Below are 144,179 nucleotides of genomic sequence, written 5' to 3'. Positions count from 1 at the left end.
TCCCGTTCCAAACCTGAGCCCCTTCCTTTAGCATGAGATGTGATATCCAGCTCCTTCCCATTCCAATCCTGAGACACTTCCTATAGCATGAGATGTGATATCTCAATGCTTCTACCAAACCTGAGACCCTTCCTTTAGCATGAGATGTGATATCCAGCTCCTTCCCATTCCAATCCTGAGACCCTTCCTATAGCATGAGATGTGATATCTCAATACTTCTAATACCAAACCTGAGATCCTTCCGATAACATGAGATGTGATATCCAAATCCTTCCCCTTCCAAACCTGAGACCCTCCCTTTAGCATGAGATGTGATACCCATCTCCTTCCCATTCCAATCCTGAGACCCTTCTGATAGCATGAGATGTGATATCTCAATGCTTCTAATACCAAACCTGAGATCCTTCCGATAGCATGAGATGTGATATCTCAATGCTTCTAATACCAAACCTGAGACCCTTCCTATAACGAGATGGGATATCCAACTCCTTCCCATTCCAATCCTGAGACCCTTCCGATAGCAGAGATGTGATATCTCAATGCTTATACAAAACCTGAGACCCTTCCTATAGCATGAGATGTGCTATCCAACTCCTTCCCATTCCAATCCTGAGACCCTCCCTTTAGCATGAGATGTGATATCCAACTCCTTCCCATTCCATTCCTGATACCCTTCTGATAGCATGAGATGTGATATCTCAATGCCTCTAATACCAAACCTGAGATCCTACCTCTAACATGAAAAGTGATATCCAACTCCTTCCCTTTCCAAACCTGAGAGCCTTCCTACAGCATGAGATGTGATATCCAGCTCCTTCCCATTCCAATCCTGAGACCCTTCCTATAACATGAGATGTGACATCCAACTCTTTCCCATTCCAACCTGACACCCTTCCTATAGCATGAGATGGGATATCCAACTCCTTCCAAATCCAATCCTGATACCCTTCCGATAGCATGAGATGTGATATCCCAATGCTTCTACAAAACCTGAGACCCATACCATGGCATGATGTGATATCAAACTCCCGTCCTATACCATGAGACTTGATATCTCAATGCTTCTAATACCAAACCTGAGACCGGTCCAATAACATGAGATGTGATATCCAAATCCTTCCCCTTCCAAACCTGAGACCCTTCCTTTAGCATGAGATGTGATATCCAAATCCTTCCCATTCCAATCCTGATACCCTTCTGATAGCATGAGATGTGATATCTCAATGCCTCTAATACCAAACCTGAGATCCTACCTCTAACATGAAAAGTGATATCCAACTCCTTCCCTTTCCAAACCTGAGAGCCTTCCTACAGCATGAGATGTGATATCCAAGTCCTTCCCATTCCAATCCTGAGACCCTTCCTATAACATGAGATGTGACATCCAACTCTTTCCCATTCCAACCTGAGACCCTTCCTATAGCATAAGATGGGATATCCAACTTCTTCCAAATCCAATCCTGATACCCTTCCGATAGCATGAGATGTGATATCCCAATGCTTCTACAAAACCTGAGACCCATACCGTGGCATGATGTGATATCAAACTCCCGTCCTATACCATGAGACTTGATATCTCAATGCTTATACCAAACCTGATGACCCTTCCTATGGCATGAGATGTGATATCCAACTCCTTCCCATTCCAATCCTGAGTTCCTTCCTATAGCATGAGATGTGATATCTCAATGCTTCTATCAAACCTGAGACCCTTCCTTTAGCAGGAGATGTGATATCCAACTCCTTCCCATTCCAATCCTGAGACCCTTCCTATAACATGAGACGTAATATCCAACTCCTTCCCATTCCAATCCTGAGACTCTTCCTATAGCATGAGATGTGATATCTCAATGCTTCTAATACCAAACCTGGGACCCGTCCTATAACATGAGATATGATATCCAAATCCTTCCCCTTCCAAACCTGAGACCCTTCCTTTAGCATGAGATGTGATATCCTATTCCTTCCCATTCCAATCCTGAAACCCTTCCTATAGCATGAGATGTGATATCTCAATGTTTCTAATAAAAAACCTGAGACCCTTCCTATAGCAAGATATGTGATATCCAAATCCTTCCCATTCCAATCCTGACACCCTTCCTATAACGAGATGTGATATCCAACTCCTTCCCATTCCAATCCTGAGTTCCTTTCTATAGCATGAGATGTGATATCTCAATGCTTCTATCAAACCTGAGACCCTTCCTTTAGCAGGAGATGTGATATCCAACTCCTTCCCATTCCAATCCTGAGACCCTTCCTATAACATGAGACGTGATATCCAACTCCTTCCCATTCCAATCCTGAGACTCTTCCTATAGCATGAGATGTGATATCTCAATGCTTCTAATACCAAACCTGGGACCCGTCCTATAACATGAGATATGATATCCAAATCCTTCCCCTTCCAAACCTGAGACCCTTCCTTTAGCATGAGATGTGATATCCTATTCCTTCCCATTCCAATCCTGAAACCCTTCCTATAGCATGAGATGTGATATCTCAATGTTTCTAATAAAAAACCTGAGACCCTTCCTATAGCAAGAGATGTTATATCCAAATCCTTCCCATTCCAATCCTGAGACCCTTCCTATAACGAGATGTGATATCCAACTCCTTCCCATTCCAATCCTGAGACCCTTCCTATAACATGAGACGTGATATCCAACTCCTTCCCATTCCAAACCTTAGACCCTCCCTTTAGCATGAGATGTGATATCCAACTCCTACCCATTCCAATCCTGAGACCCTTCTGATAGCATGAGATGTGATATCTCAATGCCTCTAATACCAAACCTGAGATACAACCTCTAACATGAAATGTGATATCCAACTCCTTCCCCTTCCAACCCTGAGAGCCTTCCTATATAATGAGATGTGATATCGAAGTCCTTCCCATTCCAGTCTGAGACCCTTCCTATAACATGAGATGTGATATCCAACTCCTTCCCATTCCAACCTTAGACCCTTCCTATAGCATGAGATGGGATATCCAACTCCTTCCAAATCCAATCCTGATACCCTTCCGATAGCATGAGATGTGATATCCCAATGCCTCTACAAAACCCGAGACCCATACCATGGCATGAGATGTGATATCAAACTCCTTCCCATTCCAATCCTGAGACCCTTCCTATAGCTTGAGATGTGATATCCAACTCCTTCCCATTCCAATTCTGAGACCCGTCCTATACCATGAGACTTGATATCTCAATGCTTCTAATACCAAACCTGAGACTATAACATGAGATGTGATATCCAAATCCTTCCCCTTCCAAACCTTAGACCCTTCCTATAGCATGAGATGTGATATCTACAATGCTTCTAATACCAAACCTGAGACCCTTCCTTTAATGAGATGGGATATCCAACTCCTTCCCATTCCAATCCTGAGACCCTTCTGATAGCAGAGATGTGATATCTCAATGCTTATACCAAACCTGTGACCCTTCCTATGGCATGAGATGTTATATACAACTCCTTCCGATTCCAATCCTGAGACCCTTCCTATAGAATGAGATGTGATATCTCACTGCTTCTAATACCAAACCTGAGATGTGATATCCAACTCCTTCCCATTCCAAACCTTTGCTTCTATCAAACCTGAAACCCTTCCTTTAGCATGAGATGTGATATCCAACTCCTTCCCATTCCAATCCTGAAACCCTTCCTATAACATGACGTGATATCCAACTCCTTCCCATTCCAATCCTGAGACTCTTCCTATAGCATGAGATGTGATATCTCAATGCTTCTAAAACCAAACAGGAGAACCATCCTATAACATGAGATGTGAAATCCAAATCATTCCCTTTCCAAACCTGAGACCCTCCCTTTAGCATGAGATGTGATATCCAACTCCTACCCATTCCAATCCTGAGACCCTTCTGATAGCATGAGATGTGATATCTCAATGCCTCTAATACCAAACCTGAGATACAACCTCTAACATGAAATGTGATATCCAAGTCCTTCCCATTCCAATCTGAGACCCTTCCTATAACATGAGAGTTGATATCCAACTCCTTCCCATTCCAACCTTAGACCCTTCCTATAGCATGAGATGGGATATCCAACTCCTTCCAAATCCAATCCTGATACCCTTCCGTTAGCATGAGATGTGATATCCCAATGCCTCTACAAAACCCGAGACCCATACCATGGCATGAGATGGGATATCAAACTCCTTCCCATTCCAATCCTGAGACCCTTCCTATAGCTTGAGATGTGATATCAAACTCCTTCCCATTCAATGTGATATCCAACTCCTTCCCATTCCAATCCTGAGACCCTTCCTATACCATGAGATGTGATATCTCAATGCTTCTAATACCAAACCTGAGACCCGTCCTAAAACATGAGATGTGAGATCCAAATCCTTCCCCTTCCAAACCTGAGACCTTTCCTTTAGCGTGAGATGTGATATCCAACTCCTTCCCATTCCAAACCTGAGACCCTTCCTATAGCATGAGATGTTATATCTTAATGCTGCTAAAACCAAACATGAGAACGATCCTATAACATGAGATGTGAAATCCAAATCCTTCCCTTTGCAAACCTGAGACCCTTCCTCGAGCTTGAGATGTGATATCAAACTCCTTCCCATTCCAATCCTGAGATAGCTTGAGATGTGATATCCAACTCCTTCCCATTCCAATCCTGAGACCCTTCCTATACCATGAGATGTGATATCTCAATGCTTCTAATACCAAACCTGAGACCCGTCCTAAAACATGAGATGTGAGATCCAAATCCTTCCCCTTCCAAACCTGAGACCCTTCCTATAGCTTGAAATGTGATATCAAACTCCTTCCCATTCCAATCCTGAGATAGCTTGAGATGTGATATCCAACTCCATCCCATTCCAATCCTGAGACCCTTCTGATAGCATGAGATTTGATATCTCAATGCTTCTAATATCAAAACTGAGACCCACCCTATTGTATGAGATGTGATATCTAAGTCCTTCCCATTCCTATCCTGAGACCCTTCCGATATCAGAGATGTGATATCTCAATGCTTATACCAAACCTGATGACCCTTCCTATGGCATGAGATGTGATATCCAACTCCTTCCCATTCCAATCCTGAGTTCCTTCCTATAGCATGAGATGATATCTCAATGCTTCTATCAAACCTGAGACCCTTCCTTTAGCAGGAGATGTGATATCCAACTCCTTCCCATTCCAATCCTGAGTTCCTTCCTATAGCATGAGATGTGATATCTCAATGCTTCTATCAAACCTGAGACCCTTCCTTTAGCAGGAGACGTGATATCCAACTCCTTCCCATTCCAATCCTGAGACTCTTCCTATAGCATGAGATGTGATATCTCAATGCTTCTAATACCAAACCTGGGACCCGTCCTATAACATGAGATATGATATCCAATTCCTTCCCATTCCAATCCTGAAACCCTTCCTATAGCATGAGATATGATATCTCAATGTTTCTAATAAAAAACCTGAGACCCTTCCTATAGCAAGAGATGTGATATCCAAATCCTTCCCATTCCAATCCTGAGACCCTTCCTATAACGAGATGTGATATCCAACTCCTTCCCAACCTGAGACCCTTCCTATAGCATGAGAAGGGATATCTCAATGCTTCTAATACCAAACCTGGGACCCGTCCTATAACATGAGATATGATATCCAAATCCTTCCCCTTCCAAACCTGAGACCCTTCCTTTAGCATGAGATGTGATAACCAAATCCTACCCATTCCAATCCTGAAACCCTTCCTATAGCCTGAGATGTGATATCTCAATGTTTCTAATAAAAAACCAGAGACCCTTCCTATAGCAAGAGATGTGATATCCAAATCCTTCCCATTCAGAACTTGAGACCCTTCCTATAACATGAGATGTGATATCCAAATCTTGCCCATTCCAATCTTGAGACCCTTCCTATAACATGAGATGTGATATCCAACTCCTTCCCAATCCAACCTGAAATCCTTCCTATAGCATGAGAAGTGATATCCAACTCCTTCCCAATCCAATCCTGAGACCCTTCCGATAGCAGAGATGTGATATCTCAATGCTTATACCAAACCTGAGAACCTTCCTATGGCATGAGATGTGATATCCAACTCCTTCCCATTCCAATCCTGAGACCCTTCCTATATCATGAGATGTGATATCTCAATGCTTCTTCCAAACCTGAGACCCTCCCTTTAGCATGAGATGTGATATCCAAATCCTTCACATTCATATTTTGAGACCCTTCCTATAGCATGAGATGTGATATCTCAATGCTTCTAATACCAAACCTGAGATCCTTCCTATAACATATGTGATATCCAACTCCTTCCCTTTCCAAACCTGAGACCCTTCCGATAGCATGAGATGTGATATCTCAATGCTTCTGAAACCAAACATGAGAACCATCCTATAAAATGAGATGTGAAATCCAAATCCTTCCCTTCCCAAACCTGAGACCCTTCCTATAGCTTGAGATGTGATATCAAACTCCTTCCCATTCCAATCCTGAGACCCTTATTATACCATGAGATGTGATATCTCAATGCTTCTATTACCAAACCTGAGACCCGTCCTAAAACATGAGATGTGAGATCCAAATCCTTCCCCTTCCAAACCTGAGACCTTTCCTTTAGCATGAGATGTGATATCCAACTCCTTCCCATTCCAATCCTGAGACCCTTCCGATAGCATGAGATGTGATATCTCAATGCTTCTAATATCAAACCTGAGAACCTCCTTATAGCATGAGATGTGATATCCAACTCCTTCCAATTCCAATACTGAGACCCTTCCAATAGCATATGTGATATCTCAATGCTTCTAATATCAAAACTGAGACCCTCCCTATAGCACGAGATGTGATATCCAACTCCTTCCCATTCCAATCCTGAGACCCTTCCTATAACATGAGATGTGATATCTCTATGCTTCTAATACCAAACCTGAGGCCCTTCCCGTAGTATATGTGATATCCAACTCCTTCCCATTCCAAACTTGTGACCCTTCCTGTAGCATGAAATGTGATTTCTCACCCCTGCCAATACCAAACCCGAGACCATTCCCACAGCCTGAGATTTGAAATCTAATTTCTTCCAATACCAAACCCGAGACCCTTCCGATAGGATGAGATTTACTATCTCACTCCTTAAAATACCAAACTCGAGTCCCTTCCTAAAGGATGTGAGTTGATATCTCAGTGCTTCTAATACCAAACCTGAGACCCTCCCTATAGCATGACATGTGATATGGAACTTCCCATTCCAATCCTGAGACTCAGACCTCCCCGTCTAACCTTCTCAACACTCCTAGCTCCCGGATTGATCATGCACTCCTGCTGTCTCTTCTCTCCCTTCTTCTGCTTTCTTTCCCCTCTCCTTCCTCATCTGCCCTAGGTCAGGCTCCTTCTACACCTCCGCAGGGATTACTGATTTGTACCTTCCCCACTCTCAACTCTCACTCAGTTTCAAACACTCATCTGGCATCTGACATTTCCTGGAAGAACCCGACCTTGATGTCCTTGGTCTAACCGAGGCATGGTTGACGGCCAGCGCTGTCTAGAGCTTTGACACTTTCCTCCCTGATGACAAGTTCCTCTCCATGCCCAGATCCAAGCGTTCTTGAGGGGGAGTATCCTTGATTCCTGTAGTAAATTGCTTTCCTTTGCAGGCCGACTCCTCTCACGAATGGCTTGTCTGCATGCATTCTCTTTCCTGGCCATTCTCTCACCGTGGCTATTTGCCTACCCCTGTCCTCTCTCAGTGGATGGACTTCTCCATCCTAGCCTCCTACCACTCAACTCCGCCTACTTGGAGAATTCAACATGAACCTTTATGCTTCCTGACCTGGACTTTTACGAGATCTGCAACTCTTCATGTCGCTGGCCCTACACACTGCAGGGAATACTCGGGATTTTCTGATCTCAGTCCTGCCCCTCTGTAACCCTCTCAACAATCCTCTCCCGTGGTGATCAAGTTCTCATCTCCAAAGAAGGCTAACTCCCAGCTGTTCCTCCTCAGAGGAGTTCACCCTTTCTGTCCCTGCTCGCTGCACCGTTTCGCGTTGCAAACACTCGCTTCCCTGCTCTCTGGTTTAGACGCTGTTCCTCCTCAGAGGCGTTCTTCTTTTCTGTCCCTGCACCCTGCAAAGTTTCGGGTTGCAAGTACTCGCTTCCCAGCTCTCTGGTTTAGAAGCGTGTTCCCTGCCTTCTCTCCTCTTCCCGCTGCCTTCAAAACACAGTGCTCAGAATGCTTTATAACACCCATTATTCAACATATAGCCGTAACCCGCTAGACGTATTGAAACGTGCTGTAAACTAGCAAAACCAGCTAGAAAATGTACTTTCCTCGCGTTTTTGTAAATGCGAATTCTGATGGGTTCCCATGTATGTACTGTGTCCGTGCGTTTGTTGTCGAAACCTGAAGTTTTTAACCACTGTTCTCCCATACAAGTGGGGGTCAACATCTACTGCTGTTCACAGGCTGAATGTACACGGCTGAAATCTTCAAGGCATTATCAGCTTTCCTGACTGTTTTGGATCGTGTATTTGCCATCTGTTAATGCAGTCGCCCTGTGATCATCCTCCCTTTTAGTTTACGGGATGCACTCCCCTGGTGATCACATTCTCCTCTCCAGAGCAGGCTAACTACCAGCTGCTCCTCATAGGCGTTCATCCTTTCTATCCCTGCTCCCTGCACCGTTTCGCTTCTAAACCAGAGAGCTGGGAAGCGAGTGTTTGCAACGCGAAACGGTGCAGGTGGCAGGGACAGAAAGGAAGAAGCATCTGAGGAGGAACAGCTGTTTTAGCCTTCTTTGGAGAAGAGAACGTGATCACCACGGGAGTGCAGCCCTGAAACAAGAAGGGACGATGAAAACATGCTGACTGGAATAACAGGTGGCATATACACTTTCCAGAACAGTCGGATTACCCGATAATGCATTGAAGATTTCAGCAGTATACATTCAGCCTGTGAACAGTAGATTTTGACCCCCCCCCTTGTATGGGTGACGAGTGGTTAAAAACATCAGGATTCGACTGAACAAATGCACGAACAGAGTACAAGATGGGAATCCACCAGAATTCGCATTTACCAAAACGCGAGGAAAGGACATTTTCTAGCTATTTTTGCTAGTTTTTACCACTTTTCAATACGTCTAACGGGTTACAGCTATATCTGGAATAATGGGTGTTATAAAGCATTCTGAGCACCGTGTATCTTTTAAAGCTCATTTGTTGATTTGAAGGCAGCGGGAAGAGGAGAGAAGGCAGGGAACACGCGTCTAAACCAGAGAGCTGGGAAGCGAGTGTTTGCAACGCGAAACGGTGCAGGGAGCAGGGACAGAAAGGGAGAACTCCTCTGAGGAGGAACAGCTGGTAGCCTTCTTTGGAGATGAGAACTTGATCACCACGGGAGAGGATTGTTGAGAGGGTTACAGAGGGGGATGTCTGAGATCAGAAAATACTGAGTATTCCATGCAGTGTGTAGGGCCAGCGACATGAAGAGTTGCAGATCTCGTAAAAGTCCAGGTCAGGAAGCATAAAGGTTCATGTTGAATTCTCCAAGTAGGCGGAGTTGAGTGGTAGGAGGCTAGGATGGAGAAGTCCATCCACTGAGTGAAGAAGGGGGTAGGCAAATAGCCACGGTGAGAGAATGGCCAGGAAAGAGAGAATGCATGCAGACAAGGCATTCGTGAGAGGAGTCGGCCTGCAAAGGAAAGCAATTTACTACAGGAATCAAGGATACTCCCCCCCCCCAAGAACGCTTGGATCTGGGCATGGAGAGGAACTTGTCATCAGGGAGGAAAGTGCCAAAGCTCGAGCCAGCGCTGGCCGTCAACCATGTCTCGGTTAGACCAAGGACATCAAGGTCGGGTTCTTCCAGGAAATGGCAGATGTCAGATGAGTGTTTGAAACTGAGTGAGAGTTGAGAGTGGGGAGGGGTACAAATCAGTAATCCCTGCGGAGGTGTAGAAGGAGCCTAACCTAGGGCAGATGAGGAAGGAGAGAGGAAAGGAAGCAGAAGAAGGGAGAGAAGAGACAGCAGGAGTGCATGATCAATCCGGGAGCTAGGATTGGTGAGAAGGTTAGACGGGGAGGTCTGAGTCTCAGGATTGGAATGGGAAGTTCGATATCGTATAGGAAGGGTCTGAGGATTGGTATTAAAAGCATTGGGATATCACATCTCATGCTATCGGAAGAGTCTCAGGATTGGAATGGGAAGGAGTTGGATATGACATCTCTTGTTATAGGGAGGGTCTCAGGTTTGGTATTAGAAGCACTGAGATATCAAATCACATCCTTTAAGAAGGGACTCGAGTTTGGTATTTTAAGGAGTGAGAGTAAATCTCATCCTATCGGAAGGGGCTCGGGTTTGGTATTGGAAGAAATGAGATTTCAAATCTCAGGCTGTGGGAATGGTCTCGGGTTTGGAATGGGAAGGAGTTGGATATCACATATACTACGGGAAGGGCCTCAGGTTTGGTATTAGAAGCATAGAGATATCACATCTCCTGTTATAGGAAGGGTCTCAGGATTGGAATGGGAAGGAGTTGGATATCACATCTCATGCTATAGGGAGGTTCTCAAGTTTGATATTAGAAGCATTGAGATATCACATATGCTATTGGAAGGGTCTCAGTATTGGAATTGGAAGGAGTTGGATATCACATCTCATGCTATAGGGAGGTTCTCAGGTTTGATATTAGAAGGTTTGAGATATCACATCTCATGCTATCGGAAGGGTCTCAGGATTGGAATGGGAAGGAGTTGGATATCACATCTCATGCTAAAGGAAAGGTCTCAGGTTTGGAAGGGGAAGGATTTGGTACTCACATCTCATGTTTTAGGACGGGTCTCAGGTTTGGTATTAGAAGCATTGAGATATCACATCTCATGGTATAATAAGGGTCTCAGGATTGGAATGGGACGGAGTTGGATATCACATCTCAAGCTATCTCAGGATTGGAATGGGAAGGAGTTTGATATCACATCTCAAGCTATAGGAAGGGTCTCAGGTTTGGGAAGGGAAGGATTTGGATTTCACATCTCATGTTATAGGATGGTTCTCATGTTTGGTTTTAGAAGCATTGAGATATCACATCTCATGCTATCGGAAGGGTCTCAGGCTTGGAATGGGAAGGAGTTGGATATCACATCTCATGTTATAGGAAGGATCTCAGGTTTGGTATTAGAAGCATTGAGATATCACATCTCATGCTATAGGAAGGGTCTCAGGATTGGAATGTGAAGGATTTGGATATCACATCTCATGCTAAAGGAAGGGTCTCAGGTTTGGTAGAAGCATAGATATATCACATCTTATGCTATAGGAAGGGTCTCAGGATTGGAATGGGAAGGAGTTGGATATCACATCTCATGCCATAGGAAGGGTCTCAGGTTTGGTATAAGCATTGAGATATCACATCTCTGCTATCAGAAGGGTCTCAGGATTGGATTGGGAAGGAGTTGGATATCCCTTCTTATGCTATAGGAAGGATCTCAGGCTCAGGTTGGAATGGGAAGGAGTTGGATATCACATCTCATGTTATAGTAAGGGTCTCAAGATTGGAATGGGAAGGATTTGGATATCACATCTCTTGCTATAGGAAGGGTCTCGGGTTTTTTATTAGAAACATTGAGATATCACATCTCATGCTATAGGAAGGGTTTCAAGATTGGAATGGGAAGGATTTGGATATCACATCTCATGCTAAAGGAAGGGTCTCAGGTTTGGAAGGGGAAGGATTTGGATATCATATCTCATGTTATAGGACGGGTCCCAGGTTTGGTATTAGAAGCATTGAGATATCACATCTCATGGTATAGGAAGGGTCTCAGGATAGGAATGGGAAGGAGTTGGATATCACATCTCATCCAATAGGAAGGGTCTCAGGTTTGGAATGGGAAGGAATTGGATATCACATCTCATGCTAAAGGAAGGGTCCCAGGTTTGCAAGGGGAAGGATTTGGGTATCATATCTCATGTTATAGGACGGGTCCCAGGTTTGGTATTAGAAGCATTGAGATATCACATATGGTATAGGAAGGGTCTCAGGATTGGAATGGGAAGGAGTTGGATATCACATCTCATCCAATAGGAAGGGTCTCAGGTTTTTTATTAGAAGCATTGAGATATCACATCTCATGGTATAGGAAGGGTCTCAGGATTGGAATGGGAAGGAGTTGGATATCCCTTCTCATGCTATAGGAAGGGTCTCAGGTTGGAATGGGAAGGAGTTGGATATCACATCTCGTTATAGGAAGGGTCTCAGGATTGGAATGGGAAGGATATGGATATCACATCTCTTGCTATAGGAAGGGTCTCGGGTTTTTTATTAGAAACATGAGATATCACATCTCATGCTATAGGAAGGGTCTCAGGTTGGAATGGGAAGGAGTTGGATATCCCTTCTCATGCTATAGGAAGGGTCTCAGGTTGGAATGGGAAGGAGTTGAATATCACATCTCGTTATAGGAAGGATCTCAGGTTGGAATGGGAAGGAGTTGGATATCACATCTCATGTTATAGGAAGGGTCTCAAGATTGGAATGGGAAGGATTTGGATATCACATCTCTTGCTATAGGAAGGGTCTCGGGTTTTTTATTAGAAACATTGAGATATCACATCTCATGCTATAGGAAGGGTTTCAGGATAGGAATGGGAAGGAGTTGGATATCACATCTCATCCAATAGGAAGGGTCTCAGGTTTGGAATGGGAAGGAATTGGATATCATATCTCATGTTATAGGACGGGTCCCAGGTTTGGTATTAGAAGCATTGAGATATCACATCTCATGGTATAGGAAGGGTCTCAGGATAGGAATGGGACGGAGTTGGATATCACATCTCATCCAATAGGAAGGGTCTCAGGTTTGGAATGGGAAGGAATTGGATATCACATCTCATGTTATAGGAAGGATCTCAGGATTGGAATGGGAAGGATTTGGATATCACATCTCATGCTAAAGGAAGGGTCTCAGGTTTGGAAGGGGAAGGATTTGGGTATCATATCTAATGTTATAGGACGGGTCCCAGGTTTGGTATTAGAAGCATTGAGATATCACATATGGTATAGGAAGGGTCTCAGGATTGGAATGGGAAGGAGTTGGATATCACATCTCATCCAATAGGAAGGGGCTCAGGTTTTTTATTAGAAGCATTGAGATATCACATCTCATGGTATAGGAAGGGTCTCAGGATTGGAATGGGAAGGAGTTGGATATCCCTTCTCATGCTATAGGAAGGGTCTCAGGTTGGAATGGGAAGGAGTTGGATATCACATCTCGTTATAGGAAGGGTCTCAGGATTGGAATGGGAAGGATATGGATATCACATCTCTTGCTATAGGAAGGGTCTCGGGTTTTTTATTAGAAACATGAGATATCACATCTCATGCTATAGGAAGGGTCTCAGGTTGGAATGGGAAGGAGTTGGATATCACATCTCGTTATAGGAAGGGTCTCAGGATTGGAATGGGAAGGATTTGGATATCACATCTCATGCTAAAGGAAGGGTCTCAGGTTTGGAAGGGGAAGGATTTGGATATCATATCTCATGTTATAGGACGGGTCCCAGGTTTGGTATTAGAAGCATTGAGATATCACCTCTCATGGTATAGGAAGGGTCTCAGGATTGGAATGGGAAGGAGTTGGATATCACATCTCATCCAATAGGAAGGGTCTCAGGTTTGGAATGGGAAGGAATTGGATATCACATCTCATGTTATAGGAAGGATCTCAGGATTGGAATGGGAAGGATTTGGATATCACATCTCTTGCTATAGGAAAGGTCTCAGGTTTTTTATTAGAAGCGTTGAGATATCACATCTCATGGTATAGGAAGGGTCTCAGGATTGGAATGGGAAGGAGTTGGATATCCCTTCTCATGCTATAGGAAGGGTCTCAGGTTGGAATGGGAAGGAGTTGGATATCACATCTCTTTATAGGAAGAGTCTCAGGATTGGAATGGGAAGGATTTGGATATCACATCTCTTGCTATAGGAAGGGTCTCAGGTTTTTTATTAGAAACATTGAGATATCACATCTCATGCTATAGGAAGGGTTTCAGGATTGGAATGGGAAGGATTTGGATATCACATCTCATGGTAAAGGAAGGGTCTCAGGTTTGGAAGGGGAAGGATTTGGATATCATATCTCATGTTATAGTACGGGTCCCAGGTTTGGTATTAGAAGCATTGAGATATCACATCTCATGCTATAGGAAGGGTTTCAGGATTGGAATGGGAAGGAGTTGGATATCACGTCTCATGTTATAGGAAGGGTCTCAGGATTGGAATGGGAAGGAGTTGGATATCACATCTCATGCTAAAGGAAGGGTCTCAGGTTTGATAGAAGCATTGAGATATCACATCTCATGCTATAGGAAGGAACTCAGGATTGGAATGGGAAGGAGTTGGATATCACATCTCATGCCATAGGAAGGGTTATCAGGTTTGGTATAAGCATTGAGATATCACATCTCTGCTATCGGAAGGGTCTCAGGATAGGAATGGGAAGGACTTAGATATCACATCTCATACTATAGGGAGGGTCTCAGTTTTGATATTAGAAGTATTGAGATATCACATCTCATGCTATCGGAAGGGTCTCAGGATTGGAATGGGATGGAGTTGGATATCACCTCTCAAGCTATCTCAGGATTGGAATGGAAGGAGTTTGATATCACATCTCAAGCTATAGGAAGGGTCTCAGGTTTGGAAGGGGAAGGATTTGGATCTCACATCTCATGTTTTAGGACGGATCTCAGGTTTGGTATTAGAAGCATTGAGATATCACATCTCATGGTATAGGAAGGGTCTCAGGATTGGAATGGGAAGGAGTTGGATATCACATCTCAAGCTATCTCAGGATTGGAATGGGAAGGAGTTGGATATCACATCTCATCCAATAGGAAGGGTCTCAGGTTTGGAATGGGAAGGAATTGGATATCACATCTCATGATATAGGAAGGATCTCAGGATTGGAATGGGAAGGATTTGGATATCACATCTCTTGCTATAGGAAGGGCCTCAGGTTTGGAAAGGGAATGATTTGGATTTCACATCTCATGTTATAGGATGGTTCTCAGGCTTGGTTTTAGAAGCATTGAGATATCACATCTCATGCTATAGGAAGAGTCTCAGGATTGGAATGGGAAGGAGTTGGATATCACGTCATGCTATAGGAAGGGTCTCAGGATTGGAATGGTAAGGAGTTGGATATCACATCTCATGCTAAAGGAAGGGTCTCAGGTTTGATAGAAGCAAAGGTTTGTAATGGGAAGGAGTTTGATATCACATCTCATGTTATAGGAAGGATCTGAGGTTTGGTATTAGAAGCATTGAGATATCACATCTCATACTATAGGAAGGGTCTCAGGATTGGAATGGGAAGGAGTTGGATATCACATATCACGCTAAAGGAAGGGTCTCAGGTTTGGTATAAGCATTGAGATATCCCATCTCATGGTATAGGAAGGGTCTCAGGATTGGAATGGGAAGGAGTTGGATATCCCTTCTCATGCTATAGGAAGGGTCTCAGGTTGGAATGGGAAGGTGTTGGATATCACATCTCGTTATAGGAAGGGTCTCAGGATTGGAATGGGAAGGATTTGGATATCACATCTCTTGCTATAGGAAGGGTCTCAGGCTTTTTATTAGAAACATTGAGATATCACATCTCATGCTATAGGAAGGGTTTCAGGATTGGAATGGGAAGGATTTGGATATCACATCTCATGCTAAAGGAAGGGTCTCAGGTTTGGAAGGGGAAATATTTGTATATCACATCTCTTGCTATAGGAAGGGTCTCAGGTTTTTTATTAGAAACATTGAGATATCACATCTCTTGCTATAGGAAGGGTTTCAGGATTGGAATGGGAAGGATTTGGATATCACATCTCATGCTAAAAGAAGGGTCTCAGGTTTGGAAGGGGAAGGATTTGGATATCATATCTCATATTATAGGACGGGTCCCACGTTTGGTATTAGAAGCATTGAGATATCACATCCCATGCTATAGGAAGAGTCTCAGGATTGGAATGGGAAGGAGTTGGATATCACGTCTCATGATATAGGAAGGTTCTCAGGATTGGAATGGGAAGGAGTTGGATATCACATCTCATGCTAAAGGAAGGGTCTCAGGTTTGATAGAAGCATTGATATATCACATCTCATGCTATAGGAAGGAACTCAGGATTGGAATGGGAAGGAGTTGGATATCACATCTCATGCCATAGGAAGGGTGATCAGGTTTGTTATAAGCATTGAGATATCACATCTCTGCTATCGGAAGGGTCTCAGGATAGGAATGGGATGGAGTTGGATATCACATCTCAAGCTATCTCAGGATTGGAATGGGAAGGAGTTTGATATCACATCTCAAGCCATAGGAAGGGTCTCAGGTTTGGAAGGGGAAGGATTTGGATCTCACATCTCATGTTTTAGGACGGGTCTCAGGTTTGGTATTAGAAGCATTGAGATATCACATCTCATGGTATAGGAAGGGTCTCAGGATTGGATTGGATATCACATCTCAAGCTATCTCAGGATTGGAAAGGGAAGGATTTGGATTTCACATCTCATGTTATAGGATGGTTCTCATGTTTGGTTTTAGAAGCATTGAGATAGCACATCTCATGCTATCGGAAGGGTCTCAGGTTTGGAAAGGGAAGGATTTGGATTTCACATGCTATAGGATGGTTCTCAGGTTTGGTTTTAGAAGCATTAAGATATAACATCTCATGCTATAGGAAGGGTCTCAGGTTTGGAATGGGAAGGAGTTGGATATCACATCTCATGCTAAAGGAAAGGTCTCAGGTTTGGAAGGGGAAGGATTTGGATCTCACATCTCATGTTTTAGGAAGGGTCTCAGGTTTGGTATTGGAAGCATTGAGATATCACATCTCATGGTATAGGAAGGGTCTCTGGATTGGAATGGGAAGGAGTTTTATATCACATTGAATGGGAAGGAGTTTGATATCACATCTCAAGCTATAGGAAGGGCCTCAGGTTTGGAAAGGGAATGATTTGGATTTCACATCTCATGTTATAGGATGGTTCTCATGCTTGGTTTTAGAAGCATTGAGATATCACATCTCATGCTATAGGAAGAGTCTCAGGATTGGAATGGGAAGGAGTTGGATATCACGTCATGCTATAGGAAGGGTCTCAGGATTGGAATGGTAAGGAGTTGGATATCACATCTCATGCTAAAGGAAGGGTCTCAGGTTTGATAGAAGCAAAGGTTTGTAATGGGAAGGAGTTTGATATCACATCTCATGTTATAGGAAGGATCTGAGGTTTGGTATTAGAAGCATTGAGATATCACATCTCATGCTATAGGAAGGGTCTCAGGATTGGAATGGGAAGGAGTTGGATATCACATATCACGCTAAAGGGAGGGTCTCAGGTTTGGTATAAGCATTGAGATATCCCATCTCATGCTATAGGAAGGGTCTCAGGATTGGAATCGGAAGGAGTTGTATATGACATCTCATGCCATAGGAAGGGTCACAGGTTTGGTATAAGCATTGAGATATCACATCTCTGCTATCGGAAGGGTCTCAGGATTGGAATGGGAAGGAGATGGATATCCCATCTCGTTATAGGAAGGGTCTCAGGTTTGGTATTAGAAGCAATGAGATATCACATCTCATGCTATAGGAAGGGTCTAAGGTTTGGAAGGGGAAGGATTTGGATATCACATCTCATGTTATAGGACCGGTCTCAGGTTTGGTATTAGAAGCATTGAGATATCACATCTCATGCTATCGGAAGGCTCTCAGGGTTGGAAAGGGAAGGAGTTGGATATCACATTTCATGTTAGGGGTAGGATCTCAGGTTTGGTATTAGAGGCATTGAGATATCACATCTCATGCTATCAGAAGGGTCTCAGGATTGGAATGGGAAGGAGTTGGATATCACATCTCATACTAAAGGGAGCGTCTAAGGTTTGGAAGGGGAAGGATTTGGATATCACATCTCATGTTATAGGAAGGATCTCATGTTTGGTATTAGAAGCAATGAGATATCACATCTCATGCTATCGGAAGGGTCTCAGGTTTGGTATAAGCATTGAGATATCACATCTCTGCTATCGGAAGGGTCTCAGGATTGGAATGGGAAGGACTTGGATATCACAATTCATGTTATAGGAAGGGTCTCAGGTTTGGTATTAGAAGCATTGAGATATCACATCTCATGCTATAGGAAGGGTCTCAGGAATGGAATGGGAAGGACTTGGATATCACATCTCATGATAAAGGAAGGGTCTAAGGTTTGGAAGGGGAAGGATTTAGATATCACATCTCATGTTATTGGACCGGTCTCAGGTTTGGTATTAGAAGCATTGAGATATCAAGTCTCATGGTATAGGACGGGAGTTTGATATCACATCTCATGCCATGGTATGGGTCTCAGGTTTTGTAGAAGCATTGGGATATCACATCTCATGCTATCGGAAGGGTATCAGGATTGGATTTGGAAGGAGTTTGATATCCCATCTCATGCTATAGGAAGGGTCTCAGGTTGGAATGGGAAGGAGTTGGATATCACATCTCATGTTATAGGAAGGGTCTCAGGATTGTAATGGGAAGGACTTGGATATCACATCTCATGCTGTAGGAAGGCTCTCAGGTTTGGAAAGGGAAGGAGTTGGATATCACATTTCATGTTAGAGGTAGGGTCTTAGGATTGGAATGGGAAGAAGTTTGATATCACATCTCATGCCATGGTATGGGTCTCAGGTTTTGTAGAGGCATTGGGATATCACATCTCATGCTATCGGAAGGGTATCAGGATTGGATTTGAATAGGAGTTGGATATCCCATCTAATGCTATAGGAAGGGTCTAAGGTTGGAATGGGAAGGAGTTGGATATCACATCTCATGTTATAGGAAGGGTCTCAGGATTGGAATGGGAAGGACCTGGATATCACATCTCATTCTATAGGAAGGCTCTCAGGGTTGGAAGGGGAAGGAGTTCGATATCACATTTCATGTTAGAGGTAGGATCTCAGGTTTGGTATTAGAGGCATTGAGATATCACATCTCATGCTATTGGAAGGGTCTCAGGTTTGGTATAAGCATTGAGATATCACATCTCTGCTATCGGAAGGGTCTCAGGATTGGAATGGGAAGGACTTGGATATCACAATTCATGTTATAGGAAGGGTCTCAGGTTTGGTATTAGAAGCATTGAGATATCACATCTCATGCTATAGGAAGGGTCTCAGGAATGGAATGGGAAGGACTTGGATATCACATCTCATGATAAAGGAAGGGTCTAAAGTTTGGAAGGGGAAGGATTTGGATATCACATCTCATGTTATTGGACCGGTCTCAGGTTTGGTATTAGAAGCATTGAGATATCAAGTCTCATGGTATAGGACGGGAGTTTGATATCACATCTCATGCCATGGTATGGGTCTCAGGTTTTGTAGAAGCATTGGGATATCACATCTCATGCTATCGGAAGGGTATCAGGATTGGATTTGGAAGGAGTTGGATATCCCATCTCATGCTATAGGAAGGGTCTCAGGTTGGAATGGGAAGGAGTTGGATATCACATCTCATGTTGTAGGAAGGGTCTCAGGATTGGAATGGGAAGGACTTGGATATCACATCTCATGCTGTAGGAAGGCTCTGAGGTTTGGAAAGGGAAAGAGTTGGATATCACATTTCATGTTAGAGGTAGGATCTCAGGTTTGGTGTTAGAGGCATTGAGATATCACATCTCATGCTATCAGAAGGGTATCAGGATTGGAATGGGAAGGATTTGGATATCACATCTCATGCTAAAGAGAGGGTCTCACGTTTAAAGGGGAAGGATTTGGATATCACATCTCATGTTATAGGAAGGATCTCAGGTTTGGTATTAGAAGCATTGAGATATCACATCTCATGCTATAGGAAGGGTCTCAGGATTGGAATGGGAAGGAGTTGGATATCACATCTCATGTTATAGGAAGGATCTCAGGTTTGGTATTAGAAGCATTGAGATATCACATCTCATGCTATAGGAAGGGTCTCAGGATTGGAATGGGAAGGAGTTGGATATCACATCTCGTGCTAAAGGAAGGGTCTCAGTTTTGGTAGAAGCATTGAGATATCACATCTCTTGCTATAGGAAGGGCCTCGGCTTTTTTATTAGAAACATTGAGATATCACATCTCATGGTATAGGAAGGGTCTCAGGATTGGAATGGGAAGGAGTTGGATATCCCTTCTCATGCTATAGGAAGGGTCTCAGGTTGGAATGGGAAGGAGTTGGATATCACATCTCATGTTATAGGAAGGATCTCAGGTTTGGTATTAGAAGCATTGAGATATCACATCTCATGCTATAGGTAGGGTCTCAGGATTGGAATGGGAAGGAGTTGGATATCACATCTCGTGCTAAAGGAAGGGTCTCAGTTTTGGTAGAAGCATTGAGATATCACATCTCATGCTATAGGAAGGGTCTCAGGATTGGAATGGGAAGGAGTTGGCTATCACATCTCATGCTATAGGAAGGGTCTCAGGTTTGGTATAAGCATTGAGATATCACATCTCTGCTATCGGAAGGGTCTCAGGATTGGAATGGGAAGGACTTAGATATCACATCTGATGCTATAGGGAGGGTCTCAGTTTTGATATTAGAAGCATTGAGATATCACATCTCATGGTATAGGAAGGGTCTCAGGATTGGAATGGGAAGGAGTTGGATATCCCTTCTCATGCTATAGGAAGGGTCTCAGGTTGGAATGGGAAGGAGTTGGATATCACATCTCGTTATAGGAAGGGTCTCAGGATTGGAATGGGAAGGATATGGATATCACATCTCTTGCTATAGGAAGGACCTCGGCTTTTTTATTAGAAACATTGAGATATCACATCTCATGGTATCGGAAGGGTCTCAGGATTGGAATGGGAAGGAGTTGGATATCCCTTCTCATGCTACAGGAAGGGTCTCAGGTTGAAATGGGAAGGAGTTGGATATCACATCTCGTGCTAAAGGAAGGGTCTCAGGTTTGGAAGGGGAAGGATTTGGATATCATATCTCATGTTATAGGACGGGTCCCAGGTTTGGTATTAGAAGCATTGAGATGTCACATCTCATGGTATAGGAAGGGTCTCAGGATTGGAATGGGAAGGAGTTGGATATCACATCTCATCCAATAGGAAGGGTCTCAGGTTTGGAATGGGAAGGAATTGGATATCACATCTCATGTTATAGGAAGGATCTCAGGATTGGAATGGGAAGGATTTGGATATCACATCTCTTGCTATAGGAAGGGTCTCAGGTTTTTTATTAGAAGCATTGAGATACCACATTTCATGGTATAGGAAGGGTCTCAGGATTGGAATGGGAAGGAGTTGGATATCCCTTCTCATGCTATAGGAAGGATCTCGGGTTGGAATGGGAAGGAGTTGGATATCACATCTCGTTATAAGAAGGGTCTCAGGATTGGAATGGGAAGGATTTGGATATCACATCTCTTGCTATAGGAAGGGTCTCAGGTTTTTTATTAGAAGATATCACATCTCATGCTATAGGAAGGGTTTCAAGATTGGAATGGGAAGGATTTGGATATCACATCTCTTGCTATAGGAAGGGTCTCGGGTTTTTTATTAGAAACATTGAGATATCACATCTCATGCTATAGGAAGGGTTTCAAGATTGGAATGGGAAGGATTTGGATATCACATCTCATGCTAAAGGAAGGGTCTCAGGTTTGGAAGGGGAAGGATTTGGATATCATATCTCATGTTATAGGACGGGTCCCAGGTTTGGTATTAGAAGCATTGAGATATCACATCTCATGGTATAGGAAGGGTCTCAGGATAGGAATGGGAAGGAGTTGGATATCACATCTCATCCAATAGGAAGGGTCTCAGGTTTGGAATGGGAAGGAATTGGATATCACATCTCATGCTAAAGGAAGGGTCCCAGGTTTGCAAGGGGAAGGATTTGGGTATCATATCTCATGTTATAGGACGGGTCCCAGGTTTGGTATTAGAAGCATTGAGATATCACATATGGTATAGGAAGGGTCTCAGGATTGGAATGGGAAGGAGTTGGATATCCCTTCTCATGCTATAGGAAGGGTCTCAGGTTGGAATGGGAAGGAGTTGGATATCACATCTCGTTATAGGAAGGGTCTCAGGATTGGAATGGGAAGGATATGGATATCACATCTCTTGCTATAGGAAGGGTCTCGGGTTTTTTATTAGAAACATGAGATATCACATCTCATGCTATAGGAAGGGTCTCAGGTTGGAATGGGAAGGAGTTGGATATCCCTTCTCATGCTATAGGAAGGGTCTCAGGTTGGAATGGGAAGGAGTTGAATATCACATCTCGTTATAGGAAGGATCTCAGGTTGGAATGGGAAGGAGTTGGATATCACATCTCATGTTATAGGAAGGGTCTCAAGATTGGAATGGGAAGGATTTGGATATCACATCTCTTGCTATAGGAAGGGTCTCGGGTTTTTTATTAGAAACATTGAGATATCACATCTCATGCTATAGGAAGGGTTTCAGGATAGGAATGGGAAGGAGTTGGATATCACATCTCATCCAATAGGAAGGGTCTCAGGTTTGGAATGGGAAGGAATTGGATATCATATCTCATGTTATAGGACGGGTCCCAGGTTTGGTATTAGAAGCATTGAGATATCACATCTCATGGTATAGGAAGGGTCTCAGGATAGGAATGGGACGGAGTTGGATATCACATCTCATCCAATAGGAAGGGTCTCAGGTTTGGAATGGGAAGGAATTGGATATCACATCTCATGTTATAGGAAGGATCTCAGGATTGGAATGGGAAGGATTTGGATATCACATCTCATGCTAAAGGAAGGGTCTCAGGTTTGGAAGGGGAAGGATTTGGGTATCATATCTAATGTTATAGGACGGGTCCCAGGTTTGGTATTAGAAGCATTGAGATATCACATATGGTATAGGAAGGGTCTCAGGATTGGAATGGGAAGGAGTTGGATATCACATCTCATCCAATAGGAAGGGGCTCAGGTTTTTTATTAGAAGCATTGAGATATCACATCTCATGGTATAGGAAGGGTCTCAGGATTGGAATGGGAAGGAGTTGGATATCCCTTCTCATGCTATAGGAAGGGTCTCAGGTTGGAATGGGAAGGAGTTGGATATCACATCTCGTTATAGGAAGGGTCTCAGGATTGGAATGGGAAGGATATGGATATCACATCTCTTGCTATAGGAAGGGTCTCGGGTTTTTTATTAGAAACATGAGATATCACATCTCATGCTATAGGAAGGGTCTCAGGTTGGAATGGGAAGGAGTTGGATATCACATCTCGTTATAGGAAGGGTCTCAGGATTGGAATGGGAAGGATTTGGATATCACATCTCATGCTAAAGGAAGGGTCTCAGGTTTGGAAGGGGAAGGATTTGGATATCATATCTCATGTTATAGGACGGGTCCCAGGTTTGGTATTAGAAGCATTGAGATATCACCTCTCATGGTATAGGAAGGGTCTCAGGATTGGAATGGGAAGGAGTTGGATATCACATCTCATCCAATAGGAAGGGTCTCAGGTTTGGAATGGGAAGGAATTGGATATCACATCTCATGTTATAGGAAGGATCTCAGGATTGGAATGGGAAGGATTTGGATATCACATCTCTTGCTATAGGAAAGGTCTCAGGTTTTTTATTAGAAGCGTTGAGATATCACATCTCATGGTATAGGAAGGGTCTCAGGATTGGAATGGGAAGGAGTTGGATATCCCTTCTCATGCTATAGGAAGGGTCTCAGGTTGGAATGGGAAGGAGTTGGATATCACATCTCTTTATAGGAAGAGTCTCAGGATTGGAATGGGAAGGATTTGGATATCACATCTCTTGCTATAGGAAGGGTCTCAGGTTTTTTATTAGAAACATTGAGATATCACATCTCATGCTATAGGAAGGGTTTCAGGATTGGAATGGGAAGGATTTGGATATCACATCTCATGGTAAAGGAAGGGTCTCAGGTTTGGAAGGGGAAGGATTTGGATATCATATCTCATGTTATAGTACGGGTCCCAGGTTTGGTATTAGAAGCATTGAGATATCACATCTCATGCTATAGGAAGGGTTTCAGGATTGGAATGGGAAGGAGTTGGATATCACGTCTCATGTTATAGGAAGGGTCTCAGGATTGGAATGGGAAGGAGTTGGATATCACATCTCATGCTAAAGGAAGGGTCTCAGGTTTGATAGAAGCATTGAGATATCACATCTCATGCTATAGGAAGGAACTCAGGATTGGAATGGGAAGGAGTTGGATATCACATCTCATGCCATAGGAAGGGTTATCAGGTTTGGTATAAGCATTGAGATATCACATCTCTGCTATCGGAAGGGTCTCAGGATAGGAATGGGAAGGACTTAGATATCACATCTCATACTATAGGGAGGGTCTCAGTTTTGATATTAGAAGTATTGAGATATCACATCTCATGCTATCGGAAGGGTCTCAGGATTGGAATGGGATGGAGTTGGATATCACCTCTCAAGCTATCTCAGGATTGGAATGGAAGGAGTTTGATATCACATCTCAAGCTATAGGAAGGGTCTCAGGTTTGGAAGGGGAAGGATTTGGATCTCACATCTCATGTTTTAGGACGGATCTCAGGTTTGGTATTAGAAGCATTGAGATATCACATCTCATGGTATAGGAAGGGTCTCAGGATTGGAATGGGAAGGAGTTGGATATCACATCTCAAGCTATCTCAGGATTGGAATGGGAAGGAGTTGGATATCACATCTCATCCAATAGGAAGGGTCTCAGGTTTGGAATGGGAAGGAATTGGATATCACATCTCATGATATAGGAAGGATCTCAGGATTGGAATGGGAAGGATTTGGATATCACATCTCTTGCTATAGGAAGGGCCTCAGGTTTGGAAAGGGAATGATTTGGATTTCACATCTCATGTTATAGGATGGTTCTCAGGCTTGGTTTTAGAAGCATTGAGATATCACATCTCATGCTATAGGAAGAGTCTCAGGATTGGAATGGGAAGGAGTTGGATATCACGTCATGCTATAGGAAGGGTCTCAGGATTGGAATGGGAAGGAGTTGGATATCACATATCACGCTAAAGGAAGGGTCTCAGGTTTGGTATAAGCATTGAGATATCCCATCTCATGGTATAGGAAGGGTCTCAGGATTGGAATGGGAAGGAGTTGGATATCCCTTCTCATGCTATAGGAAGGGTCTCAGGTTGGAATGGGAAGGTGTTGGATATCACATCTCGTTATAGGAAGGGTCTCAGGATTGGAATGGGAAGGATTTGGATATCACATCTCTTGCTATAGGAAGGGTCTCAGGCTTTTTATTAGAAACATTGAGATATCACATCTCATGCTATAGGAAGGGTTTCAGGATTGGAATGGGAAGGATTTGGATATCACATCTCATGCTAAAGGAAGGGTCTCAGGTTTGGAAGGGGAAATATTTGTATATCACATCTCTTGCTATAGGAAGGGTCTCAGGTTTTTTATTAGAAACATTGAGATATCACATCTCTTGCTATAGGAAGGGTTTCAGGATTGGAATGGGAAGGATTTGGATATCACATCTCATGCTAAAAGAAGGATCTCAGGTTTGGAAGGGGAAGGATTTGGATATCATATCTCATATTATAGGACGGGTCCCACGTTTGGTATTAGAAGCATTGAGATATCACATCCCATGCTATAGGAAGAGTCTCAGGATTGGAATGGGAAGGAGTTGGATATCACGTCTCATGATATAGGAAGGTTCTCAGGATTGGAATGGGAAGGAGTTGGATATCACATCTCATGCTAAAGGAAGGGTCTCAGGTTTGATAGAAGCATTGATATATCACATCTCATGCTATAGGAAGGAACTCAGGATTGGAATGGGAAGGAGTTGGATATCACATCTCATGCCATAGGAAGGGTGATCAGGTTTGTTATAAGCATTGAGATATCACATCTCTGCTATCGGAAGGGTCTCAGGATAGGAATGGGATGGAGTTGGATATCACATCTCAAGCTATCTCAGGATTGGAATGGGAAGGAGTTTGATATCACATCTCAAGCCATAGGAAGGGTCTCAGGTTTGGAAGGGGAAGGATTTGGATCTCACATCTCATGTTTTAGGACGGGTCTCAGGTTTGGTATTAGAAGCATTGAGATATCACATCTCATGGTATAGGAAGGGTCTCAGGATTGGATTGGATATCACATCTCAAGCTATCTCAGGATTGGAAAGGGAAGGATTTGGATTTCACATCTCATGTTATAGGATGGTTCTCATGTTTGGTTTTAGAAGCATTGAGATAGCACATCTCATGCTATCGGAAGGGTCTCAGGTTTGGAAAGGGAAGGATTTGGATTTCACATGCTATAGGATGGTTCTCAGGTTTGGTTTTAGAAGCATTAAGATATAACATCTCATGCTATAGGAAGGGTCTCAGGTTTGGAATGGGAAGGAGTTGGATATCACATCTCATGCTAAAGGAAAGGTCTCAGGTTTGGAAGGGGAAGGATTTGGATCTCACATCTCATGTTTTAGGAAGGGTCTCAGGTTTGGTATTGGAAGCATTGAGATATCACATCTCATGGTATAGGAAGGGTCTCTGGATTGGAATGGGAAGGAGTTTTATATCACATTGAATGGGAAGGAGTTTGATATCACATCTCAAGCTATAGGAAGGGCCTCAGGTTTGGAAAGGGAATGATTTGGATTTCACATCTCATGTTATAGGATGGTTCTCATGCTTGGTTTTAGAAGCATTGAGATATCACATCTCATGCTATAGGAAGAGTCTCAGGATTGGAATGGGAAGGAGTTGGATATCACGTCATGCTATAGGAAGGGTCTCAGGATTGGAATGGTAAGGAGTTGGATATCACATCTCATGCTAAAGGAAGGGTCTCAGGTTTGATAGAAGCAAAGGTTTGTAATGGGAAGGAGTTTGATATCACATCTCATGTTATAGGAAGGATCTGAGGTTTGGTATTAGAAGCATTGAGATATCACATCTCATGCTATAGGAAGGGTCTCAGGATTGGAATGGGAAGGAGTTGGATATCACATATCACGCTAAAGGGAGGGTCTCAGGTTTGGTATAAGCATTGAGATAGCCCATCTCATGCTATAGGAAGGGTCTCAGGATTGGAATCGGAAGGAGTTGTATATGACATCTCATGCCATAGGAAGGGTCACAGGTTTGGTATAAGCATTGAGATATCACATCTCTGCTATCGGAAGGGTCTCAGGATTGGAATGGGAAGGAGATGGATATCCCATCTCGTTATAGGAAGGGTCTCAGGTTTGGTATTAGAAGCAATGAGATATCACATCTCATGCTATAGGAAGGGTCTAAGGTTTGGAAGGGGAAGGATTTGGATATCACATCTCATGTTATAGGACCGGTCTCAGGTTTGGTATTAGAAGCATTGAGATATCACATCTCATGCTATCGGAAGGCTCTCAGGGTTGGAAAGGGAAGGAGTTGGATATCACATTTCATGTTAGGGGTAGGATCTCAGGTTTGGTATTAGAGGCATTGAGATATCACATCTCATGCTATCAGAAGGGTCTCAGGATTGGAATGGGAAGGAGTTGGATATCACATCTCATACTAAAGGGAGCGTCTAAGGTTTGGAAGGGGAAGGATTTGGATATCACATCTCATGTTATAGGAAGGATCTCATGTTTGGTATTAGAAGCAATGAGATATCACATCTCATGCTATCGGAAGGGTCTCAGGTTTGGTATAAGCATTGAGATATCACATCTCTGCTATCGGAAGGGTCTCAGGATTGGAATGGGAAGGACTTGGATATCACAATTCATGTTATAGGAAGGGTCTCAGGTTTGGTATTAGAAGCATTGAGATATCACATCTCATGCTATAGGAAGGGTCTCAGGAATGGAATGGGAAGGACTTGGATATCACATCTCATGATAAAGGAAGGGTCTAAGGTTTGGAAGGGGAAGGATTTAGATATCACATCTCATGTTATTGGACCGGTCTCAGGTTTGGTATTAGAAGCATTGAGATATCAAGTCTCATGGTATAGGACGGGAGTTTGATATCACATCTCATGCCATGGTATGGGTCTCAGGTTTTGTAGAAGCATTGGGATATCACATCTCATGCTATCGGAAGGGTATCAGGATTGGATTTGGAAGGAGTTTGATATCCCATCTCATGCTATAGGAAGGGTCTCAGGTTGGAATGGGAAGGAGTTGGATATCACATCTCATGTTATAGGAAGGGTCTCAGGATTGTAATGGGAAGGACTTGGATATCACATCTCATGCTGTAGGAAGGCTCTCAGGTTTGGAAAGGGAAGGAGTTGGATATCACATTTCATGTTAGAGGTAGGGTCTTAGGATTGGAATGGGAAGAAGTTTGATATCACATCTCATGCCATGGTATGGGTCTCAGGTTTTGTAGAGGCATTGGGATATCACATCTCATGCTATCGGAAGGGTATCAGGATTGGATTTGAATAGGAGTTGGATATCCCATCTAATGCTATAGGAAGGGTCTAAGGTTGGAATGGGAAGGAGTTGGATATCACATCTCATGTTATAGGAAGGGTCTCAGGATTGGAATGGGAAGGACCTGGATATCACATCTCATTCTATAGGAAGGCTCTCAGGGTTGGAAGGGGAAGGAGTTCGATATCACATTTCATGTTAGAGGTAGGATCTCAGGTTTGGTATTAGAGGCATTGAGATATCACATCTCATGCTATTGGAAGGGTCTCAGGTTTGGTATAAGCATTGAGATATCACATCTCTGCTATCGGAAGGGTCTCAGGATTGGAATGGGAAGGACTTGGATATCACAATTCATGTTATAGGAAGGGTCTCAGGTTTGGTATTAGAAGCATTGAGATATCACATCTCATGCTATAGGAAGGGTCTCAGGAATGGAATGGGAAGGACTTGGATATCACATCTCATGATAAAGGAAGGGTCTAAAGTTTGGAAGGGGAAGGATTTGGATATCACATCTCATGTTATTGGACCGGTCTCAGGTTTGGTATTAGAAGCATTGAGATATCAAGTCTCATGGTATAGGACGGGAGTTTGATATCACATCTCATGCCATGGTATGGGTCTCAGGTTTTGTAGAAGCATTGGGATATCACATCTCATGCTATCGGAAGGGTATCAGGATTGGATTTGGAAGGAGTTGGATATCCCATCTCATGCTATAGGAAGGGTCTCAGGTTGGAATGGGAAGGAGTTGGATATCACATCTCATGTTGTAGGAAGGGTCTCAGGATTGGAATGGGAAGGACTTGGATATCACATCTCATGCTGTAGGAAGGCTCTGAGGTTTGGAAAGGGAAAGAGTTGGATATCACATTTCATGTTAGAGGTAGGATCTCAGGTTTGGTGTTAGAGGCATTGAGATATCACATCTCATGCTATCAGAAGGGTATCAGGATTGGAATGGGAAGGATTTGGATATCACATCTCATGCTAAAGAGAGGGTCTCACGTTTAAAGGGGAAGGATTTGGATATCACATCTCATGTTATAGGAAGGATCTCAGGTTTGGTATTAGAAGCATTGAGATATCACATCTCATGCTATAGGAAGGGTCTCAGGATTGGAATGGGAAGGAGTTGGATATCACATCTCATGTTATAGGAAGGATCTCAGGTTTGGTATTAGAAGCATTGAGATATCACATCTCATGCTATAGGAAGGGTCTCAGGATTGGAATGGGAAGGAGTTGGATATCACATCTCGTGCTAAAGGAAGGGTCTCAGTTTTGGTAGAAGCATTGAGATATCACATCTCATGCTATAGGAAGGGTCCCAGGATTGGAATGGGAAGGAGTTGGATATCACATCTCATGCTATAGGAAGGGTCTCAGGTTTGGTATAAGCATTGAGATATCACATCTCTGCTATCGGAAGGGTCTCAGGATTGGAATGGGAAGGACTTAGATATCACATCTGATGCTATAGGGAGGGTCTCAGTTTTGATATTAGAAGCATTGAGATATCACATCTCATGGTATAGGAAGGGTCTCAGGATTGGAATGGGAAGGAGTTGGATATCCCTTCTCATGCTATAGGAAGGGTCTCAGGTTGGAATGGGAAGGAGTTGGATATCACATCTCGTTATAGGAAGGGTCTCAGGATTGGAATGGGAAGGATATGGATATCACATCTCTTGCTATAGGAAGGGCCTCGGCTTTTTTATTAGAAACATTGAGATATCACATCTCATGGTATAGGAAGGGTCTCAGGATTGGAATGGGAAGGAGTTGGATATCCCTTCTCATGCTATAGGAAGGGTCTCAGGTTGGAATGGGAAGGAGTTGGATATCACATCTCATGTTATAGGAAGGATCTCAGGTTTGGTATTAGAAGCATTGAGATATCACATCTCATGCTATAGGTAGGGTCTCAGGATTGGAATGGGAAGGAGTTGGATATCACATCTCGTGCTAAAGGAAGGGTCTCAGTTTTGGTAGAAGCATTGAGATATCACATCTCATGCTATAGGAAGGGTCTCAGGATTGGAATGGGAAGGAGTTGGCTATCACATCTCATGCTATAGGAAGGGTCTCAGGTTTGGTATAAGCATTGAGATATCACATCTCTGCTATCGGAAGGGTCTCAGGATTGGAATGGGAAGGACTTAGATATCACATCTGATGCTATAGGGAGGGTCTCAGTTTTGATATTAGAAGCATTGAGATATCACATCTCATGGTATAGGAAGGGTCTCAGGATTGGAATGGGAAGGAGTTGGATATCCCTTCTCATGCTATAGGAAGGGTCTCAGGTTGGAATGGGAAGGAGTTGGATATCACATCTCGTTATAGGAAGGGTCTCAGGATTGGAATGGGAAGGATATGGATATCACATCTCTTGCTATAGGAAGGACCTCGGCTTTTTTATTAGAAACATTGAGATATCACATCTCATGGTATCGGAAGGGTCTCAGGATTGGAATGGGAAGGAGTTGGATATCCCTTCTCATGCTACAGGAAGGGTCTCAGGTTGGAATGGGAAGGAGTTGGATATCACATCTCGTGCTAAAGGAAGGGTCTCAGGTTTGGAAGGGGAAGGATTTGGATATCATATCTCATGTTATAGGACGGGTCCCAGGTTTGGTATTAGAAGCATTGAGATGTCACATCTCATGGTATAGGAAGGGTCTCAGGATTGGAATGGGAAGGAGTTGGATATCACATCTCATCCAATAGGAAGGGTCTCAGGTTTGGAATGGGAAGGAATTGGATATCACATCTCATGTTATAGGAAGGATCTCAGGATTGGAATGGGAAGGATTTGGATATCACATCTCTTGCTATAGGAAGGGTCTCAGGTTTTTTATTAGAAGCATTGAGATACCACATTTCATGGTATAGGAAGGGTCTCAGGATTGGAATGGGAAGGAGTTGGATATCCCTTCTCATGCTATAGGAAGGATCTCGGGTTGGAATGGGAAGGAGTTGGATATCACATCTCGTTATAAGAAGGGTCTCAGGATTGGAATGGGAAGGATTTGGATATCACATCTCTTGCTATAGGAAGGGTCTCAGGTTTTTTATTAGAAGATATCACATCTCATGCTATAGGAAGGGTTTCAGGATTGGAATGGGAAGGATTTGGATATCACATCTCATGCTAAAGGAAGGGTCTCAGGTTTGGAAGGGCAAAGATTTGGATATCATATCTCATGTTATAGGACGGGTGCCAGGTTTGGTATTAGAAGCATTGAGATATCACATCTCATGGTATAGGAAGGGTCTCAGGATTGGAATGGGAAGGAGTTGGATATCACATCTCATCCAATAGGAAGGGTCTCAGGTTTGGAATGGGAAGGAATTGGATATCACATCTCATGTTATAGGAAGGATCTCAGGATTGGAATGGGAAGGATTTGGATATCACATCTCTTGTTATAGGAAGGGTCTCAGGTTTTTTATTAGAAGCATTGAGATATCACATCTCATGGTATAGGAAGGGTCTCAGGATTGGAATGGGAAGGAGTTTGATATCCCTTCTCATGCTATAGGAAGGGTCTCAGGTTGGAATGGGAAGGAGTTGGATATCACATCTCGTTATAGGAAGGGTCTCAGGATTGGAATGGGAAGGATTTGGATATCACATCTCTTGCTATAGGAAGGGTCTCAGGTTTTTTATTAGAAACATTGAGATATCACATCTCATGCTATAGGAAGGGTTTCAGGATTGGAATGGGAAGGATTTGGATATCACATCTCATGCTAAAGGAAGGGTCTCAGGTTTGGAAGGGGAAGGATTTGGATATCATATCTCATGTTATAGGACGGGTCCCAGGTTTGGTATTAGAAGCATTGAGATATCACATCTCATGCTATAGGAAGAGTCTCAGGATTGGAATGGGAAGGAGTTGGATATCACGTCTCATGTTATTGGAAGGGTCTCAGGATTGGAATGGGACGGAGTTGGATATCACATCTCATGCTAAAGGAAGGGTATCAGGGTTGATAGAAGCATTGAGATATCACATCTCATGCTATAGGAAGGAACTCAGGATAGGAATGGGAAGGGGTTGGATATCACATCTCATGCCATAGGAAGGGTCATCAGGTTTGGTATAAGCATTGAGATATTACATCTCTGCTATCGGAAGGGTCTCAGGATAGGAATTCGAAGGACTTAGATATCACATCTCATACTATAGGGAGGGTCTCAGTTTTGATATTAGAAGCATTGAGATATCACATCTCATGCTATCGGAAGGGTCTCAGGATTGGAATGGGAAGGAGTTGGATATCACATCTCATGTTATAGGAAGGATCTCAGGTTTGGTATTGGAAGCATTGAGATATCACATCTCATGCTATAGGAAGGGTCTCAGGATTGGAATGTGAAGAATTGGATATCACATCTCATGCTAAAGGAAGGGTCTCAGGTTTGGTAGAAGCATAGAGATATCACATCTCATGCTATAGGAAGGGTCTCAGGATTGGAATGGGAAGGAGTTGGATATCACATCTCATGCCATAGGAAGGGTCTCAGGTTTGGTATAAGCATTGAGATATCACATCTCTGCTATCGGAAGGGTCTCAGGATTGGATTGGGAAGGAGTTGGATATCCCTTCTCATGCTATAAGAAGGATCTCAGGTTGGAATGGGAAGGAGTTGGATATCACATCTCATGTTATAGGAAGGGTCTCAAGATTGGAATGGGAAGGATTTGGATATCACATCTCTTGCTATAGGAAGGGTCTCAGGTTTTTTATTAGAAACATTGAGATATCACATCTCATGTTATAGGAAGGGTTTCAGGATTGGAATGGGAAGGATTTGGATATCACATCTCATGCTAAAGGAAGGGTCTCAGGTTTGGAAGGGGAAGGATTTGGATATCATATATCATGTTATAGGACGGGTCCCAGGTTTGGTATTAGAAGCATTGAGATATCACCTCTCATGGTATAGGAAGGGTCTCAGGATTGGAATGGGAAGGAATTGGATATCACATCTCATGCTATAGGAAGGATCTCAGGATTGGAATGGGAAGGATTTGGATATCACATCTCTTGCTATAGGAAGGGCCTCAGGTTTTTTATTAGAAGCATTGAGATATCACATCTCATGCTATAGGAAGGGTCTCAGGATTGGAATGGGAAGGAGTTGGATATCCCTTCTCATGCTATAGGAAGGGTCTCAGGTTGGAATGGGAAGGAGTTGGATATCACATCTCGTTATAGGAAGGGTCTCAGGATTGGAATGGGAAGGATTTGGATATCACATCTCTTGCTATAGGAAGGGTCTCAGGTTTTGTATTAGAAACATTGAGATATCACATCTCATGCTATAGGAAGGGTTTCAGGATTGGAATGGGAAGGATTTGCATATCACATCTCATGGTAAAGGAAGGGTCTCAGGTTTGGAAGGGGAAGGATTTGGATATAATATCTCATGTTATAGGACGGGTCCCAGGTTTGGTATTAGAAGCATTGAGATATCACATCTCATGCTATAGGAAGAGTCTCAGGATTGGAATGGGAAGGAGTTGGATATCACATCTCATGTTATAGGAAGGGTCTCAGGATTGGAATGGGAAGGAGTTGGATATCACATCTCATGCTAAAGGAAGGGTCTCAGGTTTGATAGAAGCATTGAGATATCACATCTCATGCAATAGGAAGGAACTCAGGATTGGAATGGGAAGGAGTTGGATATCACATCTCATGCCAAAGGAAGGGTCATCAGGTTTGGTATAAGCATTGAGATATCACATCTCCGCTATTGGAAGGGTCTCAGGATAGGAATGGGAAAGACTTAGATATCACATCTCATACTATAGGGAGGGTCTCAGTTTTGATATTAGAAGCATTGAGATATCACATCTCATGCTATCGGAAGGGTCTCAGGATTGGAATGGGAAGGAGTTGGATATCACATCTCATGTTATAGGAAGGATCTCAGGTTTGGTATTAGAAGCATTGAGATATCACATCTCATGCTATAGGAAGGGTCTCAGGTTTGGAATGTGAAGGATTTGGATATCACATCTCATGCTAAAGGAAGGGTCTCAGGTTTGGTAGAAGCATAGAGATATCACATCTCATGCTATAGGAAGGGTCTCAGGATTGGAATCGGAAGGAGTTGGATATCACATCTCATGCCATAGGAAGGGTCTCAGGTTTGGTATAAGCATAGAGATATCACATCTCATGCTATAGGAAGGGTCTCAGGATTGGAATGGGAAGGATTTGGATATCACATCTCTTGCTATAGGAAGGGTCTCGGGTTTTTTATTAGAAACATTGAGATATCACATCTCATGCTATAGGAAGGGTCTCAGGTTTGGTATTAGAAGCATTGAGATATCACATCTCATGCTATAGGAAGGGTCTCAGGATTGGAATGTGAAGAATTTGGATATCACATCTCATGCTAAAGGAAGAGTCTCAGGTTTGGTAGAAGCATAGAGATATCACATCTCATGCTATAGGAAGGGTCTCAGGATTGGAATGGGAAGGATTTGGATATCACATCTCTTGCTATAGGAAGGGTCTCGGGTTTTTTATTAGAAACATTGAGATATCACATCTCATGCTATAGGAAGGGTCTCAGGATTGGAATGTGAAGAATTTGGATATCACATCTCATGCTAAAGGAAGAGTCTCAGGTTTGGTAGAAGCATAGAGATATCACATCTCATGCTATAGGAAGGGTCTCAGGATTGGAATGGGAAGGATTTGGATATCACATCTCATGCTAAAGGAAGGGTCTCAGGTTTGGAAGGGGAAGGATTTGGATATCATATCTCATGGTATAGGACGGGTCCCAGGTTTGGTATTAGAAGCATTGAGATATCACCTCTCATGGTATAGGAAGGGTCTCAGGATTGGAATGGGAAGGAGTTGGATAACCCTTCTCATGCTATAGGAAGGGTCTCAGGTTGGAATGGGAAGGAGTTGGATATCACATCTCGTTATAGGAAGGGTCTCAGGATTGGAATGGGAAGGATTTGGATATCACATCTCTTGCTATAGGAAGGGTCTCAGGTTTTTTATTAGAAACATTGAGATATCACATCTCATGCTATAGGAAGGGTCTCAGGTTTGGAAGGGGAAGGATTTGGATATCACATCTCTTGCTATAGGAAGGGTCTCGGGTTTTTTATTAGAAACATTGAGATATCACATCTCATGCTATAGGAAGGGTTTCAGGATTGGAATGGGAAGGATTTGGATATCACATCTCAAACCTGAGACCCTTCCTATGGAATGAGATGTCATATACAACTCCTTCCCATTCCAATCCTGAGACCATTCCTATAGCATGAGATGTGATATCTCAATGCTTATACCAAACCTGAGACCCTTCTTATAGCATGAGATGTGATATCCAACTCCTTCCCATTCCAATCCTGAGACCCTTCCTAAAGCATGAGATGTGATATCCAACTTCTTCCCATTCCAATCCTGAGACCCTTCCTATAGCATGAGATTTGATATCTCAATGCTTCTAATACCAAACCTGAGATCCTTCCGATAGCATGAGATGTGATATCTCAATGCTTCTAATACCAAACCTGAGATCATTCCTATACCACGAGATGTGATATCCAAATCCTTCCCCTTCCAAACCTGAGACCCTCCCTTTAGCATGAGATGTGATATCCAACTCCTTCCCATTCCAATCCTGAGACCCTTCTGATAGCATGAGATGTGATATCTCAATGCCTCTAATACCAAACCTGAGATCTTACCTCTAACATGAAATGTGATATCCAACTCCTTCCCATTCCAATCCTGAGACCCTTCCTATAGCATGAGATGTGATATCTCAATGCTTCTAATACCAAACCTGAGACCCTTACTATAACATAAAATGGGATATCCAACTCCTTCCCATTCGAATCCTGAGACCCTTCCGATAGCAGAGATGTGATATCTCAATGCTTATACCAAACCTGAGACCCTTCCTATGGCATGAGATGTCATATACAACTCCTTCCCATTCCAATCCTGAGACCATTCCTATAGCATGAGATGTGATATCTCAATGCTTATACCAAACCTGAGACCCTTCCTATAGCATGGGATGTGATATCCAACTCCTTCCCATTCCAATCCTGAGACCCTTCCTATAACATGAGATGTGATGTCTCAATGCTTCTAATACCAAACCTGAGATCCTTCCTATGGCATGAGATGTCATATAAAACTCCTTCCCATTCCAATCCTGAGACCCTTCCTATAGCATGAGATGTGATATCCAACTTCTTCCCATTCCAATCCTGAGACCCTTCCTATAGCATGAGATTTGATATCTCAATGCTTCTAATACCAAACCTGACATCCTTCCGATAGCATGAGATGTGATATCTCAATGCTTCTAATACCAAACCTGAGATCATTCCTATAACACGAGATGTGATATCCAAATCCTTCCCCTTCCAAACCTTAGACCCTCCCTTTAGCATGAGATGTGATATCCAACTCCTTCCCATTCCAATCCTGAGACCCTTCTGATAGCATGAGATGTGATATCTCAATGCCTCTAATACCAAACCTGAGATCTTACCTCTAACATGAAATGTGATATCCAACTCCTTCCCCTTCCAAACCTGAGAGCCTTCCTATAGCATGAGATGTGATATCAAAGTATTTCCCATTCCAATCCTGAGACCCTTCCTGTAACATGAGATGTGATATCCAACTCCTTCCCAGTCCAACCTGAGACCCTTCCTATAGCATGAGATGGGATATCCAACTACTTCCAAATCCAATCCTGATACCCTTCCGATAGCATGAGATGTGATATCTCAATCCCTCTAATACCAAACCTGAGATCCTTCCGATAGCATGAGATGTGATATCTCATTGCTTTTAATACCAAACGTGAGATCCTTCCTATAACATGAGAGGTGATATCAAAATCCTTCCCCTTCCAAACCTGAGACCCTCCCTTTAGCATGAGATGTGATATCCAACTCTTTCCCATTCCAATCCTGAGACCCTTCTGATAGCATGAGATGTGATATTCAATGCCTCTAATACCAAACCTGAGATCCTACCTCTAACATGAAATGTGATATCCAACTCCTTCCCTTTCCAAACGTGAGACCCTCCCTATAGCATGAGATGTGATATCCAAGTCCTTCCCATTCCAATCCTGAGACCCTTCCTATAGCATGAGATGTGATATCTCAATGCTTCTACTACCAAACCTGAGACCCTTCCTATAACATAAGATGGGATATCCAACTCCTTCCCATTCCAATTCTGAGACCCTTCCGATAGCAGAGATGTGATATCTCAATGCTTATACCAGACCGGAGGCCCTTCCTATGGCATGAGATGTCATATACAACTCCTTCCCATTCCAATCCTGAGATCCTTCCTATAGCATGAGATGTGATATCTCAATGCTTATACCAAACCTGAGACCCTTCCTATAGCATGATATGTGATATCCAACTCCTTCCCATTCCAAACTTGAGACCCTCCCTTTAGCATGAGATGGGATATCCAACTACTTCCAAATCCAATCCTGATACCCTTCCGATAGCATGAGATGTGATATCTCAATCCCTCTAATACCAAACCTGAGATCCTTCCGATAGCATGAGATGTGATATCTCAATGCTTCTAATACCAAACGTGAGATCCTTCCTAAAACATGAGATGTGATATCAAAATCCTTCCCCTTCCAAACCTGAGACCCTCCCTTTAGCATGATATGTGATATCCAACTCCTTCCCATTCCAATCCTGAGACCCTTCTGATAGCATGAGATGTTATATCTCAATGCCTCTAATACCAAACCTGAGATCCTTCCTATGGCATGAGATTTCATATAAAACTCCTTCCCATTCCATTCCTGAGACCCTTGCTATAGCATGAGATGTGATATCCAACTCCTTCCCATTTCAATCCTGAGACCCTTCCTATAGCATGAGATGTGATATCTCAATGCTTCTAATACCAAACTGAGATCCTTCCTATAACATGAGATGTGATATCCAAATCCTTCCCCTTCCAAACTTGAGACCCTCCCTTTAGCATGAGATGGGATATCCAACTACTTCCAAATCCAATCCTGATACCCTTCCGATAGCATGAGATGTGATATCTCAATCACTCTAATACCAAACCTGAGATCCTTCCGATAGCATGAGATGTGATATCTCAATGCTTCTAATACCAAACGTGAGATCCTTCCTAAAACATGAGATGTGATATCAAAATCCTTCCCCTTCCAAACCTGAGACCCTCCCTTTAGCATGATATGTGATATCCAACTCCTTCCCATTCCAATCCTGAGACCCTTCTGATAGCATGAGATGTTATATCTCAATGCCTCTAATACCAAACCTGAGATCCTACCTCTAACATGAAATGTGATATCCAACTCCTTCCCCTTCCAAACCTGGGAGCCTTCCTATAACATGAGATGTGATATCGAAGTCCTTCCCATTCCAATCCTGAGACCCTTCCTATAACATGAGATGTGATATCCAACTCCTTCCCATTCCAATCCTGAGACCCTTCCTGTAGCATGAGATGTGATGTCTCAATGCTTCTAATACCAAATCTGAGATCCTTCCTATGGCATGAGATGTCATATACAACTCCTTCCCATTCCAATCCTGAGACCCTTCCTATAGCATGAGATGTGATATCTCAATGCTTATACCAAACCTGAGACCCTTCCTATAGCATGAGATGTGATATCCAACTTCTTCCCATTCCAATCCTGAGACCCTTCCTATAACATGAGATGTGATGTCTCAATGCTTCTAATACCAAACCTGAGATCCTTCCGATAGCATGAGATGTGATATCTCAATGCTTCTAATACCAAACCTGAGATCATTCCTATAACACGAGATGTGATATCCAAATCCTTCCCCTTCCAAACCTGAGACCCTCCCTTTAGCATGAGATGTGATATCCAACTGCTTCCCATTCCAATCCTGAGACCCTTCTGATAGCATGAGATGTGATATCTCAATGCCTCTAATACCAAACCTGAGATCTTACCTCTAACATGAAATGTGATATCCAACTCCTTCCCCTTCCAAACCTGAGAGCCTTCCTATAGCATGAGATGTGATATCGAAGTATTTCCCATTCCAATCCTGAGACCCTTCCTGTAACATGAGATGTGATATCCAACTCCTTCCCAGTCCAACCTGAGACCCTTCCTATAGCATGAGATGGGATATCCAACTACTTCCAAATCCAATCCTGAGAACCTTCCTATAGCATGAGATGTGATATCTCAATGCTTCTAATACCAAACCTGAGATCCTTCCTATAAAATGAGATGTGATATCCAAATCCTTCCCCTTCCAAACCTGAGACCCTCCCTTTAGCATGAGATGGGATATCCAACTACTTCCAAATCCAATCCTGATACCCTTCCGATAGCATGAGATGTGATATCTCAATCCCTCTAATACCAAACCTGAGATCCTTCCGATAGCATGAGATGTGATATCTCAATGCTTCTAATACCAAACGTGAGATCCTTCCTATAACATGAGATGTGATATCAAAATCCTTCCCCTTCCAAACCTGAGACCCTCCCTTTAGCATGATATGTGATATCCAACTCCTTCCCATTCCAATCCTGAGACCCTTCTGATAGCATGAGATGTTATATCTCAATGCCTCTAATACCAAACCTGAGATCCTACCTGTAACATGAAATGTGATATCCAACTCCTTCCACTTCCAAACCTGGGAGCCTTCCTATAACATGAGATGTGATATCGAAGTCCTTCCCATTCCAATCCTAAGACCCTTCCTATAACATGAGATGTGATATCCAACTCCTTCCCATTCCAATCCTAAGACCCTTCCTGTAGCATGAGATGTGATGTCTCAATGCTTCTAATACCAAATCTGAGATCCTTCCTATAACATGAGATGTGATATCCAACTCCTTCCCATTCCAATCCTGAGACCCTTCCTATAGAATGAGATGTGACATCTCAATGCTTATACCAAACCTGAGACCCTTCCTATAGCATGAGATGTGATATCCAAATCCTTCCCATTCCAATCCTGAGACCCTTCCTATAGCATGAGATGTGATATCTCAATGACTCTAATACCAAACCTGAGATCCTACCTCTAACATGAAATGTGATATCCAACTCCTTCCCCTTCCAAACCTGGGAGCCTTCCTATAACATGAGATGTGATATCGAAGTCCTTCCCATTCCAATCCTGAGACCCTTCCTATAACATGAGATGTGATATCCAACTCCTTCCCATTCCAATCCTGAGACCCTTCCTATAGCATGAGATGTGATGTCTCAATGCTTCTAATACCAAATCTGAGATCCTTCCTATAACATGAAATGTGATATCCAACTCCTTCCCTTTCCAAACCTGAGAGCCTACCTATAGCATGAGATGTGATATCCAACTCCTTCCCATTCCAATCCTGAGACCCTTCCTATAGCATGAGATGTGATATCTCAATGCTTATACCAAACCTGAGACCCTTCCTATAGCATGAGATGTGATATCCAAATCCTTCCCATTCTAATCCTGAGACCCTTCCTATAGCATGAGATGTGATATCTCAATGCCTCTAATACCAAACCTGAAATCCTTCCTCTAACATGAAATGTGATATCCAACTCCTTCCCTTTCCAAACCTGAGAGCCTACCTATAGCATGAGATGTGATATCGAAGTATTTCCCATTCCAATCCTGAGACCCTTCCTGTAACATGAGATGTGATATCCAACTCCTTCCCAGTCCAACCTGAGACCCTTCCTATAGCATGAGATGGGATATCCAACTACTTCCAAATCCAATCCTGATACCCTTCCGATAGCATGAGATGTGATATCTCAATCCCTCTAATACCAAACCTGAGATCCTTCCGATAGCATGAGATGTGATATCTCATTGCTTTTAATACCAAACGTGAGATCCTTCCTATAACATGAGAGGTGATATCAAAATCCTTCCCCTTCCAAACGTGAGACCCTCCCTATAGCATGAGATGTGATATCCAAGTCCTTCCCATTCCAATCCTGAGACCCTTCCTATAGCATGAGATGTGATATCTCAATGCTTCTACTACCAAACCTGAGACCCTTCCTATAACATAAGATGGGATATCCAACTCCTTCCCATTCCAATTCTGAGACCCTTCCGATAGCAGAGATGTGATATCTCAATGCTTATACCAAACCGGAGACCCTTCCTATGGCATGAGATGTCATATACAACTCCTTCCCATTCCAATCCTGAGATCCTTCCTATAGCATGAGATGTGATATCTCAATGCTTATACCAAACCTGAGACCCTTCCTATAGCATGATATGTGATATCCAACTCCTTCCCATTCCAAACTTGAGACCCTCCCTTTAGCATGAGATGGGATATCCAACTACTTCCAAATCCAATCCTGATACCCTTCCGATAGCATGAGATGTGATATCTCAATCCCTCTAATACCAAACCTGAGATCCTTCCGATAGCATGAGATGTGATATCTCAATGCTTCTAATACCAAACGTGAGATCCTTCCTAAAACATGAGATGTGATATCAAAATCCTTCCCCTTCCAAACCTGAGACCCTCCCTTTAGCATGATATGTGATATCCAACTCCTTCCCATTCCAATCCTGAGACCCTTCTGATAGCATGAGATGTTATATCTCAATGCCTCTAATACCAAACCTGAGATCCTTCCTATGGCATGAGATTTCATATAAAACTCCTTCCCATTCCATTCCTGAGACCCTTCCTATAGCATGAGATGTGATATCCAACTCCTTCCCATTTCAATCCTGAGACCCTTCCTATAGCATGAGATGTGATATCTCAATGCTTCTAATACCAAACTGAGATCCTTCCTATAACATGAGATGTGATATCCAAATCCTTCCCCTTCCAAACTTGAGACCCTCCCTTTAGCATGAGATGGGATATCCAACTACTTCCAAATCCAATCCTGATACCCTTCCGATAGCATGAGATGTGATATCTCAATCCCTCTAATACCAAACCTGAGATCCTTCCGATAGCATGAGATGTGATATCTCAATGCTTCTAATACCAAACGTGAGATCCTTCCTAAAACATGAGATGTGATATCAAAATCCTTCCCCTTCCAAACCTGAGACCCTCCCTTTAGCATGATATGTGATATCCAACTCCTTCCCATTCCAATCCTGAGACCCTTCTGATAGCATGAGATGTTATATCTCAATGCCTCTAATACCAAACCTGAGATCCTACCTCTAACATGAAATGTGATATCCAACTCCTTCCCCTTCCAAACCTGGGAGCCTTCCTATAACATGAGATGTGATATCGAAGTCCTTCCCATTCCAATCCTGAGACCCTTCCTATAACATGAGATGTGATATCCAACTCCTTCCCATTCCAATCCTGAGACCCTTCCTGTAGCATGAGATGTGATGTCTCAATGCTTCTAATACCAAATCTGAGATCCTTCCTATGGCATGAGATGTCATATACAACTCCTTCCCATTCCAATCCTGAGACCCTTCCTATAGCATGAGATGTGATATCTCAATGCTTATACCAAACCTGAGACCCTTCCTATAGCATGAGATGTGATATCCAACTTCTTCCCATTCCAATCCTGAGACCCTTCCTATAACATGAGATGTGATGTCTCAATGCTTCTAATACCAAACCTGAGATCCTTTCCGATAGCATGAGATGTGATATCTCAATGCTTCTAATACCAAACCTGAGATCATTCCTATAACACGAGATGTGATATCCAAATCCTTCCCCTTCCAAACCTGAGACCCTCCCTTTAGCATGAGATGTGATATCCAACTGCTTCCCTTTCCAATCCTGAGACCCTTCTGATAGCATGAGATGTGATATCTCAATGCCTCTAATACCAAACCTGAGATCTTACCTCTAACATGAAATGTGATATCCAACTCCTTCCCCTTCCAAACCTGAGAGCCTTCCTATAGCATGAGATGTGATATCGAAGTATTTCCCATTCCAATCCTGAGACCCTTCCTGTAACATGAGATGTGATATCCAACTCCTTCCCAGTCCAACCTGAGACCCTTCCTATAGCATGAGATGGGATATCCAACTACTTCCAAATCCAATCCTGAGAACCTTCCTATAGCATGAGATGTGATATCTCAATGCTTCTAATACCAAACCTGAGATCCTTCCTATAAAATGAGATGTGATATCCAAATCCTTCCCCTTCCAAACCTGAGACCCTCCCTTTAGCATGAGATGGGATATCCAACTTCTTCCAAATCCAATCCTGATACCCTTCCGATAGCATGAGATGTGATATCTCAATCCCTCTAATACCAAACCTGAGATCCTTCCGATAGCATGAGATGTGATATCTCAATGCTTCTAATACCAAACGTGAGATCCTTCCTATAACATGAGATGTGATATCAAAATCCTTCCCCTTCCAAACCTGAGACCCTCCCTTTAGCATGATATGTGATATCCAACTCCTTCCCATTCCAATCCTGAGACCCTTCTGATAGCATGAGATGTTATATCTCAATGCCTCTAATACCAAACCTGAGATCCTACCTGTAACATGAAATGTGATATCCAACTCCTTCCACTTCCAAACCTGGGAGCCTTCCTATAACATGAGATGTGATATCGAAGTCCTTCCCATTCCAATCCTAAGACCCTTCCTATAACATGAGATGTGATATCCAACTCCTTCCCATTCCAATCCTGAGACCCTTCCTGTAGCATGAGATGTGATGTCTCAATGCTTCTAATACCAAATCTGAGATCCTTCCTATAACATGAGATGTGATATCCAACTCCTTCCCATTCCAATCCTGAGACCCTTCCTATAGAATGAGATGTGACATCTCAATGCTTATACCAAACCTGAGACCCTTCCTATAGCATGAGATGTGATATCCAAATCCTTCCCATTCCAATCCTGAGACCCTTCCTATAGCATGAGATGTGATATCTCAATGACTCTAATACCAAACCTGAGATCCTACCTCTAACATGAAATGTGATATCCAACTCCTTCCCCTTCCAAACCTGGGAGCCTTCCTATAACATGAGATGTGATATCGAAGTCCTTCCCATTCCAATCCTGAGACCCTTCCTATAACATGAGATGTGATATCCAACTCCTTCCCATTCCAATCCTGAGACCCTTCCTATAGCATGAGATGTGATGTCTCAATGCTTCTAATACCAAATCTGAGATCCTTCCTATAACATGAAATGTGATATCCAACTCCTTCCCTTTCCAAACCTGAGAGCCTACCTATAGCATGAGATGTGATATCCAACTCCTTCCCATTCCAATCCTGAGACCCTTCCTATAGCATGAGATGTGATATCTCAATGCTTATACCAAACCTGAGACCCTTCCTATAGCATGAGATGTGATATCCAAATCCTTCCCATTCTAATCCTGAGACCCTTCCTATAGCATGAGATGTGATATCTCAATGCCTCTAATACCAAACCTGAAATCCTTCCTCTAACATGAAATGTGATATCCAACTCCTTCCCTTTCCAAACCTGAGAGCCTACCTATAGCAAGAGATGTGATATCCAACTCCTTCCCATTCCAATCCTGAGACCCTTCCTATAGCATGAGATGTGATATCTCAATGCTTATACCAAACCTGAGACCCTTCCTATAGCATGAGATGTGATATCCAAATCCTTCCCATTCCAATCCTGAGACCCTTCCTATAGCATGAGATGTGATATCTCAATGCCTCTAATACCAAACCTGAGATCCTTCCTCTAACATGAAATGTGATATCCAACTCCTTCCCTTTCCAAACCTGAGAGCCTACCTATAGCATGAGATGTTATATCCAAGTCCTTCCCATTCCAATCCTTAGACACTTCCTACAGCATGAGATGTGATATCTCAATGATTCTAATACCAAACCTGAGACCCGTCCTATAACATGAGATGGGATATCCAACTCCTTCCCATTTCAATCCTGAGACACTTCCGATAGCAGAGATGTGATATCTCAATGCTTTTACCAAACCTGATACCCTTCCTATAACATGAGATGTGATATCCAACTCCTTCCTGTTCCAAACCTGAGATCCTTCCTATAGCATATGTGATATCCAACTCCTTCCCATTCCAAACATGAGACCCTTCCTATAGCAAGAATGTAATATCCAACTCCTTACCATTCCAATCCTGAGACCATTCCTATAGCATGAGATGTGATATCTCAATGCTTCTAATACCAAACCTGAGATCCTTCCTATGACATGAGATGTGATATCCAATTCCTTCCCATTCCAAACCTGAGACCCTTCCTACAGCATGTGATGTGATATCTCAATGCTTCTAATACCAAACCTGAGACCCGTCCTATAACATGAGTTGGGATATCCAACTCCTTCCCGTTCCAAACCTGAGACCCTTCCTATAGCATGAGATGTGATATTCAACTCCTTCCCATCCCAATACTGAGACACTTTCGATAGCAGAGATGTGATATCTCAATTCTTATACCAAACCTGAGACCCTTCCTGTAACATGAGATGTGATATCCAACTCCTTCCCGTTCCAATCCTGAGAACCTTCCTATAGCATGAGATGTGATATCCAACTCCTTCCCATTCCAATCCTGAGACCCTTCCGATAGCATGAGATGTGATATCTCAATGCCTCTAATACCAAACCTGAGATCCTTCCGATAGCACGAGATGTGATATCTCAATGCTTCTAATACCAAACCTGAGATCCTTCCTATAACATGAGATGTGATATCCAAATCCTTCCCCTTCCAAACCTGAGACCTTCCCTTTAGCATGAGATTTGATATCCAACTCGTTCCCATTCCAATCCTGAGACCCTTCTGATAGCATGAGATGTGATATCTCAATGCCTCTTATACCAAACCTGAGATCCTACCTCTAACATGAAATGTGATATCCAACTCCTTCCCTTTCCAAACCTGAGAGCCTACCTATAGCATGAGATGTGATATCCAAGTCCTTCTCATTCCAATCCGGAGACCCTTCCTATAACATTGTTAGGAAAGATTTCGTAATTGTAGGTAATTTTCCTTCCATGTGGAAACCCCTAAACTTTTTGCTGTTGTTTTTCACCTTGTTCTTGACTTTGCCAGAGAAGTGCAGCCTTCTGCCGCACTCCTCTGGGCTTTCGCTCCTTTTCTTATGGGGAAACTGACATGCCCTTAAGACAGTCAGTACCGGCGAACGCTGTTTCCCGTAGTTTCTTTTATCATGTTGCGGCTTTAGTGCAACATGACACAAGAGGGCACTGTAAGCTAAGTTACAGCTCTCTTGGGTCTCCAGCCTTCTACAGGCCCTAGATACTCGTTTAGGATTGTATTTGATCGGTGCAAGTAATTCAGGGACAGGAATGGTGGCAGCGATCGTTTTTTGTATTTTGAGCTCCTTTTGGCGTTCTAAGCGCGTTTTTCGCGCTGAACCCAAAATGGTGGCCTGGCTCCCAAAATGGCCAGACCACGAGGCTCCTTTGTCCTGTCTACTGACCATCTTGCTCCCTTCACCTTCCCCAGGTCGAGTCGACCCGGGGCCTTCCTTATTTGGGCATGTACTTTCCCGCGAAACACGGATGCTTTCGCGGGCTTCTACATGTCGTATGTGTGCCTCCAGGGTGTGGGCTGGGATGTCTGGTCCCAATACACATCCTGGGTGCCAGAGAGTCTAGGGTGGTGTGAATGCCTGGGACCACCGTGGTCCGTGATTGGTCCACGAATGGTGTGAGTGTTGATGAGCGGATCTCCCATTGGGTCCCCTCCGTTTTGGCGCGAAGGGAACCGTGGATAAGAGGGGGCTGGAAACACCACTACCATGTCGATCTCCTAAGTTCTCACGAACGAAGGAATACAGGAGCCAAGTATCCTGCAACCAAGAGGCTGGACCGAGGAATCACTGGTGACCCGCTGAAGGACTCCTCCTCTGCACTGCTGTCGCCTTGTGAAACCCTTTTCACCTTTGATCGAACCAGAAGGCCTGTACTGGTACTTCGACCCCTTGGAATAGCGGGAACAGCTATTCTCGGCATCTTCACCATCTCCTGCCAGTAAGCCTTCGGAAGCGTCTCTGGGCCATCCAGCTGACTGACCAGCTTACATGGGAGTCTTGCTCTGTAACTGCCGCCAGGTTGTGTAGTTTCTCGAGTCCTTGTCACTCTCACACGCTTCGTACACTTGGCATTCCCAGGTCTGAAGTGAGTAGTGTACATTGGGCACAGATACACACGGCCGCTCCGTTGCTCTGCTGGAGTGACAAACTGTGTGGGTTTCTTCGATTGGGACGTCTTTTTACTCAACACGACGACGAGGCGTTCCCTGCTCTTCTGAAACCTGCCAGCTGCTGAAACTGACGCGGAGAAGCCTGGGCCTGCTTGCATCGGGGACCGGTGAGTAGCATAGCTAGGATCTGGTCGCCCTCCTGCAGGAGCCCATTGCTTTTCCCCGCTGTGTAAAACAGCACCCTTTTCCGTACTTGCGCTCTGCTTTTGCCCACTGTGGAGGCTGCGCTTGAGTCGCGGAACTTGTTCTTCTTCTTTAGTGCACTAATCTGAACTGCCTGACTTCCTTCGAAGAGCTTCTCCTTTTGCCCGTTGGCACCAGCGCGTGCAGGTACTTTGAGCACAAGGCTCCACTCTTCGCAGGGCTCGGACTTCCATCTAGTTAGGTGCCGCTGAAGGCGAACTGAGTCTAAGCATTATATCGCACTGCCTGTTTTCCTTCCCTTTTAGGTGGACTACACATTTCGTGCCTATAACGCTTGCGACTGTCGTATTTGTATATATATTGTGTGGATATGGTATGTGTTGGTTTAATATTGTGATATTGTGATTTTCTCGCTACGGTCATTGTTTTAAAGGCCTTAAAATAAATGTGTATATATTTTTATATAACAACTGTTTGGAGTAGTTTGTAAGTGATCTTGCTTTGTGTGCTCATTGCGGGCTTTCAGTCACCCTCACCCCTCTTGAGACCTAGTCTTGACCGCCGCGATCGCTACCTTGATTGGTCTGGCTCGTCCAGAGGTTACCCTGTTCCAAGTAATTAGGTTGGCCTTCTGAACTTCTGCGCCACCAGGACAGAGTTCAGAAATCCGTTTTAACAAACATGAGATGTGATATCCAACTCCTTCCGATTCCAACCTGAGACCCTTCCTATAGCATGAGATGGGATATCCAATTCCTTCCAAATCCAATCCTGATATCCTTCCGATAGCATGAGATGTTATATCCCAATGCTTCTACCAAACCTGAGACCCATAATATGACATGAGATCTGATATCAAACTCCTTCCCATTCCAATCCTCAGACCCTTCCTATAGCTTGAGATGTGATATCCAACTCTTTCCCTTTCCAATTCTGAGACCCTTCCCATACCATGAGACTTGATACCTCAATGCTTCTACCAAACCTGAGACCCATACTATGGCATGAGATGTGATATCAAACTCCTTCCCATTCCAATCCTGAGACCCTTCCTATAACATGAGATGTGATATCCAAATCCTTCCCCTTCCAAACCTGAGACCCTCCGTTTAGCATGAGATGGGATAGCCAACTACTTCCAAATCCAATCCTGATACCCTTCCGATAGCATGAGATGTGATATCTCAATCCCTCTAATACCAAACCTGAGATCCTTCGGATAGCATGAGATGTGATATCTCAATGCTTCTAATACCAAACGTGAGATCCTTCCTATAACATGAGATGTGATATCAAAATCCTTCCCCTTCCAAACCTGAGACCCTCCCTTTAGCATGATATGTGATATCCAACTCCTTCCCATTCCAATCCTGAGACCCTTCTGATAGCATGAGATGTTATATCTCAATGCCTCTAATACCAAACCTGAGATCCTACCTCTAACATGAAATGTGATATCCAACTCCTTCCCCTTCCAAACCTGGGAGCCTTCCTATAACATGAGATGTGATATCGAAGTCCTTCCCATTCCAATCCTGAGACCCTTCCTATAACATGAGATGTGATATCCAACTCCTTCCCATTCCAATCCTGAGACCCTTCCTATAGCATGAGATGTGATATCTCAATGCTTATACCAAACCTGAGACCCTTCCTATAGCATGAGATGTGATATCCAAATCCTTCCCATTCCAATCCTGAGACCCTTCCTATAGCATGAGATGTGATATCTCAATGCCTCTAATACCAAACCTGAAATCCTTCCTCTAACATGAAATGTGATATCCAACTCCTTCCCTTTCCAAACCTGAGAGCCTACCTATAGCATGAGATGTGATATCCAACTCCTTCCCATTCCAATCCTGAGACCCTTCCTATAGCATAAGATGTGATATCTCAATGCTTATACCAAACCTGAGACCCTTCCTATAGCATGAGATGTGATATCCAAATCCTTCCCATTCCAATCCTGAGACCCTTCCTATAGCATGAGATGTGATATCTCAATGCCTCTAATACCAAACCTGAGATCCTTCCTCTAACATGAAATGTGATATCCAACTCCTTCCCTTTCCAAACCTGAGAGCCTCCCAATAGCATGAGATGTTATTGTTAAGACGGATTTCTGAACTCTGTCCTGGTGGCGCAGAAGTTCAGAAGGCCAACCTAATTACTTGGAACAGGGTAACCTCTGGACGAGCCAGACCAATCAAGGTAGCGATCGCGGCGGTCAAGACTAGGGGCCTCATTACGACCCTGGCGGAGAGGGTATTACGCCAGCGTAGTGCATGGCGTACCTCTCCGCCATACTACGAGTTTTTTTACCGCCATGGAGGGTTTTACGCCTGCTTTTTGCAGGCGGTAAAATCCATGGCGGTAAGAAACCTCGTCGTTAATTACGCCACCGTACTCTACGGTGGCGTAATTAACTCCTTCCCCACTCCCATTATACCCTATGGGGCAGGAATGGGAATGGGGAAGGGTAAAATGGGGATTGGGGATTTACCGCTCCGCCAAGGTCGGCATGGGGTGGTAAATCCGCCAACCTCCATGGCGGTATCGGCGGGTTAGCGCCATGGACCATGGTGCAAATTGCACCATGATCCCCGCCAAGGTCGTAATGAGGCCCTAGGTCTCAAGAGGGGTGAGGGTGACTGAAAGCCCGCAATGAGCACACAAAGCAAGAGCGCTTACAAACTACTCCAAACAGGTGTTATATCAAAAATATAAACACATTTATTTTAAGGCCTTTAAAACAACGACCGTAGCGAGAAAATCACAATATCACAATATTAAACCAACACATACCATATCCACACAATATATATACAAATACACAGTCATAAGCGTTTACAGCACGAAATATGTAGACCACCTGAAAGGGAAGGAAAACAGGCAGTGCGATAATGCTTTAGACTTAGTTCGCCTTCATAGGCACCTAACTAGATGGAAGTCCGAGCCCTGCGAAGAGTGGAGCCTTGTGCTCAAAGTACCTGCACGCGCTGGTGCCAACGGGCAAAAGGAGGAGCTCTTCGGAGGAAGTCAGGCAGTTCGGGTTAGTGCACAGCAGAAGAAGAACAGGTTCCGCAACTCAAACGCAGCTTCCACAGCAAGTAGAAGCAAAGCGCGAGTACGGACGAAAAGGGTGCTGTTTTTACACAGCGGGGAAAAGCAATGGGCTACTGCAGGAGGGCGACCAGATCCTAGCTATGCTACTCACCGGTCCCCGAAGCAAGCAGACCCAGGCTTCTCCACGTTAGTTTCAGCAGCTGGCAGGTTCAGAAGAGCATGGAACGCCTCGTAGTCGTGTAGAGCAAAAAGACGTCCCAATCGACGAAACCGGCACAGTTTTGTTGCCGCAGCAGGACAACGGAGCGGCCGTGCGTATCTGAGTCAAAAGTACACTCCTCCCTTCAGACCTGGGAATGCCAAGTGCACGAAGCGTGGGAGAGTGACAAGGACTCGAGATACTGCACAACCTGGCGGCGGTTACAGAGCAGGGCTCCCTTGTAAGCTGGTCAGTCAACTGGATGGCCCAGAGACGCTTCCGAAGGCTTACTTGGCAGGAGATGATGTAGATGCCGGGAATAGCTGTTCCTGCTATTCTAAAGGTCGAAGCACCAGTACAGGCCTTCTGGTTCGATCAAAGGAGGATAGTGGCTCACAGGACGACAGCAGTGCAAAGGAGGATTCCTTCAGCGGGTCACCAGCGATTCCTCGGTCCAGCCTCTTGGTTGCAGGATACTTGGCTCCTGTATTCCTTCGTTCGTGAGAACTCAGGAGATCGACATGGTAGTGGTGTTTCCAGCCCCCTCTTATCCACGGTTCCCTTCGCGCCAAAACGGAAGGGAGCCAATGGGAGATCCGCTCATCAACACACATACCATACGTGGACCAATCACGGACCACGGTGGTCCCAGGCATTCACACCACCCTAGACTCTCTGGCACCCAGGATGTGTATTGGGACCAGACATCCCAGCCCACACCCTGGAGGCACACAAACGACATGTAGAAGCCCGCAAAATCATCCGTGTTTCGCGGGAAAGTACATGCCCAAATAAGGGAGGCCCCGGGTCGCCTCGACCTGGGGAAGGTGAAGGGAGCAAGACGGTCAGTGGACAAGACAAAGGAGCCTCGTGGTCTGGCCATTTTGGGAGCCAGGCCACCATTTTGGGTTCAGGGCAAAAACGTGCTCCGAACGGCAAAAGGAGCTCAAAATATACAAAACGATCGCTGCCACCATTCCATTCCAGTCCCTGAATGACTTGCACCGATCAAATACCATCCTAAAAGAGTATCTAGGGCCTGTAGAAGGCTAGAGACCCAAGAGAGCTGTAACTTAGCTTACAGTGCCCTCTTGTGTCATGTTGCACTAACGCTGCAACACGATAAAAGAAACTACGGGAAACAGCGTTCCCCGGTACTGACTGTCTTAAGGGCATGTCAGTTTCCCCGTAAGAAAGGAGCGAAAGCCCAGAGAAGTGCGGCAGAAGGCTGTACTTCCCTGGCAAAGTCAAGAACAAGGTTAAAAACAATAGCAAAAAGTTTAGGGGTTGCCACATGGAAGGAAAATTCCCTACAATTACGAAATCTTTCCTAACACTCGCCCCTCCCAGACTATGGACAGGGGGAACTAATCCACCCCTGGATGAGTCTCTTGTTCAGGTCGGTTAAACATTCTGGACAACCCATCAGCATTGCTATGTTGGACACCTGGCCTATGCTCAATAGTGAAGTCGAAGCCTTGTAGACTTATGGACCACCTAAGCAACTTTGGATTCTCCCCCTTCATGTTCATTAGCCACTTTAACGGCTTATGGTCAGTTTGCACAGTGAAGTGGGTCCCATAGAGGTAGGGCCTCAGCTTCCTTAGGGCCCACACAACAGAGAAACATTCTTTCTCTACCGTGGACCATCTGAGCTCTCTGTCCTTAAGCTGGCGACTAATAAAACCGATAGGGTGTTCCTTACCCTTCTCATCTACTTGTGATAGTACAGCTCCTATCCCAGTGTCAGAGGCGTCCGTCTGCACGATAAAAGGTCTTTGATAATCAGGGGCCCTGAGGACAGGGGCCTGGCACAAGGAGTCTTTCAAGCCATTGAAGGCCTTCTCACACTCGTCGGTCCAAGTTACCTTCTTGGGTTTCTTCGGAGTTGTGAGGGCAGTCAGAGGAGCAGCTATGGTGCCATAGTCTTCCATAAAATTCCGATAATACCCCGTGAGTCCTAAGAAGGCTCTCACTTGGGTTTGCGTAGTGGGGGTAGGCCAGTCTTGTACTGCTTGTACTTTACTGGGTAGAGGCTGTATCCTCCCTCCACCTACTTCATGTCCAAGGTAAACCACTGAGCCTTGTCCAATCTGGCATTTACTAGCCTTTATGGTCAAGTGGGCTTTCTGAAGAGCCTGGAGCACAATCCCGAGGTGTTTCACATGGTCTTCCCAGGTGGCACTGAAAACTGCTATATCGTCCAGATATGCAAGACAGAATTCGTCCAACCCATTCAACACATGATTCACAAGCCTCTGGAAAGTGGCAGGTGCATTCTTCAACCCGAACGGCATTACCCGGAATTGGTAAAGGCCGTCTGGAGTAGAAAATGCTGTCTTCTCCTTGGCATGTTCTGCTAAAGCTATTTGCCAATAGCCAGCAGTGAGGTCAAACGTGCTGAGGTACTTGGAGGCACCCAAAGTATCCACCAGCTCATCTGTTCGAGGCAAGGGGTGTGCATCTGTCTTGGTGACAGCATTCAGAGCCCTGTAATCCACGCAGAACCTCAATTCAGAAGTGCCTGCCTTTGGAACCAAAACCACAGGGCTGGACCAAGGACTACTAGAGGGTTCAATCACCCCAAGGTCTAACATCTTGTTGACCTCGGTCTTAATATAAGACCGAACTTTATCCGACATCCTGTATCCCCTACTTTTGGTAGGTACACTGTCTCCTGTGTCAATGTTATGTTTGCACCAAGGTGTCAAACCAGGCGACTGTGAAAACAGGGGGGAAAACTGCCTAAGCAAACTTTTCACCTCAGCTTGCTGATCAGAAGTCAGGTGAGGGGCCACACGGACACCCTCAAAGGAGCTATCTGAAGGACCGCCTTGGAACAGGTCGGGGAGAGGTTCAGACTCCTCTTCCTCAACGTCTGAAGCCAGTAGCAGTGCTGCGATTTCGACTCTTGGGACGAAAGCCTTCAGCCTATTCACGTGGAACACTTTTGGGGCCTGTCCAGGCCTTCCAAGGTCCACTAAATAGTTCACCTCACCCAGGGGCTCCACCACTGTGTAAGGGCCTGACCATTTGTCCTGTAAAGCTCGAGGCCTTATGGGATTCATGATCAGGACTTGCTGACCAGGTGTAAAGTTGATGAGGGAAGCTTTCTGGTCGTACCAATGTTTCACCAGCGCTTGCCCTGCCTTCAATTTATCACTAGCCAAGCCCATCAGAAGTACCATCCGTTTTCTGAGCCCTAGCACATAATCAACTACGTTGGTAGTAACAGGGGCAGTGGGCATCTCTCATCCCTCTTTGACGATGGCTAAGGGTCCATGTACGGGATGACCGAACAGAAGTTCGAAGGGGCTGAAGCCAACACCCTCCTGTGGTACCTCTCGGTAGGCAAACAGTAAACATGGTAAAAGAAGATCCCATTTTCTTCTCTGGGGCTCCTCCAGAGCCCCAATCATGCTCTTTAACGTTCTGTTGAAGCGTTCCACCAGACCATTGGTCTGGGGGTGGTATGCAGAAGAGAACTTGTAGGTGACCCCACATTCTTTCCACATAGCCTGCATATACTTCGACATAAAGTTGCTGCCACGATCTGACACAACTTCTTTAGGGAAGCCAACCCTAGCAAATATGCCGAGTAAAGCTTTTGCAACTGACTTGGCAGTTACAGTTTTTAATGGGATGGCCTCAGGATACCTGGTTGCATGGTCGACCAGCACCAGGATAAACCTATTGCCTGAGGATGTTTGCGGGTCAAGGGGACCGACGATGTCGATCCCTACCCTTTCAAATGGTACCCCCACAACTGGGAGCGGTACCAACGGAGCTTGGATTGTCGCGCCAACCTTACCAGACAACTGGCAGGAGGCACAACTCCTGCAGTGACTTTCTACTTGCACCCCCATCTTGGGCCAGTAGAAGTGCATGGATAACCTTTGCTTGGTCCTCTTCATACCAAGGTGACCAGCAAGGGGAACTTCATGCGCCAACTGCAGGAGGAAGGGCCTAACAGCAAGGGGAACCACCAACCTCCTATGGTCTCCTTCTGTAGACTCTGTGGGCTCACTATACAGGAGTCCACCTTCCCAATAAATCCTATGCGTCCCAGGAGGTTCACCCTCAAGCTGGGAGCAGGCCTGTCTCCTTAGGCCTTCCAGAGATGGGCACTCACGTTGGCCTTTACTGAATTCGTCCCTATCAGGACCTCCTTCAACTAACAAGTCTTTTAGTTCAGGATGATCGTTGGGGTCGAATACTTCAGGCATCGCCACTTCCTCGTCAGGCCCGGGCGATTGACCAACTTCCTCCACCGCAGTGGTAGGCGAGCTCGGGGGAATATTCTCTTTCCCTCGTCGTGACTTGTTGACTCCTTTCGCCTTGGGTTTCCCCTTCGGCGGGGGCGGCGTATTGGACTTGGCCAATGCTGCCCGTGCTTGAGACCGTGTGTAGGGTCTTTCGGCAGTATCTCCTACGAGCCCTAAAGCTCTGAGATCATTACCTAACAAGACCTTTCCCGGGACGTTTCTCTGAATGCTCACTGGAATCCTAACTGCTGTACCATTTAAAGTAAGATTTACAGGGATCACGGGAAACATACGGAGGGGGCCGTCAGCCAACTTAGTGGGCATCAGAGTAGCTCTGGCAACTTCCTCTGAGTCTACCAAGGTAGAATCCACTACAGTGCGACTGCACCCACTATCCCTAAGAGCTGGAGTATCTACTCCATTGATCAGCACACTGTCTTTAAAGTAGTGCTTGGTATTATCCGGAATCCTAGCATACGCCTCTGCGACTTTAGGCTCCCAGGAACCCAGGGACACTAAAACTACCTCAGCCTCTATTCCGCTGGGAAATGAGTCTGAGGAGAAGGATGCTCCTGTAATCTCTTCTTCCTCGTAGGAGGAGAAGGCCAGATTAGCGGAGTGGACCCCCAAAGGTCTAACCATACAACGGGGATCCCCCTTCACATGGTCAGTTGCTCCACAAGCAAAACAAGATCCAATGGGTCTGTTTACATAGGGAGGCTTATTGTAACCAGAGTTCTGTTTCGGAGGCGGACCTCCACTACCCTGTGAGTTCTCTTGTGTCTTACCCTTGTTTTTCTTTTTGTGGCCCTTATGGGAAGAAGATTTAGCAGATTCTCCACCCTCCATATCTTTGGACTTTTTCCCTTCCTCCTGCTTACCAGGATGAGTTTTGTCCTTATGGGACACTCGATGTGACACCCATAAGTCGGCGGCCATGGCCAGCTTCTTAGGATCTATCTCCTTTGAATCGGCCAAGTGCTGCTTAAGCTCCGGGGAAGAAGAAGCAAAAATGTGTTCCAGCATGACAAGATTTATCATGCCGGCGAAGGTAGAAACCTTATAGCCTTCGACCCAGCCAGTTAAGTTTTTCAAGGATTCAGTGACATAAGATACCCAAGTACCACCTTCCTTTTTCTTATACTCTCTAAAACGTTTTAAATATTGGGCCGGAGTCTTCCCAAACTTTAAAATGAGAGTTTGCTTCAACATTGCGAAATCAGCTCGCTCAGCCTTCGACATCTCCATAATGGCACTACAGCCAGAATGGGGCAGTCTGCTGAGTAACCACGCAATCTTATCAGCATTGTCAACTTTCTGAACTTCGCAGGCATACTCAAACGCATTCAGCCAGTCCATAATGTCATTCCGTTCCTCATACACACTGAGCAGATCTTTTGGAAACCGTGGATGAGAGGAGGCCCCAGACCCATGTCCAGGACCCGTGGACCCATTTGCAACCTGAAGCTTGGCCAGTTCCAACTGGTGATCCCTGTCTTTCTGTTTTTCTGCCTGTTCGATTTTTAGTTTGGCTATGCTGAATTCAAGCTCCTGCTGCCTAAACCGCAGCTCTTGCTTCTTGAATTCAAGCATAGCCTCCCCATCAGCACTGGCAGAGGAAACATTAGACATCTTGTCCTCCCTGTCCTCGTGGTCGCGATGGATCAGTGCGGCGGCAGAACCGTCGGTTCTACCAGTGAGAGCAGCCACACCACCTTCCGCACTGTCCTCAGAAGTTATAGCGTCCAGCTGCGCTTCTTGCCACGCCACGATTCTCTGGATCATTTCCAATTTTGTGCCTTGAGAGGAAACACCTCTCTCCGCACACATCTTTTTCAGCGTTTCTGATTTGGAAGCATTTAAAGTTAACAACGTACTTGTTTCCATACTGTGTGATAGGACTATGGCCTTTTTAAAGTTATATTACAACAATTCACTACGTGTACTGTTTGGAATAACCTGAATTGCCCTAGTTCGTGCGCAACACTGGATACCTTCAGTCGTATCCCACCGCTGCCACCAATTTGTTAAGACGGATTTCTGAACTCTGTCCTGGTGGCGCAGAAGTTCAGAAGGCCAACCTAATTACTTGGAACAGGGTAACCTCTGGACGAGCCAGACCAATCAAGGTAGCGATCACGGCGGTCAAGACTAGGTCTCAAGAGGGGTGAGGGTGACTGAAAGCCCGCAATGAGCACACAAAGCAAGAGCGCTTACAAACTACTCCAAACAGGTGTTATATCAAAAATATAAACACATTTATTTTAAGGCCTTTAAAACAACGACCGTAGCGAGAAAATCACAATATCACAATATTAAACCAACACATACCATATCCACACAATATATATACAAATACACAGTCATAAGCGTTTACAGCACGAAATATGTAGACCACCTGAAAGGGAAGGAAAACAGGCAGTGCGATAATGCTTTAGACTTAGTTCGCCTTCATAGGCACCTAACTAGATGGAAGTCCGAGCCCTGCGAAGAGTGGAGCCTTGTGCTCAAAGTACCTGCACGCGCTGATGCCAACGGGCAAAAGGAGGAGCTCTTCGGAGGAAGTCAGGCAGTTCGGGTTAGTGCACAGCAGAAGAAGAACAGGTTCCGCAACTCAAACGCAGCTTCCACAGCAAGTAGAAGCAAAGCACGAGTACGGCAAAAGGGTGCTGTTTTTACACAGCGGGGAAAAGCAATGGGCTACTGCAGGAGGGCGACCAGATCCTAGCTATGCTACTCACCGGTCCCCGAAGCAAGCAGACCCAGGCTTCTCCACGTTAGTTTCAGCAGCTGGCAGGTTCAGAAGAGCAGGGAACGCCTCGTAGTCGTGTAGAGCAAAAAGACGTCCCAATTGACGAAACCGGCACAGTTTTGTTGCCGCAGCAGGACAACGGAGCGGCCGTGCGTATCTGAGTCAAAAGTACACTCCTCCCTTCAGACCTGGGAATGCCAAGTGCACGAAGCGTGGGAGAGTGACAAGGACTCGAGATACTGCACAACCTGGCGGCGGTTACAGAGCAGGGCTCCCTTGTAAGCTGGTCAGTCAACTGGATGGCCCAGAGACGCTTCCGAAGGCTTACTTGGCAGGAGATGATGTAGATGCCGGGAATAGCTGTTCCTGCTATTCCGAAGGTCGAAGCACCAGTACAGGCCTTCTGGTTCGATCAAAGGAGGATAGTGGCTCACAGGACGACAGCAGTGCAAAGGAGGATTCCTTCAGCGGGTCACCAGCGATTCCTCGGTCCAGCCTCTTGGTTGCAGGATACTTGGCTCCTGTATTCCTTCGTTCGTGAGAACTCAGGAGATCGACATGGTAGTGGTGTTTCCAGCCCTCTCTTATCAACGGTTCCCTTCGCGCCAAAACGGAATGGAGCCAATGGGAGATCCGCTCATCAACACACATACCATACGTGGACCAATCACGGACCACGGTGGTCCCAGGCATTCACACCACCCTAGACTCTCTGGCACCCAGGATGTGTATTGGGACCAGACATCCCAGCCCACACCCTGGAGGCACACAAACGACATGTAGAAGCCCGCGAAAGCATCCGTGTTTCGCGGGAAAGTACATGCCCAAATAAGGAAGGCCCCGGGTCGCCTCGACCTGGGGAAGGTGAAGGGAGCAAGACGGTCAGTGGACAAGACAAAGGAGCCTCGTGGTCTGGCCATTTTGGGAGCCAGGCCACCATTTTGGGTTCAGGGCAAAAACGTGCTCAGAACGGCAAAAGGAGCTCAAAATATACAAAACGATCGCTGCCACCATTCCAGTCCCTGAATGACTTGCACCGATCAAATACCATCCTAAAAGAGTATCTAGGGCCTGTAGAAGGCTAGAGACCCAAGAGAGCTGTAACTTAGATTACAGTGCCCTCTTGTGTCATGTTACACTAACGCTGCAACACGATAAAAGAAACTACGGGAAACAGCGTTCCCCGGTACTGACTGTCTTAAGGGCATGTCAGTTTCCCCGTAAGAAAGGAGCGAAAGCCCAGAGAAGTGCGGCAGAAGGCTGTACTTCCCTGGCAAAGTCAAGAACAAGGTTAAAAACAATAGCAAAAAGTTTAGGGGTTGCCACATGGAAGGAAAATTCCCTACAATTACGAAATCTTTCTTAACAGTTATTTCCAAGTCCTTCCCATTCCAATCCTTAGACACTTCCTACAGCATGAGATGTCATATCTCAATGATTCTAATACCAAACCTGAGACCCGTCCTATAACATGAGATGGGATATCCAACTCCTTCCCATTTCAATCCTGAGACACTTCCGATAGCAGAGATGTGATATCTCAATGCTTATACCAAACCTGAGACCCTTCCTATGACATGAGATGTGATATCCAATTCCTTCCCATTCCAAACCTTAGACCCTTCCTACAGCATGTGATGTGATATCTCAATGCTTCTAATACCAAACCTGAGACCCGTCCTATAACATGAGTTGGGATATCCAACTCCTTCCCGTTCCAAACCTGAGACCCTTCCTATAGCATGAGATGTGATATTCAACTTCTTCCCATCCCAATACTGAGACACTTTCGATAGCAGAGATGTAATATCTCAATTCTTATACCAAACCTGAGACCCTTCCTATAACATGAGATGTGATATCCAACTCCTTCCCGTTGCAAACCTGAGAACCTTCCTATAGCATGAGATGTGATATCCAACTCCTTCCCATTCCCATCCTGAGACCCTTCCTATAGCATGAGATGAGATATCTCAATGCTTCTAATACCAAACCTGAGACCCTTCCTATAACATGAGATGGGATATCCAACTCCTTCCCGTTCCAATCCTGAGACCCTTCCGATAGCAGAGATGTGATATCTCAATGCTCATACCAAACCTGAGACCCTTCCTATGGCATGAGATGTCATATACAACTCCTTCCCATTCCAATCCTGAGACCCTTCCTATAGTATGAGATGTGATATCTCAATGCTTATACCAAACCTGAGACCCTTCCTATAGCATGAGATGTGATATCCAACTTCTTCCCATTCCAATCCTGAGACCCTTCCTATAACATGAGATGTGATGTCTCAATGCTTCTAATACCAGACCTGAGATCCTTCCTATGGCATGAGATGTCATATAAAACTCCTTACCATTCCAATCCTGAGACCCTTCCTATAGCATGAGATGTGATATCCAACTCCTTCCCATTCCAATCCTGAGACCCTTCCTATAGCATGAGATTTGATATCTCAATGCTTCTAATACCAAACCTGAGATCCTTCCGATAGCATGAGATGTGATATCTCAATGCTTCTAATACCAAACCTGAGATCATTCCTATAACACGAAATGTGATATCCAAATCCTTCGCCTTCCAAACCTGAGACCCTCCCTTTAGCATGAGATGTGATTTCCAACTCCTTCCCATTCCAATCCTGAGACCCTTCTGATAGCATGAGATGTGATATCTCAATGCCTCTAATACCAAACCTGAGATCCTACCTCTAACATGAAATGTGATATCCAACTCCTTCCCCTTCCAAACCTGAGAGCCTTCCTATAGCATGAGATGTGATATCGAAGTATTTCCCATTCCAATCCTGATACCCTTCCGATAGCATGAGATGTGATATCTCAATCCCTCTAATACCAAACCTGAGATCCTTCAGATAGCATGAGATGTGATATCTCAATGCTTCTAATACCAAACCTGAGATCCTTCCTATAGCATGAGATGTGATATCCAACTTCTTCCCATTCCAATCCTGAGACCCTTCCTATAACATGAGATGTGATGTCTCAATGCTTCTAATACCAAACCTGAGATCCTTCCTATGGCATGAGATGTCATATAAAACTCCTTCCCATTCCATTCCTGAGACCCTTCCGATAGCATGAGATGTGATATCCAACTCCTTTCCATTCCAATCCTGAGACCCTTCCTATAGCATGAGATGTGATATCTCAATGCTTCTAATACCAAACCTGAGATCCTTCCAATAGCATGAGATGTGATATTTAATTCTTCTAATACCAAACCTGAGATCCTTCCTATAACATGAGATGTGATATCCAAATCCTTCCCCTTCCAAACCAGAGACCCTCCCTTTAGCATGAGATGTGATATCCAACTCCTTCCCATTCCAATCCTGAGACCGTTCTGATAGCATGAGATGTGATATCTCAATGCTTCTAATACCAAACCTGAGATCCTTCCAATAGCATGAGATGTGATATTTAATTCTTCTAATACCAAACCTGAGATCCTTCCTATAACACGAGATGTGATATCTAAATCCTTCCCCTTCCAAACCTGAGACCCTCCCTTTAGCATGAGATGTGATATCCAACTCCTTCCCATTCCAATCCTGAGACCCTTCTGATAGCATGAGATGTTATATCTCAATGCCTCTAATACCAAACCTGAGATCCTACCTCTAACATGAAATGTGATATCCACCTCCTTCCCCTTCCAAACCTGGGAGCCTTCCTATAACATGAGATGTGATATCGAAGTCCTTCCCATTCCAATCCTGAGACCCTTCCTATAACATGAGATGTGATATCCAACTCCTTCCCATTCCAATCCTGAGACCCTTCCTATAGCATGAGATGTGATGTCTCAATGCTTCTAATACCAAATCTGAGATCCTTCCTATAACATGAGATGTGATATCCAACTCCTTCCCATTCCAATCCTGAGACCCTTCCTATAGCATGAGATGTGATGTCTCAATGCTTCTAATACCAAATCTGAGATCCTTCCTATAACATGAAATGTGATATCCAACTCCTTCCCTTTCCAAACGTGAGAGCCTCCATATAGCATGAGATGTGATATTCAAGTCCTTCCCATTCCAATCCTGAGACCCTTCCTATAGCATGAGATGTGATATCTCAATGCTTCTAATACCAAACCTGAGACCCTTCCTATAACATAAGATGGGATATCCAACTCCTTCCCATTCCAATCCTGAGATCCTTCCGATAGCAGAGATGTGATATCTCAATGCTTATACCAAACCTGAGACCCTTCCTATGGCATGAGATGTCATATACAACTCCTTCCCATTCCAATCCTGAGACCCTTCCTATAGCATGATATGTGATATCTGAATGGTTATACCAAACCTGAGACCCTTCCTATAGCATGAGATGTGATATCCAACTCCTTCCCATTCCAATCCTGAGACCCTTCCAATAGCATGAGATGTGATATCTCAATGCTTCTAATAACAAACCTGAGATCCTTCCTATAACATGAGATGTGATATCCAAATGCTTCCCCTTCCAAACCAGAGACCCTCCCTTTAGCATGAGATGTGATATCCAACTCCTTCCCATTCCAATCCTGAGACCCTTCTGATAGCATGAGATGTGATATCTCAATGCCTCTAATACCAAACCTGAGATCCTACCTCTAACATGAAATGTGATATCCAACTCCTTCCCCTTCCAAACCTGAGAGCCTTCCTATAGCATGAGATGTGATATCGAAGTATTTCCCATTCCAATCCTGATACCCTTCCGATAGCATGAGATGTGATATCTCAATCCCTCTAATACCAAACCTGAGATCCTTCAGATAGCATGAGATGTGATATCTCAATGCTTCTAATACCAAACCTGAGATCCTTCCTATAGCATGAGATGTGATATCCAACTTCTTCCCATTCCAATCCTGAGACCCTTCCTATAACATGAGATGTGATGTCTCAATGCTTCTAATACCAAACCTGAGATCCTTCCTATGGCATGAGATGTCATATAAAACTCCTTCCCATTCCATTCCTGAGACCCTTCCGATAGCATGAGATGTGATGTCCAACTCCTTTCCATTCCAATCCTGAGACCCTTCCTATAGCATGAGATGTGATATCTCAATGCTTCTAATACCAAACCTGAGATCCTTCCAATAGCATGAGATGTGATATTTAATTCTTCTAATACCAAACCTGAGATCCTTCCTATAACATGAGATGTGATATCCAAATCCTTCCCCTTCCAAACCAGAGACCCTCCCTTTAGCATGAGATGTGATATCCAACTCCTTCCCATTCCAATCCTGAGACCGTTCTGATAGCATGAGATGTGATATCTCAATGCTTCTAATACCAAACATGAGATCCTTCCAATAGCATGAGATGTGATATTTAATTCTTCTAATACCAAACCTGAGATCCTTCCTATAACACGAGATGTGATATCTAAATCCTTCCCCTTCCAAACCTGAGACCCTCCCTTTAGCATGAGATGTGATATCCAACTCCTTCCCATTCCAATCCTGAGACCCTTCTGATAGCATGAGATGTTATATCTCAATGCCTCTAATACCAAACCTGAGATCCTACCTCTAACATGAAATGTGATATCCACCTCCTTCCCCTTCCAAACCTGAGAGCCTTCCTATAACATGAGATGTGATATCGAAGTCCTTCCCATTCCAATCCTGAGACCCTTCCTATAACATGAGATGTGAAATCCAACTCCTTCCCATTCCAATCCTGATACCCTTCCTATAGCATGAGATGTGATGTCTCAATGCTTCTAATACCAAATCTGAGATCCTTCCTATAACATGAGATGTGATATCCAACTCCTTCCCATTCCAATCCTGAGACCCTTCCTATAGCATGAGATGTGATGTCTCAATGCTTCTAATACCAAATCTGAGATCCTTCCTATAACATGAAATGTGATATCCAACTCCTTCCCTTTCCAAACGTGAGAGCCTCCATATAGCATGAGATGTGATATTCAAGTCCTTCCCATTCCAATCCTGAGACCCTTCCTATAGCATGAGATGTGATATCTCAATGCTTCTAATACCAAACCTGAGACCCTTCCTATAACATAAGATGGGATATCCAACTCCTTCCCATTCCAATCCTGAGATCCTTCCGATAGCAGAGATGTGATATCTCAATGCTTATACCAAACCTGAGACCCTTCCTATGGCATGAGATGTCATATACAATTCCTTCCCATTCCAATCCTGAGACCCTTCCTATAGCATGATATGTGATATCTGAATGGTTATACCAAACCTGAGACCCTTCCTATAGCATGAGATGTGATATCCAACTCCTTCCCATTCCAATCCTGAGACCCTTCCAATAGCATGAGATGTGATATCTCAATGCTTCTAATAACAAACCTGAGATCCTTCCTATAACATGAGATGTGATATCCAAATGCGTCCCCTTCCAAACCAGAGACCCTCCCTTTAGCATGAGATGTGATATCCAACTCCTTCCCATTCCAATCCTGAGACCGTTCTTATAGCATGAGATGTGATATCTCAATGCTTCTAATACCAAACCTGAGATCCTTCCGATAGCATGAGATGTGATATTTCAATTCTTCTAATACCAAACCTGAGATCCTTCCTATAACACGAGATGTGATATCCAAATCCTTCCCCTTACAAACCTGAGACCCTCCCTTTAGCATGAGATGTGATATCCAACTCCTTCCCATTCCAATCCTGAGACCCTTCTGATAGCATGAGATGTTATATCTCAATGCCTCTAATACCAAACCTGAGATCCTACCTCTAACATGAAATGTGATATCCAACTCCTTCCCCTTCCAAACCTTGGAGCCTTCCTATAACATGAGATGTGATATCAAAGTCCTTCCCATTCCAATCCTGAGACCCTTCCTATAACATGAGATGTGATATACAATTCCTTCCCATTCCAATCCTGAGACCCTTCCTATAGCATGACATGTGATATCTCAATGCTTATACCAAACCTGAGACCCTTCCTATAGCATGAGATGTGATATCCAAATCCTTCCCATTCCAATCCTGAGACCCTTCCTATAGCATGAGATGTGATATCTCAATGCTTATACCAAACCTGAGACCCTTCCTATAGCATGAGATGTGATATCCAAATCCTTCCCATTCCAATCCTGAGACCCTTCCTATAGCATGAGATGTGATATCTCAATGCCTCTAATACCAAACCTGAGATCCTTCCTCTAACATGAAATGTGATATCCAAATCCTTCCCTTTCCAAACCTGAGAGCCTACCTATAGCATGAGATGTGATATCCAACTCCTTCCCATTCCAATCCTGAGACCCTTCCTATAGCATGAGATGTGATATCTCAATGCTTATACCAAACCTGAGACCCTTCCTATAGCATGAGATGTGATATCCAAATCCCTCCCATTCCAATCCTGAGACCCTTCCTATAGCATGAGATGTGATATCTCAATGCCTATAATACCAAACCTGAGATCCTTCCTCTAACATGAAATGTGATATCCAACTCCTTCCCTTTCCAAACCTGAGAGCCTACCTATAGCATGAGATGTGATATCCAAGTCCTTCCCATTCCAATCCTTAGACACTTCCTACAGCATGAGATGTGATATCTCAATGATTCTAATACCAAACCTGAGACCCGTCCTATAACATGAGATGGGATATCCAACTCCTTCCCATTTTAATCCTGAGACACTTCCGATAGCAGAGATGTGATATCTCAATGCTTATTCCAAACCTGAGACCCTTCCTCTAACATGAGATGTGATATCCAACTCCTTCCCGTTCCAAACCTGAGACCCTTCCTATAGCATATGTGATATCCAACTCCTTCCCATTACAAACATGAGACCCTTTCTATAGCAAGAATGTAATATCCAACTCCTTCCCATTCCAATCCTGAGACCATTCCTATAGCATGAGATTTGATATCTCAATGCTTCTAATACCAAACCTGAGATCCTTCCTATGACATGAGATGTGATATCCAATTCCTTCCCATTCGAAACCTGAGACCCTTCCTATAGCATGAGATGTGATATCTCAATGCTTCTAATACCAAACCTGAGATCCTTCCTATAACATGAGATGTGATATCCAAATCCTTCCCCTTCCAAACCAGAGACCCTCCCTTTAGCATGAGATGTGATATCCAACTCCTTTCCATTCCAATCCTGAGACCGTTCTGATAGCATGAGATGTGATATCTCAATGCTTCTAATACCAAACCTGAGATCCTTCCGATAGCATGAGATGTGATATTTCAATTCTTCTAATACCAAACCTGAGATCCTTCCTATAACACGAGATGTGATATCCAAATCCTTCCCCTTCCAAACCTGAGACCCTCCCTTTAGCATGAGATGGGATATCCAACTACTTCCAAATCCAATCCTGATACCCTTCCGATAGCATGAGATGTGATATCTCAATCCCTCTAACACCAAACATTAGATCCTTCCGATAGCATGAGATGTGATATCTCAATGCTTCTAATACCAAACGTGAGATCCTTCCCATAACATGAGATGTGATATCAAAATCCTTCCCCTTCCAAACCTGAGACCCTCCCTTTAGCATGAGATGTGATATCCAACTCCTTCCCAGTCCAATCCTGAGACCCTTCTGATAGCATGAGATGTTATATCTCAATGCCTCTAATACCAAACCTGAGATCCTACCTCTAACATGAAATGTGATATCCAACTCCTTCCCCTTCCAAACCTGGGAGCCTTCCTATAACATGAGATGTGATATCGAAGTCCTTCCCATTCCAATCCTGAGACCCTTCCTATAACATGAGATGTGATATCCAACTCCTTCCCAATCCAATCCTGAGACCCTTCCTATAGCATGAGATGTGATATCTCAATGCTTCTAATACCAAATCTGAGATCCTTCCTATAACATGAGATGTGATATCAAACTCCTTCCCATTCCAATCCTGAGACCCTTCCTATAGCATGAGATGTGATATCTCAATGCTTATACCAAACCTGAAACCCTTCCTATAGCATGAGATGTGATATCCAACTCCTTCCCATTCCAATCCTGAGACCCTTCCTATAACATGAGATGTGATGTCTCAATGCTTCTAATACCAAACCTGAGATCCTTCCTATGGCATGAGATGTCATATAAAACTCCTTCCCATTCCATTCCTGAGACCCTTCCTATAGCATGAGATGTGATATCCAACTCCTTCCCATTCCAATCCTGAGACCCTTCCTATAGCATGAGATGTGATATCTCAATGCTTCTAATAACAAACCTGAGATCCTTCCTATAACATGAGATGTGATATCCAAATCCTTCCCCTTCCAAACCAGAGGCCCTCCCTTTAGCATGAGATGTGATATCCAACTCCTTCCCATTCCAATCCTGAGACCGTTCTGATAGCATGAGATGTGATATCTCAATGCTTCTAATACCAAACCTGAGATTCTTCCAATAGCATGAGATGTGATATTTAATTCTTCTAATACCAAACCTGAGATCCTTCCTATAACACGAGATGTGATATCCAAATCCTTCCCCTTCCAAACCTGAGACCCTCCCTTTAGCATGAGATGTGATATCCAACTCCTTCCCATTCCAATCCTGAGACCCTTCTGATAGCATGAGATGTTATATCTCAATGCCTCTAATACCAAACCTGAGATCCTACCTCTAACATGAAATGTGATATCCAACTCCTTCCCCTTCCAAACCTGGGAGCCTTCCTATAACATGAGATGTGATATCGAAGTCCTTCCCATTCCAATCCTGAGACCCTTCCTATAACATGAGATGTGATATCCAACTCCTTCCCATTCCAATCCTGAGACCCTTCCTATTGCATGAGATGTGATGTCTCAATGCTTCTAATACCAAATCTGAGATCCTTCCTATAACATGAGATGTGATATCCAACTCCTTCCCATTCCAATCCTGAGACCCTTCCTGTAGCATGAGATGTGATATCTCAATGCTTATACCAAACCTGAGACCCTTCCTATAGCATGAGATGTGATATCCAAGTCCTTCCCATTCCAATCCTGAGACCCTTCCTATAGCATGAGATGTGATATCTCAATGCCTCTAATACCAAACCTGAGATCCTTCCTCTAACATGAAATGTGATATCCAACTCCTTCCCATTCCAATCCTGAGACCCTTCCTATAGCATGAGATGTGATGTCTCAATGCTTCTAATACCAAATCTGAGATCCTTCCTATAACATGAGGTGTGATATCCAACTCCTTCCCATTCCAATCCTGAGACCCTTCCTATAGCATGAGATGTGATATCTCAATGCTTATACCAAACCTGAGAGCCTTCCTATAGCATGAAATGTGATATCCAAATCCTTCCCATTCCAATCCTGAGACCCTTCCTATAGCATGAGATGTGATATCTCAATGCTTCTAATACCAAACCTGAGATCCTTCCGATATCATGAGATGTGATATCTCAATGCTTCTAATACCAAACCTGAGATCATTCCTATAACACGAGATGTGATATCCAAATCCTTCCCCTTCCAAACCTGAGACCCTCCCTTTAGCATGAGATGTGATATCCAACTCCTTCCCATTCCAATCCTGAGACCCTTCTGATAGCATGAGATGTGATATTCAATGCCTCTAATACCAAACCTGAGATCCTACCTCTAACATGAAATGTGATATCCAACTCCTTCCCTTTCCAAACGTGAGAGCCTCCATATAGCATGAGATGTGATATTCAAGTCCTTCCCATTCCAATCCTGAGACCCTTCCTATAGCATGAGATGTGATATCTCAATGCTTTTAATACCAAACCTGAGACCCTTCCTATAACATAAGATGGGATATCCAACTCCTTCCCATTCCAATCCTGAGACCCTTCCGATAGCAGAGATGTGATATCTCAATGCTTATACCAAACCTGAGACCCTTCCTATGGCATGAGATGTCATATACAACTCCTTCCCATTCCAATCCTGCGACCCTTCCTATAGCATGATATGTGATATCTCAATGCTTATACCAAACCTGAGACCCTTCCTATAGCATGAGATGTGATATCTCAATGCTTCTAATACCAAACCTGAGACCCTTCCTATAACATAAAATGGGATATCCAACTCCTTCCCATTCCAATCCTGAGACCATTCCGATAGCAGAGATGTGATATCTCAATGCTTATACCAAACCTGAGACCCTTCCTATGGCATGAGATGTCATATACAACTCCTTCCCATTCCAATCCTGCGACCCTTCCTATAGCATGATATGTGATATCTCAATGCTTATACCAAACCTGAGACCCTTCCTATAGCATGAGATGTGATATCCAACTCCTTCCCATTCCAATCCTGAGACCCTTCCTATAACATGAGATGTGATATCTCAATGCCTCTAATACCAAACCTGAGATCCTTCCTCTAACATGAAATGTGATATTCAACTCCTTCCCTTTCCAAACCTGAGAGCCTACCTATAGCGTGAGATGTGATATCCAAGTCCTTCCCATTCCAATCCTGAGACCCTTCCTATAGCATGAGATGTGAAATCTCAATGCTTATACCAAACCTGAGACCCTTCCTATAGCATGAGATGTGATATCCAAATCCTTCCCATTCCAAACCTGAGATCCTTCCGATAGCATGAGATGTGATATTTCAATTCTTCTAATACCAAACCTGAGATCCTTCCTATAACACGAGATGTGATATCCAAATCCTTCCCCTTACAAACCTGAGACCCTCCCTTTAGCATGAGATGTTATATCTCAATGCTTATACCAAACCTGAGACCCTTCCTATAGCATGAGATGTGATATCCAAATCCTTCCCATTCCAATCCTGAGACCTTTCTGATAGCATGAGATGTTATATCTCAATGCCTCTAATACCAAACCTGAGATCCTACCTCTAACATGAAATGTGATATCCAACTCCTTCCCCTTCCAAACCTTGGAGCCTTCCTATAACATGAGATGTGATATCAAAGTCCTTCCCATTCCAATCCTGAGACCCTTCCTATAACATGAGATGTGATATCCAATTCCTTCCCATTCCAATCCTGAGACCCTTCCTATAGCATGAGATGTGATGTCTCAATGCTTCTAATACCAAATCTGAGATCCTTCCTATAACATGAGATGTGATATCCAACTCCTTCCCATTCCAATCCTGAGACCCTTCCTATAGCATGAGATGTGATATCTCAATGCTTATAACAAACCTGAGACCCTTCCTATAGCATGAGATGTGATATCCAAATCCTTCCCATTCCAATCCTGAGACTCTTCCTATAGCATGAGATGTGATATCTCAATGCCTCTAATACCAAACCTGATATCCTTCCTCTAACATGAAATGTGATATCCAAATCCTTCCCTTTCCAAACCTGAGAGCCTACCTATAGCATGAGATGTGATATCCAACTCCTTCCCATTCCAATCCTGAAACCCTTCCTATAGCATGAGATGTGATATCTCAATGCTTATACCAAACCTGAGACCCTTCCTATAGCATGAGATGTGATATCCAAATCCCTCCCATTCGAATCCTGAGACCCTTCCTATAGCATGAGATGTGATATCTCAATGCCTATAATACCAAACCTGAGATCCTTCCTCTAACATGAAATGTGATATCCAACTCCTTCCCTTTCCAAACCTGAGAGCCTACCTATAGCACGAGATGTGATATCCAAGTCCTTCCCATTCCAATCCTTAGACACTTCCTACAGCATGAGATGTGATATCTCAATGATTCTAATACCAAACCTGAGACCCGCACTATAACATGAGATGGGATATCCAACTCCTTCCCATTTCAATCCTGAGACACTTCCGATAGCAGAGATGTGATATCTCAATGCTTATTCCAAACCTGAGACCCTTCCTCTAACATGAGATGTGATATCCAACACCTTCCCGTTCCAAACCTGAGACCCTTCCTATAGCATATGTGATATCCAACTCCTTCCCATTACAAAAATGAGACCCTTTCTATAGCAAGAATGTCAAATCCAACTCCTTCCCATTCCAATCCTGAGACCATTCCTATAGCATGAGATGTGATATCTCAATGCTTCTAATACCAAACCTGAGATCCTTCCTATGACATGAGATGTGATATCCAATTCCTTCCCATTCCAAACCTGAGACCCTTCCTATAGCATGAGTTGTGATATCTCAATGCTTCTAATACCAAACCTGAGATCCTTCCTATAACATGAGATGTGATATCCAAATCCTTCCCCTTCCAAACCAGAGACCCTCCCTTTAGCATGAGATGTGATATCCAACTCCTTTCCATTAAAATCCTGAGACCGTTCTGATAGCATGAGATGTGATATCTCAATGCTTCTAATACCAAACCTGAGATCCTTCCGATAGCATGAGATGTGATATTTCAATTCTTCTAATACCAAACCTGAGATCCTTCCTATAACACGAGATGTGATATCCAAATCCTTCCCCTTCCAAACCTGAGACCCTCCCTTTAGCATGAGATGGGATTTCCAACTACTTCCAAATCCAATCCTGATACCCTTCCGATAGCATGAGATGTGATATCTCAATCGCTCTAATACCAAACCTGAGATCCTTCCGATAGCATGAGATGTGATATTTCAATTCTTCTAATACCAAACGTGAGATCCTTCCTATAACACGAGATGTGATATCCAAATCCTTCCCCTTCCAAACCTGAGACCCTCCCTTTAGCATGAGATGTGATATCCAACTCCTTCCCAGTCCAATCCTGAGACCCTTCTGATAGCATGAGATGTTATATCTCAATGCCTCTAATACCAAACCTGAGACCCTACCTCTAACATGAAATGTGATATCCAACTCCTTCCCCTTCCAAACCTGGGAGCCTTCCTATAACATGAGATGTGATATCGAAGTCCTTCCCATTCCAATCCTGAGACCCTTCCTATAACATGAGATGTGATATCCAACTCCTTCCCATTCCAATCCTGAGACCCTTCCTATAGCATGAGATGTGATGTCTCAATGCTTCTAATACCAAATCTCAGATCCTTCCTATAACATGAGATGTGATATCCAACTCCTTCCCATTCCAATCCTGAGACCTTTCCTATAGCATGATATGTGATATCTCAATGCTTATACCAAACCTGAGACCCTTCCTATAGCATGAGATGTGATATCCAACTCCTTCCCATTCCAATCCTGAGACCCTTCCTATAGCATGAGATGTGATATTTCAATTCTTCTAATACCAAACCTGAGATCCTTCCTATAACACGAGATGTGATATCCAAATCCTTCCCCTTACAAACCTGAGACCCTCCCTTTAGCATGAGATGTGATATCCAATGTGGGATGTATTTACCCATGCATCCAAGCCGTACCTCAAAACTGTGCAGTACTGACATGAAAACATCATGATGGCCAGAGCTTCCCAGAAAATGCACAGGGAAATGCATGAAGAATAGGCTGCCATTCATTTTTGCCGATGTTATGGGCACAGAAGGAAACTGCCTAAAACCACCATTGGACTACCCACACAGTAGTCTGAAACCATTGGGAATGGCAATGCTGATTGCCAAATGCAACCTAGAATTGTTGGGAATTCATTTTCTTAAATCCCAAAAATGGGTGCAGTACCAGTACTCACCACTATCCAAAAGCCGGCGTTTTAAAACCACTCTGTTTCCCTGAAGGCAAGTCAAAATGCCTATTTTCAAACATTGCAATATGTGCAAAATATTTACTGAACACCAGCAGACATTTGGCAGAATGGAGTTTTGTGTGCCTACAAAATCTGGGAAATGAAGATCATAAGACAAGGTTTATAACAAGACTGGCTGCGCTGTGGATTTCAGCAGTTTAAGTTGCACTGGATTGAAAGACACTAAAAAAAAAAATCTAAATGTTTAAATTGACTGAGTGACCTACTTTTGAGTGTCACATAGGTTGCAATTGTTTAAATGTCATAGTTTTGCACTTAGAATCAGCATTCTAGCTGCATGTGTAAAATTGCAAGTTAATTTAAAAAGCAACGAATAACATGACAGTAGCTGAAAGTCTGGCTTAAGGAACTTGATTCTGCCTGGCAACTACCCCCATCAGGAGTGAAATTTGAGTCACCACTGTGTTCCCAGGCCAACCTTCCTTTTGCTGCCCACACTAAGGATATGCCATCTATCTGATAATTGAATTACCTGGGCTCTGCAGGAGAGTGAACAAAGCCCTCTTCACTCAGGCAAAGGTTTTTATTACCGCAGTCGTAAAATGTAGCTTCCTCTTGGCAAGAGCTGGGAGGGGCACTGCCTGTGAGAGCAAGCTGGCTTGGCAGAAACTGGAAAGACTGGTTTCTATACCATGTGACCTGGGAAACCACACCCCTTTGGAGCCAGAACATAACTTTAAAAAGATGAATAACTCATAGAGCGGACATGTGAAAATTTTATAAATGATACCATAATTCTTGTGATTTTTCTGCCCACAGTTTAAGAGGTTTTTCGACCCGGTGGCATGTTCAGGGGGGTTTTAGCGGAAAAATGGATATTACTCTAACTGTATGCATGTTAAAAATCTGAAACTTCATCAGTTAATGTCCCTACTCCCTGCACACATGTATGTAAAGTTGGGTCAATGTCAGAAATTGCAAAATCAGTTAAAAAGTGAAATATGTGCCATTTCTGAATGCAAGCTCCCAGGAAGAGCAGAGTTGAACAGGGTATACCTCCTGTAATGCATGATGGGTGCATATGATTTTAAAACAATATGTACCTCTGTAAATATGTATTTGTTTCAAATCTAGATTTGTGTGTAAGTTGACAGGAGGAGTGGACTTTCTGCAGGCTGTAAAATGACATCACTCTGACTCACAGTTCATTCCCCAATCAAATGATAAATGGAAGTTTGACCAATTAGAAGCTGAGAGAGAGGTAGGGTCAGTGATGCTAGAACACACCCATATTCTAAACACATAAAAGCAGACAGACAGGACAGATAGGGCTTCCAAATCCATCTGCAGCGGGACGCTCTGCCGGAAAAATCCATACTTACCTCCATACAACATCCAGAGATCCAGACTTCAAATTCATCAATCTATCCAGAACTAAGAGACCAGGCCAGAGAGAAAGCAGTGCTGTACTAAGAGACCAGACCAGAGAGACCCAGACCAGCAGAGAGAGTGACCAGAGCCCAGTCTAAAACCCTGACCAGATCCGTGATGAGGCCCATTTAATTCAAGAATATAGTGTGAGTACCCAGCAGAACTGTGTAGAACCAATCTCTTAGTTTAAATTCATCTAATTCAATCTATTTAACCTAAGTAGAACTGCCTCCTAGCTGTCACCTGTCATTTCTAGTTGCAAGCTGCACTTGTCATTTTGAGCTTTTGAAATTTGCAAACCCAAAAACGACCTTTATTAAATCGCTCATATCTCCGCGACCGTTTGGGCTAGAGACTTGCAGTAACTTTCCTCTGATAGCTTAGAATCGTAGCTTTGAATCGCACCAAGAACCGCATTCCTACCCCTTATAGTTTACCGCAATCGCGGAACACGCATCCGCGAATTTTACCGCGATTTGCAAATTTCTCCACATGTAAAATCAGCTGCTGCTTGCCTTCCATTTGCCAGAAATTCGTTTAACCTGCTAACTATCCCTGCATCATTGCTAGTGTGAGCCTGGACTAATATTAACTAGATACCACTCACCCTGAACCTCTGAAAGGGAATTAACAGCATTTCCAGCATATTTCTCATCCATTGCTAGCACATATCAAAGCATTTGGGCCTGTGTTTTCAAAACTCCTATCTGTTTTCTGTAAGCTTGCTGGGATTGAACTGAATCACATTTGATTGCATTTCTGAGAACTGTGTGCTTCCTTCCATTTCCTTGCATTGCATCAAGGGGGGGAGGGGATTGCCAGAGAAAAGTGATTACCTTGTTTGTTGAAATCATATTGAGTATTTTCTGTATTGCATTTTCATTCAACATTACATCCAGTTGAACTCTATAAAGCATTCTCTACCACATTATACTTTTGTTCCTATTTACCAGTGTGCTATCTTATCCATTTCATGTCCACTCATTAGTGATTATAAGAAGTGTGTTAGTGCCAGATTCTCCGTTGTTAATCTTCATCATATCAGATTAAGTGTGCTATTCAATTATTAATTTATTATAAAGCGTGATATAATATATATTGTTTAAATTATCAAATAAACCTTTTAAACTTGCAAAACAGAACTACTTCTTGGCTCAGTGGGGTCAGGGGGATTCCAAGAGAGGGGTGTTATATAGGGGTAGTCATCCAGAACGCATGAACTGGACCTAAAGATATATCAATAAGGGTTTTCATTCAGTATTATAGACTAGGCGTTGACTTAGCTGTAGTGTTGAATTGAATCCTCTTACAAATTGGGGGCTCGAGCCGAGACGTTGGGTTAGATTTACCACTTGTGCAGCTTAATACAGTGTGCTAACTGATGGGATACATACATCCGGTCGGATCGCCACGCTGCATTACGCTGTGAAGCATTCCTCAAAAGGGACACTCCAAGAAAAGTTCTGTTCTGCAAAAATAAAATACAAACTTCTGTAAGTCAGGACAGAGACCAATCTCTAGAATGACGACCTTAGTAGACATGAAAATAGCCAGAGAGCACCTCTTGCATAAGCTATTTGTGAGAGGTGAATGGACCGAACAGGGCCAGGATGTGTGGTTGCAGGCCATCACACAACAGGTCACTGAAACAGGGTCAGATATATATAGAGATCAGGGTCCCTTACATGTGGCCCTGAGTGAACTATATATGGCTCCTAAAGCCAAAGAGGAACACAATAAGATTGCCAGGATAGCAGCATACCTGTACCTATATATGGGAGACATGCAGGATAGATGTGCTGAAAGCCAAAATCTGGCAAATAGGCAACAGATGGCATTACAGAAGGCCCAATCTGATCTGGACTCTTCTGAGCAGAGGCTGCAGAGGAGCCAGGAGGCAGAAAATAATAGTAGGCAATATATCATTAAGATAAAAGAGGATATGGGCATCCTACAACAGGAAAAGACAGACCAGGATACCCGATTTCTGGCCCTGCAGAAGGAGCACCAAGACAGTTTGGACTCCTTACTGCAGAACCAGAAAAAGCTGGAGCAACAGATCAATTTCAACAGGGCATGCACAGAGCAGGTAGCCACCCTGCAAATCCAACTAGACAGAGAGAAAGAGGAGAGCAATAAACTGATCCTGAAAGACCTGGATACCCAGGCAGAGTTTGATCAGGAGCGCCAGAAAGCTGGTGCCTTCCAAAGGCAAAGGGACGACCTGGCGGCACAAATGCAGGCTCTTAGTCAGGAAAGAGACGCCTTAGGCCAGGAAGTCTGCCATTTAAAAAGAAAAATGGAAGAAAATCACCTGGCCCTCCAGGGGCTGGGTGATCTCCAAAAAGAAAACCAGAACTTGGTAGAGCACACCAGAAGGGTGGAAGATGCTCTAGCAAGAAAGGAGCAGGCCAATAGGGACATTGCTCAGGAGGTAAACCTCCTGCAGCAAAGACTGGCCCAGTTCTCCAGGACCAACCAGGAAGCACAGAGGGAGAATGAGGCCCTCTGTCAACACAATGATAGGCTCCAGCAACAGGTAGCGATGCAGGAGAAACTGATAGAGTCGAGTAAGGCCTTAACTGAGGAACTGAAGGCACAAATGCAGGCTCTTGCATTGCAACAGGGAGCAGGGGCGGATAGAGATGAGGTTTGCTGGGAAATGGAAACTCCGGAGCATAACCTCAGGAGCCCTAGTACCAGAGGCCCTCATACCTCTCAGTCCCTGGACTCTGCCACCCCCATGTCCCCTGGCGCACATGAGCACAGGGCCACAGGGATGGCAGATTACTATCCAGCTAAGAGTATGGGGCTCATAGGCCAGTACCACTCAGGAATGGAGGGGTGGGCATCCGGGTATGGGCACCCAAGTACAGTACAGTTCAATGGGGAACCCCGGGAGAGTAGGCCCATTAAGGGCATCCTGAAAACCTCTGCCCAGTTAGGTCAGTGGAGGGGGTACCCATCAAATCCTGGCAGCAAGGAGGAATCTGAAGACTCCTCTGAACTGCGCAGGACACAGGAGACCAGGTCCCCACATTCTGCCAGCCATTCCCAGGCTCGCAGAATCCGGGAAAACCTGGAAGAACAGACGGGAACCTCTGGGAGCAGTGCCTCTGAGTCCGAGGAAGAATGGACAAGGGTTACCCGAACCAAAAAGGCCAATAAGGCAAAAAGGGCCTTGCTTAAGGACCCCTTAAAGCAGATTAAGGCGATCAGGAGCGTCATCACGCCTTACCATAAGAACGCTAAGTATTCTGTTTGGGAGCACTTAGAGTTGTTTGAACAAATGATGGAGACTTTCCATTTGAAGGACAGCCAAAGCTGCATTCAATATGTAAAGTGGACCTTCTCCCCGGAATACTCCAGTTTCTTTGCGGGGCTGGAGGACCAAAATCATTTAAGATGGTCCACCTATAAGGCGGCCATCCTGAAACATTTTTCTGTTCACAGAAATCCTCAAGAGGCTCGCAAGGCAGCCTACAACTTGCAATGTGGGGAGGATCAGGCCCCACAAGAATTTGTGCAGGAGTTAAAGCGTGCTTTTGCACAGACCACAAGAAGGGTGCGCACAGATAGTAGAGAGTTTATGAATACGTTTTTCCATGCCTTGCCCAAATATATCATGACCCAGCTTGTGAGGGATTTTCATGAGAAAAGATCTTTAGACTGGGTCATTGAACAGGCTACCCGGATCTATGAGGTGCAGAAGCCCATAGAAAATAAAAGCAATGCCCAGAAAAACCCCAAAGCCAACAGCACCCCTGCTGCTGCCAAGGTGGCAGAGGTAAAGGTCACCCCCGTTTTGGATTTGGAGATGGGGGGGCCTAAAAACCTACCTGCACCTAATAATGCTAGGCCCAGAAGGTCCTCGGGCCAGTCACAGACAGGGAGCCAGGGAGGCAGCCCCAAAAATGGGGTCCCTCGCTCTCCTGATTATGTAAGTCCACGTTACAAGGGAAATCGACCCATCCTGGGTTATGTGTGGACTCCTCCAGCCCAAGGGGGGGGATCCAGCCAAGCACCTAACCCCGGGAACTTCCCTCCAAACTTCCCACAGGAGGGCAGAAATTTACCAAACCCTGGGCAGAACTTTTTCCCCAGATATCCTCCCGACTTTCAGCCCCAAAACCATCCATCCTTCTTTCCCCAATTCCCTGAGCCCAGACCACTGAATCCGGGAGAGGGGAGGCCAAGGGTGGAGGGGTACCCAAATCTTCCCAACCAGGGGTACTACCAAAGAAGGGACAGCTACCCTTCCCGGGATCAGCCCAGGGGAGAAAACAGGGCCCCGTATCAGCCTGAGCGGGTTTCCCAGTTAGAGCGCCAGGTTCAAAACATGGCGCAGGATCTGGGTCACATACTGAGGGCTCAGCAGAACCCTCAGATGGGCGTGCCGGCGCAGAACGCACCCAACTCTGGACCTGGTGCTCCAGAACAATGACGGGGGCAGCACCCCGATAACTCACCGGTTCCCAGGGAGGAGGCACAAAGGGAAGGGGGGCGTAAAGCCTTGGAGGAAGCTTCCTTCCTCACTTGTAAACAGCCCCTGGAAACCCAGGAACCGGAAACAAAATCTCTTGCCCCTGAAAGTCTGCCTCCTAAGGAGCAGAGGGGGGGTAGGAGAAACAAAAGACCCAAACAGACTCAGTTTGAGGAGGAGGTACAGATCTTCCAATTTGAGGTAGAGGGATCCTCAGAGGATCCTGGGAAAAGGATCTTCTCCTTCAGAGAGGGGGGAACTCCTCCCAAAGAAAAATGGGTCCCTAGGGATGCAAATCCAGACTGGGGAGATGTGGAGACTGAGCTACCGCCGCCCACCATCTCATCCCAGAACCAACAGCAAGAAAATCCCCTGGTTCAAACCCATCCTGGTGAATGCCTCCAAAAAGGGGGGGCCGGCCCAGAACCGGAGCTAGGGGAACCCACAATGGCTCTGATCTCCAGTTGCCAAATTTTTCTTTCAGATTCCCAAGGCTCTCCACAGAATTCTGTCCAAATTTCTTCTCTTGCAATGTCCAAAACCAGAAAATTAGCCCACCAGTTGTCCAAAAATGTACATTATCTGTGCCCCCTTGAGGAGAAGGAGGGAAGATATTATGCCCCGGTACAAGTACAGGGGCAGGGTACAATCTCGGCACTGGTGGACACTGGATCTCAAGCTACCCTTCTGTCCAGAAGGGCCTTTGACGAACTGAATGCAGGAAGGGGAGAGAATTACCAAATTCCTCTCACCTCTCTTCCGGGACAACTACAGAACTTTGACGGGAAGGAAATTCCCGTTGAGGGGACTGCAGACTTGGACATTAAAATTGGGCGACACAAGTTGAAACACCCGGTCATAGTTGTGACCCCAGAGGGCACCCCTTGTTTACTAGGGAATGACCTCCTGAGAAGGTTGTCACCCCTAATAGATTGCGTAAACAAGGTCCTCTGGACCCAGACTAGCCGACCAATAAAATTAAAACAGAGTGTCAACCATGTTAGTTTAAACGGCACATGCCACATGGTTGAACAAAAATCTGACCAAGTAGAATTTCACTTCCAGAACAACCAGATTCCAGACGTGACAGTAATAGCAGTAGGACAACAGACTAGTGATGGGGGGTCCTCTCTATTTCTGAAAATCAACCTTCCTTCCAGTTTAAAGTGGTATTCCACGCTGGAAGGAAACACTCTGAAATTCTATACCAATCCACAATCTGAAACTCCCACTCCTATAGTCCAGAAAGATGTGAAATCAGCTCAGAGCCTGGCTGATATTCAGCAAATTGGAGAGCAGTTGTTCATCCCTGTTCAGTTAAATGATGGGAAGGACTCTGTTCTCGCTCGAGTGTGTGTGAACAACGGTAAGAGCTTCATCAGCGAAGCCATGTTCCGCCAACTCCCAAAAGATCCAGCCATTCCCACCTTCAAACTGATAGACAAATGGGAAATGGACCTGGAAGCACCTAATTCCAAACATCTCCTGCCAAGCAGGTGTATGCTCAAAATCTCCATTGGCAACAAGAGCATAGTCCACAATTGTTGGGTCGTGCGAGACGTCACTGCCGCCTTTTACTTAGGCAGTGACATTCTCAATCGCTTTGCCATTAGTTTGGACCTAATAAACTTCAAAGCTTGGTCCCGATTAGCGGATAATCCCATGGGCTTTGATGATCCAGAAAAAGCATTTAGGTCAGCTCAATTGCTACCTTATGCAGTTGAAATTCAGGTTAAAGAGGAAGTCACCATCCCCGAAAGGACCCGACAATTCTCCCCGGAAGTGAAAGTTAAAAGGGGACAAGAGTTGAAAAACCCTGATGCTTACATACATCTAAATGCTTCTCTCCAACAGCAAGGGTTGGGGGTAAACCCAACTCCATTAGTCAACATAGAACATGACACCATTCTAATAGAGGTGGATAACAGCGACTTAAAGAGTATTACTCTAGCCGCAGGCACCATTATTGGAATGGCGGTTGATGACCGACATTTCTCCATTGATCTTGTAAATGAACTGTTAGGACCAATCCCCAAGGACTGTTTTGACAGTGACAGTGAGGACCATACAACACCAGACAGGATTTTTACCCGGCATGGGGGGAACTTCCTGGTGTACACTTCCTGCCCCTATGGTAAGGAAGATGTGACTTGTGATTTCAGGAGGGATGAGGTGATTTTCCAGGTCCATGAGGGCTGCCTTGCCCACCTGAAGCCTCCGGTCCAAATCAGCACTCTGACCAGGGACTTCTCCACCCAGCTTGAGCAGGCCGCGGAGATAGCCAAACCAGAAGTCTTTCCAGGCTTCAGGCAGATGGTGGAAGAGAGAGTCAACCTAGCTGATGCCTGTGTGACTCTGGAACAAAAGCAAAAGTTGAAACAAGTTTTCTTGGATTTCCAAGATCTCTTTGCGGTAGACTCATATGACTGTGGTCGCACTGACATCCACACAACAACAATCCCCACGGACCCTGGCATGACTCCTGTGTTAGTGAAGCAATATCGCTTGCCTCTCGCATCAATGGAGTCCCTTACTGAAATAATTAAGAACCTTGAGTCCCGGGGAATAATCCGTCCAGTCCACAGCACCTTCAATAATCCGGTGCTGGGAATATTGAAGCCAAACGGCCAGTGGAGACTCTGCGCCGACCTTAGGGAGCTCAACAAACGGGTCCATACTTTCCGATGGCCTCTGCCCTACATTGACCAAGGGCTGGCCCAGATCCAGGGGTCACAGGTATTCACAGCAATAGACCTGACCAATGGATACTGGACCGTGCCTGTCAGTAGGGAGGACCAATACAAACTGGCTTTTACCTTTGGGGGCCAGCAATACACATGGACCCGGACTCCCTTCGGATACCTCAACTCCGGTAATGAGTTCAATATTTTCCTACATAAGGCCATGCCCGACCTGGGCGCGAGGGGTAACCTGGCTTATGTAGATGATGTCCTCATCAAAAGTTCATCTGTGGAGGAACACATAGCAGAGATCCGTTATGTTCTGACACAGTTGAGGGCTGCCGGAGCAAAACTTTCCTTTCAGAAAGCACAGTGGTGTAGAACCCGTGTAAATTTCTTGGGGCATGAGATTACTCATCAGGGCCTCTGTCCCCAGGAAAAGAAAGTGGAAGCACTTCAGAAACTGAAAGACCCCACAACTCTGCGGGAACTAAGGAGCCTCCTTGGACTGACTAATTACAGCAGAAAGTTCATTGAGGGCTACGCAGAGATCACCAGACCCCTGATTCATCTCCTGAAGGGGGGGGTCAAGTGGGAATGGGGTCCAGAACAATCCGAGGCAGTAAAACAACTCAAAAGAAGCCTCTCACAAGCGCCTTGCCTAGCTTACCCGGTCAGAAACAAGGAGTTCTTCCTGGAGACAGGGTTCTCTAATACGTGCTTGACGGCAGTATTATATCAAAAGCATGACAAGGTCAATAAAGTAATCTCCTATGCGAGCAAAACTTTATCCTCTGTGGAGAAAAAATTCAACGATTGTGAGAAGGCACTCCTGGCAACGGTGTGGGCATTGAAGAATTACCGCCCGTTTATCCAGGGGGAACACATCATAGTGGAGACTCCACACCAGCCTCTGCAATATCTCCAAAGTGACAGAATCCGGGCCGGAAATGTGAGTAATTCCCGAATTACTTCCTGGATTCTGTCAATGCAAGGCTTTCCTGTGGAGGTCAGATATGGCCAAAACAAGAAGAGTCCCCTCGCGCAAGGTCTGGCTGACTTGCATGATTGTGCCAGAGAAAACTGTCTCGAGGACGAAAGTCTAAAAATAAAGGACAACATGGAGGCATACCTTAATTCCCCCCACAAAGTCTTTGAAGAAGACAAGTGTGAGGGAATGCCCACTGTGTATGTGGATGGATGCTCTTACCATGTTGACACCAACGGGGAGAAAGAACTGGTGGCTGGCGTAGGGAATGCATGGGTGAATGAGTCCCCAGAACCCTCCGCTGGATACAAAATTGGTCCCCGAAGTAGTCAGGTGGCAGAATTGATGGCTGTGCATCAGGCCATCCTCACTGCTGTCCAGCATCAACTCCGCGAACTGGTCATAATCACAGATTCGGATTATGTACGGAACGGGTTCGTGGAGCACCTGGTTAATTGGAAAACCAGAGGCATGTTATGTGCTAACAACAAACCCTTGAAACATGGGAAGTTGATCCAAAACATTGATGATCTGGTCACCTCGAATGGGATGACCATCTATTGGAAAAAGATTAAGGGTCATTCCAAAGTAGAGGGACCAGACAAAACTGGAAATGACTTAGCTGATCAGCTGGCCAAAACCGGGGCCATCCAAGGGGATCTAATTGAGATTGAGTCCCTGTTGGGGGAAATCCAGGTCACTGCTATCACTAGGTCCCAGACAAATGCTCACAACGACCTTTCAATTGCACAATGGAGCAAGGAGACCCCTGATGCTGATTTGATTACCGCTCAGAAGGGGGATCCAATAATTGGTAAATTTTACCAGCACCTTGAGGACCCTGAGAACTTTCCCCTGACGGATACCGATTACACTGGGAAAGAGGACCTAAGAGTGTTGATGAAATGTCCAAAAATGTTCAGAATCCAAGACGGTTTGCTGGTAAGGAAATCCAAAGCTGGCCACGATCAGTGGGTGGTTCCTACCTCATTCCGAAGCCTGATGTTAAGTCACGCCCATGATGCGGCCACGGCCGGTCATAGGGGGTTTCACACAACATTGGAAATCTTAAGAGAGGTTGCATACTGGCCACACATGGGGCAGGACCTCGACCAATACTTGAAGGGGTGTCTTGTGTGTGCACAATTTCAGCCATCATCCCTCACGCACCGGGCGCCTTTACAAAAGAGGGGAATGACACTGCCATGGTCAGATTTACAAATCGACTTTGTGGGCCCTGTGATTCGCTCGGCTAGGGGGAATAAGTACATGTTGACTGTGACATGCTTGTTTACCAAGTGGGTGGAATGTCTCCCAGCCCCAAACTGCAAGGCAGAAACGGCAGCTGCCTTGATGATTAACCACATCTTTTCCCGTTTTGGTCTACCTCAAAGGATTGAGTCAGACAGAGGTAGCCACTTCACCAGTGAAGTAATGACAAAGATGTGGGAGATATTGGGGGTCAAAAGGAAGTTGCATATTGCTTATCGGCCAGCTTCTTCTGGGGCAGTAGAGAGATATAACCGGACAATTGTGAGCATATTAAAGAAGTTTGTGGCAGATTCTGGGCCAAGTTGGGATATCCGATTACCTCTGGTCCTAATGGCTATCAGATCTACCCCTTCATCTGCAACCAAAATGTCACCATTTGAGTTGATGACTGGGCGCAAGATGGTGCTTCCTCAGCATTTGCTCTATAGGACCCAAGAGCAGACACTAATAAATGCCTCCACTACTCATGAGTATGTGGAGAATTTAAGGAAACACCTCCAACATGCTTTTGCTTATGCTCAGCGGAATCTAGAAAGATCAGCTGATAGCATGAAGACCCACTATGACCTGAAAACTTCCAGGAAGGAATATCAGGTGGGAGACCGGGCCTATCTATACAACTTCCAAAGGAACCAGGCCAAGCAGCGCAAATTTTTGCCTACATGGAAAGGACCATTTGAGATCATCGACAAAATCTCCCCTGTGGCCTACAAAATCCACATCCCCAAAGGTCCTTCGGCAGAGGGGGAAGACAAGTGGGTCCACATTAACCAGCTAAAGTGTTGCCATCCCAGGCACACTCTGCAACAACTGGAGGAATCCTCTGGAATCCTAGCGGGTACTGTATCAGACTAATTCAGTTCCAATCATAAAACATACCACATCTAGTCTCTAAAATATTGTGATTTGCGTGAAACTGTCTCTTAGTTATACTGTTTTGTTTCAAAATAAGAATGTAATGTTTCGTGATGATGAAATGCATATGCTGCCTCACTATCTCAACGGTGGTGGAAAAACGTCTATGAATAGGTATTGCCGCTCTTCCTTTGTCGTCCTAGGAGAAAGAAAACCTTGAGACGGGCCAAGGAGGACGATCCGGAGACCGGGAGCTGAGACGCAACGGGCTCGGGGTACCGCCCAATATTCCCATCAGGACCGGCGAGGAGAACCGATCGATCCGACCGGATGGAGGAAAAGATGCTGAACTGTGCCATCTATTGGAAGAAGATGAGGAAACATCCCAGGTCTTGCGAGTCCCATTCGTGAAATAGAATGGCCATCGCAAGAGGGGGGCTTGTGGGATGTATTTACCCATGCATCCAAGCCGTACCTCAAAACTGTGCAGTACTGACATGAAAACATCATGATGGCCAGAGCTTCCCAGAAAATGCACAGGGAAATGCATGAAGAATAGGCTGCCATTCATTTTTGCCGATGTTATGGGCACAGAAGGAAACTGCCTAAAACCACCATTGGACTACCCACACAGTAGTCTGAAACCATTGGGAATGGCAATGCTGATTGCCAAATGAAACCTAGAATTGTTGGGAATTCATTTTCTTAAATCCCAAAAATGGGTGCAGTACCAGTACTCACCACTATCCAAAAGCCGGCGTTTTAAAACCACTCTGTTTCCCTGAAGGCAAGTCAAAATGCCTATTTTCAAACATTGCAATATGTGCAAAATATTTACTGAACACCAGCAGACATTTGGCAGAATGGAGTTTTGTGTGCCTACAAAATCTGGGAAATGAAGATCATAAGACAAGGTTTATAACAAGACTGGCTGCGCTGTGGATTTCAGCAGTTTAAGTTGCACTGGATTGAAAGACACTAAAAAAAAAAATCTAAATGTTTAAATTGACTGAGTGACCTACTTTTGAGTGTCACATAGGTTGCAATTGTTTAAATGTCATAGTTTTGCACTTAGAATCAGCATTCTAGCTGCATGTGTAAAATTGCAAGTTAATTTAAAAAGCAACAAATAACATGACAGTAGCTGAAAGTCTGGCTTAAGGAACTTGATTCTGCCTGGCAACTACCCCCATCAGGAGTGAAATTTGAGTCACCACTGTGTTCCCAGGCCAACCTTCCTTTTGCTGCCCACACTAAGGATATGCCATCTATCTGATAATTGAATTACCTGGGCTCTGCAGGAGAGTGAACAAAGCCCTCTTCACTCAGGCAAAGGTTTTTATTACCGCAGTCGTAAAATGTAGCTTCCTCTTGGCAAGAGCTGGGAGGGGCACTGCCTGTGAGAGCAAGCTGGCTTGGCAGAAACTGGAAAGACTGGTTTCTATACCATGTGACCTGGGAAACCACACCCCTTTGGAGCCAGAACATAACTTTAAAAAGATGAATAACTCATAGAGCGGACATGTGAAAATTTTATAAATGATACCATAATTCTTGTGATTTTTCTGCCCACAGTTTAAGAGGTTTTTCGACCCGGTGGCATGTTCAGGGGGGTTTTAGCGGAAAAATGGATATTACTCTAACTGTATGCATGTTAAAAATCTGAAACTTCATCAGTTAATGTCCCTACTCCCTGCACAATATGTAAAGTTGGGTCAATGTCAGAAATTGCAAAATCAGTTAAAAAGTGAAATATGTGCCATTTCTGAATGCAAGCTCCCAGGAAGAGCAGAGTTGAACAGGGTATACCTCCTGTAATGCATGATGGGTGCATATGATTTTAAAACAATATGTACCTCTGCAAATATGTATTTGTTTCAAATCTAGATTTGTGTGTAAGTTGACAGGAGGAGTGGACTTTCTGCAGGCTGTAAAATGACATCACTCTGACTCACAGTTCATTCCCCAATCAAATGATAAATGGAAGTTTGACCAATTAGAAGCTGAGAGAGAGGTAGGGTCAGTGATGCTAGAACACACCCATATTCTAAACACATAAAAGCAGACAGACAGGACAGATAGGGCTTCCAAATCCATCTGCAGCGGGACGCTCTGCCGGAAAAATCCATACTTACCTCCATACAACATCCAGAGATCCAGACTTCAAATTCATCAATCTATCCAGAACTAAGAGACCAGGCCAGAGAGAAAGCAGTGCTGTACTAAGAGACCAGACCAGAGAGACCCAGACCAGCAGAGAGAGTGACCAGAGCCCAGTCTAAAACCCTGACCAGATCCGTGATGAGGCCCATTTAATTCAAGAATATAGTGTGAGTACCCAGCAGAACTGTGTAGAACCAATCTCTTAGTTTAAATTCATCTAATTCAATCTATTTAACCTAAGTAGAACTGCCTCCTAGCTGTCACCTGTCATTTCTAGTTGCAAGCTGCACTTGTCATTTTGAGCTTTTGAAATTTGCAAACCCAAAAATGACCTTTATTAAATCGCTCATATCTCCGCGACCGTTTGGGCTAGAGACTTGCAGTAACTTTCCTCTGATAGCTTAGAATCGTAGCTTTGAATCGCACCAAGAACCGCATTCCTACCCCTTATAGTTTACCGCAATCGCGGAACACGCATCTGCGAATTTTACCGCGATTTGCAAATTTCTCCACATGTAAAATCAGCTGCTGCTTGCCTTCCATTTGCCAGAAATTCGTTTAACCTGCTAACTATCCGTGCATCATTGCTAGTGTGAGCCTGGACTAATATTAACTAGATACCACTCACCCTGAACCTCTGAAAGGGAATTAACAGCATTTCCAGCATATTTCTCATCCATTGCTAGCACATATCAAAGCATTTGGGCCTGTGTTTTCAAAACTCCTATCTGTTTTCTGTAAGCTTGCTGGGATTGAACTGAATCACATTTGATTGCATTTCTGAGAACTGTGTGCTTCCTTCCATTTCCTTGCATTGCATCAAGGGGGGGAGGGGATTGCCAGAGAAAAGTGATTACCTTGTTTGTTGAAATCATATTGAGTATTTTCTGTATTGCATTTTCATTCAACATTACATCCAGTTGAACTCTATAAAGCATTCTCTACCACATTATACTTTTGTTCCTATTTACCAGTGTGCTATCTTATCCATTTCATGTCCACTCATTAGTGATTATAAGAAGTGTGTTAGTGCCAGATTCTCCGTTGTTAATCTTCATCATATCAGATTAAGTGTGCTATTCAATTATTAATTTATTATAAAGCGTGATATAATATATATTGTTTAAATTATCAAATAAACCTTTTAAACTTGCAAAACAGAACTACTTCTTGGCTCAGTGGGGTCAGGGGGATTCCAAGAGAGGGGTGTTATATAGGGGTAGTCATCCAGAACGCATGAACTGGACCTAAAGATATATCAATAAGGGTTTTCATTCAGTATTATAGACTAGGCGTTGACTTAGCTGTAGTGTTGAATTGAATCCTCTTACACCAACTCCTTCCCATTCCAATCCTGAGACCCTTCTGATAGCATGAGATGTTATATCTCAATGCCTCTAATACCAAACCTGAGATCCTACCTCTAACATGAAATGTGATATCCAACTCCTTCCCCTTCCAAACCTTGGAGCCTTCCTATAACATGAGATGTGATATCAAAGTCCTTCCCATTCCAATCCTGAGACCCTTCCTATAACATGAGATGTGATATCCAATTCCTTCCCATTCCAATCCTGAGACCCTTCCTATAGCATGAGATGTGATATCTCAATGCTTATACCAAACCTGAGACCCTTCCTATAGCATGAGATGTGATATCCAAATCCTTCCCATTCCAATCCTGAGATCCTTCCTATAGCATGAGATGTGATATCTCAATGCTTATACCAAACCTGAGACCCTTCCTATAGCATGAGATGTGATATCCAAATCCTTCCCATTCCAATCCTGAGACCCTTACTATAGCATGAGATGTGATATCTCAATGCCTCTAATACCAAACCTGAGATCCTTCCTCTAACATGAAATGTGATATCCAAATCCTTCCCTTTCCAAACCTGAGAGCCTACCTATAGCATGAGATGTGATATCCAACTCCTTCCCATTCCAATCCTGAGACCCTTCCTATAGCATGAGATGTGATATCTCAATGCTTATACCAAACCTGAGACCCGTCCTATAGCATGAGATGTGATATCCAAATCCCTCCCATTCCAATCCTGAGACCCTTCCTATAGCATGAGATGTGATATCTCAATGCCTATAATAGCAAACCTGAGATCCTTCCTCTAACATGAAATGTGATATCCAACTCCTTCCCTTTCCAAACCTGAGAGCCTACCTATAGCATGAGATGTGATATCCAAGTCCTTCCCATTCCAATCCTTAGACACTTCCTACAGCATGAGATGTGATATCTCAATGATTCTAATACCAAACCTGAGACCCGTCCTATAACATGAGATGGGATATCCAACTCCTTCCCATTTTAATCCTGAGACACTTCCGATAGCAGAGATATGATATCTCAATGCTTATTCCAAACCTGAGACCCTTCCTCTAACATGAGATGTGATATCCAACTCCTTCCCGTTCCAAACCTGAGACCCTTCCTATAGCATATGTGATATCCAACTCCTTCCCATTACAAACATGAGACCCTTTCTATAGCAAGAATGTAATATCCAACTCCTTCCCATTCCAATCCTGAGACCATTCCTATAGCATGAGATTTGATATATCAATGCTTCTAATACCAAACCTGAGATCCTTCCTATGACATGAGATGTGATATCCAATTCCTTCCCATTCCAAACCTGAGACCCTTCCTATAGCATGAGATGTGATATCTCAATGCTTCTAATACCAAACCTGAGATCCTTCCTATAACATGAGATGTGATATCCAAATCCTTCCCCTTCCAAACCAGAGACCCTCCCTTTAGCATGAGATGTGATATCCAACTCCTTTCCATTCCAATCCTGAGACCGTTCTGATAGCATGAGATGTGATATCTCAATGCTTCTAATACCAAACCTGAGATCCTTCCGATAGCATGAGATGTGATATTTCAATTCTTCTAATACCAAACCTGAGATCCTTCCTATAACACGAGATGTGATATCCAAATCCTTCACCTTCCACACCTGAGACCCTCCCTTTAGCATGAGATGGGATATCCAACTACTTCCAAATCCAATCCTGATACCATTCCGATAGCATGAGATGTGATATCTCAATCCCTCTAATACCAAACATTAGATCCTTCCGATAGCATGAGATGTGATATCTCAATGCTTCTAATACCAAAGGTGAGATCCTTCCCATAACATGAGATGTGATATCAAAATCCTTCCCCTTCCAAACCTGAGACCCTCCCTTTAGCATGAGATGTGATATCCAACTCCTTCCCAGTCCAATCCTGAGACCCTTCTGATAGCATGAGATGTTATATCTCAATGCCTCGAATACCAAACCTGAGATCCTACCTCTAACATGAAATGTGATATCCAACTCCTTCCCCTTCCAAACCTGGGAGCCTTCCTATAACATGAGATGTGATATCAAAGTCCTTCCCATTCCAATCCTGAGACCCTTCCTATAACATGAGATGTGATATCCAACTCCTTCCCAATCCAATCCTGAGACCCTTCCTATAGCATGAGATGTGATGTCTCAATGCTTCTAATACCAAATCTGAGATCCTTCCTATAACATGAGATGTGATATCCAACTCCTTCCCATTCCAATCCTGAGACCCTTCCTATAGCATGAGATGTGATATCTCAATGCTTATACCAAACCTGAGACCCTTCCTATAGCATGAGATGTGATATCCAACTCCTTCCCATTCCAATCCTGAGACCCTTCCTATAACATGAGATGTGATGTCTCAATGCTTCTAATACCAAACCTGAGATCCTTCCTATGGCATGAGATGTCATATAAAACTCCTTCCCATTCCATTCTTGAGACCCTTCCTATAGCATGAGATGTGATATCCAACTCCTTCCCATTCCAATCCTGAGACCCTTCGTATAGCATGAGATGTGATATCTCAATGCTTCTAATAACAAACCTGAGATCCTTCCTATAACATGAGATGTGATATCCAAATCCTTCCCCTTCCAAACCAGAGGCCCTCCCTTTAGCATGAGATGTGATATCCAAGTCCTTCCCATTCCAATCCTGAGACCCTTCCTATAGCATGAGATGTGATATCTCAATGCTTCTAATACCAAACCTGAGATTCTTCCAATAGCATGAGATGTGATATTTAATTCTTCTAATACCAAACCTGAGATCCTTCCTATAACACGAGATGTGATATCCAAATCCTTCCCCTTCCAAACCTGAGACCCTCCCTTTAGCATGAGATGTGATATCCAACTCCTTCCCATTCCAATCCTGAGACCCTTCTGATAGCATGAGATGTTATATCTCAATGCCTCTAATACCAAACCTGAGATCCTACCTCTAACATGAAATGTGATATCCAACTCCTTCCCCTTCCAAACCTGGGAGCCTTCCTATAACATGAGATGTGATATCGAAGTCCTTCCCATTCCAATCCTGAGACCCTTCCTATAACATGAGATGTGATATCCAACTCCTTCCCATTCCAATCCTGAGACCCTTCCTGTAGCATGAGATGTGATATCTCAATGCTTATACCAAACCTGAGACCCTTCCTATAGCATGAGATGTGATATCCAAGTCCTTCCCATTCCAATCCTGAGACCCTTCCTATAGCATGAGATGTGATATCTCAATGCCTCTAATACCAAACCTGAGATCCTTCCGATATCATTAGATGTGATATCTCAATGCTTCTAATACCAAACCTGAGATCATTCCTATAACACGAGATGTGATATCCAAATCCTTCCCCTTCCAAACCTGAGACCCTCCCTTTAGCATGAGATGTGATATCCAACTCCTTCCCATTCCAATCCTGAGACCCTTCTGATAGCATGAGATGTGATATTCAATGCCTCTAATACCAAACCTGAGATCCTACCTCTAACATGAAATGTGATATCCAACTCCTTCCCTTTCCAAACGTGAGAGCCTCCATATAGCATGAGATGTGATATTCAAGTCCTTCCCATTCCAATCCTGAGACCCTTCCTATAGCATGAGATGTGATATCTCAATGCTTCTAATACCAAACCTGAGACCCTTCCTATAACATAAGATGGGATATCCAACTCCTTCCCATTCCAATCCTGAGACCCTTCCGATAGCAGAGATGTGATATCTCAATGCTTATACCAAACCTGAGACCCTTCCTATGGCATGAGATGTCATATACAACTCCTTCCCATTCCAATCCTGCGACCCTTCCTATAGCATGATATGTGATATCTCAATGCTTATACCAAACCTGAGACCCTTCCTATAGCATGAGATGTGATATCCAACTCCTTCCCATTCCAATCCTGAGACCCTTCCTATAGCATGAGATGTGATATCTCAATGCTTCTAATACCAAACCTGAGACCCTTCCTATAACATAAGATGGGATATCCAACTCCTTCCCATTCCAATCCTGAGACCCTTCCGATAGCAGAGATGTGATATCTCAATGCTTATACCAAACCTGAGACCCTTCCTATGGCATGAGATGTTATATACAACTCCTTCCCATTCCAATCCTGCGACCCTTCCTATAGCATGATATGTGATATCTCAATGCTTATACCAAAACTGAGACCCTTCCTATAGCATGAGATGTGATATCCAACTCCTTCCCATTCCAATCCTGAGACCCTTCCTATAACATGAGATGTGATATCTCAATGCCTCTAATACCAAACCTGAGATCCTTCCTCTAACATGAAATGTGATATTCAACTCCTTCCCTTTCCAAACCTGAGAGCCTACCTATAGCGTGAGATGTGATATCCAAGTCCTTCCCATTCCAATCCTGAGACCCTTCCTATAGCATGAGATGTGAAATCTCAATGCTTATACCAAACCTGAGACCCTTCCTATAGCATGAGATGTGATATCCAAATCCTTCCCATTCCAAACCTGAGATCCTTCCGATAGCATTAGATGTGATATTTCAATTCTTCTAATACCAAACCTGAGATCCTTCCTATAACACGAGATGTGATATCCAAATCCTTCCCCTTACAAACCTGAGACCCTCCCTTTAGCATGAGATGTGATATCCAACTCCTTCCCATTCCAATCCTGAGACCTTTCTGATAGCATGAAATGTTATATCTCAATGCCTCTAATACCAAACCTGAGATCCTACCTCTAACATGAAATGTGATATCCAACTCCTACCCCTTCCAAACCTTGGAGCCTTCCTATAACATGAGATGTGATATCAAAGTCCTTCCCATTCCAATCCTGAGACCCTTAATATAACATGAGATGTGATATCCAATTCCTTCCCATTCCAATCCTGAGACCCTTCCTATAGCATGAGATGTGATGTCTCAATGCTTCTAATACCAAATCTGAGATCCTTCCTATAACATGAGATGTGATATCCAACTCCTTCCCATTCCAATCCTGAGACCCTTCCTATAGCATGAGATGTGATATCTCAATGCTTATACCAAAACTGAGACCCTTCCTATAGCATGAGATGTGATATCCAACTCCTTCCCATTCCAATCCTGAGACCCTTCCTATAACATGAGATGTGATATCTCAATGCCTCTAATACCAAACCTGAGATCCTTCCTCTAACATGAAATGTGATATTCAACTCCTTCCCCTTCCAAACCTGGGAGCCTTCCTATAACATGAGATGTGATATCGAAGTCCTTCCCATTCCAATCCTGAGACCCTTCCTATAACATGAGATGTGATATCCAACTCCTTCCCATTCCAATCCTGAGACCCTTCCTATTGCATGAGATGTGATGTCTCAATGCTTCTAATACCAAATCTGAGATCCTTCCTATAACATGAGATCTGATATCCAACTCCTTCCCATTCCAATCCTGAGACCCTTCCTGTAGCATGAGATGTGATATCTCAATGCTTATACCAAACCTGAGACCCTTCCTATAGCATGAGATGTGATATCCATGTCCTTCCCATTCCAATCCTGAGACCCTTCCTATAGCATGAGATGTGATATCTCAATGCCTCTAATACCAAACCTGAGATCCTTCCTCTAACATGAAATGTGATATCCAACTCCTTCCCATTCCAATCCTGAGACCCTTCCTGTAGCATGAGATGTGATGTCTCAATGCTTCTAATACCAAATCTGAGATCCTTCCTATAACATGAGGTGTGATATCCAACTCCTTCCCATTCCAATCTTGAGACCCTTCCTATAGCATGAGATGTGATATCTCAATGCTTATACCAAACCTGAGAGCCTTCCTATAGCATGAAATGTGATTTCCAAATCCTTCCCATTCCAATCCTGAGACCCTTCCTATAGCATGAGATGTGATATCTCAATGCTTCTAATACCAAACCTGAGATCCTTCCGATATCATGAGATGTGATATCTCAATGCTTCTAATACCAAACCTGAGATCATTCCTATAACACGAGATGTGATATCCAAATCCTTCCCCTTCCAAACCTGAGACCCTCCCTTTAGCATGAGATGTGATATCCAACTCCTTCCCATTCCAATCCTGAGACCCTTCTGATAGCATGAGATGTGATATTCAATGCCTCTAATACCAAACCTGAGATCCTACCTCTAACATGAAATGTGATATCCAACTCCTTCCCTTTCCAAACGTGAGAGCCTCCATATAGCATGAGATGTGATATGCAAGTCCTTCCCATTCCAATCCTGAGACCCTTCCTATAGCATGAGATGTGATATCTCAATGCTTCTAATACCAAACCTGAGACCCTTCCTATAACATAAGATGGGATATCCAACTCCTTCCCATTCCAATCCTGAGACCCTTCCGATAGCAGAGATGTGATATCTCAATGCTTATACCAAACCTGAGACCCTTCCTATGGCATGAGATGTCATATACAACTCCTTCCCATTCCAATCCTGCGACCCTTCCTATAGCATGATATGTGATATCTCAATGCTTATACCAAACCTGAGACCCTTCCTATAGCATGAGATGTGATATCCAACTCCTTCCCATTCCAATCCTGAGACCCTTCCTATAGCATGAGATGTGATATCTCAATGCTTCTAATACCAAACCTGAGACCCTTCCTATAACATAAGATGGGATATCCAACTCCTTCTCATTCCAATCCTGAGACCCTTCCGATAGCAGAGATGTGATATCTCAATGCTTATACCAAACCTGAGACCCTTCCTATGGCATGAGATGTTATATACAACTCCTTCCCATTCCAATCCTGCGACCCTTCCTATAGCATGATATGTGATATCTCAATGCTTATACCAAAACTGAGACCCTTCCTATAGCATGAGATGTGATATCCAACTCCTTCCCATTCCAATCCTGAGACCCTTCCTATAACATGAGATGTGATATCTCAATGCCTCTAATACCAAACCTGAGATCCTTCCTCTAACATGAAATGTGATATTCAACTCCTTCCCTTTCCAAACCTGAGAGCCTACCTATAGCGTGAGATGTGATATCCAAGTCCTTCCCATTCCAATCCTGAGACCCTTCCTATAGCATGAGATGTGAAATCTCAATGCTTATACCAAACCTGAGACCCTTCCTATAGCATGAGATGTGATATCCAAATCCTTCCCATTCCAAACCTGAGATCCTTCCGATAGCATTAGATGTGATATTTCAATTCTTCTAATACCAAACCTGAGATCCTTCCTATAACACGAGATGTGATATCCAAATCCTTCCCCTTACAAACCTGAGACCCTCCCTTTAGCATGAGATGTGATATCCAACTCCTTCCCATTCCAATCCTGAGACCTTTCTGATAGCATGAAATGTTATATCTCAATGCCTCTAATACCAAACCTGAGATCCTACCTCTAACATGAAATGTGATATCCAACTCCTACCCCTTCCAAACCTTGGAGCCTTCCTATAACATGAGATGTGATATCAAAGTCCTTCCCATTCCAATCCTGAGACCCTTAATATAACATGAGATGTGATATCCAATTCCTTCCCATTCCAATCCTGAGACCCTTCCTATAGCATGAGATGTGATGTCTCAATGCTTCTAATACCAAATCTGAGATCCTTCCTATAACATGAGATGTGATATCCAACTCCTTCCCATTCCAATCCTGAGACCCTTCCTATAGCATGAGATGTGATATCTCAATGCTTATACCAAAACTGAGACCCTTCCTATAGCATGAGATGTGATATCCAACTCCTTCCCATTCCAATCCTGAGACCCTTCCTATAACATGAGATGTGATATCTCAATGCCTCTAATACCAAACCTGAGATCCTTCCTCTAACATGAAATGTGATATTCAACTCCTTCCCTTTCCAAACCTGAGAGCCTACCTATAGCGTGAGATGTGATATCCAACTCCTTCCCATTTCAATCCTGAGACACTTCCGATAGCAGAGATGTGATATCTCAATGCTTATTCCAAACCTGAGACCCTTCCTCTAACATGAGATGTGATATCCAACACCTTCCCGTTCCAAACCTGAGACCCTTCCTATAGCATATGTGATATCCAACTCCTTCCCATTACAAACATGAGACCCTTTCTATAGCAAGAATGTCATATCCAACTCCTTCCCATTCCAATCCTGAGACCTTTCCTATAGCATGAGATGTGATATCTCAATGCTTCTAATACCAAACCTGAGATCCTTCCTAGGACATGAGATGTGATATCCAATTCCTTCCCATTCCAAACCTGAGACCCTTCCTATAGCATGAGATGTGATATCTCAATGCTTCTAATACCAAACCTGAGATCCTTCCTATAACATGAGATGTGATATCCAAATCCTTCCCCTTCCAAACCAGAGACCCTCCCTTTAGCATGAGATGTGATATCCAACTCCTTTCCATTAAAATCCTGAGACCGTTCTGATAGCATGAGATGTGATATCTCAATGCTTCTAATACCAAACCTGAGATCCTTCCGATAGCATGAGATGTGATATTTCAATTCTTCTAATACCAAACCTGAGATCCTTCCTATAACACGAGATGTGATATCCAAATCCTTCCCCTTCCAAACCTGAGACCCTCCCTTTAGCATGAGATGGGATTTCCAACTACTTCCAAATCCAATCCTGATACCCTTCCGATAGCATGAGATGTGATATCTCAATCGCTCTAATACCAAACCTGAGATCCTTCCGATTGCATGAGATGTGATATCTCAATGCTTCTAATACCAAACGTGAGATCCTTCCCATAACATGAGATGTGATATCAAAATCCTTCCCCTTCCAAACCTGAGACCCTCCCTTTAGCATGAGATGTGATATCCAACTCCTTCCCAGTCCAATCCTGAGACCCTTCTGATAGCATGAGATGTTATATCTCAATGCCTCTAATACCAAACCTGAGATCCTACCTCTAACATGAAATGTGATATCCAACTCCTTCCCCTTCCAAACCTGGGAGCCTTCCTATAACATGAGATGTGATATCGAAGTCCTTCCCATTCCAATCCTGAGACCCTTCCTATAACATGAGATGTGATATCCAACTCCTTCCCATTCCAATCCTGAGACCCTTCCTATAGCATGAGATGTGATGTCTCAATGCTTCTAATACCAAATCTGAGATCCTTCCTATAACATGAGATGTGATATCCAACTCCTTCCCATTCCAATCCTGAGACCCTTCCTATAGCATGAGATGTGATATCTCAATGCTTATACCAAACCTGAGACCCTTCCTATAGCATGAGATGTGATATCCAAGTCCCTTCCCATTCCAATCCTGAGACACTTCCTATAACATGAGATGTGATGTCTCAATGCTTCTAATACCAAACCTGAGATCCTTCCTATGGCATGAGATGTCATATAAAACTCCTTCCCATTCCATTCCTGAGACCCTTCCTATAGCATGAGATGTGATATCGAACTCCTTCCCATTCCAATCCTGAGACCCTTCCTATAGCATGAGATGTGATATCTCAATGCTTCTAATAACAAACCTGAGATCCTTCCTATAACATGAGATGTGATATCCAAATCCTTCCCCTTCCAAACCAGAGGCCCTCCCTTTAGCATGAGATGTGATATCCAACTCCTTCCCATTCCAATCCTGAGACCGTTCTGATAGCATGTGATGTGATATCTCAATGCTTCTAATACCAAACCTGAGATTCTTCCAATTGCATGAGATGTGATATTTAATTCTTCTAATACCAAACCTGAGATCCTTCCTATAACACGAGATGTGATATCCAAATCCTTCCCCTTCCAAACCTGAGACCCTCCCTTTAGCATGAGATGTGATATCCAACTCCTTCCCATTCCAATCCTGAGACCCTTCTGATAGCATGAGATGTTATATCTCAATGCCTCTAATACCAAACCTGAGATCCTACCTCTAACATGAAATGTGATATCCAACTCCTTCCCCTTCCAAACCTGGGAGCCTTCCTATAACATGAGATGTGATATCGAAGTCCTTCCCATTCCAATCCTGAGACCCTTCCTATAACATGAGATGTGATATCCAACTCCTTCCCATTCCAATCCTGAGACCCTTCCTATTGCATGAGATGTGATGTCTCAATGCTTCTAATATCAAATCTGAGATCCTTCCTATAACATGAGATGTGATATCCAACTCCTTCCCATTCCAATCCTGAGACCCTTCCTGTAGCATGAGATGTGATATCTCAATGCTTATACCAAACCTGAGACCCTTCCTATAGCATGAGATGTGATATCCAAGTCCTTCCCATTCCAATCCTGAGACCCTTCCTATAGCATGAGATGTGATATCTCAATGCCTCTAATACCAAACCTGAGATCCTTCCTCTAACATGAAATGTGATATCCAACTCCTTCCCATTCCAATCCTGAGACCCTTCCTATAGCATGAGATGTGATGTCTCAATGCTTCTAATACCAAATCTGAGATCCTTCTATAACATGAGGTGTGATATCCAACTCCTTCCCATTCCAATCCTGAGACCCTTCCTATAGCATGAGATGTGATATCTCAATGCTTATACCAAACCTGAGACCCTTCCTATAGCATGAAATGTGATATCCAAATCCTTCCCATTCCAATCCTGAGACCCTTCCTATAGCATGAGATGTGATATCTCAATGCTTCTAATACCAAACCTGAGATCCTTCCGATATCATGAGATGTGATATCTCAATGCTTCTAATACCAAACCTGAGATCATTCCTATAACACGAGATGTGATATCCATATCCTTCCCCTTCCAAACCTGAGACCCTCCCTTTAGCATGAGATGTGATATCCAACTCCTTCCCATTCCAATCCTGAGACCCTTCTGATAGCATGAGATGTGATATTCAATGCTTCTAATACCAAACCTGAGATCCTACCTCTAACATGAAATGTGATATCCAACTCCTTCCCTTTCCAAACGTGAGAGCCTCCATATAGCATGAGATGTGATATTCAAGTCCTTCCCATTCCAATCCTGAGACCCTTCCTATAGCATGAGATGTGATATCGAACTCCTTCCCATTCCAATCCTGAGACCCTTCCTATAGCATGAGATGTGATATCTCAATGCTTCTAATAACAAACCTGAGATCCTTCCTATAACATGAGATGTGATATCCAAATCCTTCCCCTTCCAAACCAGAGGCCCTCCCTTTAGCATGAGATGTGATATCCAACTCCTTCCCATTCCAATCCTGAGACCGTTCTGATAGCATGTGATGTGATATCTCAATGCTTCTAATACCAAACCTGAGATTCTTCCAATTGCATGAGATGTGATATTTAATTCTTCTAATACCAAACCTGAGATCCTTCCTATAACACGAGATGTGATATCCAAATCCTTCCCCTTCCAAACCTGAGACCCTCCCTTTAGCATGAGATGTGATATCCAACTCCTTCCCATTCCAATCCTGAGACCCTTCTGATAGCATGAGATGTTATATCTCAATGCCTCTAATACCAAACCTGAGATCCTACCTCTAACATGAAATGTGATATCCAACTCCTTCCCCTTCCAAACCTGGGAGCCTTCCTATAACATGAGATGTGATATCGAAGTCCTTCCCATTCCAATCCTGAGACCCTTCCTATAACATGAGATGTGATATCCAACTCCTTCCCATTCCAATCCTGAGACCCTTCCTATTGCATGAGATGTGATGTCTCAATGCTTCTAATATCAAATCTGAGATCCTTCCTATAACATGAGATGTGATATCCAACTCCTTCCCATTCCAATCCTGAGACCCTTCCTGTAGCATGAGATGTGATATCTCAATGCTTATACCAAACCTGAGACCCTTCCTATAGCATGAGATGTGATATCCAAGTCCTTCCCATTCCAATCCTGAGACCCTTCCTATAGCATGAGATGTGATATCTCAATGCCTCTAATACCAAACCTGAGATCCTTCCTCTAACATGAAATGTGATATCCAACTCCTTCCCATTCCAATCCTGAGACCCTTCCTATAGCATGAGATGTGATGTCTCAATGCTTCTAATACCAAATCTGAGATCCTTCTATAACATGAGGTGTGATATCCAACTCCTTCCCATTCCAATCCTGAGACCCTTCCTATAGCATGAGATGTGATATCTCAATGCTTATACCAAACCTGAGACCCTTCCTATAGCATGAAATGTGATATCCAAATCCTTCCCATTCCAATCCTGAGACCCTTCCTATAGCATGAGATGTGATATCTCAATGCTTCTAATACCAAACCTGAGATCCTTCCGATATCATGAGATGTGATATCTCAATGCTTCTAATACCAAACCTGAGATCATTCCTATAACACGAGATGTGATATCCATATCCTTCCCCTTCCAAACCTGAGACCCTCCCTTTAGCATGAGATGTGATATCCAACTCCTTCCCATTCCAATCCTGAGACCCTTCTGATAGCATGAGATGTGATATTCAATGCTTCTAATACCAAACCTGAGATCCTACCTCTAACATGAAATGTGATATCCAACTCCTTCCCTTTCCAAACGTGAGAGCCTCCATATAGCATGAGATGTGATATTCAAGTCCTTCCCATTCCAATCCTGAGACCCTTCCTATAGCATGAGATGTGATATCCAAATCCTTCCCATTCCAATCCTGAGACTCTTCCTATAGCATGAGATGTGATATCTCAATGCCTCTTACCAAACCTGAGATCCTTCCTCTAACATGAAATGTGATATCCAAATCCTTCCCTTTCCAAACCTGAGAGCCTACCTATAGCATGAGATGTGATATCCAACTCCTTCCCGTTCCAATCCTGAGACCCTTCCTATAGCATGAGATGTGATATCTCAATGCTTATACCAAACCTGAGACCCTTCCTATAGCATGAGATGTGATATCCAAATCCCTCCCATTCCAATCCTGAGACCCTTCCTATAGCATGAGATGTGATATCTCAATGCCTATAATACCAAACCTGAGATCCTTCCTCTAACATGAAATGTGATATCCAACTCCTTCCCTTTCCAAACCTGAGAGCCTACCTATAGCATGAGATGTGATATCCAAGTCCTTCCCATTCCAATCCTTAGACACTTCCTACAGCATGAGATGTGATATCTCAATGATTCTAATACCAAACCTGAGACCCGCACTATAACATGAGATGGGATATCCAACTCCTTCCCATTTCAATCCTGAGACACTTCCGATAGCAGAGATGTGATATCTCAATGCTTATTCCAAACCTGAGACCCTTCCTCTAACATGAGATGTGATATCCAACACCTTCCCGTTCCAAACCTGAGACCCTTCCTATAGCATATGTGATATCCAACTCCTTCCCATTCCAATCCTGAGACCGTTCTGATAGCATGAGATGTGATATCTCAATGCTTCTAATACCAAACCTGAGATTCTTCCAATAGCATGAGATGTGATATTTAATTCTTCTAATACCAAACCTGAGATCCTTCCTATAACACGAGATGTGATATCCAAATCCTTCCCCTTCCAAACCTGAGACCCTCCCTTTAGCATGAGATGTGATATCCAACTCCTTCCCATTCCAATCCTGAGACCCTTCTGATAGCATGAGATGTTATATCTCAATGCCTCTAATACCAAACCTGAGATCCTACCTCTAACATGAAATGTGATATCCAACTCCTTCCCCTTCCAAACCTGGGAGCCTTCCTATAACATGAGATGTGATATCGAAGTCCTTCCCATTCCAATCCTGAGACCCTTCCTATAACATGAGATGTGATATCCAACTCCTTCCCATTCCAATCCTGAGACCCTTCCTATTGCATGAGATGTGATGTCTCAATGCTTCTAATACCAAATCTGAGATCCTTCCTATAACATGAGATCTGATATCCAACTCCTTCCCATTCCAATCCTGAGACCCTTCCTATAGCATGAGATGTGATATCTCAATGCTTATACCAAACCTGAGACCCTTCCTATAGCATGAGATGTGATATCCAAGTCCTTCCCATTCCAATCCTGAGACCCTTCCTATAGCATGAGATGTGATATCTCAATGCCTCTAATACCAAACCTGAGATCCTTCCTCTAACATGAAATGTGATATCCAACTCCTTCCCATTCCAATCCTGAGACCCTTCCTGTAGCATGAGATGTGATGTCTCAATGCTTCTAATACCAAATCTGAGATCCTTCCTATAACATGAGGTGTGATATCCAACTCCTTCCCATTCCAATCCTGAGACCCTTCCTATAGCATGAGATGTGATATCTCAATGCTTATACCAAACCTGAGAGCCTTCCTATAGCATGAGATGTGATATCCAAATCCTTCCCATTCCAATCCTGAGACCCTTCCTATAGCATGAGATGTGATATCTCAATGCTTCTAATACCAAACCTGAGATCCTTCCGATATCATGAGATGTGATATCTCAATGCTTCTAATACCAAACCTGAGATCATTCCTATAACACGAGATGTGATATCCAAATCCTTCCCCTTCCAAACCTGAGACCCTCCCTTTAGCATGAGATGTGATATCCAACTCCTTCCCATTCCAATCCTGAGACCCTTCTGATAGCATGAGATGTGATATTCAATGCCTCTAATACCAAACCTGAGATCCTACCTCTAACATGAAATGTGATATCCAACTCCTTCCCTTTCCAAACGTGAGAGCCTCCATATAGCATGAGATGTGATATTCAAGTCCTTCCCATTCCAATCCTGAGACCCTTCCTATAGCATGAGATGTGATATCTCAATGCTTCTAATACCAAACCTGAGACCCTTCCTATAACATAAGATGGGATATCCAACTCCTTCCCATTCCAATCCTGAGACCCTTCCGATAGCAGAGATGTGATATCTCAATGCTTATACCAAACCTGAGACCCTTCCTATGGCATGAGATGTCATATACAACTCCTTCCCATTCCAATCCTGCGACCCTTCCTATAGCATGATATGTGATATCTCAATGCTTATACCAAACCTGAGACCCTTCCTATAGCATGAGATGTGATATCCAACTCCTTCCCATTCCAATCCTGAGACCCTTCCTATAGCATGAGATGTGATATCTCAATGCTTCTAATACCAAACCTGAGACCCTTCCTATAACATAAGATGGGATATCCAACTCCTTCCCATTCCAATCCTGAGACCCTTCCGATAGCAGAGATGTGATATCTCAATGCTTATACCAAACCTGAGACCCTTCCTATGGCATGAGATGTTATATACAACTCCTTCCCATTCCAATCCTGCGACCCTTCCTATAGCATGATATGTGATATCTCAATGCTTATACCAAAACTGAGACCCTTCCTATAGCATGAGATGTGATGTCTCAATGCTTCTAATACCAAATCTGAGATCCTTCCTATAACATGAGATGTGATATCCAACTCCTTCCCATTCCAATCCTGAGACCCTTCCTATAGCATGAGATGTGATATCTCAATGCTTATACCAAAACTGAGACCCTTCCTATAGCATGAGATGTGATATCCAACTCCTTCCCATTCCAATCCTGAGACCCTTCCTATAACATGAGATGTGATATCTCAATGCCTCTAATACCAAACCTGAGATCCTTCCTCTAACATGAAATGTGATATTCAACTCCTTCCCTTTCCAAACCTGAGAGCCTACCTATAGCGTGAGATGTGATATCCAACTCCTTCCCATTTCAATCCTGAGACACTTCCGATAGCAGAGATGTGATATCTCAATGCTTATTCCAAACCTGAGACCCTTCCTCTAACATGAGATGTGATATCCAACACCTTCCCGTTCCAAACCTGAGACCCTTCCTATAGCATATGTGATATCCAACTCCTTCCCATTACAAACATGAGACCCTTTCTATAGCAAGAATGTCATATCCAACTCCTTCCCATTCCAATCCTGAGACCTTTCCTATAGCATGAGATGTGATATCTCAATGCTTCTAATACCAAACCTGAGATCCTTCCTAGGACATGAGATGTGATATCCAATTCCTTCCCATTCCAAACCTGAGACCCTTCCTATAGCATGAGATGTGATATCTCAATGCTTCTAATACCAAACCTGAGATCCTTCCTATAACATGAGATGTGATATCCAAATCCTTCCCCTTCCAAACCAGAGACCCTCCCTTTAGCATGAGATGTGATATCCAACTCCTTTCCATTAAAATCCTGAGACCGTTCTGATAGCATGAGATGTGATATCTCAATGCTTCTAATACCAAACCTGAGATCCTTCCGATAGCATGAGATGTGATATTTCAATTCTTCTAATACCAAACCTGAGATCCTTCCTATAACACGAGATGTGATATCCAAATCCTTCCCCTTCCAAACCTGAGACCCTCCCTTTAGCATGAGATGGGATTTCCAACTACTTCCAAATCCAATCCTGATACCCTTCCGATAGCATGAGATGTGATATCTCAATCGCTCTAATACCAAACCTGAGATCCTTCCGATTGCATGAGATGTGATATCTCAATGCTTCTAATACCAAACGTGAGATCCTTCCCATAACATGAGATGTGATATCAAAATCCTTCCCCTTCCAAACCTGAGACCCTCCCTTTAGCATGAGATGTGATATCCAACTCCTTCCCAGTCCAATCCTGAGACCCTTCTGATAGCATGAGATGTTATATCTCAATGCCTCTAATACCAAACCTGAGATCCTACCTCTAACATGAAATGTGATATCCAACTCCTTCCCCTTCCAAACCTGGGAGCCTTCCTATAACATGAGATGTGATATCGAAGTCCTTCCCATTCCAATCCTGAGACCCTTCCTATAACATGAGATGTGATATCCAACTCCTTCCCATTCCAATCCTGAGACCCTTCCTATAGCATGAGATGTGATGTCTCAATGCTTCTAATACCAAATCTGAGATCCTTCCTATAACATGAGATGTGATATCCAACTCCTTCCCATTCCAATCCTGAGACCCTTCCTATAGCATGAGATGTGATATCTCAATGCTTATACCAAACCTGAGACCCTTCCTATAGCATGAGATGTGATATCCAAGTCCCTTCCCATTCCAATCCTGAGACACTTCCTATAACATGAGATGTGATGTCTCAATGCTTCTAATACCAAACCTGAGATCCTTCCTATGGCATGAGATGTCATATAAAACTCCTTCCCATTCCATTCCTGAGACCCTTCCTATAGCATGAGATGTGATATCGAACTCCTTCCCATTCCAATCCTGAGACCCTTCCTATAGCATGAGATGTGATATCTCAATGCTTCTAATAACAAACCTGAGATCCTTCCTATAACATGAGATGTGATATCCAAATCCTTCCCCTTCCAAACCAGAGGCCCTCCCTTTAGCATGAGATGTGATATCCAACTCCTTCCCATTCCAATCCTGAGACCGTTCTGATAGCATGTGATGTGATATCTCAATGCTTCTAATACCAAACCTGAGATTCTTCCAATTGCATGAGATGTGATATTTAATTCTTCTAATACCAAACCTGAGATCCTTCCTATAACACGAGATGTGATATCCAAATCCTTCCCCTTCCAAACCTGAGACCCTCCCTTTAGCATGAGATGTGATATCCAACTCCTTCCCATTCCAATCCTGAGACCCTTCTGATAGCATGAGATGTTATATCTCAATGCCTCTAATACCAAACCTGAGATCCTACCTCTAACATGAAATGTGATATCCAACTCCTTCCCCTTCCAAACCTGGGAGCCTTCCTATAACATGAGATGTGATATCGAAGTCCTTCCCATTCCAATCCTGAGACCCTTCCTATAACATGAGATGTGAAATCCAACTCCTTCCCATTCCAATCCTGAGACCCTTCCTATTGCATGAGATGTGATGTCTCAATGCTTCTAATATCAAATCTGAGATCCTTCCTATAACATGAGATGTGATATCCAACTCCTTCCCATTCCAATCCTGAGACCCTTCCTGTAGCATGAGATGTGATATCTCAATGCTTATACCAAACCTGAGACCCTTCCTATAGCATGAGATGTGATATCCAAGTCCTTCCCATTCCAATCCTGAGACCCTTCCTATAGCATGAGATGTGATATCTCAATGCCTCTAATACCAAACCTGAGATCCTTCCTCTAACATGAAATGTGATATCCAACTCCTTCCCATTCCAATCCTGAGACCCTTCCTATAGCATGAGATGTGATGTCTCAATGCTTCTAATACCAAATCTGAGATCCTTCTATAACATGAGGTGTGATATCCAACTCCTTCCCATTCCAATCCTGAGACCCTTCCTATAGCATGAGATGTGATATCTCAATGCTTATACCAAACCTGAGACCCTTCCTATAGCATGAAATGTGATATCCAAATCCTTCCCATTCCAATCCTGAGACCCTTCCTATAGCATGAGATGTGATATCTCAATGCTTCTAATACCAAACCTGAGATCCTTCCGATATCATGAGATGTGATATCTCAATGCTTCTAATACCAAACCTGAGATCATTCCTATAACACGAGATGTGATATCCATATCCTTCCCCTTCCAAACCTGAGACCCTCCCTTTAGCATGAGATGTGATATCCAACTCCTTCCCATTCCAATCCTGAGACCCTTCTGATAGCATGAGATGTGATATTCAATGCTTCTAATACCAAACCTGAGATCCTACCTCTAACATGAAATGTGATATCCAACTCCTTCCCTTTCCAAACGTGAGAGCCTCCATATAGCATGAGATGTGATATTCAAGTCCTTCCCATTCCAATCCTGAGACCCTTCCTATAGCATGAGATGTGATATCCAAATCCTTCCCATTCCAATCCTGAGACTCTTCCTATAGCATGAGATGTGATATCTCAATGCCTCTTACCAAACCTGAGATCCTTCCTCTAACATGAAATGTGATATCCAAATCCTTCCCTTTCCAAACCTGAGAGCCTACCTATAGCATGAGATGTGATATCCAACTCCTTCCCGTTCCAATCCTGAGACCCTTCCTATAGCATGAGATGTGATATCTCAATGCTTATACCAAACCTGAGACCCTTCCTATAGCATGAGATGTGATATCCAAATCCCTCCCATTCCAATCCTGAGACCCTTCCTATAGCATGAGATGTGATATCTCAATGCCTATAATACCAAACCTGAGATCCTTCCTCTAACATGAAATGTGATATCCAACTCCTTCCCTTTCCAAACCTGAGAGCCTACCTATAGCATGAGATGTGATATCCAAGTCCTTCCCATTCCAATCCTTAGACACTTCCTACAGCATGAGATGTGATATCTCAATGATTCTAATACCAAACCTGAGACCCGCACTATAACATGAGATGGGATATCCAACTCCTTCCCATTTCAATCCTGAGACACTTCCGATAGCAGAGATGTGATATCTCAATGCTTATTCCAAACCTGAGACCCTTCCTCTAACATGAGATGTGATATCCAACACCTTCCCGTTCCAAACCTGAGACCCTTCCTATAGCATATGTGATATCCAACTCCTTCCCATTCCAATCCTGAGACCGTTCTGATAGCATGAGATGTGATATCTCAATGCTTCTAATACCAAACCTGAGATTCTTCCAATAGCATGAGATGTGATATTTAATTCTTCTAATACCAAACCTGAGATCCTTCCTATAACACGAGATGTGATATCCAAATCCTTCCCCTTCCAAACCTGAGACCCTCCCTTTAGCATGAGATGTGATATCCAACTCCTTCCCATTCCAATCCTGAGACCCTTCTGATAGCATGAGATGTTATATCTCAATGCCTCTAATACCAAACCTGAGATCCTACCTCTAACATGAAATGTGATATCCAACTCCTTCCCCTTCCAAACCTGGGAGCCTTCCTATAACATGAGATGTGATATCGAAGTCCTTCCCATTCCAATCCTGAGACCCTTCCTATAACATGAGATGTGATATCCAACTCCTTCCCATTCCAATCCTGAGACCCTTCCTATTGCATGAGATGTGATGTCTCAATGCTTCTAATACCAAATCTGAGATCCTTCCTATAACATGAGATCTGATATCCAACTCCTTCCCATTCCAATCCTGAGACCCTTCCTATAGCATGAGATGTGATATCTCAATGCTTATACCAAACCTGAGACCCTTCCTATAGCATGAGATGTGATATCCAAGTCCTTCCCATTCCAATCCTGAGACCCTTCCTATAGCATGAGATGTGATATCTCAATGCCTCTAATACCAAACCTGAGATCCTTCCTCTAACATGAAATGTGATATCCAACTCCTTCCCATTCCAATCCTGAGACCCTTCCTGTAGCATGAGATGTGATGTCTCAATGCTTCTAATACCAAATCTGAGATCCTTCCTATAACATGAGGTGTGATATCCAACTCCTTCCCATTCCAATCCTGAGACCCTTCCTATAGCATGAGATGTGATATCTCAATGCTTATACCAAACCTGAGAGCCTTCCTATAGCATGAGATGTGATATCCAAATCCTTCCCATTCCAATCCTGAGACCCTTCCTATAGCATGAGATGTGATATCTCAATGCTTCTAATACCAAACCTGAGATCCTTCCGATATCATGAGATGTGATATCTCAATGCTTCTAATACCAAACCTGAGATCATTCCTATAACACGAGATGTGATATCCAAATCCTTCCCCTTCCAAACCTGAGACCCTCCCTTTAGCATGAGATGTGATATCCAACTCCTTCCCATTCCAATCCTGAGACCCTTCTGATAGCATGAGATGTGATATTCAATGCCTCTAATACCAAACCTGAGATCCTACCTCTAACATGAAATGTGATATCCAACTCCTTCCCTTTCCAAATGTGAGAGCCTCCATATAGCATGAGATGTGATATTCAAGTCCTTCCCATTCCAATCCTGAGACCCTTCCTATAGCATGAGATGTGATATCTCAATGCTTCTAATACCAAACCTGAGACCCTTCCTATAACATAAGATGGGATATCCAACTCCTTCCCATTCCAATCCTGAGACCCTTCCGATAGCAGAGATGTGATATCTCAATGCTTATACCAAACCTGAGACCCTTCCTATGGCATGAGATGTCATATACAACTCCTTCCCATTCCAATCCTGCGACCCTTCCTATAGCATGATATGTGATATCTCAATGCTTATACCAAACCTGAGACCCTTCCTATAGCATGAGATGTGATATCCAACTCCTTCCCATTCCAATCCTGAGACCCTTCCTATAGCATGAGATGTGATATCTCAATGCTTCTAATACCAAACCTGAGACCCTTCCTATAACATAAGATGGGATATCCAACTCCTTCCCATTCCAATCCTGAGACCCTTCCGATAGCAGAGATGTGATATCTCAATGCTTATACCAAACCTGAGACCCTTCCTATGGCATGAGATGTTATATACAACTCCTTCCCATTCCAATCCTGCGACCCTTCCTATAGCATGATATGTGATATCTCAATGCTTATACCAAAACTGAGACCCTTCCTATAGCATGAGATGTGATATCCAACTCCTTCCCATTCCAATCCTGAGACCCTTCCTATAACATGAGATGTGATATCTCAATGCCTCTAATACCAAACCTGAGATCCTTCCTCTAACATGAAATGTGATATTCAACTCCTTCCCTTTCCAAACCTGAGAGCCTACCTATAGCGTGAGATGTGATATCCAAGTCCTTCCCATTCCAATCCTGAGACCCTTCCTATAGCATGAGATGTGAAATCTCAATGCTTATACCAAACCTGAGACCCTTCCTATAGCATGAGATGTGATATCCAAATCCTTCCCATTCCAAACCTGAGATCCTTCCGATAGCATTAGATGTGATATTTCAATTCTTCTAATACCAAACCGGAGATCCTTCCTATAACACGAGATGTGATATCCAAATCCTTCCCCTTACAAACCTGAGACCCTCCCTTTAGCATGAGATGTGATATCCAACTCCTTCCCATTCCAATCCTGAGACCTTTCTGATAGCATGAAATGTTATATCTCAATGCCTCTAATACCAAACCTGAGATCCTACCTCTAACATGAAATGTGATATCCAACTCCTACCCCTTCCAAACCTTGGAGCCTTCCTATAACATGAGATGTGATATCAAAGTCCTTCCCATTCCAATCCTGAGACCCTTAATATAACATGAGATGTGATATCCAATTCCTTCCCATTCCAATCCTGAGACCCTTCCTATAGCATGAGATGTGATGTCTCAATGCTTCTAATACCAAATCTGAGATCCTTCCTATAACATGAGATGTGATATCCAACTCCTTCCCATTCCAATCCTGAGACCCTTCCTATAGCATGAGAAGTGATATCTCAATGCTTATACCAAAACTGAGACCCTTCCTATAGCATGAGATGTGATATCCAACTCCTTCCCATTCCAATCCTGAGACCCTTCCTATAACATGAGATGTGATATCTCAATGCCTCTAATACCAAACCTGAGATCCTTCCTCTAACATGAAATGTGATATTCAACTCCTTCCCTTTCCAAACCTGAGAGCCTACCTATAGCGTGAGATGTGATATCCAAGTCCTTCCCATTCCAATCCTGAGACCCTTCCTATAGCATGAGATGTGAAATCTCAATGCTTATACCAAACCTGAGACCCTTCCTATAGCATGAGATGTGATATCCAAATCCTTCCCATTCCAAACCTGAGATCCTTCCAATAGCATTAGATGTGATATTTCAATTCTTCTAATACCAAACCTGAGATCCTTCCTATAACACGAGATGTGATATCCAAATCCTTCCCCTTACAAACCTGAGACCCTCCCGTTAGCATGAGATGTGATATCCAACTCCTTCCCATTCCAATCCTGAGACCTTTCTGATAGCATGAAATGTTATATCTCAATGCCTCTAATACCAAACCTGAGATCCTACCTCTAACATGAAATGTGATATCCAACTCCTACCCCTTCCAAACCTCGGAGCCTTCCTATAACATGAGATGTGATATCAAAGTCCTTCCCATTCCAATCCTGAGACCCTTAATATAACATGAGATGTGATATCCAATTCCTTCCCATTCCAATCCTGAGACCCTTCCTATAGCATGAGATGTGATGTCTCAATGCTTCTAATACCAAATCTGAGATCCTTCCTATAACATGAGATGTGATATCCAACTCCTTCCCATTCCAATCCTGAGACCCTTCCTATAGCATGAGATGTGATATCTCAATGCTTATAACAAACCTGAGACCCTTCCTATAGCATGAGATGTGATATCCAAATCCTTCCCATTCCAATCCTGAGACCCTTCCTATAGCATGAGATGTGATATCTCAATGCCTCTAATACCAAACCTGAGATCCTTCCTCTAACATGAAATGTGATATCCAAATCCTTCCCTTTCCAAACCTGAGAGCCTACCTATAGCATGAGATGTGATATCCAACTCCTTCCCATTCCAATCCTGAGACCCTTCCTATAGCATGAGATGTGATATCTCAATGCTTATACCAAACCTGAGACCCTTCCTATAGCATGAGATGTGATATCCAAATCCCTCCCATTCCAATCCTGAGACCCTTCCTATAGCATGAGATGTGATATCTCAATGCCTATAATACCAAACCTGAGATCCTTCTTCTAACATGAAATGTGATATCCAACTCCTTCCCTTTCCAAACCTGAGAGCCTACCTATAGCATGAGATGTGATATCCAAGTCCTTCCCATTCCAATCCTTAGACACTTCCTACAGCATGAGATGTGATATCTCAATGATTCTAATACCAAACCTGAGACCCGCACTATAACATGAGATGGGATATCCAACTCCTTCCCATTTCAATCCTGAGACACTTCCGATAGCAGAGATGTGATATCTCAATGCTTATTCCAAACCTGAGACCCTTCCTCAAACATGAGATGTGATATCCAACACCTTCCCGTTCCAAACCTGAGACCCTTCCTATAGCATATGTGATATCCAACTCCTTCCCATTACAAACATGAGACCCTTTCTATAGCAAGAATGTCATATCCAACTCCTTCCCATTCCAATCCTGAGACCATTCCTATAGCATGAGATGTGATATCTCAATGCTTCTAATACCAAACCTGAGATCCTTCCTATGACATGAGATGTGATATCCAATTCCTTCCCATTCCAAACCTGAGACCCTTCCTATAGCATGAGATGTGATATCTCAATGCTTCTAATACCAAACCTGAGATCCTTCCTATAACATGAGATGTGATATCCAAATCCTTCCCCTTCCAAACCAGAGACCCTCCCTTTAGCATGAGATGTGATATCCAACTCCTTTCCATTAAAATCCTGAGACCGTTCTGATAGCATGAGATGTGATATCTCAATGCTTCTAATACCAAACCTGAGATCCTTCCGATAGCATGAGATGTGATATTTCAATTCTTCTAATACCATACCTGAGATCCTTCCTATAACACGAGATGTGATATCCAAATCCTTCCCCTTCCAAACCTGAGACCCTCCCTTTAGCATGAGATGGGATTTCCAACTACTTCCAAATCCAATCCTGATACCCTTCCGATAGCATGAGATGTGATATCTCAATCGCTCTAATACCAAACCTGAGATCCTTCCGATAGCATGAGATGTGATATCTCAATGCTTCTAATACCAAACGTGAGATCCTTCCCATAACATGAGATGTGATATCAAAATCCTTCCCCTTCCAAACCTGATACCCTCCCTTTAGCATGAGATGTGATATCCAACTCCTTCCCAGTCCAATCCTGAGACCCTTCTGATAGCATGAGATGTTATATCTCAATGCCTCTAATACCAAACCTGAGATCCTACCTCTAACATGAAATGTGATATCCAACTCCTTCCCCTTCCAAACCTGGGAGCCTTCCTATAACATGAGATGTGATATCGAAGTCCTTCCCATTCCAATCCTGAGACCCTTCCTATAACATGAGATGTGATATCCAACTCCTTCCCATTCCAATCCTGAGACCCTTCCTATAGCATGAGATGTGATGTCTCAATGCTTCTAATACCAAATCTGAGATCCTTCCTATAACATGAGATGTGATATCCAACTCCTTCCCATTCCAATCCTGAGACCCTTCCTATAGCATGAGATGTGATATCTCAATGCTTATACCAAACCTGAGACCCTTCCTATAGCATGAGATGTGATATCCAAGTCCCTTCCCATTCCAATCCTGAGACACTTCCTATAACATGAGATGTTATGTCTCAATGCTTCTAATACCAAACCTGAGATCCTTCCTATGGCATGAGATGTCATATAAAACTCCTTCCCATTCCATTCCTGAGACCCTTCCTATAGCATGAGATGTGATATCGAACTCCTTCCCATTCCAATCCTGAGACCCTTCCTATAGCATGAGATGTGATATCTCAATGCTTCTAATAACAAACCTGAGATCCTTCCTATAACATGAGATGTGATATCCAAATCCTTCCCCTTCCAAACCAGAGGCCCTCCCTTTAGCATGAGATGTGATATCCAACTCCTTCCCATTCCAATCCTGAGACCGTTCTGATAGCATGTGATGTGATATCTCAATGCTTCTAATACCAAACCTGAGATTCTTCCAATTGAGTGAGATGTGATATTTAATTCTTCTAATACCAAACCTGAGATCCTTCCTATAACACGAGATGTGATATCCAAATCCTTCCCCTTCCAAACCTGAGACCCTCCCTTTAGCATGAGATGTGATATCCAACTCCTTCCCATTCCAATCCTGAGACCCTTCTGATAGCATGAGATGTTATATCTCAATGCCTCTAATACCAAACCTGAGATCCTACCTCTAACATGAAATGTGATATCCAACTCCTTCCCCTTCCAAACCTGGGAGCCTTCCTATAACATGAGATGTGATATCGAAGTCCTTCCCATTCCAATCCTGAGACTCTTCCTATAACATGAGATGTGATATCCAACTCCTTCCCATTCCAATCCTGAGACCCTTCCTATTGCATGAGATGTGATGTCTCAATGCTTCTAATATCAAATCTGAGATCCTTCCTATAACATGAGATGTGATATCCAACTCCTTCCCATTCCAATCCTGAGACCCTTCCTGTAGCATGAGATGTGATATCTCAATGCTTATACCAAACCTGAGACCCTTCCTATAGCATGAGATGTGATATCCAAGTCCTTCCCATTCCAATCCTGAGACCCTTCCTACAGCATGAGATGTGATATCTCAATGCCTCTAATACCAAACCTGAGATCCTTCCTCTAACATGAAATGTGATATCCAACTCCTTCCCATTCCAATCCTGAGACCCTTCCTATAGCATGAGATGTGATGTCTCAATGCTTCTAATACCAAATCTGAGATCCTTCCTATAACATGAGGTGTGATATCCAACTCCTTCCCATTCCAATCCTGAGACCCTTCCTATAGCATGAGATGTGATATCTCAATGCTTATACCAAACCTGAGACCCTTCCTATAGCATGAAATGTGATATCCAAATCCTTCCCATTCCAATCCTGAGACCCTTCCTATAGCATGAGATGTGATATCTCAATGCTTCTAATACCAAACCTGAGATCCTTCCGATATCATGAGATGTGATATCTCAATGCTTCTAATACCAAACCTGAGATCATTCCTATAACACGAGATGTGATATCCAAATCCTTCCCCTTCCAAACCTGAGACCCTCCCTTTAGCATGAGATGTGATATCCAACTCCTTCCCATTCCAATCCTGAGACCCTTCTGATAGCATGAGATGTGATATTCAATGCTTCTAATACCAAACCTGAGATCCTACCTCTAACATGAAATGTGATATCCAACTCCTTCCCTTTCCAAACGTGAGAGCCTCCATATAGCATGAGATGTGATATTCAAGTCCTTCCCATTCCAATCCTGAGACCCTTCCTATAGCATGAGATGTGATATCCAAATCCTTCCCATTCCAATCCTGAGACTCTTCCTATAGCATGAGATGTGATATCTCAATGCCTCTTACCAAACCTGAGATCCTTCCTCTAACATGAAATGTGATATCCAAATCCTTCCCTTTCCAAACCTGAGAGCCTACCTATAGCATGAGATGTGATATCCAACTCCTTCCCGTTCCAATCCTGAGACCCTTCCTATAGCATGAGATGTGATATCTCAATGCTTATACCAAACCTGAGACCCTTCCTATAGCATGAGATGTGATATCCAAATCCCTCCCATTCCAATCCTGAGACCCTTCCTATAGCATGAGATGTGATATCTCAATGCCTATAATACCAAACCTGAGATCCTTCCTCTAACATGAAATGTGATATCCAACTCCTTCCCTTTCCAAACCTGAGAGCCTACCTATAGCATGAGATGTGATATCCAAGTCCTTCCCATTCCAATCCTTAGACACTTCCTACAGCAGGAGATGTGATATCTCAATGATTCTAATACCAAACCTGAGACCCGCACTATAACATGAGATGGGATATCCAACTCCTTCCCATTTCAATCCTGAGACACTTCCGATAGCAGAGATGTGATATCTCAATGCTTATTCCAAACCTGAGACCCTTCCTCTAACATGAGATGTGATATCCAACACCTTCCCGTTCCAAACCTGAGACCCTTCCAGAGCATATGTGATATCCAACTCCTTCCCATTACAAACATGAGACCCTTTCTATAGCAAGAATGTCATATCCAACTCCTTCCCATTCCAATCCTGAGACCATTCCTATAGCATGAGATGTGATATCTCAATGCCTCTAATACCAAACCTGAGATCCTTCCTATGACATGAGATGTGATATCCAATTCCTTCCCATTCCAAACCTGAGACCCTTCCTATAGCATGAGTTGTGATATCTCAATGCTTCTAATACCAAACCTGAGATCCTTCCTATAACATGAGATGTGATATCCAAATCCTTCCCCTTCCAAACCAGATACCCTCCCTTTAGCATGAGATGTGATATCCAACTCCTTTCCATTAAAATCCTGAGACCGTTCTGATAGCATGAGATGTGATATCTCAATGCTTCTAATACCAAACCTGAGATCCTTCCGATAGCATGAGATGTGATATTTCAATTCTTCTAATACCAAACCTGAGATCCTTCCTATAACACGAGATGTGATATCCAAATCCTTCCCCTTCCAAACCTGAGACCCTCCCTTTAGCATGAGATGGGATTTCCAACTACTTCCAAATCCAATCCTGATACCCTTCCGATAGCATGAGATGTGATATCTCAATCGCTCTAATACCAAACCTGAGATCCTTCCGATAGCATGAGATGTGATATTTCAATTCTTCTAATACCAAACGTGAGATCCTTCCTATAACACGAGATGTGATATCCAAATCCTTCCCCTTCCAAACCTGAGACCCTCCCTTTAGCATGAGATGTGATATCCAACTCCTTCCCAGTCCAATCCTGAGACCCTTCTGATAGCATGAGATGTTATATCTCAATGCCTCTAATACCAAACCTGAGATCCTACCTCTAACATGAAATGTGATATCCAACTCCTTCCCCTTCCAAACCTGGGAGCCTTCCTATAACATGAGATGTGATATCGAAGTCCTTCCCATTCCAATCCTGAGACCCTTCCTATAACATGAGATGTGATATCCAACTCCTTCCCATTCCAATCCTGAGACCCTTCCTATAGCATGAGATGTGATGTCTCAATGCTTCCAATACCAAATCTGAGATCCTTCCTATAACATGAGATGTGATATCCAACTCCTTCCCATTCCAATCCTGAGACCTTTCCTATAGCATGAGATGTGATATCTCAATGCTTATACCAAACCTGAGACCCTTCCTATAGCATGATATGTGATATCCAACTCCTTCCCATTCCAATCCTGAGACACTTCCTATAACATGAGATGTGATATCCAACTCCTTCCCATTCCAATCCTGCGACCCTTCCTATAGCATGATATGTGATATCTCAATGCTTATACCAAACCTGAGACCCTTCCTATAGCATGAGATGTGATATCCAACTCCTTCCCATTCCAATCCTGAGACCCTTCCTATAGCATGAGATGTGATATTTCAATTCTTCTAATACCAAACCTGAGATCCTTCCTATAACACGAGATGTGATATCCAAATCCTTCCCCTTACAAACCTGAGACCCTCCCTTTAGCATGAGATGTGATATCCAACTCCTTCCCATTCCAATCCTGAGACCCTTCTGATAGCATGAGATGTTATATCTCAATGCCTCTAATACCAAACCTGAGATCCTACCTCTAACATGAAATGTGATATCCAACTCCTTCCCCTTCCAAACCTTGGAGCCTTCCTATAACATGAGATGTGATATCAAAGTCCTTCCCATTCCAATCCTGAGACCCTTCCTATAACATGAGATGTGATATCCAATTCCTTCCCATTCCAATCCTGAGACCCTTCCTATAGCATGAGATGTGATATCTCAATGCTTATACCAAACCTGAGACCCTTCCTATAGCATGAGATGTGATATCCAAATCCTTCCCATTCCAATCCTGAGACCCTTCCTATAGCATGAGATGTGATATCTCAATGCTTATACCAAACCTGAGACCCTTCCTATAGCATGAGATGTGATATCCAAATCCTTCCCATTCCAATCCTGAGACCCTTCCTATAGCATGAGATGTGATATCTCAATGCCTCTAATACCAAACCTGAGATCCTTCCTCTAACATGAAATGTGATATCCAAATCCTTCCCTTTCCAAACCTGAGAGCCTACCTATAGCATGAGATGTGATATCCAACTCCTTCCCATTCCAATCCTGAGACCCTTCCTATAGCATGAGATGTGATATCTCAATGCTTATACCAAACCTGAGACCCGTCCTATAGCATGAGATGTGATATCCAAATCCCTCCCATTCCAATCCTGAGACCCTTCTTATAGCATGAGATGTGATATCTCAATGCCTATAATACCAAACCTGAGATCCTTCCTCTAACATGAAATGTGATATCCAACTCCTTCCCTTTCCAAACCTGAGAGCCTACCTATAGCATGAGATGTGATATCCAAGTCCTTCCCATTCCAATCCTTAGACACTTCCTACAGCATGAGATGTGATATCTCAATGATTCTAATACCAAACCTGAGACCCGTCCTATAACATGAGATGGGATATCCAACTCCTTCCCATTTTAATCCTGAGACACTTCCGATAGCAGAGATATGATATCTCAATGCTTATTCCAAACCTGAGACCCTTCCTCTAACATGAGATGTGATATCCAACTCCTTCCCATTCCAAACCTGAGACCCTTCCTATAGCATATGTGATATCCAACTCCTTCCCATTACAAACATGAGACCCTTTCTATAGCAAGAATGTAATATCCAACTCCTTCCCATTCCAATCCTGAGACCATTCCTATAGCATGAGATTTGATATCACAATGCTTCTAATACCAAACCTGAGATCCTTCCTATGACATGAGATGTGATATCCAATTCCTTCCCATTCCAAACCTGAGACCCTTCCTATAGCATGAGATGTGATATCTCAATGCTTCTAATACCAAACCTGAGATCCTTCCTATAACATGAGATGTGATATCCAAATCCTTCCCCTTCCAAACCAGAGACCCTCCCTTTAGCATGAGATGTGATATCCAACTCATTTCCATTCCAATCCTGAGACCGTTCTGATAGCATGAGATGTGATATCTCAATGCTTCTAATACCAAACCTGAGATCCTTCCGATAGCATGAGATGTGATATTTCAATTCTTCTAATACCAAACCTGAGATCCTTCCTATAACACGAGATGTGATATCCAAATCCTTCACCTTCCAAACCTGAGACCCTCCCTTTAGCATGAGATGGGATATCCAACTACTTCCAAATCCAATCCTGATACCATTCCGATAGCATGAGATGTGATATCTCAATCCCTCGAATACCAAACATTAGATCCTTCCGATAGCATGAGATGTGATATCTCAATGCTTCTAATACCAAAGGTGAGATCCTTCCCATAACATGAGATGTGATATCAAAATCCTTCCCCTTCCAAACCTGAGACCCTCCCTTTAGCATGAGATGTGATATCCAACTCCTTCCCAGTCCAATCCTGAGACCCTTCTGATAGCATGAGATGTTATATCTCAATGCCTCTAATACCAAACCTGAGATCCTACCTCTAACATGAAATGTGATATCCAACTCTTCCCCTTCCAAACCTGGGAGCCTTCCTATAACATGAGATGTGATATCGAAGTCCTTCCCATTCCAATCCTGAGACCCTTCCTATAACATGAGATGTGATATCCAACTCCTTCCCAATCCAATCCTGAGACCCTTCCTATAGCATGAGATGTGATGTCTCAATGCTTCTAATACCAAATCTGAGATCCTTCCTATAACATGAGATGTGATATCCAACTCCTTCCCATTCCAATCCTTAGACCCTTCCTATAGCATGAGATGTGATATCTCAATGCTTATACCAAACCTGAGACCCTTCCTATAGCATGAGATGTGATATCCAACTCCTTCCCATTCCAATCCTGAGACCCTTCCTATAACATGAGATGTGATGTCTCAATGCTTCTAATACCAAACCTGAGATCCTTCCTATGGCATGAGATGTCATATAAAACTCCTTCCCATTCCATTCCTGAGACCCTTCCTATAGCATGAGATGTGGTATCCAACTCCTTCCCATTCCAATCCTGAGACCCTTCCTATAGCATGAGATGTGATATCTCAATGCTTCTAATAAAAAACCTGGGATCCTTCCTATAACATGAGATGTGATATCCAAATCCTTCCCCTTCCAAACCTGAGACCCTCCCTTTAGCATGAGATGTGATATCCAACTCCTTCCCATTCCAATCCTGAGACCTTTCTGATAGCATGAAATGTTATATCTCAATGCCTCTAATACCAAACCTGAGATCCTACCTCTAACATGAAATGTGATATCCAACTCCTACCCCTTCCAAACCTCGGAGCCTTCCTATAACATGAGATGTGATATCAAAGTCCTTCCCATTCCAATCCTGAGACCCTTAATATAACATGAGATGTGATATCCAATTCCTTCCCATTCCAATCCTGAGACCCTTCCTATAGCATGAGATGTGATGTCTCAATGCTTCTAATACCAAATCTGAGATCCTTCCTATAACATGAGATGTGATATCCAACTCCTTCCCATTCCAATCCTGAGACCCTTCCTATAGCATGAGATGTGATATCTCAATGCTTATAACAAACCTGAGACCCTTCCTATAGCATGAGATGTGATATCCAAATCCTTCCCATTCCAATCCTGAGACCCTTCCTATAGCATGAGATGTGATATCTCAATGCCTCTAATACCAAACCTGAGATCCTTCTTCTAACATGAAATGTGATATCCAACTCCTTCCCTTTCCAAACCTGAGAGCCTACCTATAGCATGAGATGTGATATCCAAGTCCTTCCCATTCCAATCCTTAGACACTTCCTACAGCATGAGATGTGATATCTCAATGATTCTAATACCAAACCTGAGACCCGCACTATAACATGAGATGGGATATCCAACTCCTTCCCATTTCAATCCTGAGACACTTCCGATAGCAGAGATGTGATATCTCAATGCTTATTCCAAACCTGAGACCCTTCCTCTAACATGAGATGTGATATCCAACACCTTCCCGTTCCAAACCTGAGACCCTTCCTATAGCATATGTGATATCCAACTCCTTCCCATTACAAACATGAGACCCTTTCTATAGCAAGAATGTCATATCCAACTCCTTCCCATTCCAATCCTGAGACCATTCCTATAGCATGAGATGTGATATCTCAATGCTTCTAATACCAAACCTGAGATCCTTCCTATGACATGAGATGTGATATCCAATTCCTTCCCATTCCAAACCTGAGACCCTTCCTATAGCATGAGATGTGATATCTCAATGCTTCTAATACCAAACCTGAGATCCTTCCTATAACATGAGATGTGATATCCAAATCCTTCCCCTTCCAAACCAGAGACCCTCCCTTTAGCATGAGATGTGATATCCAACTCCTTTCCATTAAAATCCTGAGACCGTTCTGATAGCATGAGATGTGATATCTCAATGCTTCTAATACCAAACCTGAGATCCTTCCGATAGCATGAGATGTGATATTTCAATTCTTCTAATACCAAACCTGAGATCCTTCCTATAACACGAGATGTGATATCCAAATCCTTCCCCTTCCAAACCTGAGACCCTCCCTTTAGCATGAGATGGGATTTCCAACTACTTCCAAATCCAATCCTGATACCCTTCCGATAGCATGAGATGTGATATCTCAATCGCTCTAATACCAAACCTGAGATCCTTCCGATAGCATGAGATGTGATATCTCAATGCTTCTAATACCAAACGTGAGATCCTTCCCATAACATGAGATGTGATATCAAAATCCTTCCCCTTCCAAACCTGAGACCCTCCCTTTAGCATGAGATGTGATATCCAACTCCTTCCCAGTCCAATCCTGAGACCCTTCTGATAGCATGAGATGTTATATCTCAATGCCTCTAATACCAAACCTGAGATCCTACCTCTAACATGAAATGTGATATCCAACTCCTTCCCCTTCCAAACCTGGGAGCCTTCCTATAACATGAGATGTGATATCGAAGTCCTTCCCATTCCAATCCTGAGACCCTTCCTATAACATGAGATGTGATATCCAACTCCTTCCCATTCCAATCCTGAGACCCTTCCTATAGCATGAGATGTGATGTCTCAATGCTTCTAATACCAAATCTGAGATCCTTCCTATAACATGAGATGTGATATCCAACTCCTTCCCATTCCAATCCTGAGACCCTTCCTATAGCATGAGATGTGATATCTCAATGCTTATACCAAACCTGAGACCCTTCCTATAGCATGAGATGTGATATCCAAGTCCCTTCCCATTCCAATCCTGAGACACTTCCTATAACATGAGATGTGATGTCTCAATGCTTCTAATACCAAACCTGAGATCCTTCCTATGGCATGAGATGTCATATAAAACTCCTTCCCATTCCATTCCTGAGACCCTTCCTATAGCATGAGATGTGATATCTCAATGCTTCTAATAACAAACCTGAGATCCTTCCTATAACATGAGATGTGATATCCAAATCCTTCCCCTTCCAAACCAGAGGCCCTCCCTTTAGCATGAGATGTGATATCCAACTCCTTCCCATTCCAATCCTGAGACCGTTCTGATAGCATGTGATGTGATATCTCAATGCTTCTAATACCAAACCTGAGATTCTTCCAATTGCATGAGATGTGATATTTAATTCTTCTAATACCAAACCTGAGATCCTTCCTATAACACGAGATGTGATATCCAAATCCTTCCCCTTCCAAACCTGAGACCCTCCCTTTAGCATGAGATGTGATATCCAACTCCTTCCCATTCCAATCCTGAGACCCTTCCTATAACATGAGATGTGATATCGAAGTCCTTCCCATTCCAATCCTGAGACCCTTCCTATAACATGAGATGTGATATCCAACTCCTTCCCATTCCAATCCTGAGACCCTTCCTATTGCATGAGATGTGATGTCTCAATGCTTCTAATATCAAATCTGAGATCCTTCCTATAACATGAGATGTGATATCCAACTCCTTCCCATTCCAATCCTGAGACCCTTCCTGTAGCATGAGATGTGATATCTCAATGCTTATACCAAACCTGAGACCCTTCCTATAGCATGAGATGTGATATCCAAGTCCTTCCCATTCCAATCCTGAGACCCTTCCTACAGCATGAGATGTGATATCTCAATGCCTCTAATACCAAACCTGAGATCCTTCCTCTAACATGAAATGTGATATCCAACTCCTTCCCATTCCAATCCTGAGACCCTTCCTATAGCATGAGATGTGATGTCTCAATGCTTCTAATACCAAATCTGAGATCCTTCCTATAACATGAGGTGTGATATCCAACTCCTTCCAATTCCAATCCTGAGACCCTTCCTATAGCATGAGATGTGATATCTCAATGCTTATACCAAACCTGAGACCCTTCCTATAGCATGAAATGTGATATCCAAATCCTTCCCATTCCAATCCTGAGACCCTTCCTATAGCATGAGATGTGATATCTCAATGCTTCTAATACCAAACCTGAGATCCTTCCGATATCATGAGATGTGATATCTCAATGCTTCTAATACCAAATCTGAGATCATTCCTATAACACGAGATGTGATATCCAAATCCTTCCCCTTCCAAACCTGAGACCCTCCCTTTAGCATGAGATGTGATATCCAACTCCTTCCCATTCCAATCCTGAGACCCTTCTGATAGCATGAGATGTGATATTCAATGCTTCTAATACCAAACCTGAGATCCTACCTCTAACATGAAATGTGATATCCAACTCCTTCCCTTTCCAAACGTGAGAGCCTCCATATAGCATGAGATGTGATATTCAAGTCCTTCCCATTCCAATCCTGAGACCCTTCCTATAGCATGAGATGTGATATCCAAATCCTTCCCATTCCAATCCTGAGACTCTTCCTATAGCATGAGATGTGATATCTCAATGCCTCTTACCAAACCTGAGATCCTTCCTCTAACATGAAATGTGATATCCAAATCCTTCCCTTTCCAAACCTGAGAGCCTACCTATAGCATGAGATGTGATATCCAACTCCTTCCCGTTCCAATCCTGAGACCCTTCCTATAGCATGAGATGTGATATCTCAATGCTTATACCAAACCTGAGACCCTTCCTATAGCATGAGATGTGATATCCAAATCCCTCCCATTCCAATCCTGAGACCCTTCCTATAGCATGAGATGTGATATCTCAATGCCTATAATACCAAACCTGAGATCCTTCCTCTAACATGAAATGTGATATCCAACTCCTTCCCTTTCCAAACCTGAGAGCCTACCTATAGCATGAGATGTGATATCCAAGTCCTTCCCATTCCAATCCTTAGACACTTCCTACAGCATGAGATGTGATATCTCAATGATTCTAATACCAAACCTGAGACCCGCACTATAACATGAGATGGGATATCCAACTCCTTCCCATTTCAATCCTGAGACACTTCCGATAGCAGAGATGTGATATCTCAATGCTTATTCCAAACCTGAGACCCTTCCTCTAACATGAGATGTGATATCCAACACCTTCCCGTTCCAAACCTGAGACCCTTCCAGAGCATATGTGATATCCAACTCCTTCCCATTACAAACATGAGACCCTTTCTATAGCAAGAATGTCATATCCAACTCCTTCCCATTCCAATCCTGAGACCATTCCTATAGCATGAGATGTGATATCTCAATGCTTCTAATACCAAACCTGAGATCCTTCCTATGACATGAGATGTGATATCCAATTCCTTCCCATTCCAAACCTGAGACCCTTCCTATAGCATGAGTTGTGATATCTCAATGCTTCTAATACCAAACCTGAGATCCTTCCTATAACATGAGATGTGATATCCAAATCCTTCCCCTTCCAAACCAGAGACCCTCCCTTTAGCATGAGATGTGATATCCAACTCCTTTCCATTAAAATCCTGAGACCGTTCTGATAGCATGAGATGTGATATCTCAATGCTTCTAATACCAAACCTGAGATCCTTCCGATAGCATGAGATGTGATATTTCAATTCTTCTAATACCAAACCTGAGATCCTTCCTATAACACGAGATGTGATATCCAAATCCTTCCCCTTCCAAACCTGAGACCCTCCCTTTAGCATGAGATGGGATTTCCAACTACTTCCAAATCCAATCCTGATACCCTTCCGATAGCATGAGATGTGATATCTCAATCGCTCTAATACCAAACCTGAGATCCTTCCGATAGCATGAGATGTGATATTTCAATTCTTCTAATACCAAACGTGAGATCCTTCCTATAACACGAGATGTGATATCCAAATCCTTCCCCTTCCAAACCTGAGACCCTCCCTTTAGCATGAGATGTGATATCCAACTCCTTCCCAGTCCAATCCTGAGACCCTTCTGATAGCATGAGATGTTATATCTCAATGCCTCTAATACCAAACCTGAGATCCTACCTCTAACATGAAATGTGATATCCAACTCCTTCCCCTTCCAAACCTGGGAGCCTTCCTATAACATGAGATGTGATATCAAAGTCCTTCCCATTCCAATCCTGAGACCCTTCCTATAACATGAGATGTGATATCCAACTCCTTCCCATTCCAATCCTGAGACCCTTCCTATAGCATGAGATGTGATGTCTCAATGCTTCCAATACCAAATCTGAGATCCTTCCTATAACATGAGATGTGATATCCAACTCCTTCCCATTCCAATCCTGAGACCTTTCCTATAGCATGAGATGTGATATCTCAATGCTTATACCAAACCTGAGACCCTTCCTATAGCATGAGATGTGATATCCAACTCCTTCCCATTCCAATCCTGAGACACTTCCTATAACATGAGATGTGATATCCAACTCCTTCCCATTCCAATCCTGCGACCCTTCCTATAGCATGATATGTGATATCTCAATGCTTATACCAAACCTGAGACCCTTCCTATAGCATGAGATGTGATATCTCAATGCCTATAATACCAAACCTGAGATCCTTCCTCCAACATGAAATGTGATATCCAACTCCTTCCCTTTCCAAACCTGAGAGCCTACCTATAGCATGAGATGTGATATCCAAGTCCTTCCCATTCCAATCCTTAGACACTTCCTACAGCATGAGATGTGATATCTCAATGATTCTAATACCAAACCTGAGACCCGTCCTATAACATGAGATGGGATATCCAACTCCTTCCCATTTTAATCCTGAGACACTTCCGATAGCAGAGATATGATATCTCAATGCTTATTCCAAACCTGAGACCCTTCCTCTAACATGAGATGTGATATCCAACTCCTTCTCATTCCAAACCTGAGACCCTTCCTATAGCATATGTGATATCCAACTCCTTCCCATTACAAACATGAGACCCTTTCTATAGCAAGAATGTAATATCCAACTCCTTCCCATTCCAATCCTGAGACCATTCCTATAGCATGAGATTTGATATCACAATGCTTCTAATACCAAACCTGAGATCCTTCCTATGACATGAGATGTGATATCCAATTCCTTCCCATTCCAAACCTGAGACCCTTCCTATAGCATGAGATGTGATATCTCAATGCTTCTAATACCAAACCTGAGATCCTTCCTATAACATGAGATGTGATATCCAAATCCTTCCCCTTCCAAACCAGAGACCCTCCCTTTAGCATGAGATGTGATATCCAACTCCTTTCCATTCCAATCCTGAGACCGTTCTGATAGCATGAGATGTGATATCTCAATGCTTCTAATACCAAACCTGAGATCCTTCCGATAGCATGAGATGTGATATTTCAATTCTTCTAATACCAAACCTGAGATCCTTCCTATAACACGAGATGTGATATCCAAATCCTTCACCTTCCAAACCTGAGACCCTCCCTTTAGCATGAGATGGGATATCCAACTACTTCCAAATCCAATCCTGATACCATTCCGATAGCATGAGATGTGATATCTCAATCCCTCGAATACCAAACATTAGATCCTTCCGATAGCATGAGATGTGATATCTCAATGCTTCTAATACCAAAGGTAAGATCCTTCCCATAACATGAGATGTGATATCAAAATCCTTCCCCTTCCAAACCTGAGACCCTCCCTTTAGCATGAGATGTGATATCCAACTCCTTCCCAGTCCAATCCTGAGACCCTTCTGATAGCATGAGATGTTATATCTCAATGCCTCTAATACCAAACCTGAGATCCTACCTCTAACATGAAATGTGATATCCAACTCTTCCCCTTCCAAACCTGGGAGCCTTCCTATAACATGAGATGTGATATCGAAGTCCTTCCCATTCCAATCCTGAGACCCTTCCTATAACATGAGATGTGATATCCAACTCCTTCCCAATCCAATCCTGAGACCCTTCCTATAGCATGAGATGTGATGTCTCAATGCTTCTAATACCAAATCTGAGATCCTTCCTATAACATGAGATGTGATATCCAACTCCTTCCCATTCCAATCCTTAGACCCTTCCTATAGCATGAGATGTGATATCTCAATGCTTATACCAAACCTGAGACCCTTCCTATAGCATGAGATGTGATATCCAACTCCTTCCCATTCCAATCCTGAGACCCTTCCTATAACATGAGATGTGATGTCTCAATGCTTCTAATACCAAACCTGAGATCCTTCCTATGGCATGAGATGTCATATAAAACTCCTTCCCATTCCATTCCTGAGACCCTTCCTATAGCATGAGATGTGGTATCCAACTCCTTCCCATTCCAATCCTGAGACCCTTCCTATAGCATGAGATGTGATATCTCAATGCTTCTAATAACAAACCTGAGATCCTTCCTATAACATGAGATGTGATATCCAAATCCTTCCCCTTCCAAACCAGAGGCCCTCCCTTTAGCATGAGATGTGATATCCAACTCCTTCCCATTCCAATCCTGAGACCGTTCTGATAGCATGAGATGTGATATCTCAATGCTTCTAATACCAAACCTGAGATTCTTCCAATAGCATGAGATGTGATATTTAATTCTTCTAATACCAAACCTGAGATCCTTCCTATAACACGAGATGTGATATCCAAATCCTTCCCCTTCCAAACCTGAGACCCTCCCTTTAGCATGAGATGTGATATCCAACTCCTTCCCATTCCAATCCAGAGACCCTTCTGATAGCATGAGATGTTATATCTCAATGCCTCTAATACCAAACCTGAGATCCTACCTCTAACATGAAATGTGATATCCAACTCCTTCCCCTTCCAAACCTGGGAGCCTTCCTATAACATGAGATGTGATATCGAAGTCCTTCCCATTCCAATCCTGAGACCCTTCCTGTAGCATGAGATGTGATATCTCAATGCTTATACCAAACCTGAGACCCTTCCTATAGCATGAGATGTGATATCCAAGTCCTTCCCATTCCAATCCTGAGACCCTTCCTATAGCATGAGATGTGATATCTCAATGCCTCTAATACCAAACCTGAGATCCTTCCTCTAACATGAAATGTGATATCCAACTCCTTCCCATTCCAATCCTGAGACCCTTCCTATAGCATGAGATGTGATGTCTCAATGCTTCTAATACCAAATCTGAGATCCTTCCTATAACATGAGGTGTGATATCCAACTCCTTCCCATTCCAATCCTGAGACCCTTCCTATAGCATGAGATGTGATATCTCAATGCTTATACCAAACCTGAGAGCCTTCCTATAGCATGAAATGTGATATCCAAATCCTTCCCATTCCAATCCTGAGACCCTTCCTATAGCATGAGATGTGATATCTCAATGCTTCTAATACCAAACCTGAGATCCTTCCGATATCATGAGATGTGATATCTCAATGCTTCTAATACCAAACCTGAGATCATTCCTATAACACGAGATGTGATATCCAAATCCTTCCCCTTCCAAACCTGAGACCCTCCCTTTAGCATGAGATGTGATATCCAACTCCTTCCCATTCCAATCCTGAGACCCTTCTGATAGCATGAGATGTGATATTCAATGCCTCTAATACCAAACCTGAGATCCTACCTCTAACATGAAATGTGATATCCAACTCCTTCCCTTTCCAAACGTGAGAGCCTCCATATAGCATGAGATGTGATATTCAAGTCCTTCCCATTCCAATCCTGAGACCCTTCCTATAGCATGAGATGTGATATCTCAATGCTTCTAATACCAAACCTGAGACCCTTCCTATAACATAAGATGGGATATCCAACTCCTTCCCATTCCAATCCTGAGACCCTTCCGATAGCAGAGATGTGATATCTCAATGCTTATACCAAACCTGAGACCCTTCCTATGGCATGAGATGTCATATACAACTCCTTCCCATTCGAATCCTGCGACCCTTCCTATAGCATGATATGTGATATCTCAATGCTTATACCAAACTTGAGACCCTTCCTATAGCATGAGATGTGATATCCAACTCCTTCCCATTCCAATCCTGAGACCCTTCCTATAGCATGAGATGTGATATCTCAATGCTTCTAATACCAAACCTGAGACCCTTCCTATAACATAAGATGGGATATCCAACTCCTTCCCATTCCAATCCTGAGACCCTTCCGATAGCAGAGATGTGATATCTCAATGCTTATACCAAACCTGGGACCCTTCCTATGGCATGAGATGTGATATCCAACTCCTTCCCATTCCAATCCTGAGACCCTTCCTATAACATGAGATGTGATATCTCAATGCCTCTAATACCAAACCTGAGATCCTACCTCTAACATGAAATGTGATATCCAACTCCTACCCCTTCCAAACCTTGGAGCCTTCCTATAACATGAGATGTGATATCAAAGTCCTTCCCATTCCAATCCTGAGACCCTTAATATAACATGAGATGTGATATCCAATTCCTTCCCATTCCAATCCTGAGACCCTTCCTATAGCATGAGATGTGATGTCTCAATGCTTCTAATACCAAATCTGAGATCCTTCCTATAACATGAGATGTGATATCCAACTCCTTCCCATTCCAATCCTGTGACCCTTCCTATAGCATGAGATGTGATATCTCAATGCTTATACCAAAACTGAGACCCTTCCTATAGCATGAGATGTGATATCCAACTCCTTCCCATTCCAATCCTGAGACCCTTCCTATAACATGAGATGTGATATCTCAATGCCTCTAATACCAAACCTGAGATCCTTCCTCTAACATGAAATGTGATATTCAACTCCTTCCCTTTCCAAACCTGAGAGCCTACCTATAGCGTGAGATGTGATATCCAAGTCCTTCCCATTCCAATCCTGAGACCCTTCCTATAGCATGAGATGTGAAATCTCAATGCTTATACCAAACCTGAGACCCTTCCTATAGCATGAGATGTGATATCCAAATCCTTCCCATTCCAAACCTGAGATCCTTCCGATAGCCTTAGATGTGATATTTCAATTCTTCTAATACCAAACCTGAGATCCTTCCTATAACACGAGATGTGATATCCAAATCCTTCCCCTTACAAACCTGAGACCCTCCCTTTAGCATGAGATGTGATATCCAACTCCTTCCCATTCCAATCCTGAGACCTTTCTGATAGCATGAAATGTTATATCTCAATGCCTCTAATACCAAACCTGAGATCCTACCTCTAACATGAAATGTGATATCCAACTCCTACCCCTTCCAAACCTTGGAGCCTTCCTATAACATGAGATGTGATATCAAAGTCCTTCCCATTCCAATCCTGAGACCCTTAATATAACATGAGATGTGATATCCAATTCCTTCCCATTCCAATCCCGAGACCCTTCCTATAGCATGAGATGTGATGTCTCAATGCTTCTAATACCAAATCTGAGATCCTTCCTATAACATGAGATGTGATATCCAACTCCTTCCCATTCCAATCCTGAGACCCTTCCTATAGCATGAGATGTGATATCTCAATGCTTATAACAAACCTGAGACCCTTCCTATAGCATGAGATGTGATATCCAAATCCTTCCCATTCCAATCCTGAGACCCTTCCTATAGCATGAGATGTGATATCTCAATGCCTCTAATACCAAACCTGAGATCCTTCCTCTAACATGAAATGTGTTATCCAAATCCTTCCCTTTCCAAACCTGAGAGCCTACCTATAGCATGAGATGTGATATCCAACTCCTTCCCATTCCAATCCTGAGACCCTTCCTATAGCATGAGATGTGATATCTCAATGCTTATACCAAACCTGAGACCCTTCCTATAGCATGAGATGTGATATCCAAATCCCTCCCATTCCAATCCTGAGACCCTTCCTATAGCATGAGATGTGATATCTCAATGCCTATAATACCAAACCTGAGATCCTTCCTCTAACATGAAATGTGATATCCAACTCCTTCCCTTTCCAAACCTGAGAGCCTACCTATAGCATGAGATGTGATATCCAAGTCCTTCCCATTCCAATCCTTAGACACTTCCTACAGCATGAGATGTGATATCTCAATGATTCTAATACCAAACCTGAGACCCGCACTATAACATGAGATGGGATATCCAACTCCTTCCCATTTCAATCCTGAGACACTTCCGATAGCAGAGATGTGATATCTCAATGCTTATTCCAAACCTGAGACCCTTCCTCTAACATGAGATGTGATATCCAACACCTTCCCGTTCCAAACCTGAGACCCTTCCTATAGCATATGTGATATCCAACTCCTTCCCATTACAAACATGAGACCCTTTCTATAGCAAGAATGTCATATCCAACTCCTTCCCATTCCAATCCTGAGACCATTCCTATAGCATGAGATGTGATATCTCAATGCTTCTAATACCAAACCTGAGATCCTTCCTATGACATGAGATGTGATATCCAATTCCTTCCCATTCCAAACCTGAGACCCTTCCTATAGCATGAGATGTGATATCTCAATGCTTCTAATACCAAACCTGAGATCCTTCCTATAACATGAGATGTGATATCCAAATCCTTCCCCTTACAAACCAGAGACCCTCCCTTTAGCATGAGATGTGATATCCAACTCCTTTCCATTAAAATCCTGAGACCGTTCTGATATCATGAGATGTGATATCTCAATGCTTCTAATACCAAACCTGAGATCCTTCCGATAGCATGAGATGTGATATTTCAATTCTTCTAATACCAAACCTGAGATCCTTCCTATAACACGAGATGTGATATCCAAATCCTTCCCCTTCCAAACCTGAGACCCTCCCTTTAGCATGAGATGGGATTTCCAACTACTTCCAAATCCAATCCTGATACCCTTCCGATAGCATGAGATGTGATATCTCAATCGCTCTAATACCAAACCTGAGATCCTTCCGATAGCATGAGATGTGATATCTCAATGCTTCTAATACCAAACGTGAGATCCTTCCCATAACATGAGATGTGATATCAAAATCCTTCCCCTTCCAAACCTGAGACCCTCCCTTTAGCATGAGATGTGATATCCAACTCCTTCCCAGTCCAATCCTGAGAACCTTCTGATAGCATGAGATGTTATATCTCAATGCCTCTAATACCAAACCTGAGATCCTACCTCTAACATGAAATGTGATATCCAACTCCTTCCCCTTCCAAACCTGGGAGCCTTCCTATAACATGAGATGTGATATCGAAGTCCTTCCCATTCCAATCCTGAGACCCTTATTATAACATGAGATGTGATATCCAACTCCTTCCCATTCCAATCCTGAGACCCTTCCTATAGCATGAGATGTGATGTCTCAATGCTTCTAATACCAAATCTGAGATCCTTCCTATAACATGAGATGTGATATCCAACTCCTTCCCATTCCAATCCTGAGACCCTTCCTATAGCATGAGATGTGATATCTCAATGCTTATACCAAACCTGAGACCCTTCCTATAGCATGAGATGTGATATCCAACTCCTTCCCATTCCAATCCTGAGAAACTTCCTATAACATGAGATGTGATGTCTCAATGCTTCTAATACCAAACCTGAGATCCTTCCTATGGCATGAGATGCCATATAAAACTCCTTCCCATTCCATTCCTGAGACCCTTCCTATAGCATGAGATGTGATATCGAACTCCTTCCCATTCCAATCCTGAGACCCTTCCTATAGCATGAGATGTGATATCTCAATGCTTCTAATAACAAACCTGAGATCCTTCCTATAACATGAGATGTGATATCCAAATCCTTCCCCTTCCAAACCAGAGGCCCTCCCTTTAGCATGAGATGTGATATCCAACTCCTTCCCATTCCAATCCTGAGACCGTTCTGATAGCATGTGATGTGATATCTCAATGCTTCTAATACCAAACCTGAGATTCTTCCAATTGCATGAGATGTGATATTTAATTCTTCTAATACCAAACCTGAGATCCTCCCTATAACACGAGATGTGATATCCAAATCCTTCCCCTTCCAAACCTGAGACCCTCCCTTTAGCATGAGATGTGATATCCAACTCCTTCCCATTCCAATCCTGAGACCCTTCTGATAGCATGAGATTTTATATCTCAATGCCTCTAATACCAAACCTGAGATCCTACCTCTAACATGAAATGTGATATCCAACTCCTTCCCCTTCCAAACCTGGGAGCCTTCCTATAACATGAGATGTGATATCGAAGTCCTTCCCATTCCAATCCTGAGACCCTTCCTATAACATGAGATGTGATATCCAACTCCTTCCCATTCCAATCCTGAGACCCTTCCTATTGCATGAGATGTGATGTCTCAATGCTTCTAATACCAAATCTGAGATCCTTCCTATAACATGAGATGTGATATCCAACTCCTTCCCATTCCAATCCTGAGACCCTTCCTGTAGCATGAGATGTGATATCTCAATGCTTATACCAAACCTGAGACCCTTCCTATAGCATGAGATGTGATATCCAAGTCCTTCCCATTCCAATCCTGAGACCCTTCCTATAGCATGAGATGTGATATCTCAATGCCTCTAATACCAAACCTGAGATCCTTCCTCTAACATGAAATGTGATATCCAACTCCTTCCCATTCCAATCCTGAGACCCTTCCTATAGCATGAGATGTGATGTCTCAATGCTTCTAATACCAAATCTGAGATCCTTCCTATAACATGAGGTGTGATATCCAACTCCTTCCCATTCCAATCCTGAGACCCTTCCTATAGCATGAGATGTGATATCTCAATGCTTATACCAAACCTGAGACCCTTCTATAGCATGAAATGTGATATCCAAATCCTTCCCATTCCAATCCTGAGACCCTTCCTATAGCATGAGATGTGATATCTCAATGCTTCTAATACCAAACCTGAGATCCTTCTGATATCATGAGATGTGATATCTCAATGCTTCTAATACCAAACCTGAGATCATTCCTATAACACGAGATGTGATATCCAAATCCTTCCCATTCCAAACCTGAGACCCTCCCTTTAGCATGAGATGTGATATCCAACTCCTTCCCATTCCAATCCTGAGACCCTTCTGATAGCATGAGATGTGATATTCAATGCTTCTAATACCAAACCTGAGATCCTACCTCTAACATGAAATGTGATATCCAACTCCTTCCCTTTCCAAACGTGAGAGCCTCCATATAGCATGAGATGTGATATTCAAGTCCTTCCCATTCCAATCCTGAGACCCTTCCTATAGCATGAGATGTGATATCTCAATGCTTCTAATACCAAACCTGAGACCCTTCCTATAACATAAGATGGGATATCCAACTCCTTCCCATTCCAATCCTGAGACCCTTCCGATAGCAGAGATGTGATATCTCAATGCTTATACCAAACCTGAGACCCTTCCTATGGCATGAGATGTCATATACAACTCCTTCCCATTCCAATCCTGAGACCCTTCCTATAGCATGATATGTGATATCTCAATGCTTATACCAAACCTGAGACCCGTCCTATAACATGAGATGGGATATCCAACTCCTTCCCATTTCAATCCTGAGACACTTCCGATAGCAGAGATGTGATATCTCAATGCTTATACCAAACCTGAGACCCTTCCTATAACATGAGATGTTATATCCAACTCCTTCCCGTTCCAAACCTGAGACCCTTCCAATAGCATATGTTATATCCAACTCCTTCCCATTCCAAACATGAGACCCTTCCTATAGCAAGAATGTAATATCCAACTCCTTACCATTCCAATCCTGAGACCATTCCTATAGCATGAGATGTGATATCTCAATGCTTCTAATACCAAACCTGAGATCCTTCCTATGACATGAGATGTGATATCCAATTCCTTCCCATTCCAAACCTGAGACCCTTCCTACAGCATGTGATGTGATATCTCAATGCTTCTAATACCAAACCTGAGACCCTTCCTATAACATGAGATGTGATATCCAACTCCTTCCCGTTCCAAACCTGAGAACCTTCCTATAGCATGAGATGTGATATCCAACTCCTTCCCATTCCAATCCTGAGACCCTTCCGATAGCATGAGATGTGAGATCTCAATGCCTCTAATACCAAACCTGAGATCCTTCCGATAGCACGAGATGTGATATCTCATTGCTTCTAATACCAAACCTGAGATCCTTCCTATAACATGAGATGTGATATCCAAATCCTTCCCCTTCCAAACCTGAGACCTTCCCTTTAGCATGAGATTTGATATCCAACTCGTTCCCATTCCAATCCTGAGACCCTTCTGATAGCATGAGATGTGATATCGCAATGCCTCTAATACCAAACCTGAGATCCTACCTCTAACATGAAATGTGATATCCAACTCCTGCCCTTTCCAAACCTGAGAGCCTTCCTATAGCATGAGATGTGATATCCAAGTCCTTCTCATTCCAATCCGGAGACCCTTCCTATAACATGAGATGTGATATCCAACTCCTTCCGATTCCAACCTGAGAGCCTTCCTATAGCATGAGATGGGATATCCAACTCCTTCCAAATCCAATCCTGATACCCTTCCGATAGCATGAGATGTGATATCCCAATGCTTCTACCAAACCTGAGACCCATACTATGACATGAGATCTGATATCAAACTCCTTCCCATTCCAATCCTGAGACCCTTCCTATAGCTTGAGATGTGATATCCAACTCCTTCCCTTTCCAATTCTGAGACCCTTCCTATACCATGAGACTTGATATCTCAATGCTTCTACCAAACCTGAGACCCATACTATGGCATGAGATGCGATATCAAACTCCTTCCCATTCCAATCCTGAGACCCTTCCTATAACATGAGATGTGAAATCCAAATCCTTCCCCTTCCAAACCTTAGACCCTTACTTTATCATGAGATGTGATATCCAACACCTTCCCATTCCAATCCTGAGACCCTTCCGATATCATGAGATTTGTTATCTCAATGCTTCTGATATCAAACTTGACACCCTCCCTATAGCATGAGATGTGATATCCAAGTCCTTACCATTCCAATCCTGAGACCCTTCCTATAGCATGAGATGTGATATCTCAATGCTTCTAATACCAAACCTGAGACCCTTAATATAACATGAGATGGGATATACAACTCCTTCACATTCAAATCCTGAGACCCTTCCGATTGCAGAGATGTGATATCTCAATGCTTATACCAAACCTGAGACCCTTCCTAGGGCATGAGATGTGATATCCAACTCCTTCCCATTCCAATCCTGAGACCCTTCCTATAGCATGAGATGTGATATCTCAATGCTTATACCAAACCTGAGACCATTCCTATAGCATGAGATGTGATATCCAAATCCTTCCCATTCCAATCCTGAGACCCTTCCTATAGCATGAGATGTGATATCTCAATGCCTCTAATACCAAACCTGAAATCCTTCCTCTAACATGAAATGTGATATCCAAATCCTTCCCTTTCCAAACCTGAGAGCCTACCTATAGCATGAGATGTGATATCCAACTCCTTCCCATTCCAATCCTGAGACCCTTCCTATAGCATGAGATGTGATATCTCAATGCTTATACCAAACCTGAGACCCTTCCTATAGCATGAGATGTGATATCCAAATCCTTCCCATTCCAATCCTGAGACCCTTCCTATAGCATGAGATGTGATATCTCAATGCCTCTAATACCAAACCTGAGATCCTTCCTCTAACATGAAATGTGATATCCAACTCATTCCCGTTCCAATCCTGAGACCCTTCCTATAGCAAGAATGTAATATCCAACTCCTTACCATTCCAATCCTGAGACCATTCCTATAGCATGAGATGTGATATCTCAATGCTTCTAATACCAAACCTGAGATCCTTCCTATGACATGAGATGTGATATCCAATTCCTTCCCATTCCAAACCTGAGACCCTTCCTACTGCATGTGATGTGATATCTCAATGCTTCTAATACCAAACCTGAGACCCGTCCTATAACATGAGTTGGGATATCCAACTCCTTCCCGTTCCAAACCTGAGACCCTTCCTATAGCATGAGATGTGATATTCAACTTCTTCCCATCCCAATACTGAGACACTTTCGATAGCAGAGATGTGATATCTCAATTCTTATACCAAACCTGAGACCCTTCCTATAACATGAGATGTGATATCCAACTCCTTCCCGTTGCAAACCTGAGAACCTTCCTATAGCAAGAGATGTGATATCAAACTCCTTCCCATTCCAATCCTGAGACCCTTCCTATAGCATGAGATGTGATATCTCAATGCTTCTAATACCAAACCTGAGACCCTTCCTATAACATGAGATGGGATATCCAACTCCTTCCCGTTCCAATCCTGAGACCCTTCCGATAGCAGAGATGTGAAATCTCAATGCTTATACCAAACCTGAGACCCTTCCTATGGCATGAGATGTCATATACAACTCCTTCCCATTCAAATCCTGAGACCCTTCCTATACTATGAGATGTGATATCTCAATGCTTATACCAAACCTGAGACCCTTCCTATAGCATGAGATGTGATATCCAACTTCTTCCCATTCCAATCCTGAGACCCTTCCTATAACATGAGATGTGATGTCTCAATGCTTCTAATACCAGACCTGAGATCCTTCCTATGGCATGAGATGTCATATAAAACTCCTTACCATTCCAATCCTGAGACCCTTCCTATAGCATGAGATGTGATATCCAACTCCTTCCAATTCCAATCCTGACACCCTTCCTATAGCATGAGATTTGATATCTCAATGCTTCTAATACCAAACCTGAGATCCTTCCGATAGCATGAGATGTGATATCTCAATGCTTCTAATACCAAACCTGAGATCATTCCTATAACACGAAATGTGATATCCAAATCCTTCGCCTTCCAAACCTGAGACCCTCCCTTTAGCATGAGATGTGATATCCAACTCCTTCCCATTCCAATCCTGAGACCCTTCTGATAGCATGAGATGTGATATCTCAATGCCTCTAATACCAAACCTGAGATCCTACCTCTAACATGAAATGTGATATCCAACTCCTTCCCCTTCCAAACCTGAGAGCCTTCCTATAGCATGAGATGTGATATCGAAGTATTTCCCATTCCAATCCTGATACCCTTCCGATAGCATGAGATGTTATATCTCAATCCCTCTAATACCAAACCTGAGATCCTTCAGATAGCATGAGATGTGATATCTCAATGCTTCTAATACCAAACCTGAGATCCTTCCTATAGCATGAGATGTGATATCCAACTTCTTCCCATTCCAATCCTGAGACCCTTCCTATAACATGAGATGTGATGTCTCAATGCTTCTAATACCAAACCTGAGATCCTTCCTATGGCATGAGATGTCATATAAAACTCCTTCCCATTCCATTCCTGAGACCCTTCTGATAGCATGAGATGTGATATCCAACTGCTTTCCATTCCAATCCTGAGACCCTTCCTATAGCATGAGATGTGATATCTCAATGCTTCTAATACCAAACCTGAGATCCTTCCAATAGCATGAGATGTGATATTTAATTCTTCTAATATCAAACCTGAGATCCTTCCTATAACATGAGATGTGATATCCAAATCCTTCCCCTTCCAAACCAGAGACCCTCCCTTTAGCATGAGATGTGATATCCAACTCCTTCCCATTCCAATCCTGAGACCGTTCTGATAGCATGAGATGTGATATCTCAATGCTTCTAATACCAAACCTGAGATCCTTCCAATAGCATGAGATGTGATATTTAATTCTTCTAATACCAAACCTGAGATTCTTCCTATAACACGAGATGTGATATCCAAATCCTTCCCCTTCCAAACCTGAGACCCTCCCTTTAGCATGAGATGTGATATCCAACTCCTTCCCATTCCAATCCTGAGACCCTTCTGATAGCATGAGATGTTATATCTCAATGCCTCTAATACCAAACCTGAGATCCTACCTCTAACATGAAATGTGATATCCACCTCCTTCCCCTTCCAAACCTGGGAGCCTTCCTATAACATGAGATGTGATATCCAACTCCTTCCCATTCCAATCCTGAGATCCTTCCTATAGCATGAGATGTGATGTCTCAATGCTTCTAATACCAAATCTGAGATCCTTCCTATAACATGAGATGTGATATCCAACTCCTTCCCATTCCAATCCTGAGACCCTTCCTATAGCATGAGATGTGATGTCTCAATGCTTCTAATACCAAATCTGAGATCCTTCCTATAACATGAAATGTGATATCCAACTCCTTCACTTTCCAAACGTGAGAGCCTCCATATAGCATGAGATGTGATATTCAAGTCCTTCCCATTCCAATCCTGAGACCCTTCCTATAGCATGAGATGTGATATCTCAATGCTTCTAATACCAAACCTGAGACCCTTCCTATAACATAAGATGGGATATCCAACTTCTTCCCATTCCAATCCTTAGACCCTTCCGATAGCAGAGATGTGATATCTCAATGCTTATACCAAACCTGAGACCCTTCCTATGGCATGAGATGTCATATACAACTCCTTCCCATTCCAATCCTGAGACCCTTCCTATAGCATGATATGTGATATCTGAATGCTTATACCAAACCTGAGACCCTTCCTATAGCATGAGATGTGATATCCAACTCCTTCCCATTCCAATCCTGAGACCCTTCCAATAGCATGAGATGTGATATCTCAATGCTTCTAATACCAAACCTGAGATCCTTCCGATAGCATGAGATGTGATATTTCAATTCTTCTAATACCAAACCTGAGATCCTTCCTATAACACGAGATGTGATATCCAAATCCTTCCCCTTACAAACCTGAGACCCTCCCTTTAGCATGAGATGTGATATCCAACTCCTTCCCATTCCAATCCTGAGACCCTTCTGATAGCATGAGATGTTATATCTCAATGCCTCTAATACCAAACCTGAGATCCTACCTCTAACATGAAATGTGATATCCAACTCCTTCCCCTTCCAAACCTTGGAGCCTTCCTATAACATGAGATGTGATATCAAAGTCCTTCCCATTCCAATCCTGAGACCCTTCCTATAACATGAGATGTGATATCCAATTCCTTCCCATTCCAATCCTGAGACCCTTCCTATAGCATGAGATGTGATGTCTCAATGCTTCTAATACCAAATCTGAGATCCTTCCTATAACATGAGATGTGATATCCAACTCCTTCTCATTCCAATCCGGAGACCCTTCCTATAACATGAGATGTGATATCCAACTCCTTCCGATTCCAACCTGAGAGCCTTCCTATAGCATGAGATGGGATATCCAACTCCTTCCAAATCCAATCCTGATACCCTTCCGATAGCATGAGATGTGATATCCCAATGCTTCTACCAAACCTGAGACCCATACTATGACATGAGATCTGATATCAAACTCCTTCCCATTCCAATCCTGAGACCCTTCCTATAGCTTGAGATGTGATATCCAACTCCTTCCCTTTCCAATTCTGAGACCCTTCCTATACCATGAGACTTGATATCTCAATGCTTCTACCAAACCTGAGACCCATACTATGGCATGAGATGCGATATCAAACTCCTTCCCATTCCAATCCTGAGACCCTTCCTATAACATGAGATGTGAAATCCAAATCCTTCCCCTTCCAAACCTTAGACCCTTACTTTATCATGAGATGTGATATCCAACACCTTCCCATTCCAATCCTGAGACCCTTCCGATATCATGAGATTTGTTATCTCAATGCTTCTGATATCAAACTTGACACCCTCCCTATAGCATGAGATGTGATATCCAAATCCTTACCATTCCAATCCTGAGACCCTTCCTATAGCATGAGATGTGATATCTCAATGCTTCTAATACCAAACCTGAGACCCTTCCTATAACATGAGATGGGATATACAACTCCTTCCCATTCCAATCCTGAGACCCTTCCGATTGCAGAGATGTGATATCTCAATGCTTATACCAAACCTGAGACCCTTCCTAGGGCATGAGATGTGATATCCAACTCCTTCCCATTCCAATCCTGAGACCCTTCCTATAGCATGAGATGTGATATCTCAATGCTTATACCAAACCTGAGACCCTTCCTATAGCATGAGATGTGATATCCAAATCTTTCCCATTCCAATCCTGAGACCCTTCCTATAGCATGAGATGTGATATCTCAATGCCTCTCATACCAAACCTGAAATCCTTCCTCTAACATGAAATGTGATATCCAACTCCTTCCCTTTCCAAACCTGAGAGCCTACCTATAGCATGAGATGTGATATCCAACTCCTTCCCATTCCAATCCTGAGACCCTTATTATAACATGAGATGTGATATCCAACTCCTTCCCATTCCAATCCTGAGACCCTTCCTATAGCATGAGATGTGATGTCTCAATGCTTCTAATACCAAATCTGAGATCCTTCCTATAACATGAGATGTGATATCCAACTCCTTCCCATTCCAATCCTGAGACCCTTCCTATAGCATGAGATGTGATATCTCAATGCTTATACCAAACCTGAGACCCTTCCTATAGCATGAGATGTGATATCCAACTCCTTCCCATTCCAATCCTGAGAAACTTCCTATAACATGAGATGTGATGTCTCAATGCTTCTAATACCAAACCTGAGATCCTTCCTATGGCATGAGATGCCATATAAAACTCCTTCCCATTCCATTCCTGAGACCCTTCCTATAGCATGAGATGTGATATCGAACTCCTTCCCATTCCAATCCTGAGACCCTTCCTATAGCATGAGATGTGATATCTCAATGCTTCTAATAACAAACCTGAGATCCTTCCTATAACATGAGATGTGATATCCAAATCCTTCCCCTTCCAAACCAGAGGCCCTCCCTTTAGCATGAGATGTGATATCCAACTCCTTCCCATTCCAATCCTGAGACCGTTCTGATAGCATGTGATGTGATATCTCAATGCTTCTAATACCAAACCTGAGATTCTTCCAATTGCATGAGATGTGATATTTAATTCTTCTAATACCAAACCTGAGATCCTCCCTATAACACGAGATGTGATATCCAAATCCTTCCCCTTCCAAACCTGAGACCCTCCCTTTAGCATGAGATGTGATATCCAACTCCTTCCCATTCCAATCCTGAGACCCTTCTGATAGCATGAGATTTTATATCTCAATGCCTCTAATACCAAACCTGAGATCCTACCTCTAACATGAAATGTGATATCCAACTCCTTCCCCTTCCAAACCTGGGAGCCTTCCTATAACATGAGATGTGATATCGAAGTCCTTCCCATTCCAATCCTGAGACCCTTCCTATAACATGAGATGTGATATCCAACTCCTTCCCATTCCAATCCTGAGACCCTTCCTATTGCATGAGATGTGATGTCTCAATGCTTCTAATACCAAATCTGAGATCCTTCCTATAACATGAGATGTGATATCCAACTCCTTCCCATTCCAATCCTGAGACCCTTCCTGTAGCATGAGATGTGATATCTCAATGCTTATACCAAACCTGAGACCCTTCCTATAGCATGAGATGTGATATCCAAGTCCTTCCCATTCCAATCCTGAGACCCTTCCTATAGCATGAGATGTGATATCTCAATGCCTCTAATACCAAACCTGAGATCCTTCCTCTAACATGAAATGTGATATCCAACTCCTTCCCATTCCAATCCTGAGACCCTTCCTATAGCATGAGATGTGATGTCTCAATGCTTCTAATACCAAATCTGAGATCCTTCCTATAACATGAGGTGTGATATCCAACTCCTTCCCATTCCAATCCTGAGACCCTTCCTATAGCATGAGATGTGATATCTCAATGCTTATACCAAACCTGAGACCCTTCTATAGCATGAAATGTGATATCCAAATCCTTCCCATTCCAATCCTGAGACCCTTCCTATAGCATGAGATGTGATATCTCAATGCTTCTAATACCAAACCTGAGATCCTTCTGATATCATGAGATGTGATATCTCAATGCTTCTAATACCAAACCTGAGATCATTCCTATAACACGAGATGTGATATCCAAATCCTTCCCATTCCAAACCTGAGACCCTCCCTTTAGCATGAGATGTGATATCCAACTCCTTCCCATTCCAATCCTGAGACCCTTCTGATAGCATGAGATGTGATATTCAATGCTTCTAATACCAAACCTGAGATCCTACCTCTAACATGAAATGTGATATCCAACTCCTTCCCTTTCCAAACGTGAGAGCCTCCATATAGCATGAGATGTGATATTCAAGTCCTTCCCATTCCAATCCTGAGACCCTTCCTATAGCATGAGATGTGATATCTCAATGCTTCTAATACCAAACCTGAGACCCTTCCTATAACATAAGATGGGATATCCAACTCCTTCCCATTCCAATCCTGAGACCCTTCCGATAGCAGAGATGTGATATCTCAATGCTTATACCAAACCTGAGACCCTTCCTATGGCATGAGATGTCATATACAACTCCTTCCCATTCCAATCCTGAGACCCTTCCTATAGCATGATATGTGATATCTCAATGCTTATACCAAACCTGAGACCCGTCCTATAACATGAGATGGGATATCCAACTCCTTCCCATTTCAATCCTGAGACACTTCCGATAGCAGAGATGTGATATCTCAATGCTTATACCAAACCTGAGACCCTTCCTATAACATGAGATGTTATATCCAACTCCTTCCCGTTCCAAACCTGAGACCCTTCCAATAGCATATGTTATATCCAACTCCTTCCCATTCCAAACATGAGACCCTTCCTATAGCAAGAATGTAATATCCAACTCCTTACCATTCCAATCCTGAGACCATTCCTATAGCATGAGATGTGATATCTCAATGCTTCTAATACCAAACCTGAGATCCTTCCTATGACATGAGATGTGATATCCAATTCCTTCCCATTCCAAACCTGAGACCCTTCCTACAGCATGTGATGTGATATCTCAATGCTTCTAATACCAAACCTGAGACCCTTCCTATAACATGAGATGTGATATCCAACTCCTTCCCGTTCCAAACCTGAGAACCTTCCTATAGCATGAGATGTGATATCCAACTCCTTCCCATTCCAATCCTGAGACCCTTCCGATAGCATGAGATGTGAGATCTCAATGCCTCTAATACCAAACCTGAGATCCTTCCGATAGCACGAGATGTGATATCTCATTGCTTCTAATACCAAACCTGAGATCCTTCCTATAACATGAGATGTG

The sequence above is a fragment of the Ambystoma mexicanum genome, unplaced genomic scaffold, assembly GCF_040938575.1.
Source record: "Ambystoma mexicanum isolate Mex_15411 unplaced genomic scaffold, UKY_AmexF1_1 Mex_scaf3, whole genome shotgun sequence".
NCBI classification, from domain to species: domain Eukaryota; kingdom Metazoa; phylum Chordata; class Amphibia; order Caudata; family Ambystomatidae; genus Ambystoma; species Ambystoma mexicanum.
The sequence above is the reverse complement of the archived record's forward strand: the minus strand, read 5'-3'. Positions refer to the sequence as shown.